Here is a 129716-nt window from a genome sequence, read left to right on the forward strand (position 1 = left end):
ACCAGAATTGAAAGAGACACGTGTACCCCAATGTTCATCCCAGCACTGTTTACAATATCTAGGACATGGAAGCAACCTAATGTCCATCAGAAGACGAATGGATAAGAAAGCTGTGGTACATATACACAATGGAATATTAGTGCATTTGATTCAGTTCTAATGAAGTGGATGAAAGTGGAGCCTATTATACAGAAAGAAGTAAGTCAGAAAGAAAAACACCAATACAGTATATTAATGCATATATGTGGAATGTAGAAAGATAGTAATGATGACCCTATATGCAAGATAGCATGGGAGACACAGAGGTAAAGAACAGATGTTTGGACTGTGTGGGAGAAGGCGAGAGTGGGATGATTTGAGAGAATAGCACTGAAACATGTTTATTACCATATGTAAAACAGATCGCCAGTCCAGGTTCAATGCATGAGACAGGGCGCTCAGGGCTGGTGCACTGGGACAACCCTGAGGGATGGGATGGGGAGTGAGGTGGGAGGGGGATTCATGATGGATGACACATGTACACCCATGGCTGATTCATGTCAATGTATTCCAAAAACCACTACAATATTGCAAACTAATTAGCTTCCAATTAAAGTAAATTAATTAATTTTTTTAAAAATAGAATTTCCCATTAAAAAAAAAAAAAAACCCATGTTGCTGGTGAGTAGAGTATAAAACTGGAGGTAGCTCCAGAGCCAGCTTTGCCATCACAGTTGCCGTCACAGCACCCTTATATCAGAAAACTTTGCTTTTAATGACTAACTCATGTCCCATCCACAGACTGTCCTTGGGAGAAAATGGTAGCTTCCCAGGGGTTCTTAAAGCCATGTGGAGGGCAGAAGGGACAGCCAAGTGCCCTTGGATCCCTAGAGCCCAAAGCCCAAAGCTTCATCCCTGAAAGAAGCGATGACCCTACAAGACTGACATCAGGAAAACATTAAGGACAGAATGCAGAACTGGGATCTCCCATTCCAGAAGATAGCTTTCCTGCCCTATTCAGACAATAAAAAATGTGAACACAATCATCCATTTCTGCCACCAAAATGGCAAGCTCCTTCAACAGGGTTAGGCATATATTTCAGTGCTTTAACCCCAATAAAGAAATGAGTAGAAATTCCTTTGTAAAAAGATATGACACAGTTTGTCTCTGACTAATTTGAAATCCTTTAAAACCAGAGCTTTCTTCATGCACAGTAGAGACACTGAAACTCAGAAGTCAGGAGCATAAACATTTGACTGTGTGGATCACAACAAACTGTGGAAAACTCCTCAAGACATGGGAATACCAGAACACCTTACCTGCCTCCTGAGAAATCTGTATGCAGGTCAAGAAGCAACAGTTAGAACCAGACATGGAACAACGGACTGGTTCCAAATTGGGAGAGGAATATGTCAAGGCTGTATATTGTCACCCTGCTAATTTAACTTCTATGCAGAGTATGTTATGTGAAATCCTGGGTTGGATGAAGCACAAGCGGGAATTAAGATTGATGAGAGAAATATCAATAACTTCAGATATGCAGATGATACCACCCTTATGGCAGAAAGCAACAAGAAACTAAAGAGTCTCTAGGTGAAAGTGAAAGAGGAGAGTGAAAAATCTGGCTTAAAACTCCACATTCAAAAAAAAGAAGATCACGGCATCCGGTCCCATCACTTCATGACAAACAGATGGGGAAACAGTGGAAATACTGACAGACTTTATTTTCTTGGGCTCCAAAATCACTGCAGATGGTGACTGCAGCTCTGAAATTAAGACACTTGGTCCTTGGAAGTAAAGCTATAATCAACCAGGACAGCATATTAAAAAGCAGAGACATTACTTTCCTGACAAAGGTCCATCTAGTCAAAGTTATCATTTTTCCAGTAGTCATATATGCAAGTGAAAACTGGACCATAAAGAAAGCTGAGCACTGAAGAATTGATGTTTTGAACCATAGTGTTGGAGAAGACTCTTGAGAGTCCCTTGGACTGCAAGAAGATCAAACTAGTCAATTCCAAAGGAAATCATTTCTGAATATTCTTTGGAAGGACTGATGCTGAAGCTGAAGCTCCAATACTTTGGCCACCTGATGTTAAGAACTGAGTCACTGGAAAAGACTCAGATGCTGGGAGAGATTGAAGGCAGGAGAAGAAGGGGATGACAGAGGATGACATGGTTGGATGGCATCACTGACTTGATGGACATGAGTTTGAGCAAGGTTCAAGAGATGGTGATGGACAGGGAAGCCTGGCATGCTGCAGTCCAAGGGTCACAAAGAGGAGGACATGACTGAGTGACTGAACTGAAGGCAATCATTGGCCTATTTCCAGGGGAGAAAATGGAGTTGGCTGTGAACCGTAAATGCTGGAGAAAGGTCGACTCAAGGATTTGGCTCCAGGCTCAAAGGGAGGCTTGGTGGATATGTGAGTGACTAGAAGTCTTTCGCGTACCATGAACAAAGGCCATAAAACTGCTGCAAAGACAGATGAGTGCTACAGCCAACATTGAAAAGCCACCTCCAAGACCCAAAGATATTCCTTCACTGTCATTTCTGTTAGTCTAGCTCTAAGGTCAATTTAAATCCTTACCCAGGATCTAAAACTGTGTAGTCCGGTGTAGGATCAGAAATGCAGGAAAGAGAAGAAGAGGTAGAGCTGTTTTGAGTACAAGAAAGAAGGTCCCATACAGGGATTTCCCTGGTGGTCTGGTGGCTAAAACTCCAAGCTCACATTGCAGGGGGTGTGCAAGTTTGATCCCTGATCAGGGAACTAGAACCCACATGCTGAAACTAATAGTTCCCATGCCACAACTAAGACCCAGCACAGCCAAGTATATAAATAAATGAACAGACACAAAAAAAACTTTTATGTCATGCTCAAGTTTAATTCGGTGTTTTTTTGTTTGTTTCCAGAACAAAGCCTGGTAGACTCACAATTGACTTTGTTAAGTGGGTTAACACTTAACTTGATCTTGCTTTACCTAAGCTCTCGCCTAAGGAAAGTTCTGCTTTCCCTACGATCAAACAACCTGTTTGAATCCCTAAGATCAAACAACCTGTTTACAAAGGCAAAAGATTTCAGAGTTGTGTAGAAATTCTAATCATTTCAAAATAACCTTCATCATGAAAAATTATGAGCTTCTCTCAAACACATCAGTGGTCTCTTTGGAGATACTCACAGGAGACTCACCGTTGGCTTTGGTAATTACCAACTCAAAAAAAGTTTTTCAGAAAGATCATTAGCTCCTCAAGCTGGCCCTGTCATTGCCACTTCAAGTGAAGTGATAATTGCAGTTCTGAAGGAGGATGAGATCACAGCTCCTAAACCTATATCTCAGGGTCTGACTGCCTCCCTCCCACTCACATCCTGGCTGCCATGACCTTCACCCTCAGCCCACCATCCTTCTCATGAGAAGGAGTGAGGAGTCGAGTACTTTGTATTTCAGTCTAAGAGGAAACAGAGTCTGTAAGGAAGGAGGTCTGAGTAAGTGTTCGTGTTTGGAAAAGGGATCTTTCTGCAGGGTGGTGGGTAAAGTGGGAACAGGTCCAGTGGCAAAGCAAGTCAGGAAAGCAGAACTTTCCTTAGGAGAGAGCTTAGGTAAAGCGAGATCAAGATCTTTGTTGTTCAGTCACTCAGTTGTGTCCAACTCTTTGCAACCCCATGGATTGCAGCATGCCAAGTTTCCCTGTCCTTCACTATCTCCCAGAGTTTCTCAGACTCATGTCCATTGGAGTTGGTGATGACACCCACCCATCTCATCTTCTGTCATCCTTCTTTCCTCCTGCCTTCAATCTTTCCCAGCATCAGGCAACTCCAAACTTGATGGCTCCTAAAGCTATTTTTTGACATTCTTACTGGGGAGGACTCACAGGAATAATTCTAGTGATAACAATGTGGAATCATTTTTAAAGTACTTAGCTTAGTTGCAGCATGTGAACTGTTAGCTGCAGCATGTGGGATCTATTTTCCTGACCAGGAATCAAACCCAGGCTCCCTGCACTGGGAGTGCAGAGTCTTAGCCACTGGACCACCAGGGAAATGCCAAAATATCATCTTCAAGGAGCTTAAGTGTTGTATTTTTAAGATCAATCTGCTATAATGTAATGTTTCAAAAATTCTAGATGAATTTTAAATTTGTATTAGAAGTGTTATCAAAATACCTTTATGCTTTCCATAAAGACTAGGATAGAAAAATAATGATTTTCTAATCCTCTACAGAAAGCATGAATATGAATTTATTTGAAGAACAGAAAGGAATAAAACTCTAGGCATATAACGTGCTTACTAGACATAGCAATGGTGTCTTTTCTGAAACATTTGAGGTCTGATGATGATAGTGAGATTGCCATCCCTCTTCAAGATAGAGAAGCAGCATTTAAGGAAAAGGCAGCTTTATAGTGGTGAGGTTTGGAATATAGTTGTTAGGACCAAATATATCTTCTCATATGTTGTCTAATCTCATAATATTCTAACATCAATTCCAAGAACACATTTATTTCTTTATGGTTTCACTTTTGCAACACACAGGAGTCAATATTCTCCAGATTATACTTTTACATGTCCCTAGTATGTTAATGGAGAAGGTGATGGCATCCTACTCCAGTACTCTTGCCTGGAAAATCCCATGGATGGAGGAGCCTGGAAGGCTGCAGTCCATGGGGTCCCTGAGTATTGGACACGAATGAGCGACTTCACTTTCACTTTTCACTTTCATGCATTGGAGAAGGAAATGGCAACCCACTCAAGTGTTCTTGCCTGGAGAATCCCAGGAATGGCGGAGCCTGGTGGGTGGCCGTCTATGGGGTCACACAGAGTCAGACACGACTGAAGCGACTTAGCAGTAGCAGCAGCAGTATGTTAATGGAGAAGGTGATGGCATCCCACTCCAGTACTCTTGCCTGGAAAATCCCATGGATGGAGGAGCCTGCAGTCCATGGGGTCGCTAAGAGTCAGACATGACTGAGTGACTTCACTTTCACTTTTCACTTTCATGCATTGGAGAAGGAAATAGCAGCCCACTCCAGTGTTCTTGCCTGGCTGCCGTCTATGGGGTCACACAAAGTTAGACACGACTGAAGTGACTTAGCAGCAGCAGTAGTATGTTAATATTCTTCACAAATCTTGTTATATTGTAGTCTCACTTAACCTAGGTTTTATAAATACCTAAGGATTTATCAAAATAATTATTTCATTTCTATCCTATACTAATTTATCATATAGTAATAATTCATGGTTCATAGTTTTTAAAATAAAGTAATATTGTCCAAGTCTTTTTTTGATAGATACCATAGTGAATTTGTACCTGGCATGATAGGAATGCATTTCTGTTGCAAAACTTATATTGAGGAAATCTTGCATTTGTTAAATCCATATGGACAGGAGGTACTTTCTTATAGGAGTCTGTGTGTGTGTGTGTGTGTGTGTGTGTGTGTGTGTATACATGTTAATGGCTCAGTTTGTGACCCATGGACTGTAGCTTGCCAGGCTCCTCTGTTCATAGGATTTCCCAGGCAAGAATACTAAAGTGGGTTGCCATTTCTGAATCCAGGGAATCTTTTTGATATGTTATTGACCTATAGAATAAATACTAATGCAGATATGGAAACATTTTACAACCAAAATTATAATATAGAAACAGTATGGAATAAACTCCAATACTTTGGCCATCTGATGTGAAGAACTGACTCACTGGAAAAGACCCTGATGCTGGGAAATACTGAAGGCAGGAGGAGAAGGGGATGACAGAGGATGAGATGTTTGGATGGCATCACCAGCTCAATGGACATGAGTTTGAGCAAGTTCCGGGAGTTGGTGATAGACAGGGAAGCCTGGTGTGCTGCCATCCATGGGGTTGCAAAGAGTTAGACACAACTGAGTGACTGGACCGAACTGATAGAATAAACTATATGATATAAAAACAAAAGTAAATTTCAGACTGGATTATTCAAAAACACAGCTGATGTGTTTGGCTGGTGCATCACAGTGGTTAGGGCACTGTCTTGGAATCAGCCTCAGTTCAGTTCAGTCGCTCAGTCGTGTCCGACTCTTGGGACCCCATGAATTGCAGCATGCCAGGCCTCCCTGTCCATCACCATCTCCCAGAGTTCACCCAGATTTACATCCATCGAGTCAGTGATGCCATCCAGCCATCTCATCCTCTGTCGTCCCCTTTTCCTCCTGCCCCCAATCCCTCCCAGCATCAGAGTCTTTTCCAATGAGTCAACTCTTCGCTTGAGGTGGCCAAAGTATTGGAGTTTCAGCTTTAGCATCCGTCCTTCCAAAGAACACCCAGGACTGATCTCCTTTAGAATGGACTGGTTGGATCTCCTTGCAGTCCAACGGACTCTCAAGAGTCTTCTCCAACACCACAGTTCAAAAGCATCAATTCTTTGGCATGCAGCTTTCTTCACAGTCCAACTCTCACATCCATACATGACCACTGGAAAAACCATAGCCTTGACTAGACGGACCTTTGTTGGCAAAGTAATGTCTCTGCTTTTGAATATGCTATCTAGGTTGGTCATAACTTTCCTTCCAAGGAGTAAGCATCATTTAATTTTATAGCTGCAGTCACCATCTGCAGTGATTTTGGACCCCCCAAAAATAAAGTCTGACACTGTTTCCACTGTTTCCCCATCTATTTCCCAGGAAGTGATGGGACCGGATGCCATGATCTTCATTTTCTGAATGTTGAGTTTTAAGCCAACTTTTTCACTCTCCGCTTTCACTTTCATCGAGAGGCTTTTGAGTTCCTCTTCACTTTCTGCCATAAGAGTGGTGTCATCTGCATATCTGAGGTTACTGATATTTCTCCCGGCAGTCTTGAGTCTAGCTTGTGTTTCTTCCAGCCCAGCGTTTCTCATGATGTACTCTGCATATAAGATAAATAAGCAGGGTGACAATATACACTCTTGACATACTCCTTTTCCTATTTGAAACCAGTCTGTTGTTCCATGTCCAGTTCTAACTGTTGCTTCCTGACCTGCATACAGATTTCTCAAGAGGCAGGTCAGGTGGTCTGGTATTCCCATCTCTTTCAGAATTTTCCACAGTTTATTGTGATCCACACAGTCAAAGGCTTTGGCATAGTCAATAAAGCAGAAATAGATGCTTTTCTGGAACTCTTTTGCTTTTTCCATGATCCAGCGGATGTTGGCAATTTGATCTCTGGTTCTTCTGCCTTTTCTAAAACCAGCTTGAACATCAGGAAGTTCACGGTTCACATATTGCTGAAGCCTGGCTTGGAGAATTTTGAGCATTACTTTACTAGCATGTGAGATGAGTGCAATTGTGCGGTAGTTTGAGCATTCTTTGGCATTGGCTTTCTTTGGCATTGGAATGAAAACTGACCTTTTCCAGTCCTGTGGCCACTGCTGAGTTTTCCAAATTTGCTGGCATATTGAGTGCAGCACTTTCACAGCATCATCTTTCAGGATTTCAAATGGCTCAACTGAAATTCCATCACCTCCACTAGCTTTGTTCATAGTGATGCTTTCTAAGGCCCACTTGACTTCACATTCCAGGATGTCTGGCTCTAAGTCAGTGATCACACCATCATAATTATCTGGGTCATGAAGATCTTTTTTGTACAGTTCTTCTGTGTATTCTTGCCACCTCTTCTTAATATCTTCTGCTTCTGTTAGGTCCATATAATTTCTGTCCTTTATCGAGCCCATCTTTGCATGAAATGTTCCCTTGGTATCTCTAATTTTCTTGAAGAGATTTCTAGTCTTTCCCATTCTGTTGTTTTCCTCTATTTCTTTGCATTGATCACTGAGGAAGGCTTTCTTATCTCTTCTTGCTATTCTTTGGAACTCTGCATTCAGATGCTTATATCTTTCCTTTTCTCCTGTGCTTTTTGCTTCTCTTCTTTTCACAGCTATTTGTAAGGCCTCCCAGACTGCCATTTTGCTTTTTTGCATTTCTTTTCCATGGGGATGGTCTTGATCCCTGTGTCCTGTACAATGTCACAAACCTCAGTCCATAGTTCATCAGGCACTCTATCAGATGTAGTCCCTTATATCTATTTCTCACTTCCACTGTATAATCATAAGGGATTTGATTAGATCATACCTGAATGGTCTAGTGGTTTTCCCTACTTTCTTCAATTTAAGTCTGAATTTGGTAATAAGGAGTTCATGATCTGAGCCACAGTCAGCTCCTGGTCTTGTTTTTGCTGACTGTATAGAGCTTCTCCATCTTTGGCTGCAAAGAATATAACCAATCTGATTTCAGTGTTGACCATCTGGTAATGTCCATGTGTAGAGTCTTCTCTTGTGTTGTTGGAAGACGGTGTTTGCTATGACCAGTGCATTGTCTTGGCAAAACTCTACTAGTCTTTGCCTTGCTTCATTCCATATTCCAAGGCCAAATTTGCCTGTTATTCCAGGTGTTTCTTGACTTCCTACTTTTGCATTCCAGTCCCCTATAATGAAAAGGACATCTTTTTTGGGTGTTAGTTCTAAAACATCTTGTAGGTCTTCATAGAACCGTTCAACTTCAGCTTCTTCAGCATTACTGGTTGGGGCATAGACTTGGATTACTGTGATATTGAATGGTTTGTCTTGGAAACGAACAGAGATCATTCTGTCGTTTTTGAGATTGCATCCAAGTACTGCATTTTGGACTCTTCTGTTAACCATGATGGCTACTCCATTTCTTCTGAGGGATTCCTGCCTGCAGTAGTAGATATAATGGTCATCTGAGTTAAATTCACCCATTCCAGTCCATTTGAGTTCACTGATTCCTAGAATATCGACATTCACTCTTGCCCTCTGTTATTTGACCACTTCCAATTTGCCTTGATTCATGGACCTGACATTCCAGGTTCCTATGCACTATTGCTCTTTACAGCATCGGACCTTGCTTCTATCACCAGTCACATCCACAGCTGGGTATTGTTTTTGCTTTGGCTCCATCCCTTCCTTCTTTCTGGAGTTATTTCTCCACTGATCTCCAGTAGCATGTTGGCCACCTACTGACCTGGGGAGTTCCTCTTTCAGTATCCTATCATTTTGCCTTTTCATATTGTTCATGGGGTTCTCAAGGCAAGAATACTGAAGTGGTTTGCCATTCCCTTCTCCAGTGGGCCACATTCTGTCACATCTCTCCACCATGACCCGCCCATCTTGGGTTGCCCCACAGGCATGGCTTAGTTTCATTGAGTTAGACAAGGCTGTGGTCCTAGTATGATTAGATTGACTAGTTTTCTGTGAGTATGTTTTCAGTGTGTCTGCCCTCTGATGCCCTCTTGCAACACCTACCTTCTTACTTGGGTTTCTCTTACCTTGGGCGTGGGGTATCTCTTCACGGCTGCTCCAGCAAAGCACAGCCACTGCTCCTTACCTTGGACGAGGGGTATCTCCTCACCGCCGCCCTTCCTGACCTTCAACGTGGGATAGCTCTTCTAGGCCCTCCTGTGCCCCCGCAGCCACCGCTCCTTGGACATCAGCCTATCAGGTTCTTACCACCACCCAACCTGTGATCAGTGTGTGAATTTACACAGATCACCTGACCTCTCTGTACCTAGGATGTCCTTATCTTTGCAATAAATCAGTGCCAGTGCCTACCCCATGCAGTTATGTACATCAAACAACTGGCAGAATGGGCCTCCAGGGAGTTGGCAATAAGAATGGTGTGCTCCTCTCAGTCTATAGTTGGAATCCTGGGTGCTTCTTTTTACCTTAATTTCTTCCTATACTACATTGAATGTGAGTTGAGGTTCACAGATTTGACCTTCAGGCACAGGACTGTAGTCGCTTTTTGATCATTCCCTTTAAAGGCATCTCCGTGACAATGGCAGCCTTTAACTGAAGCTTGTCTTCAGGGATTTAGCCATGCAAATGTGTTCTCTATGCCCCCAGAGCTGGCAGGGTGTGTCCATTGGCCCTCCTGGCCCCTTAAGTGTCTCCAGCCACCAGGATCAGCCCCAGGAAATCCAGGCGGGTGGAACTTAAAGCAAAAGCTTCCATATGGTCCAGAGGTTAAGACTGTGCTCCCAATCCATGGGATCTAGGTCCCTGGTCAGGGAAGTAGAAGCCGCGTGCGATTACTGAGTATTTACATACCATAACTAAGAGTTTACATGCCATTAACTAAGACATGGTGTAGCCAAATAAATAAATAAGATGAAATAAATAAAATCTTCTTTAAAAAACAGCTCCTGAGCTAATCGGGGTCTCCACTTTACACTACTGGACAGTATGTAACTACTTTCTCGAAGTTTCTATATGAAGACTATGTCTACTGTTCATTATATTTCCTGGTCTTTAGGAGAAGATTGTGTGGTCAGAAGTCAAATCTCTGTGTAAACATTATTTTCCCCATGGATATGATGCCAAATGGAGCAACACATCAACATAAAGCATGAAGACTTAGGATACTGCTCTGCTGAATTTTATGACAAAATCAGCGATTCACTGTATGCAGCAGTGTTACTATTCTCTGATGTTTCATTGTTGGAGTTATGATCGGGGCTTACAGCTCCCCTCCTTCACAGACACTGGCAGCAAATGAGACACATTCACAGAAACAGCCGTTCCAAAGTTCCTTCCACACTTTTTGATAATACATATGTTTTTAAAAATTAAAGACATGTTCGCAGTTTATAAGTGGGTAGCTCAGTGAAATTTCAGGAATGATTGCACCTCTAGAGACCACAACTAGATCAAGAAACAGAATGTTCTCAGTTCCCATGAAACTCTCTTGTGCCCTTTCTAACTCACTGTTTCCAAGGCTATAGCTTTGTTGGGTATACTTGTAGCCCTGGATTATTGGGTATATAACTATTATGACATTTAATATTAGATCACATTGCATCTCTTGGCCTTCACATGAAAAGAATCATACCGCATCTTTCTTTTGGACTTTTCCCCTCCATTCCATCTTTGTGACTTTTTCTGTATTGTTTTCTATTATTTTTGTTTTTCCATTATCATTGCTATATAGGACTTCACTGTATGACTATCAAAGGATTACTTGATTATTCAATTGTTAATGGGTAGCTGGGTATTAAGAGTTAGAGGCTACTACAAGCAATGATTAGGGCCTGCATATAAATTCTATTAATATAACTACTCTTTGGGTGATACATACTCATAGGAGAGGATTTCTTAGAACAGGATTATGTCTGATCTGCTAGGTAGATATCACAGTTTTCCAAAATGTTTGTACCAATTTGAACACCCACCATCAGTGTATGAGATTCTTGGTTGATCCACAGCTATGCCAAAACTTGATATTTTGGTCATTTCTATTTCAGTTCTTGATGGTATTTGATGATATATAAGTAGTGGTTATATTTTAATTGTCCTGATTACCAAGGATGTGGAATATTTTTCCACATGTCTTATCCACTGAATAACTTCCTTCTCGAAGTTTCTGTTTGAAGACTCTGTACCCTGTTTATTCTATTTTATGGTTTTTAGGACAGGCTTGTGTGATTCTAAGTTGTATCTGTGTGTGTGTGTGTGTGTGTGTGTGTGTGTGTGATGAGAACCATAATTTTTATGTGTGCAAAAGTTGTTTCACCATATGGTTTATATAGCCTGTGCTCTTTAGTGTATATATATATTTTAAAATATTTGTTTATTTATTTAGCTGCACTGGGTCTTAGTTGCATTAAGTGGAAGCTTTGTTGTATCACAGAGGATCTTTTGTTGTGGTGCAAAGACTCTCTAGTTGGAGATCCCTGGCTTAGTTACCCTGTGGCATATAGGATCTTAGTTTCCCAACCAGGGATCAAACCTGCGTCCCAGGCATTGTGAGACAGATTCTTAACTACCAGACAACCTGGGAAGTACCTTTAGCATATATTTTAAATTGTAAGACCCTAGAATAACTCCTGTCTTTTTTTCTAAAATAATACATTATCTTCTTAAAAATACCAGCTGAACTACATGGGAAGCCCAAGAATTCTGGGGTGGGTTGTCATTTCCTTCTCCAGCGGATCTTCCCTACCCAGGAATCAAATTGGGGTCTCCTGCATTGCAGGCAGATGTTTTTACCAACTGAGCCATCAAGGAAGTCCCTACAATAATACATCATCTTCTTTAAAATTTAGAAGGCAATGCATTTAGAATTGACTTGTTTTAAGATGAGGGAAGTGATGGAGATATTTTTTTCCTACAGTAAGCTTCTTATTAAAAAGTTGTTTTATGCTTTCTTTCAATTTACTCTCATTTGTCATTGCTTCCTCCAGGTTACCACCACTTCATCCTTCCTGCTGAATTTTTCATAAAATATACTGATTCTCTCATCATCTTTTCTTGTCTCCTGAATCCTTGGTAATTTCACAAAAGCACACAAGGAAACTTGGCTGTTGATGTCACAAATTTATATGAGCCATTCTATTCTGAGGAATCACTGTTGTCATCATTTAAAGTGGATTTTCTTGAATGACACAACAGCCTCCAGCCAACTGGCCATAGGAATAATCTTCTTCTTACAGACTGTGCTTGGAATCTGGGGCAATTTCTCCCTTCTATACCATTACCTCTTTCTTTACCACACTCAGTGTAAGTTGAGGGTCACAGACTTGATTGGCAAGCACCTGATTATAGCCAACATATTGCTCATTCTCTCGAAAGGAGTCCCTCAGACAATTACAACTTTGAGGCTGAAATATTTTGCCAGTGATTTTGCCTGCAAACTTATTCTGTATGTTGAGAGAGTGGGCAGGAGTATGTCCATCAGTACCACCTGCCTCTTGAGTGTGTTTCAAACCATCACGATCAACCCCAAGTACTGCTGTTGGAAGAATCTTAAAGTCAAAGCCCCAAAGTACATTGCCTTCTCCATTTCCTTCTGCTGGATCCAGTGCCTGTTTGTACATCTCGTTTTTCCTCTGTATGCATTATATGTTTCTGACAAATGGCGCAGCACAAACATGACAAATACAAGAGATTCAGGGTACTGTGTTGCCACAGATCTTGAGAACATCTCAGGCTCAATATATGTAGCTTTGATAGTGTTCCCTGAAGTTTCATTTTCTGTGCTCATCTTCTGGGCCAGTGGCTCCATGATTCTCACCCTGTACAGACACAGTCAGCGAGTCCAGTATATTCACAAGGCTAGTGTGTCTCCCAGACCCTCCGCTGAGTCCAGAGCCACCCAAAGCATCCTACTCTTGGTGAGCACCTTCATGTGTTTCCACACCCTGTCCTGCATCTTTAACATTACTCTTGCTCTTTTTCATAATCCCAGTTGGTGGTTGGTGTATACAACTGGCCTGATTTCTGTGTGTTTTCCCTTTATCAGTCCCTTTCTGCTCATGAGCCGTGACTCCATTGTATCCAGTCTCTGCTTTCTGTACATGAAGAACTCAGTATCATCTAATCTTATCAGAAAAACATAAATTGTATGTTTTTAAAATTTTATCAAGTTATACTTGATTTCTCATGTGTTAGTTCCAGGTGTATAGCGAGGTGAATCAGTTATACACAGATATGTATATCTACTCTTTTTAGATTCTTTTCCCATATAGGCCATTTAGAGGATTTAGTAGAGTTCCCTGTGCTATAAAGTAGGTCCCTTCTTTTTTGTTGTAAACCAGGCCTCGGAGCATATGGAACTTGGTTCCCCGACCAGGGATTGAACCCCTTCTCCCTACCTAGATAGGACTTCATTTTAACCACTGGACCATCTAAGAAGTCCCCACTAGGTCCTTATTAAAGTGAAATCGCTCAGTCATGTCCGACTTTTTGCCACCCCATGGACTGAAGTTGACCAGGCTACTCCGTCCATGGAATTTTCCAGGCAAGAGTACTGGAGTGGGTTGTCATTTCCTTCTCCAGGGGATCTTCCTGACCCAGGGATCAAACCTGGGTCTCCCACATTGCAGGCAGACAGTTTATGGTCTGAGCCACCTGGGAAGCCCTTATTAGTTACCTATTTTATATTTAGTAGTGTATGTTTAGGGCTTCCTTGGTGACTTGGTGATGAAGAATCTGGCTGCCAATGCAGGAGACTCCAGTTCGATTCCTGGGTCAGGAAGATCCCACATGCCACAGGGCAACTAAGCCCATGCACCACAAGTACTGAGCCTGTGTGCCTAGAGCCTGTGCTCTGCAAGGGAGGCTATTGCAGTGAGGAGCCCACGCTCACCACAACTAGAGAAAGTCTGCACGCAACAAAGAAGACCCAGCACAGCCTAAATAAATAAATAAAATTCCACTTCTGATCCTTTAGTGTATAAAGGGTAAAGGTTTTCCAGGCATATTTTATATGCCTAAGATATTTGCACCATAGGCTCAAATGTAGAAACAATCCATGTGCAAGTTCTTACTCCAGTTTAAATGAGGGCTTTTTCATTGCTGTTTTTTGTTTTGTTTTTTAATTAAGATATTAAAAAAACATTGAAGTATATGTTATTTTAGTTTCAGGTGTAGACACCAAAGTGATTCAGTTATATATATATATTTTTTCTTTTTCAGATTCTTTTCCCTTATATGTTTTTTCAAAATATTGAGTGCAATTCCCTGTGCTGTTGATTACCTGTTTTATATATGGTAGTGTGTGCATTAATTCCAACTTTCTAATTTATCCCTCTCCCCCTTTTCCCTTTTGATAATCAGAATTTTGCTTTCTATGTCTGTGAGTCTCTTTCAGTTTTGTAAATGTTTACTTGTATCTTTTCTTAATAAAAGATTCCACATATAAGGGATATTATATGCTATTTGTTTTTCTCTGTTCGGCTTACTTCATTTAGTATGATAATCCCTATGTCCATCCATGGTGCTTCAAATGGCATTATTTCATTCTTTTTAATGGCTGAGTGATATTCCATTGTGTTTATATACCATATCTTCTTTATCCACTCCTCAGGTGATGCACATTTAGGTTGTTTCCATATCTTAGCTACTGTAAATAGTGCTGCTGTCAAGATTGGGATGTGTGTATCTTTCCGAATTATAATTTTCTCTCAGTATATTCCCAGGAGTGGGATGGTAGGATCATATGATATTAATTGCTCTGTTTTTAGTTTTCTTAAAGAAACTGCATCTTGTTCTGAATAGTGGCTGAACCAGTTTACATTCCCATCAACAATGAAGGAGGATTCACTTTTCTCCACACCCTCTCTACCATTGATTATTTGTGGACTTTTTGATGATGGCCATTCTGACCAGTGTAAGGTGTAATCTTACTAGTCCTGATTTGCATTTCTCTGATAATTACCAATGTTGGGAATTTTTTCATGAGCCTGTTGGCCACCTGTGTACTTTCTTTGAAGAAATGTCTATTTGGATCTTCTGCCCACTTTTTGATTGAATTGCTTGAATTTCTGATATTGAGTTGTATGAGCTGTTTGTATATTTTGGAGATTAAGCCTTTGTCAGTTGCATCATTTACAAATATTTTCTCCCATTCTGTAGGTTGTCTTTCTGATAGGAGGAGTATTTTTTGCTTTGATGGCATGGCCACCAGTCTCTCTCACAGGGTAAGTTTGTTGGGGCTTTGGGCTATGTAGTATTAGGTTGGCTTCTGGAGGAATTGAAGATGACAGGATTAGCCTGACTCTCAGAAGAACTGGAGACTAAAGCTCAGCCACACAGTCAGATCCTGATGGAGCTCAAGTAAAACATTCTGGGCATCTGGGCTTAGGTGAACCTCCCTGGTGGCAGTACTCCCTGTGTCATCAGGTATCCATGCCAGGAAAATAACATATCGTCACTTTATGGGGAGAGGAAGACTGGAGCTCCAATTTGACTATTTTTTTCTGAACTCTGACCCATGCATCTCTTCCATTGACATATGTCATTTTTTAAATTGCTTTGTCATGTCCAACTCTTTGTGACCCCACGGACTATACCCCACCAGGCTCCTCTGTGAATGGAATTCTCCATAAAGAATACTGGAGTGGGAATGCCATTCCCTTCTCCAGGAGATTTTCCCAACCCAGGGATCTAACCCAGGTCTCCTGCAGTGTAGGTGAATTCCTTACCATCTGATCCACCAGGGAATGTATCTTTACCCTGTAATCAAGCATTACATTGAGTGGACCAGATCTCAGTGAGTGCTGAGTCCTTCTAGAGAATTACTGAAACTGAGTGTGATTTTGGGAACCCCCACACTTGCAGTTAGTGCCAAAAACAGGCGTGGCCTGACTGATGTTTCACTGTTAAACTTCTCAGTTGGACTGAAAACTCTCACAGGGGAAATGGATAATGGGCTTTGTTCAGATTGTGTGCTTGCCTGTTGGAAAATGAAAAGGAGTGATTTTGCCCCTTAAAGTTCATGTCTTGTTATTCATCATATAACCAATGAGTGCTCCTTAATGAAATTCAGCAAAAGTATGTACAAAGACCTCTGGTAACCATTCAGTACTGCTGAGTGGAGAAAGCAGCCCTGGCTATAGTTAAAAGAATAGCACCAGGGAAGTGGTTTAGAATCCCTGGTGCTAGTGGTGTCCAGTGGTTTAGAATCCACCTGTCAATGCAGAGGACATGGGCTCAATCCCTGGTCCAGGAAGATTCCACATGCCACGGGACAACTAAGCCTGTGCACCACAACTACGCAAGACCATGGGTCTAGAGCCTGTGCTCTGGGAGAATAGAAGCCACTACAATGAGAAGCCCACACACCACAATTAGAGAGTAGCCCCTGCTCACTGCAACTAGAGAAAGGCCATATGCATCAATGAAGAGCCAGCAAACCAAAAATACATTAAAAAAAATAGTTGATACTGTCTGCTAAACCATCTGATCCTGGTGTTTTCATCTGTGACAGATGAATACCTTTTTTTTTTTTTATATATATACCTCTCTGTCTTCTGTGGATATTTCTCTTTTTGCACTTCATATCAGTGTTGAGATCTGTATTGATAAAATACAATATTCTATAAATGTCTATTATCACCATTTCCAAATTAATTTTCATTTACACAAATTTGTACAAATTAGGTCAATAATTTCTTTTCTATTTTTTAACTATTTATTTTACTTTTTAAAATATAAATTTATTTATTTTAATTGGAGGTTAATTACTTTACAATATTGTATTTGTTTTGCCATACATCAACACGAATCCGCCACAGGTATACACGTGTTCCCCATCCCGAACTCCTCTTCCTCCTTGGAGTATAGCCAATTAATGGGGCTTCCCAGGTGGCACTAGTAGTAAAGAACCTGCAGGAGACTAGAGTTCAATCCCTGAATCAGGAAGATCCCCTGGAGGAGGGCATGGCTACCCACTTCAGTATTGTTGCCTGGAGAATCCCATGCACAGAGGAGCCTGGCAGGCTATAGTCCATAGGGTTGCAAAGAGTCGGACACGACCGAAGCAACTTAGCACACACATAACCAATTAACAGTATTGTGATAGTTTCAGATGAACAGGGAAGGAACTTAGCCATACATATATCTGTCTCCATTCTCCCAGGACAGTGATTTCTAATGTAAACTTATCGACATATTCTTCCTTTACACTTATCTCATTAAAAATTCATCTTGGACTCTCTCTGATTCCATGTATCTGCTGAGTACTTAAGTTAACGATGAAGCTAAATACTCTGAAGCTTAAGAAGAATACAATGGATACTAAGTGGAAGAACTTCTCAGGGAATCCTGGGAGACACATACATTTTGCTGCGTGTTGCTCCCAAGTCAACACTCTGATTTCTACTGCTCCTTCCATCTGAGATCCTGTCTCCATTGTGAATCATGAAAAAGTTAAGGGCCTCTCCAAGCACATCAACAGTCTCTTTGGAGACACTTATAAGAAAATTGGGGTTGTTTTTCATAATTAGTAACTGGGAAAACATTTTATCATAAACATTCTCAGCTCCCCAAGACTGCCCTGTCATTGCCACTACAAGAGAAATGGAATCGCAGTTCTCAAGGGGATGAGGTCACAGATCACAAACCCATTATCTCAGGGTCTGGCCGCTTCATTCTCACACACCTCCTGGCTTCCATGACCTTCACACTGAGCCCACCCTGCTGGCAATAGGAAGGAGTCAGGTATGGTATTTTCAGTCTGAGAGGCAGAGTCAGGAAGGGAGGTAATCTGAGCAAGTGTTCATGTCTGGAAAAGGAATTCTGGTGGCTAGAGAAGGATCAGATCCAGTGGCAAAGCAGGACAGGGAGGCAGAATAATTTCTTAGTTGTGAACTGAGCTTTCAAAAAGAAACTAGGGTATTAGCCCCTGCATCAAACCTGATGGCTCCTAATATAACCTAATTAAATTAATTATAACCTAATTAAATCCTCACTGTGGATGATCAATCATAAATAATCCCAGTGATAAAGAAGGATCATTTATTAGGTATGTAAGGGCTGTAGGGTTTTTAAATTTTTATTTATTTTATATTTACTTATTTGGCTGTCCTGGGTCTTCGTTGCTATGCAGGCTTTTCTCTAGTTGCAGTGCACGTGTTTCTCATTGTTGTGTCTTCTCTTGTTGCAGAGGACAGGCTCAGTAATTGTAGCTCCCAGGCTCTAGAACACATTATTTTGCCAACAAAGGTCTGTCTAGTCAACGCTACGGTTTTTCCAGTAGTCACGTATGGATGTGAGAATTGGACTATAAAGAAAGCTGAGCACCAAAGAATTGATGTTTTGGACCATGGTGCTGGAGAAGACTCTTGAGAGTCCCTTGGACTGCAAGGAGATCCAACCAGTCCATCCTAAAGGAAATCAGTCCTGAATATTCATTGGAAGGACTGATGCTGAAGTGGAAACTCCAATATTTTGTCCACCTGATGCAAAGAACTGACTCATTAGAAAAGACCTTGCTGCTAGGAAAGATTGAAGGTGAGAGGAGAAGGGGATGACAGAGGATGAGATGGTTGGATGGCATCACCGACTCAATGGACATGAGTTTGAGTAAACTTCAGGAGTTGGTGATGGACAGGGAGGCCTGGCGTGCTGCAGTCCATGGGGTCGCAAAGAGTCAGACACGACTGAGCGACTGAACTGAACTGAACTAGAACACAGACTCAGTAGTTGTGGTGCACGGCTTAGTTACTCCATGGCATGTGGGATCTTCCCGGATCAGGGATGGAACCCCTGTCTCCTGCATTGGCAGGTGGATTCTTTACCACTGAACCACTAGGAAAGCCCTTTATAATTATGGGTTTCATAAAACAGTTGTCATGACCTAACATATCTTGTCTAACATATTTTATCGAAAGTTTAACAATACTCTCATTTGAATCAGTTCTAAGTCAGAAACACTAATACAGTATACTAATGCATATATATGGAATTTAGAAAGATGGTAATGATGACCTTATATGCAAGACAGCAAAAGAGACACAGCTGTATAGAACAGTCTTTTGGTCTCTGTGGGAGAAGGCAAGGGTGGGATAATTTGAGAGAATAGCATTGAAACATGTACATTATCATATGTGAAACAGATTGCCAGTCCAGGCTCAAGGCATGAGACAGGGTGCTCAGGGCTGGTGCACTGGGATGACCCTGAGGGATGGGATGGGGAGGGAGGTGAGAGGGGGGTTCGGGATGGGGAACACATGTACATTCATGGCTGATTCACGTCAATGTATGGCAAAACCACTACAATATTGTTAAGTAATTCAGTTCAGTTCAGTTGCTCAGTTGAGTCCGACTCTTTGTGACCCCAAGAATTGCAGCACGCCAGGCCTCCCTGTCCATCACCAACTCCCAGAGCTCACTCAGACTCACGTCCATCGAGTCAGTGATGCCATCCAGCCATCTCATCCTCTGTCATCCCCTTCTCTTCCTGCCCCCAATCCCTCCCAGAATCAGAGTCTTTTCCAATGAGTCAACTCTTTGCATGAGGTGGCCAAAGTACTGGAGTTTCAGCTTTAGCATTAGTCCTTCCAAAGAACACCCAGGACTGATTTCCTTTAGAATGGACTGGTTGGATCTCCTTGCAATCCAAGGGACTCTCAAGAGTCTTATCCAACACCACAGTTCAAAAGCATCAGTTCTTCAGTGATCAGGTTTCTTCACAGTCCAACTCTCACATCCATACATGACCACAGGAAAATCCATAGCCTTGACTAGACGGACCTTTGTTGGCAAAGTAATGTCTCTGCTTTTGAATATGCTATCTAGGTTGGTCATAACTTTCTTTCCAAGGAGTAAGCGTCTTTTAATTTCATGGCTGCAGTCACCATCTGCAGTGATTTTGGAACCCCCCAAAATAAAGTCTGACACTGTTTCCACTGTTTCCCCATCTATTTCCCAGGAAGTGGTGGGACCAGATGCCATGATCTTCGTTTTCTGAATGTTGAGCTTTAAGCCACCTTTTTCACTCTCCTCTTTCACTTTCATCAAGAGGCTTTTGAGTTCCTCTTCACTTTCTGCCATAAGGGTGGTGTCATCTGAATATCTGAGGTTATTGATATTTCTCCTGGCAATCTTGATTCCAGCTTGTGCTTCTTCCAGCCCAGCTTCTTCCAGCTCATGATGTACTCTGCATATAAGTTAAATAAGCAAGGTGACAATATACAGCCTTGACATAAAATAATTAGCCTCCAATTAAAATAAATAAATTTTAAAAAAATGTTCACCTGAAAAAAACATAAAGTTTAACAGTATTCTAACATCTATCTAAGCTCACAACTCATTTTATTATTTCAATTTATATGATATACAAGATTCCATATTCTCCAGGCTCCTTTGTACATCTCTTGTACTTTAATATCTTTCACACATCTTGCCTTATGGTTAATAGTTTCACTTAATGTAAATATTAATAAATACTGAGCACTGAGACTAAAATTATTAATAACTTCATTTCAAGCCTCCCTTGTTTTATCACCTATTAGTATTTCATGTATCACAGTTTAGGAAACAAGGTAGTATTATCTGACAATTAATGTGGAAGATGCATTGTGTTTTTGTCCCTGGCATGACAGCAAATGAGTCCTGCTGCTGCCAAATTAATATTGAACAAATTTTATATTCATTCATTGCAACTTGGACTTGGGGAAGTTTCTGTAGAATTAGTCTCTAATTCCAGCTCTATATTATTATCTCTAAAATGTCATTCAGATTGATAATGACCTATAGAATAAATCCCTAAATAAAAAGGAAATTTTTTACAACCAAAACTATAAAAAAATGAAGGTGATATGAAATAAAAGTATAACTACAAAACTAAAATATAGGTCTAGATTACTAGATAACCAGCTGACGTGATCAGTTAGTGTATCACACTGGTTGCAGCATAGTCTTAGTAACCAGCCTAGCCATATTTAAACCATTAGACCCAAACCAGTGTTGGGGTGAGTTTAGACAAACTGTTTAACCTCTATGTAACTTAGGTTTCCTCATCTTTTTAATGAGAATAATGCCAGTGCCTATCTCACACAGTTATGAAAATCAAAGAAGGTACCCTATATACGGGGCTTCCCTGGTGGTAAAGAATCCGCCTGCCAACACAGGAGACAGGGGTTCGATCCTTAGGTCTAGAAGATCCCCTAGAGAAGGAAATGGCAACTTACTCCAGTATTCTTGCCTGGAGAGTCCCATGGACAAAAAAGCTTGGTGGGCTACAGTCCATGGGGGTAGCCAAGAGCCAGACATGACTTAGCAACTAAAAAACAACAACCAAATATATGGCAGAATAGCAATAATTTCATGTAAGTGCTAAGTAAGCTGTATAAATATATTCACATTGGGAAGCCTCTTTACAAAACCAAACTTGAAGTAAATATTTCTCAGAGGGTATATTGGCTATCAGTTGATATGATAAATATAGCCCATACCATACATTCCCACAGAGGATACGCTGCTCTGAAGACAAATGTCAGCCACTGGGAACTAGCGGAATGGCCTCCAGATTTTGGGCAATTAAGAAAGGTTTATTTATCTCAGACTATTGCTGGAATCCTGGGCATTTTCTCTCTTCTTTACCTTTACCTCTTCCTTTACTACAGTGAATGCAGGTTGAGACCCACAGATTCGATTCTGAAACACCTGACTAGAGTCACTTCTTGGCCATTACCTTTGAAGGTGCCCCAGAGACAAGGGCAGCCTGTAGTTGAAGCATGCATTCTGTGACTTATCCATTCAGATTTTGTTTTCTCTCCTTACAGAGCTGGCAGATCATGTCCATGGGCACCACCTGCCCCTTAAGTGTCTCCAGTCATCATGGATCAGCCCTAGGAAACCCAGGTGGGTGGAACTTTAAGTAAAGCTCCCACTTTGCTCTGCTGGACGCTGTATATGCTGGTAAATATCATTTTATTGCTGTGTATATGATTGCCAAATACAGTGACAAAACCACCACAAAGAACAAAAAATTGGGATACTGCTCTGCTGAATTTCATTAACAATGTCAGTGACTCACTACTTGGAGCAGGGTTATTATTGTCTGATGCTTCACCATCTGAGTTGCAGATCTGTAAGCTTCATCCTCGGAGAAGGCAATGGCACCCCACTCCAGTACTCTTGTCTGGAAAATCCCATGGACAGAGGAGCCTGGTGGGCTGCAGTCCAAGGGGTCGCTAAGAGTCAGACACGACTGAGCGACTTCAGTTTCACTTTCCACTTTCATGCATTGGAGGAAGAAATGGCAACCCACTCCAGAATTCTTGCCTGGAGAATCCCAGGGACAGGGGAGCCTGGTGGGCTACCGTCTATGGGGTCGCACAGAGTCAGACACAACTGAAGCGACTTAGCAGCAGCAGCAGCAGCAGCAGCAGCAAGCTTCATCCTGCACAGGAACAATCAGCAGATCAAACACATTCACAGGACAAGTTTTTCCCGGCAACTTCCAAGTTTTTTGTGTGTATGATAAGAATTTTTTAAAAACTCAAGATATACACATGAGATTATAATTGCACAGTTCAGTGGAATTCCTCAGCACCCAAACTTCCATAGGCAACACCCAGATCAAGAAACAGAATGTTCAGCTCTCCAAAACCCTTCCCAGGCCTCCTTGAGTAACTATCTCCAAGGATGTAATTCTATCATGTATATTGGTAGAAGTGGAATTGTTGGAATGTAGATTTGATTTATTCTAAATCAGAGATACCAAAGGAACATTTCATGCAAAGATGAGCTCGATAAAGGACAGAAATGGTATGGACCTAACAGAAGCAGAAGATATCAAGAAGAGGTGGAAAGAATACACAGAAGAACTGTACAAAAAAGATCTTCACAACCCAGATAATCACGATGATGTGATCACTCACCTAGAGCCAGACATCCTGGAATGTGAAGTCAAGTGGGCCTTAGAAAGCATCACTACGAACAAAAGCTAGTGGAGGTGATGGAATTCCAGTTGAGCTATTCCAAATCCTGAAAGATGATGCTGTGAAAGTGCTGCACTCAATATGCCAGCAAATTTGGAAAACTCAGCAGTGGCCACAGGACTGGAAAAGGTCAGTTTTCATTCCAATGCCAAAGAAAGGCAATGCCAAAGAATGCTCAAACTACCGCACAATTGCACTCATCTCACACGCTAGTAAAGTAATGCTCAAAATTCTCCAAGCCAGGCTTCAGCAATACATGAACCGTGAACTTCCTGATGTTCAAGCTGGTTTTAGAAAAGGCAGAGGAACCAGAGATCAAATTGCTAATATCCGCTGGATCACAGAAAAAGCAAGAGAGTTCCAGAAAAGCATCTATTTCTGCTTTATTGACTATGCCAAAGCCTTTGACTGTGTGGATCACAAGAAACTGTGGAAAATTCTGAAAGAGATGGGAATACCAGACCACCTGATCTGCCTCTTGAGAAATCTGCATGCAGGTCAGGAAGCAACAGTTAGAACTGGACATGGAACAACAGACTGGTTCCAAATAGGAAAGGGAGTACATCAAAGTTGTATATTGTCACCCTGCTTATTTAACTTATATGCAGAGTACATCATGAGAAACGCTGGACTGGAAGAAACACAAACTGGAATCAAGATTGCCGGGAGAAATATCAATAACCTCAGATATGCAGATGACACCACCCTTATGGCAGAAAGTGAAGAGGAACGAAAAAGCCTCTTGATCAAAGTGAAAGTGGAGAGTGAAAAAGTTGGCTTAAAGCTCAACATTCAGAAAACAAAGATCATGGTATCTGGTCCCATCACTTCATGGGAAATAGATGGGGAAACAGTGGAAACAGTGTCAGACTTTATTTTTGGGGGTTCCAAAATCACTGCAGATGGTGACTGCAGCCATGAAATTAAAAGATGCTTACTCCTTGGAAGGAAAGTTATGACCAACCTAGATAGCATATTCAAAAGCAGAGACATTACTTTGCCAACAAAGGTCCGTCTAGTCAAGGCTATGGTTTTTCCTGTGGTCATGTATGGATGTGAGAGTTGGACTGTGAAGAAGGCTGAGTGCCGAAGAATTGATGCTTTTGAACTGTGGTGTTGGAGAAGACTCTTGAGAGTCCCTTGGACTACAAGGAGATCTAACCAGTCCACTCTGAAGGAGATCAGCCCTGGGATTTCTTTAGAAGGAATGATGTTAAAGTTGAAACTCCAGTACTTTGGCCACCTGATGCGAAGAGTTGACTCATTGGAAAAGACTCTGATACTGGGAGGGATTGGGAGCAGGAGGAGAAGGGGACAACAGAGGATGAGATGGCTGGATGGCATCACTGACTCGATGGACGTGAGTCTCAGTGAACTCTGGGAGTTGGTGATGGACAGGGAGGCCTGGCGTGCTGCGATTCATGGGGTCGAAAAGACACGACTGAGCGACTGATCTGATCTGAATGGTTAAGAGATCAGATCACTTTTGCTCATTTGATAATTTACTTAATTGGAATTATAGCCCAGGAACTCTTTCATATTGACTTTGTTTCCATTCTGGATAATTTTGTGAATTTATCTGTATCATTTCATCCTACTGCTAGCATTCATTCACACTGCTGTTTAGGATACCATTGTGAATAAGAGTAAATTAACTGATTCATTCTACTGTTAATGGGCAAGTGGGTAGTTTTGAGTCTGGGACTATTATGAGGAATGAGTAATTCATAATTCTGGCATACAAATCCTATAACCAATCTGTGATACATGTACAAGTTTCTGAGTATATTCATGGGAGTGGAATTATCGGCATATAGGATTACATCTTGTCTGCTGAAATAGGTACCACAACTTTCCAATATTTTGGTACCGGCTTTAACAACTACCACCAGTGCACGAGATTCTCGGTAGACCACATCTTAGCCAAAACTTGTTATCTCTGTCATTTCTATTTCTGATTTCTTGCTGGTGTTTGACGATAGGTGGTGGTTATATTTTAATTTTTGATGACTAAAGACATTGAATTATTTTACACAGGTATTATGCAATGACTAATCTGGTTTTCAAAACTTCTGTAGGAAAGATTTGCCTATTGTGTTTTTCATTGCGTCATCTGCAAGACTTCTCTGTTCTGGTTACAAGTTGTATCTCAGTGTGTGTGTTTTGATAAAAATCGTTTTTATTCACATTAGCTATAGTCATTTCACCTCTATGGGTAATATTTTTTTGAGCTGTTTAGGATATATCTTAATTGCAAGACCATGGAAATATTGTTTTTCTAAAAACAAACAAACACTGTTTCTCTTTAAAACTGAGATGAGAAATCCATGCAGAATTCATTTGTTATGTGATGTGGGTAATGATAGAGACTTCTTAAAAAGATTTTTTTGGATGTGGACCATTTTTAAAGTCTTTATGGAATTTGATACAACATAGCTTCTGTTTTATGTTTTGGTTTTTTGGCCTAGAGGCATGTGGGATTAGGTCCCCATCCAAGGATTGAACCTGCACCCCCTGCACTAGAAGGCAAAGTCTTAACCAGTGGACCACAGGGAAGTCTCTGAGGCTTTTCTTTTCTGCAACATGTCTAGCAAATGTCAGCCTATTCTGTTTTTTTATGTTGTATTACACTTTGGTTCCATTTGCTGTCACTTGTCACTGTTTCCCCTAGGTTAACTTCACTTCATCCTTACTGATGACTTTCCGACTGAAATATACAGGCTATCTCTCCATCTCTTTCCATCTTGCGAAGTCTTGGCAACTGATCAGGAGCCAACAAGTACCATTACTCAGTACTTGGTGGCAAAAGTCTTCAATAAGTCTTTTTGCTTAGAGGAATGTTTGTTGCCATAACTTCAAAGAAAACATGTCAAATGACAGAATCTCCCCCCAGGGATGTGGCAATAGGAATCATCTTCCTGTCACAGACTATGATTGGAATTCTGGGCAATTTCTCCCTTCTTTATCAGTACCTATTCATTTACCACACTGGATGCAGGATGAGGGCCATGGATTTGATTTGCAAACACCCGACGATAGCCAACTTCTTGGTCATTTTCTCTAAAGGAGTTTCTCAGGCAATAGTAGCTTTTGGGTTGAAACACGTTTTCAGTGATTTTGCAAGAAAGCTTCTTTTGTATGTTCATACAGTGGGCAGGGGTATGTCTATCAGCACCGTGTCTCTTGAGTGTCTTCCAAGCCATTACGATCAGCCCAATGAACTCCTGTTGAAAGGATCTTAAAGCCCCCCAAAATGTTGGCTTTTGCATTTTCCTCTTCTGGACCCAATACACATTTGTAAATTTAATTTTTCCCATGTATATGTTGTATATGTTAAGTGGATGGAGCATGACAAACATCACAGAGACATAGGGTACTGTTTTATTAATTATCATGAGAAAGAAACAGGCTCAGTGTGTGCAGCACTGATAGCGGTCCCTGAAGTTGTATTTTTTGTGCTCACAATCTGGACCAGTGGCTTCATCATTGTCATCCTACACAGACACAAACAACGAGTCCAAAACATTCCTAGGAAGAAACTGTCTCCCAGATCCTCTGCTGAGTCCAGAGCTACCCAGAACCTCCTTGTTCTTGTGAGCACCTTTGTATCCTTTTACACCCTTTCCTCTGTACTTCACGTTCCTTATTTTGTTTTTCATAATCCCACTTAGTTGTTCCTGAAAACTTCTGCCCTAATTTCTGTGTGTTTTCCAACTGTCAGCCCCTTTCTGCTCATGAGCCTTGACTCCACGACACCCAGGCTCTACTTTGTGTGGATAATGAATACAAAAGCTGTCACTTTTAGTCAGAATTATGTAAATTGTTAGTTTTTGCACAATAATCCATTGTCTATGCATTCATCACTTGAGAATGTTAATGCAGAAACTTAGGGGAAAATCAAAACTCTTTCTAACGACATGCTAGTGGAACTTTCCTGGCAATCCAGTAGTTCAGACTCCACGCTTCCACTGCCTGGCAGCAGGTTTGATCCCTGGTCGGGGAACTAAGATCCTGCAAGCTGCAGGGCATGACCAAAAAAAGTCACAATGTGTTGATTATACTTGTGAATGGCCATTTGGGATTAATAAAATCCATAGAGAATTAACTTTTTTAAAAAGCCACCCTTTAAAAGATTTTTAATAAAAAATAAAATCCATGCTAATGGGTTTTGGGCTTTCCAGCTGGTTGAATGTGGAACCTACATTGCTATGAAATGTGAAAGTGTCAGTCGCTCAGTCATGTCCAACTCTTTGTGACCCTATGGACTGTAGCCCATTAGTCTCCTCTGTATGTGGAATTCTCCAAGAATACTGGAGTGGGTTGCCATTCCATTCTCCATGGGATTTTCCTGACCCAGGGATCAAACACAGGTCTCCTGCATTGCAGACAGATTCTTTATTGTCTGAACCACCAGAGAAGCCCCCTACATTGCTGGAGTAGGGGTGAATTAAGCCTCATCATGAAACATAGTATACTGTAGATATTAAACTTAATCAAATGAGGCAAATGAATAGATCTGGTCTTATGTGTCAGAAGAAAAGAACAGTCGACCATCTGGTGTACATGTGGGAATATTTGCCGGCAGTGAATATGGCAAAGAAACAAGGCACAGACATTGTTGGAAGACAATTATGGATTTCTCATGTATGGGCCTTATAGTTTTTTTCCTGTTTCCCTGAAAAACAGCTTTGGGGAAAAAGGTACAGAGTCACCCTCTGGGACAGTGGATAGATTTGTTTGCTCTACGGGTAAATAAAGATGTTTCCCTTTGGGGCAAATGGCAAGGCAGGCTCGCTTTCAGTTCCCTTAAAAAAACCAATTATTTATTTATGGCTGTGCTGGGTCTTGGTTGCTGTGCAGGCTTTTCTCTTGTTGCAGTGCAAGGGCTCGAGGGCACGTAGGCTTCAGCAGTTGCGGGACAGGGCTCAGTAGCTGCAGCGGGCAGGCTCAATAGTTGTGGTGAATGGCTTAGTTGCTCCAAGGCATGTGGGATCTTCCCAGATGAGGGATCAAACCCACCTCCCCTGCATTGGCAGATGGATTCTTAACCACTGGACCATCAGGGAAGTTCCCTAGGTTGGGTTTTCCCATCCCAATTCCTCAGCTGTATGCTACACTATTAATGTTGCTGCTGCTGCTAAGTCGCTTCAGTCGTTTCTGACTCTGTGCGACCCCATAGATGGCAGCCCACTAGGCTCCTCTGTCCCTGGGATTCTCCAGGCAAGAACACTGGAGTGGGTTGCCATTTCCCTCTCCAATGCATGAAAGCGAAGTCGCTCAGGTAAATCAAGGCCTTGGAGAAAGAAATGGCAACCCACTCCAGTATTCTTGCCTGGAGAATCCCATGGACAGAGGAGCCTGGTGGGCTACAGTCCATGGGGTCACAAAGAGCCGGACATGACTCAGTGTCTAAGCACAAATCAAAGCCAGTGCAAGCCACGGGTCTTACACAGGCACACACACACACAAAAGGCCATGTTGAAGTACAATCATATGGTGCACACTTACAAACAGTACTTCAAACGTTAAAGAGGGCAATGCGTGCGTGCTAAGTCGCTTCAGTTGTATCTGACTCTTTGTGACCCCATGGACTGTAGCCCACTGGGCTCCTCTGTCCATGGGATTCTCCAAGCAGGAATACTTGCCATTTTCTTCTTCAGGGGATCTTCCTGACCCAGGGATCAAACCCACATCTCTTACATCTCCTGCATTGGCAGATGGGTTCTTTACCACTAGCGCCACCTGGGAAGCCATAGTCTAAAGTTGTACTGCTGTGGTATTTATTCATATCCACATAAATATGCAAGGGGTAGAGTGTAGGGAAGAAAAAAAAAACTCAAGAAAGTTATGAATATATATTCATAAGATTGTATGTTGTTTGATTCCATCATGCAAAGAAATTGCTACAGATGCCTTTCAATCTTGACTGTCTACAGATGTATTGTTAGTATTTGTTATGAAGTACCACAGTGAAGTGGATAGGCTTGATAAGGTAGAAAAAACTTCATTTAGAGTTTTACAATGATTAAATTTTATTAATAAAACCTGATAACTATGACACATTCTGAATAAAATAGTATCATAGTGATATAGTGGTTATACATGAATCTTACACATGCATGGAGCATTCTGGGTGTTTTGATTAAGTTTTCCTCTCTGATAACTGATCTCTCTTTTTTGAATTTATTTATAGGATGTTTTTGCAGCAAGTGGGATCTAGTTCCCTGACCAAGGATCAAACCCGGGCCCCCTGCATTGGAAGCAAGGAGTCTTAGCCCCTGGACCACCAGGGAAGTTTGAGGTGTTAGTTGCTCAGTTATGTCTGACACTTTGTGACTCCATGGACTATAGCTCACCAGGCTCCTTGTCCATGGAATTCCCAAGCAAAAATACTGGAGTGGGTTGCCATGCCATTCTCCAGGGGATCTTCCCGACCCAGGGACTGAACCCAGGTCTCCTGCAATGCAGGCGGATTCTTTACAGTCTGAGCCATCAGGGAAGCCCTGGACCACCAGGGATGTCCCAGATAACTGCTCTCTTTAGTTACTAAGAGTAAGACTAATTTTTCCCTCATCTTTGACATACAACAGTTATTTTCTTTGAAAAGAGAGGATGACCGTGATTTCCTCTCCATTAGTTCTACCACATAAAGCAATCCCTACTAACATATCATCCTATTGTCACGAAAATCTCAGTCTCTTAATGGCTGCTCTGTTTCACACTCGACAGGTAGAGCATTGGTTTCTCAGAATCCAGTGGGTCCTCAGTCATAGCAACAAACCTGTACAAGAGGATCTGGAATTATTATGACTTACATCATTGTTTTATATATATTCTCCTCCCATCCCTGTGCTCTCATTCAGAAACACTATGCTGCTGCTGCTGCTGCTGCTAAGTCACTTCAGTCATGTCCGACTCTGTGTGACCACATAGACAGCAGCCCACCAGGCTCCCCCGTCCCTGGGATTCTCCAGGTAAGAACACTGGAGTGGGTTGCCATTTCCTTCTCCAATGCATGAAAGTGAAAAGTGAAAATGAAGTCGCTCAGTTGTGTCCAACCCTTAGCGACCCCATGGACTGCAGCCTACCAGGCTCCTCCATCCATGGGATCTTCCAGGCAGGATTACTGGAGTGGGGTGCCATTGCCTTCTCCGCAGAAACACTATATTGTATGTTAAAATTCAGTGTCTTTGTCCTTTCCAGAAACATGAATATGAACAATCCCCATGATGGCTCAGACAGTAAAGAATCTGCCTGTAATGCAGGAGACCTGGGTTCAATCCCTGGGTCAGGAAGATCCCCTGGAGAAGGGAATAGCTACCCACTCCAGTATTGCCTGGAGAGTTCCATGGACAGAAAAGCCTGGCAGACTACAGTCCATAGGGTCACAAATAAGTCAGACATGACTGAGCGACCAACACTTCACTTCCATCTGATAAAAGTGGGCCTTTTTATCTTTCTGATCCCTTCCTAGAGCCCATGATGGTAACATATGAAAAAAAAGTGAAAAAGAAGTAGCTCAGTCTTGTCCGACTCTTCATGACCCTAAATGTGAAGAATGTCACACTTCTTCTGCAACCCACCAGGCTCCTCCATCCTTGGGATTTTTCAGGCAAGAATACTGGAGTGGGTAGCCATCGCCTTCTCCAGGGGATCTTCCTGACCCAGGGATCGAACTCAGGTCTCCCACAGTGCAGGCAGACTCTTTACTATCTGAGCCACCAGGGAATCAAAGCATGTGACCTGGGTTTATCCCAGGTTGGGAAGATCCCCTGGAGGAGGGTATCAATCAGTTTTAAACTTTGGGTTGAAAGACATCAATAGTAACACAGCCTTTTCCAGAAACTTCATATAATAAAAGTACTTTTAAAAAGAATGAATGGTACATTTCCAAAGATCTCCTTGCTCTACCAACACCCATCATTTTATAAATTTCAAATGATTTTGACTTTTAATAATTGTGAAGAATTTAACATCTTAGGCTGACTCATCTAGGACTAGACACTTAGTTCTCCCAAGTATAAATTGTAAGTCTGTTGTTTAAAAGGATCAAGTGATTTACCCAATTCATCACATTTCTAAGGCTTTCTCTCCAGTATGAATTCTCTGGTGAATCCTAAAGTCAGGCCCCTTGTCCAAGGTAAGCAGCAGTGGCTGCGCTTTGCTGGAGCAGCCGTGAAGAGATAGCCCATGTCCAAGGTAAGAGAAATCCAAGTAAGACAGTAGGTGTTGTGAGAGCACATCAGAGGGCAGACACATTGAAACCATAATCACAGAAAACTAGTCAATCTAATCACACGGACCACAGCCTTGTCTAACTCAATGAAACGAAGTCATGCCCTGTGGGGCCACCCAAGACGGGAGGGTCATGGTGGAGAGCTCTGACAGAATGTGCTCCCGTGGAAAGGGAATGGCAAACCACTTCAGTGTTCTTGCTTTGAGAACCCCATGAACAGTATAAAAAGGCAAAATGAAAGGATACTGAAAGAGGAACTCCCCAGGTCGGTAGGTGCCCAGTATGCTACTGGAGATCAGTGGAGAAATAACTCCAGAAAGAATGAAGGGATGGAGCCAAAGCAAAAACAATACCCAGTTGTGGATGTGACTGGTGATAGAAGCAAGGTCCAATGCCATATAGGAACCTGGAATGTCAGGTCCATGAATCAAGGCAAATTGGAAGTGGTCAAACAGGAGATGGCAAGAGTGAACGTTGACATTCTAAGAATCAGGGAACTAAAATGGATCAGAATGGATGAATTTAACTCAGATGACCATTATATCTATTACTGTGGGCAGGAATCCCTTAGAAGAAATGGAGTAGCCATCATGGTCAACAAAAGAGTCTGAAATGCAGTACTTGGATGCAGTCTCAAAAACGACAGAATCATCTGTTCGTTTCCAAGGCAAACCATTCAATATCATGGTAATCCAAGCCTATGCCCCAACCAGTAACACTGAAGAAGCTGAATTTGAATGGTTCTATGAAGACCTACAAGACCTTTTAGACTAACACCCCAAAAAAGATGTCCTTTTCATTATAGGGGACTGGAATGCAAAAGTAGGAAGTCAGGAAACACCTGGGGTAACAGGCAACTTTGGCCTTGGAATATGGAATGAAGCAGGGCAAAGGCTAATAGAGTTTTGCCAAAAGAACGCACTGGTCATAGCAAACACCCTCTTCCAACAACACAGGAGAAGACTCTACACATGGACATCACCAGATGGTCAACACCGAAATCAGATTGATTATATATCCTTTGCAGCCAAAGATGGAGAAGCTCTATACAGTCAGCAAAAACAAGACCAGGAGCTGACTGTGGCTCAGATCATGGACTCCTTATTGCCAAATTCGGACTGAAGTTGAAGAAAGTAGGGAAAACCACTAGACCATTCAGGTATGACCTAAATCAAATCCCTTATGATTATACAGTGGAAGTGAGAAATAGATATAAGGGACTAGATCTGATAGATAGAGTGCCTGATGAATTATGGACGGAGGTTCGTGACATTGTACAGGAGACAGGGATCAAGACCATCCCCATGGAAAAGAAGTGCAAAAAAGCAAAATGGTTATCTGGGGAGGCCTTACAAATAGCTGTGAAAAGAAGAGATCAGATCAGATCAGTTACTCAGTCGTGTCCAACTCTTTGTGACCCCATGAATCACAGCACGCCAGGCCTCCCTGTCCATCACCAACTCCCAGAGTTCACTGAGACTCACGTCCATCGAGTCAGTGATGCCATCCAGCCATCTCATCCTCTGTTGTCCCCTTCTCTTCCTGCCTCCAATCCCTCCCAGCATCAGAGTCTTTTCCAGTGAGTCAACTCATCGCCTGAGGTGGCCAAAGTACTGGAGTTTCAGCTTTAGCATCATTCCTTCCAAAGAAATCCCAGGGCTGATCTCCTTCAGAATGGAGTGGTTGGATCTCCTTGCAGTCCAAGGGACTCTCAAGAGTCTTCTCCAACACCACAGTTCAAAAGCATCAATTCTTTGGTGCTTAGCAAGCGAAAGCAAAGGAGAAAAGGAAAGATATAAGCATCTGAATGCAGAGTTCCAAAGAATAGCATGGAGAGATAAGAAAGCCTTCCTCAGCAATCAATGCAAAGAAATAGAGGAAAACAACAGAATGGGAAAAACTAGATATCTTTTCAAGAAAATTAGAGATACCAAGGGAATATTTCATGCAAAGATGGGCTCGATAAAGGACAGAAATGGTATGGACCTAACAGAAGCAGAAGATATCAAGAAGAGGTGGCAAGAATACACAGAAGAACTGTACAAAAAAGATCTTCATGACCCAGATAATCACGATGGTGTGATCACTCACCTAGAGCCAGACATCCTGGAATGTGAAGTCAAGTGGACTTTAGAAAGAATCACTATGAACAAAGCTAGTGGAGGTGATGGAATTCCAGTTGAGCTATTTCAAATCCTGAAAGATGATGCTGTGAAAGTGCTGCACTCAATATGCCAGCAAATTTGAAAAACTCAGCAGTGGCCACAGGACTGGAAAAGTCAGTTTTCATTCCAATCCCAAAGAAAGGCAATGCCAAAGAATGCTCAAATTACCACACAATTGCACTCATCTCACACGCTAGTAAACTAATGCTCAAAATTCTCCAAGCAATATGTGAACCATGAACTTCCAGATGATCAAGCTGGTTTTAGAAAAGGCAGAGGAACCAGAGATCAAATTGCCAACATGAGCTGGATCATCAAAGAAGCAAGAGAGTTCCAGAAAAACATCTATTTCTGCTTTATTGACTATGCCAAAGCTTTGACTGTGTGGATCACAATAAACTGTGGGAAATTCTGAAAGAGATGGGAATATCAGACCACCTGACCTGCCTCTTGAGAAACCTGTATGCAGGTCAGGAAGCAACAGTTAGAACTGGACATGGAACAACACACTGGTTTCAAATAGGAAAAGGAGTATGTCAAGGCTGTATATTGTCACCCTCCTTATTTAATGTCTATGCAGAGTACATCATGAGAAACACTGGGCTGGAAGAAGCACAAGCTGGAATCAAGATTGCTGGGAGAAATATCAGTAACCTCAGATATGCAGATGACACCACCCTTATGGCAGAAAGTGAAGAGGAACTCAAAAGCCTCTTGATGAAAGTGAAAGAGGAGAGTGAAAAAGTTGGCTTAAAGCTCAACATTCAGAAAACGAAGATCATGGCATCTGGTCACATCACTCCATGGGAAATAGATAGGGAAACAGTGGAAACAGTGTCAGACTTTATTTTTTGGGGCTCCAAAATCACTGCAGATGGTGACTGCAGCCATGAAATTAAAAGACGCTTACTCCTTGGAAGGAAAGTTATGACCAACCTAGATAGCATATTCAAAAGCAGAGACATTACTTTGCCAACAAAGTTTCGTCTAGTCAAGGCTATGGTTTTTCCAGTGGTCATGTATGGATGTAAGAGTTGGACTGTGAAGAAAGCTGCATGCCAAAGAATTGATGCTTTTAAACTGTGGTGTTGGATAAGACTCTTGAGAGTCCCTTGGACTGCAAGGAGATCCAATCAGTCCATTCTAAAGGAGATCAGTCCTGGGTGTTCTTTGGAAGGACTGATGCTAAAGCTGAAACTCCAGTACTTTGGCCACCTCATGAGAAGAGTTGACTCATTGGAAAAGAGTCTGATGCTAGGAGGGACTGGGGGCAGGAGGAGAAGGGGATGACAGAGGATGAGATGGCTGGATGGCATTGTTGACTCAATGGACATGAGTTTGAGTGTGCTCTGGGAGTTGGTGACGGACAGGGAGGCCTGGCGTGCTGCAATTCATGGGGTCACTCAGCATCGGACATGACTGAGCGACTGAACTGAACTGAAAGTCAGACCATTGTCCAAAGCCCTTGCCACATTCAGTACACTTGTATGACTTCTCTCTGGTATGCGTTCTCTCATGACCCCAAAGGTTTGAGCATTTGATAAAGGCCTTATCACACACATTACATTTGTGTGGCTTCTCTTCAGGATGTATATTCTGATGTCGAGTGAGGCTTGAGTACTGTTTAAAGGCTTTGCCACACTCATTACATTTGTAAGGTTTCTCTCCAGTATGAATTCTCTGATGAATTCTAAAGTTTGAGTTTTGACTAAAGGCCTTGCTGCATATGTTACATTTATAAGGTTTCTCTCCCATATAGATCCTCTGATGTCTGGTGAGATGCGAACCCCAGTTAAAGGATTTACCACATTCATTACATTTGTAAGGTTCCTCTCTACCATGAATTCTCTGATGAGCCTCCAAACTTGAGCTCTGACTAAAAGTATTATCAAGTATATTAGATTCAACGTGTTTCTTTTTGGTAATTATTTTCTGATTTCTAGTAAGTTGTACAAATTTTGTATAGGCCTTGTCACACTCATGACATTTGTAAGGTTTCTCTCTGGTATGGTTCCTTTTATGTTTCGTTAGGCTTGAACACGTGGTGAAGGTTTTGCCACACTCATTACACTTGTAAGGTTTCTCACCAGTGTGGATTCTCTGCTGTTCTGTAAGACTTGAACATTGGATGAAAGCCTTACCACATTCGTTACATTTATATGGTTTTTCTTCAGTATGAATTTTCTGATGTTTCACCAGACTTGAAATGTGGATGAAAGCCTTGCCACACACAGTACATTTGTGTGGCTTCTCTCCAGGATGTACGTTCTGATGCTTAGTCAAGTGTGAGCACTGCTTAAAAGCTTTGCCACTCTCCTTACATTTATAAGGTTTCTCACCGGTATGAATTCTTTGGTGAATCCTGAGGGTAGACCACTGCCTAAAAACCTTGCCATATTCAACACATTTGTATGGTTTCTCTCCAGTATGAATTCTCTCATGATCCCAAAGATATGAACGTTTGGTAAAACTCTTGCCATACTCATTATATTTGTAAGGTTTCTCTCCAGTGTGAATTCGCTCATGAAGCCAAAGTTCTGAACATTTGGTAAATGCCTTGCCACATTTATTGCATTTGTGTGGTTTCTCTTCCGTATGAATTCTCCAGTGATTTGTAAGGTGGGAATTTCAATTAAAGACCTTGTCACATATATTACATTTATATGGTTTCTCTCCAATATGGATTCTCTGATGTCTTGTGAGGTTTGAGAATTGTTTAAATGCTTTACTGCACTCATTACATTTGTAAGGTCTCTGCTCAGAATGAATTCTCTGATGGCTAACAAGGATCTGAATGATGGCTAAAAGTCTTTCCACAGTCATTACATTTGTACAGTTTTCCTCTAATGTTGGTTTTCTGCTGCTGTGTATGTAATGAAGGATACATAAGACCTTTCCATATTTATTAGAAATGTTGGTTTTGACACTAGGAGGAAATCTTTGAAGTGATAAAATTGAGGAACAAGTTTTGATAGACTTTTCTACTTAATTACACTCATAAATTTTCTCTTCAGTTTGAAATCTCTACCATTCCGTCAGATGTGACTGAAAGCTTAATCCAATTCTATTTTCAAAACATTTTGTATACTTGCTTCCTGCATAAACTGTGCCATTTTTTATTTTTAACAAATTCTTTACAAATGACTTCCTGTTTTTTAAAAACTGACATGTACTTTTTCTTAAAGAAACTGAGCATCTTTTCATGTGATAAAGAAACACTTGGTTTTAAAGGCAAATCAATCCTAGGTTTGCTATCTTGTTCACCTTTTCTACCAGTGAGATTTATGTTATTTGCCATAAGTGTTCCTTTGGAATTTCTTCCTGCATATCCACACTTATTCTCAAATTCAAAGGTATTTCCCCAGACTTCACTGAAGTCAGATTCTTCAATACCATGGTTTCCGAATCTTCCCAAGACCACTGGTTGGTATAATTCTCTGTTATTAATATACTTCTTCTGTAATAATTCCTTGGTCATGAACCTAATGGAGGTATATGAAAGATAACCACAGCCTTCATATTAACTAGAGTTGGAAGGTGAATGTTACACTAAAAGTAATATTTACATTGAAGAGATAAAAACTTCTCTATCAAACTCTATAAATGTTTAAGAATAGAAAGCTAATAGAATTCTTTAATAAAAGATACATGCACTTCAAATTATTTCAAGTGAAGCCTACTCTCAAACACACTATAACCAGATTGTTCACACTGTGTAAACTTATATAATCCCTGCAACTGTATCCTTTGACTACCACACCAGTGCACACACAGATTGACAACAGACAAATAGGTGTCTCATATTTGAAGTCAGAAGGTAATGGGAAGAGATTTTAAAACTGCTAAGAAAAGTAACTGTCTATCAAGAATTCTATGTACGTCTAAACTATTCTTTAAAAATAAAGGAAAAATTACCTATGGCTGATTCATGTTGATGTATGGCAGAAACCAATACAATTGTAAAGCAATTATCCTTCAATTAAAAATAAATAAAGTTTTAAAAAAGTTAAATATACACCTAAAAATAAGTAAAGGAAAAATTAGGACATTGCCAAGGAAACAAAAACAGAGAGTCTGTTGCCAGCAGACTCATCCTATAAAAAAATGATAAGTGATACTTACATAGCCAAATATAAGGTCAGTATTAATAAATACTTTTGGTGTGTAACTTCTCTTTTTCCCCTATTGACTTAAAAGACAACATACAACAGTAATTTTGCATCTACGCTGATGGACAGACAATGTATGGAGATCTAGTTTGGGATAATAACAAGCAAGGAGGGAGAGACAATATAAAAGGAACACGGTTCTTGTATACTATTGAAATTAAGTTGGTATTAATTTAACTACATTGTTTAAAGTAAGATTTTTATCTGTAATTCCTACTACTACTAACAAAACAATTTGAAAATGTACAGTTGATACTGAGCCCACGTGCTGCAACCATTAAAGCCTGCAGGCCCTAGAGCCTGTGCTTTGCAACAAGAGAAGCAAGCACAATGAGAAGCTCACACACCGCAACTAGAGAAGAAAACCCACACAGCGATGAAGACCCAGCACAGCCAAAAACAAATAAATAAATAAAAGTGGTTTTTCTAAATATATACAGTTGACCCTTGAACAACAGCTAGACAACTAACTTAATAAATGTGTTGTGCTCGGATTGCTCCACTGACTGGCTGTTCTACCATCTCTCTCCCTCTCTTGGGACATTTCTATTCTCTGACACACAGAAATATTGAAATTGGGTCAACTAATAACCCTACAATGGCCTTTAAGCTTTCAAGCCAAAGGAAGAGTCACACATCTTTAACTTTAAAACAAAAGCTAGAAATGATTACAGTCAGTGACAAAGACATGTTGAAAGCTGAGACAGGCTTAAAAGCTAGGCCTCTCACACCAGACAGCCAAGGTGTGAACTCAGAGGAATAGTTCTTGAAGGAAATTAAAAGTGCTATTGCAGTGAACACACAAATGATAAGGAAGCGAAAAAGTCACGTTGCTGATGTGGAGAAAGTATTAATGGTCTGGAGAGAAGAACAAACCAGCCACAACATTCCCTTAGGCCAAAGTTGAATCCAGAGCAAAGGCCCTGACTCTCTTCTCAGAAGGCTGAAAGAAGAGCGGATGCTGCAGAAGAAAAGTCTGAAGCTAGCTGAGGTTGCCTTGTGAGGTTTAAAGAAAGAAGCCATCTCTAGGACATAGAAGTGCAAGGTGAAGCTGCAAATGCTGATGTAGGAGCTGCAGCAAGTTACCTAGAAGATCTAGCTGAGATAATTCATGAAGGTAAGCTACACCTAAATTTCCTATGGAGGTGAAACAGCCATAAGTAAACACATTCCTGGTGTTTAAGCCACCCAAGCTTTGGTACTTTGTTAGGGCAGTCCAAGCAAGCTAATACAAGTTCCACACAAAAACAGTAACCTGAGAGACCTGGAGTGCTAGGCTAATATCAGACAAAATAGACTCTAAGTCAAAGTTTTTTTTACTGGACAAAGAAGGCCATTATATGTTTAAAAAAGGATAATAACTCATCAAAAAATTACAACACTTATGAAAATAGGCACCTAAACAAGAGAACCCCAAAATCTATGAAGCAAACATTGACAGAATTTAAGGAAGAAATAGAAAACAATTCTAGAATAATATCTGGAGACTTCCATTTCCCCCCTTTTAATTATAGAGAATACATCCAGGCAGCAGTTCAATAAGGATACAAAGAGTTTGAGGAAGACTATAAAGACACTTTTTGCCTTTTCATACTTTCAAACTGCGGTGCTGGAGAAGACTCTTGAGAGTCCCTTTTATAGCAAGAAGATCAAATCAGTCAATCCTAAAGGAAATCAACCCTGAATATTCACTGGAAGGACTGATGTTGAAGCTGAAGCTCCAATACTAAGGCCACCTGATGGGAACAGCCAACTCATTGGAAAAGATCCTGATGCTGGGAAAGATAGAAGGCAGCAGAAGGGGACAACAGAGGAGGAGATGGTTGGATGGCATCATCGACTCAATGGACATGAGTTTGAGAAAATTCTAGGAGTTAATGAAGAAAGGGTAGCCTGGTGTGCTGCAGTCCTTGGGGTCACAAAGAATTGGACATGACTGAGCAACTAAACAACAAGGATAAAGACACTAGCTCTGGGATTTCCCTGGTGGTCCAGCAGTTAAGAATCCACCTTACAATGTAGGGGACATGGGTTCAGTCCCTGGTCCGGGAACTAAGATTCCACGTGCCATGGAGCAAATAAGCCCAACAACTACTGAGCCCACGCTCTAGAGCCCAGGAGCTGCAAATACGGAGCCTGTGTGCCCTAGAGCCTGTGCTCCATAACTGGAAAAGCCACTGCAATGACAAGGCTGCACGCCACAAGGAAGAGTAGCCCCCGCCCACCACAACTAGAGAAAAGCCCTTGTGTGGCAATGAAGACCAAGTGCAATCATAAAGGAAGAAACCAAAGAAGAAAGCCCTCCCAGAACCCCACAAGATCAAAGTACACAAGACTGTCATAGGCCATGATCAAGATTTTGCCTTGGTCTTTGCACAAGAGGACCACCGCTGGATACTGGAAGGGTGAACTTAGTGGAAGGAAAAAAATTTTTCCTTTGAGAGCTCACAGGAGATAAACATTTGTTTTCCCATAGAACTTCCCCACTTCTGGGAAGTTTCCCCAACATTATTAATGGTGTGGCTTCCTCTCTGCCCTTCTGAGGTCTTCCTGGTGTTCATGCCTTTGATACATCCCCACGCATTCGCTTTTTTCACTTTTTTCACCTTGTTCTCCACGTTCTGGGGCTCTCTCGCTTACTCCAAAATGGAAATAGTATTCAGGTCAAAACGAGAGTTTTCTGCTTAGAAGAGAGGAACATTAATGGGCTGTAGATTTTCTAGTACACCACCAGCCCTTTTTTCTTCTAAGGAGAGAGGACATCAGCATGCCTAGAAAAATATTTTGGGACTTCCCTGGTGGTCCAGTGGCTAAAATTCTGCACTCCCAATGCAGGGGACCTGGGTTTGATCTCTGGTCGGGCAACTAGATCCCACATGCTACAACTAAAATCCTGCATGCTACAACCAAGACCCAGCTCAGCCAAATAAATATTAAGAGGAAAAGGGAAAAAAAAAATATTGTACAAATCTGTTCCCGACTGTCTCTTTCTGAATGTTTAAGGAATATTTTTTAAAAAGATACCTAGCTGTCTTCCAAGAACTACCAAATCAAAAGTACAGGGTAAGAGTAAATACAGAATCAGTTATTTTTAGAAGTTTGCCATAAGATTTTGTTTTTACTCATCTTCCGGAGCCATTACTAATCTAGTATGGAGGGCTTCCCTAGTGGCTCAGTGGTAAAGAATCCACGTGCCAACGCGAGAGACACGGGTTCAATCCCTGGTCTGGGCAGATTCCACATGCTATGGAGTAACTAAGCCCGTGCACCACAATTACTGAGCCTGCACTCCAGAACCTGGGGAACCACAACAACTAAGCCCACGTGCCACAACTACTGAAGCCTGTGACCTAGGGCCTGTGCTCCACAAGAGAGAAGCCACCAGAGTGAGAAGCCCTTGCACTACAAATAGAGAAAAGCACATGCAGCAACAAAGACTCAGCACAGCCAAAAATTATATAAATATTTTTTTAAAAAATCTAGTGTGGAGTGTGTGATCATCTAAAGAAAGGGGAAGGTTCAACTCTGTTTCACTTCAGAGTCAGCCCAGCTTTAGTCTCAGCCAAGCAAGGCAGGGGTTCCCCAGAGATTCACTGGGGCAGATCCCGACTCCTTGAGGGAAGTGATCCTCACCCATAGATCTCCACCATCACGTCCCTGTACAAGGCCCTCTGAGCAAGGTCCAGGCATTCCCACTCCTCCTGAAAGAATTCAATAGCCAAATCCTTGAAAGTCAACTGTGCCTGAAATGAAAAACACATTTTCACTGAAGGAACAGCTGAAGAGTTCTTACCTTCACACAAGATGTGAATAGGAAAGAGGCAGTAAGGATTGATTCAGTTGAGGTGATGGATCGTTTTGAGTAAGGTAATTTTGAGTAACTATTTGTTCCTAATTTTATGGGGCTTCCCTGGTGGCTCAGACAGTAAAGAATCTGCCTGCAATGTGGGAGACCTGGGTTTGATCCCTGGATCAGGAAGATACCCTGGAGAAGGAAAAGGCTACCTACTCCAGTATTCTTGCCTGGAGAATTCCATGGACAGAAGAGCCTGGCAGACTATAGTCTATGGGGTTGTAGAGTCGGACATGACTGAGTGACTAACACTTTCACTTTTTCAGTTTTATTATATTTTTCCAGCAAAGGATATCAAATCCACTGAATCACTATAGATTTCCCATTTGTGAGGACAATAAAAGAAATACACAGATGAAAATTTTCCAACATAGGATTGTTCATATGGAGGAGATACAGGTTATGTTTTACACACTACATGATATTCAGTACCTGGAGGAGCCAGAGCATGAACAGTGTCTTCAAGCATGACAGGATCCACATATATGCAGAATCAGGGGCCACATATATGCAGAAACATAAATCTGTCCATTTAACTCAGGTATTTGAAAAGTGTTACTCAGTCATGTCCTACTCTTTGTGACCTCATGGACTGTAGCCCCCCCAGGCGCCTCTCTCCATGGGATTTTCCAGGCAAGAATACTGGAGTAAGTAGCCATTCCCTCCTCCAGGGGATCTTCCTGATCCAGGGATTGAACCCGGTTCTCCTGCATTGCAGGCAGATTCTTTATCACCTGAGCCACCAGGGAAGTCATTAACAAAAGTCAGCTGGAGTTTACTCCACTAATTTTAAAAACTGATTCAACATTAAGGAAATGTACTAATGTTGTACATTAATCTAGCAGATTCAATGAAAAAAAAAAAAGAACTTATCACAGCAATAGACCTTTGAAGAAATACTGGATGATTTAGGGATAAGCAACAAAGTCCTACTATAGAGCACAGGGAACTCTACTCAGTATTCTGTGATAAACCATAATGGAAAAATATGAAAAGAAATACAGAGATAATTTTAAACAGGAAAGATTAGAACTGTATAGAAGACAGTGTTTTTAAATTATGCCAGGTGAGGCCTTCTCAAGCAAGATCAAGCAACCCACTCCAGTACTGTTGCCTGGAAAATCCCATGGATGGAGGAGCCTGGTGGGCTACAGTCCATTGGGTCTCGAAGAGTCGGACACGACTGAGCGACTTCACTTTCACTTTTCACTTTCATGCACTGGAGAAGGAAATGGCAACCCAGTCCAGTATTCTTGCCTGGAGAATCCTAGGGATGGGGGAGCCTGGTGGGCTGCTGTCTATGGGGTAGCACAGAGTCGGACACGACTGAAGCAACTTAGCAGCAGCAGCAGCAAAGACATGCTAAACTAAGAAAGACACCAGGACATGTATAAAGAATTCAACTACAAAACATAGCTTTTTAAAAGATATGTTTAAAAAAAGATATCAAAAGAGAACTGAACAAAGTATGAAAATCATGTTTTATTTCCACAAAAGCATGAAACTGACTCACAAGTAGTTGGAAAACAGAGATACAAAGGATTGTGATTTCCCCCCAAATTTTCAGAAGATGAAAAGAATACAGTATCAAGCTTTGCTTACATTGAAGGCAATCTCAGAGGTTGGCAGTGGGGATGCAACCTTTGCAGCTTTAGGGGAGGACATCTGACAAAATCTATCAAAATATGAAATGCGCCATTCTTTTTTTTTGCTGTGCTGGGTCTTCACTGCTGTACAGGCTTTTCTCTAGTTGTGGTGAGTAGGGGCTACTCTCCAGTTGCAGTGCACAGGCGTCTTATTGTGATGGCTTCTTTTGTTTAGAAGCACAGGCTCTAGGGCTCATGGGTTCAGTAGTAGCAGCTCCCAGGCTCCAGAGAACAGGCTCAATAGTTGTGTTGCATGGGCTTAGTTGCTCCAAGGCATGTGGGACCTTCCTGGATCAGGGATCGGTCCCGTGTATCCTGAATTAGCAAACAGATTCTTTACCACTGGGCCACCATGGCAGTCCCAAATGTGCCATTCTTGTCCCAGCAGTCACATGTTAAGATGCCCAAGAAATCCTCAGACATCTGCTGAAAAGTCAGTAGGCTCAGAGGTACCCACTGACACATGCTCTATGTCAACAAAAAACTGCAAAGGTCCCTTGTGTCTTCATTAAGAGAATGTCCTGGTAAAGATCAAAGTATCTGTGTTTACTAATGTGAAAACCACTTCCAGCCACATGCTGTGATCATTTTTAAAATGTGCATAATAAAGGATTACCACAAACATGTCTTGAAGAATTTTTCCTAAAAATCTCATAATGATGTGAAACGCAGTGTTACAAAATTTGAGCTGAGTCTTGCCACAAAATTGACAACAGTGGTTCCTCAATGAGACGTGAGGCATGGTGACAGAGAAGAAGATGTTAAGCCGCTGCTTTGTTGGAATTTTGACCACAAAAATATAAATAAATAAATATCTCACATGATCTTAAAAGAAAATTTAATAATTTATTAATAATGGTGGAGCCAGAATTTGGCTATAGCCTCTCTGATGACAAAGATAAAGTTCTGTGCTCCGCTGTCTTTGTTTTTTACCTAAAAGACCTGCTAGGAGGCAGTCCTTACAGGAATACCATTATCCCTGTGGGATGAATGTACTGAGAATAATTTTTTAAAACCTCCTGTTAGATACTTAGACTGACTCCACGTTTTAAAGCCAATTATCGAACGAAGCATCCTGAATCCCTGATGTCTGTTTCTGAACTTTCTTCTGCATTCTGAATCATTAATATTTTGAAACCAAAAACACCATGATTCACTTGCTTAGCTTTGAATGCATTATTAAATCAGGCAGAGCTGGTTTCCTCTTATTACTTTCCTTTTCCAGAATTTTCCAACCATTCCTACACATTAGAACGTGACTTCCATCCTGGTTGACAGAGAGCAGACAGCACATCCAGATGGGCCCTAAGCAATCTCTGCTTCCCTACAGCACTGAGACACCCCGTCTACAACCCGTGGGTGAGAAGCCCTGCCCAGGATGGCGCCCAGGGGAGCCTGCTCACAAGGGCCAGGTCACCAGGTCATGGGGAGATGGGATCTAAGTGGAGACAACAGGCCCTGAGGGAAGGCCCCAGGTGAGTGTGCACATAGAGGACTCAGACAGGACACTTCAGAGTCAGACACGATTTGTGAGTCCAGAGAAGGGCATTTCAGGAAGGACAGACTGAGAATCCACTGAGAACATGACCTTACCTGAGAAAGAGCCATGCCTGACTCCTGTTCTTTCTTCTTCCTCCTCTTCAAGGTTTCTTCTTCAGGCAAAGACTGGTCTTGAGAAGACAGTCCTGAGTGTCAAGAATATGCCGTTTAGTGCTTGGGATCAACACACCCCCTTCCTGTGCCCCAAACACACACACAGGTAGGACCTCGTGGAACAGACAGTCCTCTGTGTTCACTGTCTCAGGAGCGACTCAGGACAGTCAACTCCCACACAGAGTCCCAGCACGGGAGCTTTCCCACACTTTCCCTCAGATCATGCTACCCTCCTGGTGAGGAGTGGCAGAAGAGTGCCATCCTGTCCTGACTTACAGCCCCTTCAGGTTCCTGCCCAGAGACCTGCCCCCAGCACCTTCCTGCCAATGAAAACCCCTAGCACCTGACCCCAGTCCCCTAGACACTCCTACAAGCTCCCAGTGGGCCCTCCACAATATTACAGGACAGAAACCCTTACTGAGTGCACACTCTGCCATCGGATCCCACAGCACGTCCCAAATGTCAATAGCTTTTGTTCTGGCAGGAGGACACTCACCAACCCAGGATCCAGTATATTCCTTCTTGGACTGTGTGTGTTAGTCGCTCAGTCATGTTGGACTCTTTGTGACCCCAAAGACTGGAGTCTGCCAGGCTCCTCTGCCCATGGAGATTCTCCAGGCAAGAATCCTGGAGTGGGTTGCCATGCTGTCCTCCAGGGGATCTTCCTGACCCAGGGATCAAACCTGGGTCTCCCGCACTGCAGGCAGACTCTTTACTGTACGAGCCATCAGGAAAGCCCTCCTTCTTGGAGACCCCACCCTAAAGTCAGGCACAGCCATAACATCCTAATGCAAGAGTGATGTCTCCAACAATCCACGTTTTCCACGGAGACTCTAATATCTTCCATCTTGGAAACATTTCTAAGATGTCATCTGTATCCGGCAGAACCCACATGACAGTAAAGCTTGGGCAGTAATAATGAGATCCACCCACTTAAAACAGCAGATTACCCCCAAAATGGTCTGCGAAATTCTTCCTTTTAACCTCTTATGGGTCAATGGTCCTCGCACTCATTAGAGACCCCATAGAGGTTACTACATAGAACAAACTTCCTCAGTCTGCCTCTCAGGATTCAGACACAAACTCCTCCACAGCCAGGAGTTTGGCTGCCGATAGCTCACAACTCAGTCCCCGCTTGAAAATGGGACTCAACCAGAGGGAGTGGCCTCCACAACATCACAGCACCTCGCTGGACAGGACAATGTCTGGTCAGCCTCGGAGGGGAAGGCCTGTATCTTCCCTCAGATTGGACCAGTTGTGGAGGGTCACCCCACCTCCGGAGCCCCCTTTTGTAAAGTCCTACAGTGGAGTCTGGATTCTCGTCCTGAGGGCAAAGGGAAGACATGGAAGGGATTAAGACCAGAGAATTCGTCCCTGCTCTGTTTCCCCCTCTGCTTTCCTTGTCGCCTCTTTCCCCCTCTTTCTGTCCCAGGACCACTCTCTCTGTTGTCCAGGGCACCGATACTTTTATTTTCCCCTCATTCTCTCAGTTCCAGGTACCTGCCCCTTGCGGTTCCCACATCTACCCTGATCAAGGTCTCTCTCACCCAGTTTGCTTCCCTTTGTCTTTTTGAAGGCGCCTTTCTACCTAGGTTTCTTCTGACTCACTCTTTTGCTCTGACTGTATCTCCACATCCACCTGGTCCATCGTCTATTTCAGCCTCTCTTTTTCACTCTTCCTTTCTCTGTCGGTCTTTCTCATCCCCTACCCTGTACATTCACAGGTACGGAAGAGATAGGGAGATGTCCCCTACCCACGAAATGCATTTTCCAGTGGGGCTTCGGGAATGTAAACACACCGCGACAAGCACAGACAGTGGGATGCGTTTTGTGCAGAAGAAACACAAAGAATGTAATCAAATGGGTGCGTGTCACCTCTTTCAGCGCGTGGGGCAGAGAACTCCAACGCGGTGAGTGCAAAGTGCAAAGGATGACTACGGAGGGAAGGGGCCGACTCCTGAGGCTACGTAGATATGGAAGCTGTCAGGAGAGGGGTGATGTCTGCACGACCCCGAGGCAGAGGAGAAGATGTGGCCTCCGGGTATACATGGCCAAGCGGCAGAAGAGAATCCATCCCGGGAGTGAGAGCTTTGCACAGCGCGGCTGAGAGAGACAGAGAGAGAGGGAGGATCGGAGCCTGTGGAAGTCACTGCAGGCACTTCAAGCAGGCAAGAGGCGTCACCTGGACCCAAGGCTGAAAGGCCAGTGAGGAGACCCGCTTTATAGAGCGATTTTAACTCGAAATAGACGAGGACCTCCGATCCGCCGCGGAGCTGTTAGGCCTTGAATGTCTCGCGATAATGCCGAGACTTACCGAGGGCGGACGAGTGGATGAAGGGGATCTTAACGTAATTGACGACCCCTGAACCTTGGATGTGGCGGATCCGGGGCGTGAGGGGCGTCTAAAATACCCAGTCGTGACATAAAAACCAAGGGCTGCGCCCCTCCCTCCGCTTCCGGGTTTGCGGGAAATTGCGCCTGCGCAGGCGGAGCGAGGGCGGGGCCGGCGAGGGGCAGGGCGTAGGCGGTATCAGGGACTGAACTGAAAGCAAGAGGGCGGGGCCGACAGGGCGGGGCCTAGAGGAATCAGGATCTGGCTTCTGTCCCACTGTTTTTCTGCCCAACAGGGCATGATCCTCTTCTTCAGAATTTTCTTTATTTTCTTTTTAATTTTAAAAATTTATTTTCTGCTGCTCTGGGTGTTCCTTGCTGGGCCAGGGCTTCTCCTTACAGTGGTTTCTCTTGTTGCGGAGCACTGGCTCTAGGCGCCTGGCTTCAGTATTTGCAGCACTCGGGCTCAGTAGTTGTGGTGCACATGGGTTTAGCTGCTCCGCGGCAAGTGAGATCTTGCTGGATCAGGAAAGTCCCTTTGGTGTCCCATGGACCCTACCGCTTCTTTGCTATTTTAAGTTAATGTGTCATCAATGATGGAGAAGGAAATGGCAACCCACTCCAGTTTTCTTGCCTGGAAAATCCCATGGACGGAGGAACCTGGTAGGCTACAGTCCATGGGGTCGCAAAGAGTCGGACACGACTGAGTGACTTCACTTTCAGCCACTTAAATTTCAAGCTGAGATGTTTTCCTCTCAAGTTGAAAATGGCTTAAGTCAATGCTCTTTTGCTAGTGGGTAGTGTTGAGTAATATAATTTAAAATGACATCATCTTACAACCCAGAAGTCCTCTCCACAAAGGTAGTAGAGGAAGGAAACAGTTTTACTATTAAATAAGTATTAAACCAGAAAGTGATGTCCATCACAGGCAATCTGCTAAGAGACTGCAGACTGAAAGTCCTAACCTGTAATATTAGATAAGCAGATACAAGTGTTTACATACTTGTTCTCAAGATAAACAATAACTCGTTCTCAGATAAGAAGATGTGATAGCATCATTTGTCACAAAAAGTTCATCCTAACTTCACCAGGTAATTGGACTAACCAACTGTGTTAGCTAATTGTCTTTATCCAGAGGAAAAACAAACTTATCCTATCTTTATGACAGGAGAGAGTTCTGCAGCATGGAACAAGGCACCTGCTAAGTTAGGTTCTTGTTGTTCAGTTGCTAACTTGTGTCCAATTCTTTGTGACCCCATGGACTGTAGCCCACCAGACTCCTCTGTCCATGGGATTTCCCAGGCAAGAATACTGGAGTGGGTTGCCATTTCCTTCTCCAGGGAATCTTCCCCACCCAGGGATCGAACTGGAGTCTCCTGCATTGGCAGGCAGATTCTTTACCACTGAGCTACCTGAGAAGCCCAAGTTAGATTCTTACCCTTATGCAGAAACTGGGAGATAAGTTTGCTATCTCCTTTGATGTTTACCTTTCAAAGAGATGGCTTCCAGATCCTTGAGGAAATATTCCTGGGTTGCAAAATTGACAAGAGCCTTGTTTAGCTTTAAGGTTGTGCATACATTTCAAGGAAGCCAGGAAAAGACCTTACAAGTTTCTAAAGGAAATGCTCTAAGAAAAGAGGCGGCGGGGAATAGTCTCTTCTCTTATTCTCAACAAGAAAATTAAGCCAGGTTTTTTTGTTATTATTTTTAGTTTGTATTTGTCCTTACAGAAACAGCATGCATTCATACATTAAGGCATTATTTTTTGAACATCTACTATAGGTTCACAAGAATGGTAGCATGCCCTCTATCTCATGACTGTGCTGGGAACCTCACATGAATTATGTGATTCAATCCTTATAATACTGTGGGAGTTGGGTGTTATATGTCTATCTTCCCTAGGAGGATTTGGGTGCTGGGCTGCGCCTTTCTTAGGGATAGAGATTCCTATGCCTCTTCAGTTTCCGACACTGATCATTAAAATGATCTTACATGTGATGGCAGCTCACTCAGTATACATGGAAGAGAGGAAGGCAGAAAAGAATGGTGGGATTAGGACTTTTCTGGTGGCGAAGTGGATAAGAATCTGCCTACCAATGCAGCGGGGGCTTCCCTGGTGGCCAGTGCAGGAAATGTGCGGTCCGTCTCTGGTCTGGAAGATCCCACATGCCTTGGAGCAATTAAGCCTGTGTACCACAACTTCCCTGGTGGCTCAGACGGTAAAGCATCTGCCTACAGTACGGGAGACCTGGGTTCGATCCCTGGGTCAGGAAGATCCTCTGGAGAAGGAAATGGCAACCCACTCCAGTACTCTTGCCTGGAAAATCCCATGGACAGAGGAGCCTAGTAGGCTACAGTCCATGGGGTCGCAGAGTCGGACACGACTGAGCGACTTCACTTCACTTCAGTTCACCACAGCTATGAGCCTGTGCTCCACAACAAGAGAAGCCACCACAATGGTAAGTCTTCACACCACAACAAAGAGCAGCCCCTACTCACCATAACTAGAGAAAGCCTGAGCAAAAGCAACAAATACCCAGCACTACCCCATGATAGATAAATAAATACATTAAAAAAAAAAAAAAAAGAATGGTGGGATTAGTCATTCTGAGTGATCTTCAGAGGCTTTGTCCATTTGTGTTCACATATTTTGTTTTTAACTTGTGAAACAACCAATGGGCCCCTAAGAGTCGGAGACATGATGCTTCGAGGAATTCTCTAAATACAAGTTATAAACAAAAAAGCAAATAAACTTACCAAACTTTAAGTTCTTTGCTCCCTTCTGTGTGTGTCCAGGTTTCCAGAAACTGGGAATTCTGAGTCCAGTTCCAGGTTAGCAGCAGAAGTCGACCTAAACTGAGTTCCCCACTAAGTAGTCATGAGAAGGGAGGATCTGAGGACACGTAGAGGATCGGAGAGATTCAAGAGGTAAATTCGCATCTAAGTTATTTTAGAGGGTACCTGAGAGATCTATGGAACCCCAGAGACCCCAGCTAGGCAGAGATCGCCTCTAGGGTGCAGCTTTGGAGACAACTGAGCTTTGTGTGCACAACTGTTGTTGGCCAGAAGTGTGAGGTAGAAACCTAACAAATTTGGAAGAGCAGCTCTAGTTAGGGCCTGTGGGCCCCTTCTCTATTTATACAGCATGCGGTAAATCTGGCCGGCAAGCCCCCTGCGGTCCTAGTGCTGGATTCAGGCCCTGAGGGCTGCGGGCTTTCCCTTGTGTGTGTAGGTCGGAGGGTTTAGGCAGGAAAGGGGAAGGGTGGGGAAGATAAAGTGCCAAACGGGATGGTGGTGGGACTGGTTTGTGCAGCTGATTTAATATGTCCCAGGGGGCTGAACCCCGCAGCTTCTTCCTATGGGCTTGTGTCAGATTGAATTCTGGTTGATTGATCAGAGCCCCAGACCGATATAAGCACCAAGTTGTTGCTGCAAGTTTGGATCCTGGATAAAGGGGCTCTAAAGGGGCACTGAGATAGACGACTTCTGGGCAGACGTGTACCATCTGGGCAGGAAAGCAGAGCAGACACCTTGAGAAATGACTCTTGAGGGCGGTGTCTCGTCCCACGAAGGGCGGGGCTATCTCAAGTTCTTGGGCGCACGCGCGTGTTTAGGTGCAACATACATAGGCGTGAAATGTGTCTTGCGGGCTTGCTAGGCGAGGCCATCACTTCCTAAATTCCTTGGAGGAGCTACATCTTGAAGACCTGTGCCCAGTGAGGTACTGTCGTCTCCTTTTGACCATGGCTTTTTTTATACATTGCTTGTGGTATCTAATCGTGACCATAAAATTCATGATAGTGTCTTCAAAATTGTTTTGTCCCCATGATCAGCAGAAAAATGACAAAGGTACAAATATTTTTCTTAATATAGCCCCATGGTACTTTTATTTTATTGAAGTATAATTGATTTACAATGTTGTGTTAATTTCTGCTGTACAGTAAACTGACTCAGTTATACATGTATATGTATTCTTTTTCATATTCTTTCCCATTGTGGTTTGCTGCAGGGTATTAAATATAGTTCCTTGAGCTATATAGTAGGACCTTGCTGTTTATACATCCTATGCATAATAGTTTGCATCTGCTCCCCAAACTTCCAATACTTCCCTCTCCTACCCTGTCCCTAGGTTCTTGTTCAGAAGTCACAGAGACCTCTCTGACTTTGGTTATTTACAGCCATGTCTTCTGACAGATAGTGATGTATTTAAAAAAAAATTATTGAAATACAGTTGATTTACAATATTGTGTTACAACAGAAATTATGTTTTATGTGTGATAGTGTGAAATCGTGGAAAATATATTTATTACTCTCTGCCCCTGGTTCCTGGCACAGAGCACCTAAAACTCATGATTTCCTAAGTGATGAGAGCACTAGGCACATCTTTTGTTCTAATTTTGGTCTTTGATTCCTGACATAGGGCACCAAATCCTTTAGAATTTCCCAGGGTGATAAGAGTGTCTTTTATTTTAATGAGACAAATCTTGGTGCGCTCCTGGATGGGAGCTAGTCACCAGAAAGACCAGTCTATGATTAGAAGGTGGGAACTTTCCATTCCTCACTTCCTACCCAGTCTCCAGAGAGAGGAAGACTGATAATGAAGTCAATGATCAATCATGCCTATGTGGGACTTCCCAGGAGGTCTACTAGTTAAGACTCCAAACTTCTACTGCAGGGGGCACAGGTTCCATCCCTGGGTGGGGAACTAAGATCCTGCAGACCATGAGTACAACCAAAAAGAGAAAAAAGAATTCCTTGTAAAAATGCCCTAATTGCCCAGTGGTTAGGACTGTGCACTTCTACTGCAGGGAGGGCATGAGTTTGATCCCTGGTATGGTATTCTTGAAGCTGTTCAGTGTGGCCCAAAACAACAACAAACAAAAAATTAGTTCCTTTTTTTTTTTTTTCCTTCTTTTTCTTTTTGGCTATGCTATGGAGCTTGCAGAATCTCAGTTCCCCAACCATTAGGCCACCAGGAAACTCCCTTCTTATTTTTGAATCTTTAATTAATTGGCATCTGTTTGGGTTTTTTTTTTTCAAACTTTAAACTTTTTATTTTGTATTGGGGTATAGCTTGTTAACAATGTTGTGGCAGTTTCAGGTGAACAGTGAAGGAACTCAGCCATATATACATATATTCATTCTCCCTGGCATCTGTTTTTCCATATGACAAGAAGCCCAGGGTGGGCCACCCCAAAACGTACCTCAATGCAAATTTTGAATTAAACCTACTTAAGAAACGACCAGTGTAAGGGAGACACTCTGATCCTCCTTTCTATCTCCTGAAAGCAAGAAATAAATCCTCATGTGGAAGGTTCATTCCCTGCCTCTGGAGGTAGAAGGATGCCCTTATCACCAGAGATAAGAAATCCAGGCAAGACGCCTGTGTAAACAAACCTTGGAAATTCCCTGGTGGCCTAGTGGTTCAGTTCAGTTTGGTTCACCCAGTCCTGTCCGATTCTTTGTGACCCCAAGGACTGCAGCACACCAGGCCTCCCTGTCCATCACCAACTTCTGGAGGTTACTCAAACTCATGTCCATTGAGTCGGTGATGCCATCCAACCAACTCATCCTCTATCATCCCCTTCTCCGCCCACCTTCAATCTTTCCCAGCATCAGGGTCTTTTCCAATGAGTCAGTTCTTTGTATCAGGTGGCCAGAGTATTGGAATTTCAGCTTCAGCATCAGTCCTTCCAATGAATATTCAGGACTGATCTCCTTTAAGATGGGACTGGTTGGATCTCCTTGCAGTACAAGGAACTTTCAAAAATCTTGTCCAACACCACAGTTCAAAAGCATCAATTCTTCGGTGCTCAGCTTTCTTTATAGTCCAACTCTCACATCCATACATGACTACTGAAAAAAGCATAGCTTTGACTAGACGGACCTTTGCTGGCAAAGTAATGTCTCTGCTTTTTAATATGCTGTCTCAGTTCAGTTCAGTTGCTCAGTTGTGTCTGACTCTTTGCGACCCCATGAATTGCAGCACGCCAGGCCTCCCTGTCCATCACCAACTCCAGAGTTCACTCAGACTCACATCCATCAAGTCAGTGATGCCATCCAGCCATCTCATCTTCTGTCATCCCTGTCTCCTCCTGCCCTCAATCCCTCCCAGCATCAGTCTTTTCCAATGAGTCAACTCTTTGCATGAGGTGGCCAAAGTACTGGAGTTTCAGCTTTAGCATCATTCCTTCCAAAGAAATCCCAGGACTGATCTCCTTTAGAATGGACTGGTTGGATCTCCTTGCAGTCCAACGGACTCTCAAGAGTCTTCTCCAACACCACTCTGCAAAAGCATCAATTCTTCGGTGCTCAGCTTTCTTCACAGTCCAACTCTCACATCCATACATGACCACTGGAAAGACCATAGCCTTGACTAGACGGACCTTTGTTGGCAAAGTAATGTCTCTGCTTTTGAATATGCTATCTAGGTTGGTCATAACTTTCCTTCCAAGGAGTAAGCGTCTTTTAATTTCATGGCTGCAGTCACCATCTGCAGTGATTTTGGAGCCCCAAAAAATAAAGTCTGACACTGTTTCCACTGTTTCCCCATCTATTTCCCATGAAGTGATGGGACCAATATGGTGTCTAGGTTGGTCATAACTTTTCTTCAAAGGAGCAAGAGTCTTGCTAGTGGTTAGGACTCTGCATTTTCGCTACCTAGGGCACAAACTCAATCCCTGATCTGGGAACTAAGATCCTGCAAAATTCGTGGAGCAGCCAAAAAAAACCAAGAACCCACCACCTTATTACTCTTTAATTTACTATCCAAATACCTGATTATGTTTAGATTCTTCACTAATCGAGCATGCAAAGCGTAAGTTTCTATGTCCTGTCAATTCCTTGCAAATTTGTTTTTTCTTTCTCCAAAAATTATAAAAGCTGCTTTTCTGGCCACTTCTTATGACATCCTTATGGGGTTTCCCTGGTGGCTCAGCAGTACAGAAATCTGCCTGAAAGGCAAGAGATGCTACTGGAGCCACAGGTTCGATCCCTGGGTCTGGAGGATGCCCTGGAGAAGAGATGGCAACCCACTCCAGTATTGTTGCCTGGAAAATCTCCTGGACAGAGAAACCTGGCAGGCTACAGTCCATGGCGTCACAAAAGAGTTGGATGCGACTTAGCAATGAAAAAAAAAAAAAAAAATTAGGTTCCTATGACACCTCCATGTGCTCAAATTAAAATTTCCTTTTCTTCTTTTATTACTGAAGCAAACTTGGGTCTGCTCACCTGAGTGCAATAAAGCCAATCTACTGACACCATGTTATGGAAAAGGAAAATACGCAATTTGTATTGTATTGTAAAAGCGCCAATACAAGGAGGATGGGTGGCTTATGCCCAACAACCTCTAACTCCCTCAGGGCTTTCAGAGAGGAGTTTTATAGGCAGAATTTGGGGCAAAGGCTGCAGGGTGTGTGACTCTCATTGGTTGGTGGCGATGCTCCAGGAATCTTGTGCTCAGCCTGAAGTTACCATCCTCCACCTGAGATGGGGGACTTAGTTCCTGCTGCTGCTGCTAAGTCGCTTCACTCGTGTCCAACTCTGTGCGACCCCATAGACGGCAGCCCACCAGGCTCCCCCGTCCCTGGGATTTTTCAGGCAAGAACACTGGAATGGGTTGCCATTTCCTTCTCCAATGCATGAAAGTGAAAAGTGAAAGTGAAGTGGCTCAGTCGTGTCCGACTCTAGCGACCCCATGGACTGCAGCCTACCAGGCTCCTCCATCCATGGGATTTTCCAGGCAAGAGTACTAGAATGGGTTGCCATTGCCTTCTCCTTAGTTCCTGCAGAGGAGCTCAAAGATATAGTTCTGCATTGAATATATTCCTTGAGGAGGAACAAGGACCCCTGCCCCAAAGCTGCTCTATTCTTTCTCCCTTGTCTCAGCACCCCCTTCCTTCCCTGATTAGCAATTGAATCTGCCCTTTGGAACTCAGGGAGGGTCATGGATGCTGAATGAAGCCTCCTTTGGTGCTCAGGGAAGGTCTTCAAGGCTGAAACCTATTTTCTACAAATAAGATGGGGGGGGGGGGGGCAGGGCTGGAAAGAAGGGGGACACAGAAAAGATCTATACCTCAGAGGGCCTGACAGTGTGCTTCTCCATTTTCACCGAAACTTAAAATAAGCAGGACTATCACTAAGCACATCTGAAACCCAAAAGTTTACCACAACTAGATGTTTGTAAGGTGTGTCTGAACAAGTGGGGATAACTTGCTCAAGTTATTAAGAAGGCCTACTCAATGTGAGTGGCTGCAGCAGGTTTGTCCTCGGCAGAGTGAGAACTACAGGTCTAACCGGCCGACTTGCACGCACGCTTAGTAGTGTCCAACTCTTACACCATGGACGAATGCCAGGCTCCTCTGTCCATGGGATTTCCCAGGCAAGAATACTGGAGTGGGTTGCCATTTCCTCCTCTAGGGAATCTGCCCGACCCAGGCATTGAACCTGCCTTTCCTGCATTGCAGGCGGATTCTTTACCACTGTGCTACCTGGGAAGTGGACTGGCTGACCAAGTGATGAGGAATTAACCCTTGACTCATAATCTAATTGTCTATTCCTAAATTATAAAGGTACTCATACTTGTTGGTCCTATCAGACAAAAATTTCATATGGATATATACAGCAGTTACTGTTAAGTATTACTGAATATTGAGTAGCAATCTGTACGTTTAAAATTTGTTAAATCTATTTTTTAAAGGTTATTAAAGCATACCATGTTAATTTGCTTTTGTAACCAAGGTGACTAATAATTTCAGTTGTGTAAATAAAGTCATGTATCGTTTAAAAAAAAAAAAACAACGAAACCAAGAGACATGCACAGAAGAAACAGTCAAGCCCTTCCAAGCCCTGACAACGCAGAGGCATTGAGAGCGGAAGCCCTGGCCCCGCCCCTGCTTGGCCCCGTCCAATTATGCCTCTTTCCACGCCTCCACGTTCCCGCCCAGCCCAGGCCCCGACCCCGAATTGCCCCGCCTCCGGGTTGCCCCGCCTCTTCTCTTCGTTCCCCTGCGCAGTTTCCTGCCGACCCGGAAGCGGTTATCGCGGAGCGAAGGTCGCCCTACGGGAGCGTGAGTTTCATCTTTCTTGTTTAAACCTGCGCTTTGCGGTACGCTGTCCTCCATACCTGGGTCTGAGGGTCAGTACGAATTTTAACGTTCCGGCACTCATCCTCTACCCGAAGTAAATACGGACATCGCCTTGAGAGGGGGTAGGGGTGGGGTGCCGCTTCTCCGTCTTTTTGAAATCCGCGAGCTGCCACTCGTGCGCTGCGTGCCCCTCAACCTCGCCCTCTCGGCCACTGGAGAACAGCGCCAGCCGCCCGGGTGCAGGAGAGGGCGCGTCCTCTTTGTGACGCTGGGGCTCTGGAGAGTCCGCTACTTTCCCGAGACACACTCACGTCCCTTCACTTCGCACACTCCTCAGCAGAGTCGTACCCATCCCCAGGCCTCCCCGTGTTAGTCACCGCCTCTCCTCACCTTGCGTTGGGGAAGGAGGCTAAAAAGAGCCTGTCTTGAGACACCCATGATTTTTGTGTCCGAAATTCTACCCCACTGAATAATGTGTCCTATTAATGTGAAATTAATAGGTATCTAATTCCAGGGCTTCCCTAATGGCTCAGTGAAAAAAAAAAAAAAAGCCGCCTGCCAAACAGGAGACGTGGGTGGATCCCTGGGTCGAGAAGATCCCCTGGAGAAGGAAATGGCAACCCACTCCAGTATTCTTGCCTGCGAAATCCCATGGACAGAGGAGCCTGGCGGGCTACAGTCCATGGGGGTCACAAAAGAGTCAGACAGGGCTAAAAACAATCTAATCCCATGTATCCACTTGAGGGGCGGGGGACGGGAATGCACCACGTAGAAGTTGAGAATTCTGTTTCATTTGGCAGATAAAACTGAGGACTTAAGCCTGTAAGACAGCCTCCCAGATCTCTCAAGAAGTAAGGGAGGAACCAGGGTATATAAGAGTTTTGCAGCAACAAAAACAAAAAACAGGTAGTTGGAACATCAAAAGATTAGTTAATTTAAGGAAACCAGACATCTCAAGCTAATGAGTTTAGTACTTTTCTATGCATAGGAAAATGTTAGCTTTTGGGTACATGGAAGTCATTCCTTTGGTATGCACTTTATCATAGTATCTATGGCTTTTCTCCACCCTGAATTCCCTCAGAGTGCACAGTTGGGGTGGCTGCAGTGGCTCTTGCAACATCCTTTGTTTAGATAAGGCTGGCGACATTCTTCATCCACACATCCCATACCTGGGACTGACCCACTGAGGGACTGACCCACTGAGAGACTGACCCACTGAGAGAATTAGGAAAATGAGGAAAGAAAACTGAAGGGGAACCATCCACAGATGCCACAGTGAAGGATAGATGAAGTTTAGTCACTTAGTCGTGTCCGACTCTTTGCTACCCCGTAGACTGTAGCCTACCAGGCTTTTCTGGCCATGGGATTTTCTAGGCAGGAGTACTGGAGTGGGTTGCCATTTCCTTCTCCAGAGGATTTTCCTGACCCAGGGATTGAACCCAGATCTCCCACATTGTAGGCAGATGCTTTACCATCTGAGCCACCAGGGAAGTCATAAGAAACGGTTATTGTCCTAAAAAATAAAACAGCCAGTTATTTTACCAGCAGAATGGGTTTAGGAATTGCAATACAGGACAGGCAAACAGTAGCAGAAAATCATAGGCAAGACCAACAAGCCATGATGAGGAATTGCTTTATAGAGAAAAAGGGGAAAGTCGGGAGTAGTTGTTTTGAACAAAAGTCCTTTGGAGGGAATTGGAAAGTTTGGAAACACAGCCAAGGTGTTTCCCATTGACTGGGCTCCTGGGCAGGGAGAATAATTCCTGTTGGGGTTTGTAATTGTCTTCTTGGCATTTGTAATTGTTTTTTTTACTGCCCCCCCTCCCCCCATCAAGTGTTCAATATCTTTTTCTGTTTTGAAATATTTGTTTATTTGGCTGCATTGGGTGTTAGTTGAAGCACCGGGAATCTTTGCTGTGACTTGTGGGCTTCCTTGCTCTGGGGCATGTGGAATGTTAGTTCCCACACCAGGTATCGAACCCTTGTCATCCTTTGCATTGCAAGGGGGATTCTTAACCACTGGACCACCAGGGAAAGTCCCTGTAATTGAATCCCAGTGGTAGTGCCTGAGACCTTTCCCTGAAAACCTCCAGACTCCACATTTTAGAAATTTTATTTGTTCTGTTTCACAGAGTGAAAGAATAAACTGAGAAAGTAGCAGGGGGAGAAAGGAAGATCCAGATTATTTAGAGTAAGGTTGGGGTAGGGGGATTCTCCAGGGAGATGAAGGAAAGCAAAACAGGAAGAGGAGGCCCCTGATCCGCAAGAAGAGCACTGTACCTAGAGTGGGGGAGAGGGGTAAGAGAGTGGGCGGACAGAGCAATTTTGAGCTGGTACAGAAAGAAGGGACAATGGGAGACGAGAGGGGCAGAAGGAGAAAAAAGCAGGGAAAAAGCAGAGTGAGCCTGGGGGACAGAGGGTAGGAATGAGGCAGGTATAACAGGAAAAGAGTGAACACAGCAGAGAGCAAAGGTGGGGGAAGAAAGAGGCAGAAATCCATGAAGATGTGATGCAATCAGGGTGATTGGGGAGAAAGAACAACAGGGCTGGAAACAAGTCCCCAGAGTGGAGCAGAACAAGGCTGAGAGGAGGAATCGTTCGGCCAAGGGGAGAACAGCAGACAGGGAGGAGACCAAAATCAGCAGAAACCTGGGAGGAAAACATGGAAAAGCCAGTAGAAATGATGAGAGGGGAACTGGGAGCTGTGGAAAGAGAAGGAGCCAGATGAGTGCTGAGTTGACTGGAGATGGATGATGAGGGGGTGAGATATTTGGGTGTTGCTTTCTCGTGGCTCAGCTGGTAAAGAATCCACCTGCAATGTGGGAGACCTGGGTTCAATCTCTGGCTTGGGAAGCTCCCCTGGAGAAGGGAAAGGCTACCCACTCCAGTAATCTGACCTGGAGAATTCCATGGACTCTAGTCCTTGGGGTCGCAAAGAGTTGGGCACGACTGAGCTACTTTCACTTCAGTTCTCATAGAATGCATTCAAGATCTGGTTAAATTAGGCACGTGAAGATGACATTTGCAAAACTCCTTTCTGAAAGGCTTGTACATTTTTGTAATTACTTGTATCAGAGGATAACTTCCATTTGCAGTCCCTATTCAGCCAGGAGGCAGTGATTTGACTCAGCTGGTTATCGGTCACCCTTTTCCCTTTTCCTAGTGTGGGGTAGAAGGTCAGGGAGATCAGAAGGAGGGCACGCAATGACTGTCCCTACATGGTGCTGTTTGTTTGTGGCCGCACTGTCCATTTTGCAGGATCTTAGTTCCCCACCAGGGATTGAACCCATACACCCTGCAGTGAAAGCGCTGAGTCCTCACACTGAACTGCCAAGGAATTACATCAAGGGTCCTGGAGCAAGTGTAGAACCATTGGAAAGGCAGTGTAAGGTCTGTCTAGAACACCTGCAGATGGGTTAATGGGTGGTTATGGGGCTGCGTCTTGGAGTGCTATTATCTTAGCTCAAGTTCCCTGGGACATAGATGCAGAGACTGAGATGTGCAGGTGTGGGTTTAATTGGGAAATTCGTGGTCACACTTGAGGAATGAAGTGGAATTAGGCCGAGTGAAAAGACATCCTACGATGTTGGAACCAAAGCCTGTGCTGGGCTCATTGTGAATTCATGAATTGCTGGGGTTTGTGCGATTTTGTCATAGGCGGGAGGTTCATCACGGAGTATCTGGGGAATGTGTGGGGACCCAATGGGAGTTTGTAAGAGCATCAGATTCTAGAAGTGGATCAGTGGGGCCCTTCAAACAGCTCAACTGGCAGATGGTTTTCACTAGGGAGAACTTGCTGGGTATGGGCCTGGAGGCAAAATACCAGAAGAGAGCCATGAGGTAGGGAAAGATCTCTGAAGAATCAGAGGGCAGTGACGCCACAGCAAAACACCTGCAGCAGAAAGGCTCCTCCCGGGGAATTTTTTTTTTTTTTTTTAAACTATAATTGGTTTACGTTGTTGTGTTAACTTCAAGTGTTGTTGTTGTCATCTGGTCTCTCAGTTGTGTCCGACTCTTTGCAACCTCATGGACTGCCTGCCAGGCTCCTCTGTCCATGGGATTTTTCAGGCAAAAATACTGGAATGGGTTGCCGTGTCTTCCTGCAAGCGATGTTCCCCACCCAGGGGCCAAACCCATGTCTTCTGCAGGTCTCCTTCATTGGCAGGCAGGTTCTTGACCTCTGAGCCACCAGGGATACCCCAATTTCAAGTGTACCGCACAGTTACACAGATATATATATATATATATATATATATATATATATATATATTCTTTTTTAGATTCTTTTCCCTTATAAGTTATTACAAAATATTGAGTGGAGTTTCCTGTGTTATACAGTGGGTCCTTGTTGGTTATATTTTATTTATAGTAATGAATATTTTAATCCCAAACTCCTAATTTATTCCTACCCCCTCCTTTCCCCTTTGGTAGCCATAAGTTTGTTTTCTGTGTGGGTCTATTTCTGTTTTGTAAATAAGCTCATCTGTGTCTTTCTTTCTTTAAGATACCACATATAAGTCGTATCATGCACTGTTTGTCTTTCTGTGTCTGGCTTACTTCCCTTAGTGTGATCATCACTAGGTGGGACTCTCGTTGGAAAGACACAGCCTACCTTCCTTGCTGCCAGGGGAGTGGGGATTACTGTCTACTGGTCACATGGTCCCTACCTGCACCGACACTTTCTTTTTTTAGAGTCACAGGCCTCTTTGCTTAAAAAATTATTTTATTGAAGTATAGTTACAATGTTGTGTTAATTTCTGCTGTACAGCAAAGTGATCCAACCCACTCAGGATACTGGAGTGGATTGCATGCCATCCTCCAGGGGATCTTCCCCACCCAAGGATCGAACCTGTGGCATCTTCTGCATCACAGGCAGATTGTTAACCATCTGAGGCACAGGCTTCCCAGAAGTTTGATCCCTGGGTTAGGAAGATCCGCTGGAGAAGGGAATGGCTATCCACTCCATATTCTTGCCTCGAGAATTCCTTGGACAGAGGAGCCTGGCAGGCTACAGTCCATGGGGTCGCAAAGAGTTGGACGCAACTGAGCAGTGAACACTTTCACTTTCACGTATATACATTCTTTTCATATTCTTTTCCATTATGGTTTAACATAGGATGTTGAATATAGTTGCCTGGGCTTTCTCTTTGTGGCTTATTTCACTTAGTATGATCATCTCTAGGTCTATCCATGTTATGGCAAATGGTATTGTTTCATTCTTTTTTATGCCTGAGTAATATTCCTAAGTATTCCATCTTCTTTATTCATTTCTCTGTTAATGAACATTTAGGCTGCTTCCATGTCTTGTAGATTTATCTGAATATATGCTCAAGGGTGGGATTTCTGGGTCATTTGGTAGCTCTGTTTTTGGTGTTTTGAGGAACCTCCCTACTGTTTTCCATAGTGGCTTCACCAGTTTACCTTCCCAGCAGCACCTCGTTTCTAAGGCCAGTATTTAACTTCCTGGGCACATTTGCTTTTCCCGTCAGCCACAGGTGCCACCAGTCATCACTCCCTTTTCCTTGAGACCTTGGTTTTGAGGATGTCTGACTAACCTCTACAAGCCTATCTGCCTATTTGTTTTATTTTCTTCTCCCCTCCCTGTTCACTTCTTAGTTTCGTCTGATGAATTCCTGAACTCCCTGGTCTTTGAATATGGGAGCATCCCAAGGCTTAGTCCGTGAATCTCTTCTCTGTCTACACCCGCTGCCTTTCCTCATCATCTCATCAAATGGCTTTCAACCCCACCTACTTGTGTCCCAGTTTATCCTTTCCATTCAGACTTCTGCCCTAAACTGTCAGTTCTGCATCCGACTGTCTCCTCAGTATCTCTGCTGGGACGACCCACAGGCATCTCTGCCTTAACTTGTCCAGAACTGGTCCTGACCACCTCCGGTCCTGTTCCCCCTGCCGCCCTCCTTAAGGTTGCTTAAGGGCAACCCTGTACTTTCCAGGGCTTAGGTGAATATCTCAGCATGCTTTGACATACATACTCCATAATTTGTAAATGTTTTACTGTCTAAGGTAAAGCAAAGATTAGATGTTTACTAAAAGTGAAAGAAAGAACACATAGTTTTCAAAATTTTCTTAAGTGATGGGAGAAGAATGTTTGGTCCTTCCTCTTTGGGTTCCCCACCCTGTGCCTCTCTGGCCGCCACTCCTGTCTCCCCGTCCCCTTCCCCTGCTCCGGAGGCACAGCTCTCTTTCCCCTTCCAGCCCCAAGTTTGCTACCGGCTCAGGGCCCTTAAGGGAATGTCCCTCTGCCTAGAACTCTCTGGCCCAGCAGATGTAGATGGCTTCCTCCCCCAGGTCTTTGTTCTGACGTCACCTTCTGAGTGCAGCCATCTCTGAGCTCCCTGCACCCATGCCAGCCCCGCCCTCACCCCCACCTCTGTTCTTTAAGGCCTGCTTGGTGTGTTTTCTTCTGCTCCTTCCCCTTCTGTGGCTGGCTCCTGGTGACAGCAGTTCACCACGGGTCAGAGAGAGACAGAACGTGGGGCCGTGCTGGGTGTGCCTCGGAGTGGTGTGCAACCCAGCCTTCATGTTAGGTCCATGAAGCATTTTGCATAGACAGGTTTGTGCTCCTTTTCCCATCAGAGACTCTCCTCAGACAGTTGTGTGGGGCCTAGCCACAGGAATGTTTGCATGTGTGCATGCCAAGTCACCTGAGTCATGTCTGATTCTTTGAGACCCCATGGAGTGTAACCCACCAGGCTCCTCTGTCCATGGGATTTTCCAGGCAAGAATACTGGAGTGGGTTGCCATTTCCTTCTCCAGGAGATCTTCCTGACCCAGGGTCAAACCCACATCTCTTAAGTCTCCCGCATTGGCAGGCAGGTTCTTTACCACTCGTGCCACCTGGGAAGCCAGGAATGTGCACAGAGCCGCAGATGATTCCAATCTGGATCCTGCATTGAGGACCGGGGCTCTTAGCCTCCACTTCTGAGACTGAGCTCAGGCCCTGGGGGAGGGGAGGGTGCTCTGCTCTGAGTGGGACTGTGTGACCTGAACGGCATCGTGGGGTCAGCGGAGGTGCTCCCTGCTGCTGTGTACATGAGGCCTCACCAGGAGGGCAGTGTGATCCGAGGGGAAATGTGGGAAAGTCCCGTGTTGGTCTCTGTGCGGGAGTTGACCGTCCTGCGTCCCTCCTGAGACAGTGAGCACAGCGGACTGTCTGTTTCACATGGTGAGGGCTTCCCTGTGTGTGTGGTTGGGGCTCAGGAAGGGGGTATGTTGGCTCTAAGCATTAAATAACATGTTTTCCACTTTCAAGACTGACTTCCAAAGTCTCACGATGCCTGAGGAAAAAACCCAGACGAGGAGGAAGAGGAAAGAACAGGTAATGGCTCTTTCTCAGGTAAAGGTAAAGTCATATTCTCAGTTGATTTACCACCTGTCCTTCCTGAAATGCCCTTCTCCAGACTCGCGAATCTTGTTTGACTCTGGAGTATCCTGTCTGACTCCTGTACACGCACACTCACGCGGGGCCTTCCCTCAGGGCCTGTTGTCTCCACTTAGATCCTCGTGACTCAGTGATGAAGAAACTTGAAAAGGCTCCATTGTGGTCATAGAGAGACAATTCCTTTTATTTCAGTAAATTTAAGTGCATATACATGTGTGCATGAATGCACAGGTGTGCAAGCCTGTGGTTTTTATAAAATACATATCATCATGTCTATATAAGTTATATGGTATTGAGTTGTGAAATTATATTTTATATATTTTTCATTGTCTTAAAATTTTTCCACACAGTGGCATTCATGAGTTAAATAAGAGTAATTAATGTATTTCTGCATGTGTGCGTGATGACATTTTATGCGATTCTAGGTTGTTAGCCTTGAACTTGTTTCAAGTTTGCTCAAGAAACCCTCTGTCAATGTACCTTTGGTGATTTCATATGACTTAAGTTTTTTACATTTAATTCTAGAACCTAAACACCTGGGTTTATATGCTTGCTCTACCATCTTTAGCTGTTTGACCTGAGGCAGATTTCTTAGAATGTCTGTGACACAACTGTTGCTGCCTTCAGATGTATGGGACTTGATTTTTTTATTTTAAAAAATTTGTTTTTAATTATTTTATATTAGAGTATAGTTTAATAGCAGTGTTGTGTTAGCTTCAGGTATACAGCAAAGTGATTCAGTTACACATACACATGTGTCTATTCTTTTCCCATTTAGCTTATTTCAGAGTATTCAGCAGAGTTGCTTGTGCTATGCAGTAGGTCCTTGTTGTTTATCTATCGTATACATAGTAGTGTGTATCGGAGAAGGCAATGGCACCCCACTCCAGTACTCTTGCCTGGAAAATCCCATGGACGGAGGAGCCTGGTAGGCTGCAGCCTACCAGGCTGCTACCATGACTGAGTGACTTCACTTTCACTTTTCACTTTCATGCATTGGAGAAGGAAATGGCAACCCACTCCATTATTCTTGCCTGGAGAATCCCGGGGATGGGGGAGCCTGGTGGGCTGCCATCTATGGGGTCGCACAGAGTTGGACACGACTGAAGCGACTTAGCAGCAGCAGCAGCAGTGTGTATACACACCCAGTTCCGCCCCCTGCTCATGCCACATTTTCCCTTTGGTAACCGTAAGCTTGTTTTCTATGTCTATGAGTCTGTTTCTGTTTTGTTTTTCATTTATTTATTTACTTGCTTATCTATTTATTTTGATATTTTAATTTTATTGGAGGATAGTTGATATACAATATTGTGTTAGTTTTGGGTGTGCAGAAAATTGAGTCAGTTATACATACACAAATATCCATTGTTTTTAGATTCTTTTCAGATGTTTTAAAATTTGCTATTATGTTGTTATACGATTAGTACATGCAAAGCATTTAGAGGAATGCATGGCACCTGAGAAGTGTTAAAACACTTGATGAGATCCCTGTTGCTGTCATCACAGTTTCTTTAAAGTCACTATAGACACTGTCATCTCTAAAGATTTCATTGCTGCTCTAGTTCCTCTTAACATTGAATATTACTTGGTGTGTGGAACATACTGTCTCACATTTCTATACAGATAATCCTGTGTCGATTGTGTGTGTTTCTTGTATTGTCCATAAAAATGGGAAATATATACTGATTTAGAGGCTGTTATAACCTCTCGTGGAAAAGTATAATAAACCAAAATCAGAGACACATAACTTGCTCAAAAGTACCTTCAGTGAATCTGTAACCACACTCACTTTAGTCAAAATCAATCCTTACACCTCTCTCCTTTTCTCATTTTGTGTGAAAATAAGACTTTCCTGGTGGGCCCCTTGGTGAAATGTGTTTTCATTTCAGGGACGGTTGACATTCAAAGATGTGGCCATTGAATTCACTCCCGAGGAGTGGGAATGCCTGGACCTTGCTCAGAGGGCCTTGTACAGAGAAGTGATGGTGGAGACCCTCAGAAACCTGCTCTCTGTGGGTGAGGATCACTTCCCTCCAGAAGTTGGAATCTGCCCATGGGTAGCTCTGCATTTTCCCTCCTGTAACTCTTGGGGGCGCCTGCATTGCCTGACTGAGCTCAGAGCCCTGTTGACTCAGACATGAAAAGCTTCCTAATGCAGCAGGACTTTGAACTTGTCCTTTCTTCATATGACCTTCCCATTTCATGGTCGAGGGTGATTCCAGAGCTCAAATATGCACCAAACCTTGTAACAAATAAAAAATATCCAGTTCCCTCTTTTCTACCCCTGAGCTTTTGATTCAGAAATTCTTGGAAGACAGCTAGGTATCTGCATATTATATACTGTGCCCTATGCATTAAAAATCAGGCAGCCAGTGGATGAATTTTTGGATTGTGGCGGGGGGAAGCTGTGTTGTGTGGCATGCAGGAACTTAGTTCTCCAACCAGGAATCGAACCCAGGCCCCCGGGATTGGGAGTTGAAAATCAACCACTGAACCACCAGGGAAGTCCCATGTAATGGTTTTTTAGCTTTATTGAGATATAGTCAAATAAAGTTATAGTATATTTAAACTGTACAACACAGTGACTTGATATACATGCACATTGTGAATAGGTTTCCATGAAGTTACTTAACACACAAATTACCTCACATGTTACTTTTATTTTTTGTTTTGGTGAGAACACTTAAGTTCTACTCTCTCAGCACATTTCAGTTTTATAGTATTAATGTTATTCACTGTCATTGTCATGTTATATGTGAAATCCTCAGAGCTTGTTCATCTTATGATGGAAATTGTGAGCCCTTTTATCAACCCCTCCTCATTTCTGTCACCCCCAGTCCCTGACAGCAGTTATTCTAGTCTGTGTTTCTTGGCCTGGTTTCTTCCCTTTTCATCACACTCCCTATCTTTTAAGTCTCTTCCTTTTGGCCCCATGTCATACAGTTAAGAAAGGACAGTATCATACTACTTGCTAGGTCAGTTTCTCTTTTCTTCCTGGGTCAATGTTTTATGTGCCCAAGTACGTTTATCTTCCCACAAATTGGCACGTACAAACACTGCCCACATGCCCTTTGCTCCCTACCCTCCAGTGTTTTTTTTTTTTTTTTTTTTTAATTCTATTAATTTACATGTATTTGATTTATAATGTTGTGTTAATTTCTGTGGCTCAGCAGAGTGATTCAGTTATACAGCTATATACATTCTTTTTCATGTTCTTTTCCGTTATGGTTTTTCACTGTTTACTGATCTTCACTATAACCTATAGATAATGATTTTTCAGGATGTATTTCACAGTATAACCGACTCACACCATTTGTTCATGTGGCAGAATGGCCATTCTAAGTGAGTATGGTTTTAGAAGTGGCATTCAGAGAATTATTTTATTTTTATAACATTTTATTAAATTCTTCCTCATTTCCACAGGGCAGATACGGTTTTCCAATTCTAAAGTGCCATTTACTTATATTACTCACTAATTAAATTTGTTGTGGCTTATTTACCATTAGAGTACTATGCTTTAGCATTATTACTATACATTAAGTATATAGTAAACATATATAATATGGGCTTCCCTGGTGGTTCAGATAGTAAGGAATCTTCTTGCAATGCAGGAGACCTGAGTTCAATCCCTGAGTGGGGAAGATCCCCTGGAGAAGGGAATGGTTACCCACTCCAGTATTCTTGCCTGGAGAGCAGTAAGATTGTTACTGTGTAATATAGTTCTTTCTTCAAACATGAAGCAGCCATGTTTTCTGTGAAGTAATATGTGGGTTTAGGTCATGATGCCAAAATACCCCTGTCAGGACTAACGTAAGTTTGCATGCTGAGGTTTTCAGCCATTGATTATTTAAAGTAGGCTTCCCTAAAATTAATTTGAATTACATGTAATCACCCTTTTTTTTTCTTTCACTTTTTTCAATTATGGTAGAAGTCACAGAACATGAACCATACTATCTTAACCATGTTTAACTGTGCAGTTCAAGCTTCCCAGGTGGCACTAGTGGTCAAGAACCGGGCTGCCAATGCAGAAGAAGTAACAGAGCTTTGATCCCTGGGTTGGGAAGATCCCCTGGAGGAGGACATGGCAACACACAGACTATTCTTGCCTGAAAAATCCCATAGACAGAGGAGCCTGGTGGGTTATAGTCCACAGGGTCACAGAGTCAGACACGACTGAAGTGACTTAGCATGCATGCACACAACTATGCAGTTCAGTGGCACTAAGTACATTCACATCATTGTGTAACTCTCACCATCATCCATCTCCCAAATTTTTCACTTTCCTAAAGTGTAACTCTGTCCACATTAGATATTAAGTCCCCATTCCCCCTCCCCACACCTCCTGCCCCTGACACACCTCATCCCTGGCATCTTACCAGGGACTTTGTAACTAGAAAGAGTTTCTGACTCTGTAACTTTGACTATTTGACTCAAAAGTAGAATCAAACAATATTTGTGTGCACCTCCTGCCAATATTCCTGGTGTGTTCCCAAAAAGGAAAGATCATGGTTGCACCATTTCTTATTGGTGTGTTCCCAAAAAGGAAAGATCAGGGTTGCACCATTTCTTATCTGTCCAAAGCATGTAGTCCTTTCGGTATAATACCATGTTCTTCCATGTGAAATATTTCTTTCCCAGCTATAATTAACAGGAGACATGCGATTCTCTTTGTCTTGCAGATACCTCTCCTAAACGTGTGTTGAAGGGATCAGCACCAAAACAGAGCAGTCACACAGGAGGGATCCTGCAGACAATGTTGTCGGGAAGACACAAAAGCCATGACACCAAGGACCAAGGCTGTCAGAAAATCCAGAAAAACGTGTACCCACGGGAAAGTGACAAAAGTAATCAGAAGGGAGTGCCTGCCACCCATCCAAAAAATCTCACTTGTCCAAGAGACAAAGGAAACGAGCCAATTGAAAGCAGGCTGGCGCTAAGCTTTCCATCATATCTGACTGGACTGCCTGTCTTCCCAGCCGAAGGGCAGTTTTACGTGTGTCATCAGGTTGAGAAGGCTGACAACACAGGAGCCTCCTTTTCAGTACTTCCAAGAATTGTTCCTCCTGTCCAAATCAACGTTTCTGATGGATACGGCATCAGTTTCTGGCATTCTCCACTACTCATACAAGACCAGAAAGCACACGTTCGGGAAGATCCTTACAGACGCAGCCACGATAACAAAGCAGTTCATGACGGCTCCCAGCGCCCCAGCCATCAGGTGACCCATGGAGGGGTGAGGCCTCACATGTGTAACCTGTGTGGCAAAGCCTTTCATCAGAACTCACATCTCACTCGACATCAAAGAATCCACACGAGAGGGAAGCATCACAAGTGTGAAGAGTGTGGTAAGGGCTTCAGTTACAGTTCACACCTTGTACGCCACCGCAGAATCCATACTGGAGAGAGACCTTACCAGTGCAACGAGTGTGACAAAGCCTTCAGTGTACTTTCAAGTCTTATTTATCACCAGGTCGTCCACACTAGAGAGAAACCTTACAAATGTAATGAATGCGACAAAGTCTTCAGTCAGAGTTCAAGCCTTACCAATCATCGCAGAATCCATACTGGAGAGAAACCATACAAATGTGATCAGTGTGGCAAAGCCTTTAACCAGAGCTCGCATCTCACCAGACATCAGGTCATGCACACCGGAGAGAAGCCTTACAAGTGTGATGAGTGTGGCAAGGTCTTCACTCAGAACTCCAGCCTCGTAAGTCACCGGAGAATTCACACTGGGGAGAAACCCTACCAGTGTAATGAGTGTGGCAAAGCATTTGGTGTGTATTCGAGTCTGACTTATCATCAGGTAACCCACACTAGAGAGAAACCTTACAAATGTAATGAATGTGGCAAGGTCTTCAGTCAGAGTTCAAGCCTTCCTAGTCATCGCAGAATTCATACCGGAGAGAAACCCTACAAATGTGATCAGTGTGGCAAATCCTTTATTCACTGTTCAAACTTCAATAGACATAAGAAAATCCACACTGGAGAAAAACCTTACAAATGTGACGAGTGTGGCAAGGTCTTCACTCAAAACTCAAGCCTCGTGAGTCATCGGAGAATTCATGCTAGGGAGTAACCTGACCAATGTGATGAGTGTCACAAAGTGCTTATTGTAAGTTCTAGCATAAATTGACACCAGAGAGTCCATACTAAAGAGAAATTATATCAATATAACATATAGGACAGTTCATAGCTCACTAGACATCCAGAATCATACACCTTTGATGAAGCCACAAAAATGTAATGTGTGTATAAAAATCAAAACTAAAGAACATCATGACATTCCTATTGGAGAGCAGCCTTACAAATGGAATGAATATGGGAAGGTTTCTTATTAAGCATTCATGCCTTTGATGTCCTGAGAGTATTTAAACTAGGGAGAAACCAGCCAGACTTACTGAGTATGGAAAGGCCTTTCAGCAACAGTATCCCATCAGAATTCACCAAATAATTCATTAATGGAAAGAAACCTTACAAACATAATGAATATTTTAAATTTCTTCATGACTTTTCATAACAGTCTGCCTCAGAGCATTCACGTGAGGAATGACTAAGTCTCAAATTTAATCTGAAGTATTTCAGACTGCAGAAAAAAATATGTTCAAACTTAGATAGGTCCTGAGGATATTATCCTATGTTTTTTCTTCTTACAATGTAAATTATGACGGTTTTACATTTCATGTTTAAAGCTATGACCAATTTTAAACTAATATTTGTACAAGTGTGAAGTTTTGGTGGAGCTTCTTTCATATTTTTTTCCCTAGTATGGGAAATCAGTTGCTAGGGTATAATTTTTCAAATTCTTTGTCCATCTGGTTTCCTTGGTACCTTGTCAGACTCAGTTGGAAGTACTTGTTTGGGGGCTGTTTCTGGGTTTTCTGTTTTGTTTCTTTGACCTGTATGTCTTACTCCACAGACATCACAGTCTTGATTACTTTTTACCATGTTAGAAGTCTCGAATGAGAGTGACTCCAAACAATTTATTCTTCTTCAGATGTTTTTGCTATTCTAGTTCTTTCCATGTAAGTTTTAGAAAAATCCTTTTTGTTTCTACAAAATACCTTGATAGAAAATGTCTTATCAGTTTGCAATCATTTGACAGCGTTTCTGTGTTATGCCTTCCAATAAATGGCTGTTGTATGTCTTTATTTGTCTGTTCTTTGGTTTCTTTCACCAGTATTTTATAAATATCAGCATCAAAATCCTGTCAACACTTTGTTTAGCACATTTCTATACTTTTTGAATAATTGGACATGTTATTTTTAATTTGTCTCCATGTGTTAATTGCTACTATATAGAAATACAGAATGTATATAAATATAGAAATACACTGTGCAGTTACAGGAGAAGGCAATGGCAACCCACTCCAGTACTCTTTGCCTGGAAAGTCCCATGAACGGAGGAACCTGGTAGGCTGCAGTCCATGGGGTCGCACAGAGTCAGACACGACTGAAGCGACTTAGCAGCAGCAGAAATACAGTAGATTTTTGAATGTTGATCTTGTATCCTCAGAATTTACTAATCTCACTTATTCTAGAGATTTTTGTAGATTCTTTGGACTTGTGTATCTGTAATCATTTCAGTAGTTTCCTAGTTCATCTTGCCAACAAAAATTCAGTTATCAAGAAGAAAAGGGAATTTATTCGAGCCAAACTGCAGATTATAATCCAGGAAGTAGATTCTCAAAAAGCTCTGACAACTGTTCCAACTGTTCAAGGTACAGTCACAAACATTTTTGAGACAAAGGATTGTACGTCAAAATGACATATTTTAAAAAATTGTTTTAACATTTTATTTTTGACTGCTCTGGATTTTCATTGCTGCACAAAGGCTTTTCTCTAGTTGCAGGCTTCTCATTGTGGTGGCTTCTCTTGCTGTGGAACACAGGCTCTAGGGCACGCGGGCTCCAGTAGTTGTGGCTTAGTTTACCCTGTGGTATGTGGGACCTTCCCGGACCAGGAATTGAACTCGTGTCCTTTGCATTGGCAGGTGGATTCTTAACCTCTGGACCACCAGGGAAGCCCAGACCTACTGATATTTTACATGAAGTTCACCAAGGATACATGGTCCAGGTAAGTACATTCAAAGTGAATAGCAGGTCACCAGGACCTCGTATAGAATTTGGAAAAGACACCATTCTTTTAAGAAGTTAAATTGCTAGTTCCAAAAGAAAGGGAGAATATTAGGCCTTTTCTGTTGGTTGGGCAGACATGGCCATCCCTGAGAAACTGTGGATCATGTGTAACACAGGTGCACACTGTACATTAGGGAGGGAGGGAGGAGGCCCAAACAATATTTAATGTTTAAATTTTTTCTTGTCTTAAAATACACATTGTATTTCATCAGGCTGTAAGAAATTACCACAAACTAAGTGGATTAAAACAAATTGTCTTCCAGTTCAGGTCAGAAGTCTAAAGTGAGTATGTAAAGTTTAAAAATAAAATAAAATTAGAAAAAAAAAAAAATAATAAAGTGAGTATCTTAACAGAACTGGGAGAAATTTGTTTCCTTGCTGTTTCCAAGTTCTGGGGACTGCTTACATGCTTTGCCACTTCAAAATAAGCCAGATACCATCTTTTTTTTTTTTTTTTTTTTTAATTGCTTTTGGCCTCACTGTGTAGCATCTGGGATCTTAGTTTCCCAACCATGGATTGAACCTGTGCTGTCTGCAGAGGGGGTAAGGAGTCTCAACCACTGAACCTCCAGGGAATTCATATATATGAATTCATGTACACACACATACACATTATATATACATATATATGTTACACAAACTTGAATATATTGTTTATTGTTGAAACTCCTTTAAATTTTTTGTCTCCTCAAATCTAGTGATCACAAATAAGGGTATATTCTAATCTTTGTGTATGATTGAGAAATTGTCCATTTCTCCCACTTTTTTATTCTTCTACTTTGTTCCCTTGGATCTTTGCCTAAAGAAAAATCCATATAAACGAAAAGGCCATACACCCCACCCCGTTTGTGTATGTTAGTTGCTCATGTCTGACTCTTTGCGGCCTCATGGACTGTAGCTCGCCAGGTTCCTCTGTCCGTGGGTTTCTACAAGCAAGAATACTGGAAAGGGTTGGGATTCCCTTCTTCAGGGGATCTTCCCAATCCAGGGATGAACCCCAGTCTCATGCTTTGCAGACAGATCTCTTCACCATCTGAGCCCCCACCCTGCTCCTCTGCTTTTCTAGAAATAGTAAAGATTCCACCATAGATATATTTCCTCAGTGGAGGACAGGAGGAACGATGCCGGGTTGTTTCGAGATTCATGTGAAATGGTAGCTATTAAGCATTTGGAATACTGCCTGGCACAAAGTAGGAGCTCAGTGATCACTGTTTAGTAACTAAGCAGTGTCTGGCTCTTTTGTAACCCAGTGGATTATAGCCCACCAGGCTCCTCTGTCCATGGGATTTCCCAGGCAAGAATACTGGAGTGGGTTGCCATTTCCTTCTCCGGGGGATCTTCCTGACCCAGGGATTGAACCCTCAACTCCTGCATTGGTGGGTGCATTCTTTACCACTGAGCTACCAGGGAAGCCTGATAGAGGACGTGGAAGTTCAAACTGACTCCTGTCTTCCCTCAAACTTACTGAGACAGCATTTAACAAAATATTTCAGCCTCTAAATATCCCAACATCCAATTGATATTTTTATTCTTTTTAATATTTATTTGGCCGCACCACATCTTAATTGTGGCACACAGTGTCTTCAGTCTTTGTTGTGGGATTTTTAGTTGTGGCATGTGGGATCTAGTTCCCTGAGCAGAGGTTGAGCCTGGGCCCCTGCATTGGGAGCACAGAGTCTTACCACTGGACCACCAGGGAAGTCTCTCCAGTTAGTATTTTTGCTTGTTAATTTCCATCTTAAAAATATTCTACAATGAGATGCCACCTCATATCCATTCAGATGACTATTATCTAAAAAACAAAAACCATAAAATATTAATAACAAGTGTTAGCAAGGATGTAGTAAAACTAAACCTTAATCAATGCTGGTTGGAATGTGAAATGGTACAACTAATACGGAAATCTCATGGCAGTTCCTCAAAAAATTCAACACAGAATTAACATATGATCCAAAAATTCTGCTACTGGGTATATACCCCAAAGAACTAAAAGAAGACTCAGAAAGAAATTTGTACAAGCATGTTCACAGCAACATTATTTACTGTAGCCAAGATGTGGACACAACCAAGTGTCCATTGGCACACAAAAGAAACCCAACGTGGTCAACAGTAAAATACCGTGTATGTGTGCTCAGTCATGTCCAACTCTTTGCAACCCAGTGAATTGTGGCCCTCCAGGCTCCTCTGTCCATTGGATTTCCCAGGCAAAAATACTGGAGTGGGTTACCATTTCCTTCTCCAGGAGATCTTACTGACCCAGGGAAAAACCTGCCCTTCAGTGCAGCGTCTGACACGTTATTCCCCCATCCAGATCCATCCTAGGTATGTAAATCAAAACCAAAGGCTCTTTCTTTCCATAAACTCTTCTTACTTTTCACTGCCTCCTGAATTGTAGGGAAATTTTTATTAGATTGAAATACACATACTCAGAGAAACTTTATATTATCTTCAAATAATCACAGGCCACACATTTTACAACAGATCCTTGTCTCTGAAGTCTTACATTGAAACAGCTCATGAAAATGAAACTCATGACATTTTACTTAGTAAATAACTGGTTCAGTGTCTTCAATATATTTTATTTTTTGTGTATGTTACTTATACTTTTTTTTTTGCTTAATTTTTTATATTGGAGTATAGTTGATTTACAATGTGTTAGTTTCAGGTGTACAGCAGAGTAACTCAGTTATGCATATGTCCATTCTTTTTCAGATTCTTTTCCCATAGAGTTTATTACAGAACATTGAGTTCCCTGTGCTATACAGTAGATCCTTGTTGATTATCTATTTCATATATAGTAGTGTGTATATGTTAATCCCAAACTTAATCTATCCTCTCTGCCACATTTCCCCTTTGGTAACCATAAGTTTTTTTTTTGACATCTGTGAGTCTGTTTCTCTTCTGTAAATAAGTTCATTTGTATCATTTTTTAAAGAATCCACATATAATTGATATATGATATTTGTCTTTCTCTGAGTTTACTTTGTATGATAATCTCTAGGTCCCTCCATATTGCTGTAATGGCATTATTTTGTTCTTTTTCATGACTGAGTAGTATTCCATTGTACCACATCTTCTTTATCCATTCCTCTGTTGGACATTTAGGTTGCCCTGTGTCCTGGCTGTTATAAATAGTGCCGCTGTGAACATGGGGACACATGTATCTTTTCAGGTTATGGTTTTCTCCAGATACATGCCCAGGAGTGGACTTGCTAGATCATATGGCAGTTCTATTTTTAGTTTTTTTAAGGAACCTCCATACCAGTTTCCATAGTGGTTGTACCAACCAATAGATTTTAACTTCTGAAGACAGTCTGCTGCTCACCACTCTGTGATATGACAGCTCATTGTGGGGCTGGACACAGCGAAAACTGAATGAATAAAGGATTTTACACTGTGAATACAAGTGGAAAATTTAGAGCTTTCTGACCCGCTTAGGGACTGGGTTATTCCTTCTGCAGCAGGCAGAGCAGAGCCTGGATACACAGGTGTCTGGACTCATGAGAAGAAAGGGACTGATAGTGGGGAAACATGAACGTGTTAGTGAGGAGATGTTAATCAGCCACCAACTGGGATGATTGAAAACCAACATAAAAGTCACAAAAATGGTGCAGAGCATGTAGAAAGATAGAAAGGTGCTCACCAGGGCAAGGATTCTTTGGGCAGCTCTGATCTCAGGTAGGGATCTGGCTGAACGGTTGTTCCTAGGAATGTGGCGGACTTGCTGGTGATGTCTGTACAGGGTGAAAACCATGTATCCGCTGGCCAGGGTCATGAGTCCAAAAGACAGAGTGCTAGGAGGGCTTAAGAAAGCTGCCAGTAGTGTGGATGTTATTGTATCAAGATGAGTAATAGAGCAATATCCCACATCTTTTTGCTTTGTGGTGTTCATGCTGCTCCATTTCCCAGACACATATGTGAACACAAATGTATTTACAAGCAAGTGCAAAATCCAGCACAGGTAAAGAGTGAAGCCGGTGTACTTGGGAGCTTTTCCTTTAAGACTTGTCCATGTGGAGTTCCTGGGGCTGATCATGATGGCCTGTAAGACACTTAAGAGACATGTGGTGCTGAAAGACACCCCCGCAGCCACCCTGTGAACGTAGAAAATGAGTTTGCATCCAGAGTCACCGAGGAAATGTCTCAACCCAAAGGCTGCTACCATCTGGGGAAGTCCTTTAGAAAGGAGGGCCAAGATGTTGGCGAAGATCAGGTGCCTGAGAGTGAAATCAAGGGGTTTTAACTTGTGTCCCCTGAGGTGAATGGTGACATTCTGATAAAGAAACAAGAAATTCCCTAAGATTCCAACTACAGTCTGTGATAAGGAGATGACCCCTACTGTAAGATCCCTGGAGGCCACTCTGCCACCTCCCAGACCCCACGGTTCATGTTCAGAGTAAGCTGACATTGCAGGAGTATGTGAGCTTTGTGTTACTTGGTGACGTGGCAATTGAAATCCTCTGTTCTTCACTCAGGCTTCCCAGGTGGCTCAGTAGTAAAAAATTCGCCTGCCAAGCAGGAGACCCAGCTTCGATCCCTGAGTCAGGAAGATCCCCTGGAATAGGAAATGGCAACCCACCCCAGTATTCTTGCCTGGGAAATCCCATGGAAAAGGAGTCTCGCGGCCTACAGGACTTAGCGATTAAACAACAGTTCTTCATTCAGCAATACTCATTCATAGTTTCCAACTGGTTGCATAAGTGGTATTGTTTTGTATGTAACAACATCGACTCTTCAACTCTGAGATGTTATTGTTTTTCAGAGGAGGAGCACCTAAGTACAGATTGTAAGAACCATGCAAACTCGCAGCCCCCTAGGTGACCATGTGAGAAATGGAACCTGTGTTTTCTAGCCGCAGACAAGCCTCTTCACCACAATCCTACATGAAGAAAGGGTGTCAGTTTTACTCTTTGTGTCCTCAAAACCTGTACTTTTTTTTTTTTTTTCTGATGTCCTTTGCCATTCTTAACTTTTTATCTTCATTAATAATTGTTATGGTAGCAATTTTATAATTATGTCTATAAGTTTATTTTTTTATAGGCCAGTGTTGCCTATGAATAAATATTTAAAATGAAAATCAGATGATAAAGCACCGACTACCATAAAACCCTGTAAGAATGATTATCCCAGACGAAGTGTTGGGTTTATAGGGGCAAGAATGGCTTAATATGATGTAACAGAGATGCATTTGTCCTTATTCCAAGAACAAGCATAAAGTGAAAGTAACCACCAAAATCTTTGTACTGTAATATGATGGGCTAAACTCTAGGCTTTGAAACAGATATGAGACAAAACACTGTAAAAGAGAGACTAAATTATTATTGATTACATAGGGCATAATTGATTAATAATGAAAGGATTAAATGAAACTCTGTGAGGAACAATGTAATAATTATTGAAATAGACTCATATACAAGCATTTCAAATGACATGCAGGAGGCAGGGAAACAAGTGTAGTGAATAAATTTAAATTGTAGATTTGGTATGAATTTAGGATTGACATTAAAAGTTATTCTGTTTTTCCCCCAGACCCTGTGGCATGTTCGATCTTAGTTCCCTGACCAGAGCTAGAACCTGTGCCCCCTTCTTTGAAAGCACAGAGTCCTAACCACTGGACAACCAGGGAAATCCCTAAAAACATTTAACAGAGAAGTATCAGGAGAACACATCTGAAGCTTCAAACTGTCGAGATCATTTTGCTCTGAAACCCACAATGTTTTTTCTGAAATAGTCTTTGACTAATTTCTTTTTTGGGGGGTGGAGGGGTGGGTTAAGTGTGATCTCTCATTGGTTTTCCAATTTTCTACACAAAAATCCACAAGAAAGACTGCTAAGTTGGATAATAATGAGTCTTTGCTGATGCCTTCCACTTGCTCTAAGAGCAAAGGGAAAAAATTCTACACGAGACTGAGTTTATCTTTCTGATGCAGGCAAGACGCGTAGGTGGGTCTTGAGAAAACCCAGAGGGGAAAACTCTGGGGCGGCCTCCTTGGAACCAGGAAGGGAGCCTGAAGGCACGAGGACTGAGGTATGTGTCTCAAACCGACCTAGGATACCAAGGAACTGAACTGAGACTCTCCCTTCCTCTGGAAGTGTGACTGAAGTAAGCTCCCTCGTCCTTAGTGCTCCTGGAAAATGGGGCCCATTAACCAAGAGACTACATGCCCTACCATGGCAGTAAGGTGCTTTGAAATCCCCTGCGAATCTCAGCCCAGAAAACAAAAGGGTCTGCGAGGGAGAGGGGAGGGGCGAGGATAGGAGGGGAGAGGGTCAGTGGGAACCAGGGAACATGTGCCCTGGGAAGAGAGGACTAGCGGAGAAGAGGGCAGAGAAGGGCAGGAGGAGGGATGGGGCGTGTGGGTGTCCAGCCTCTGGAAGAACAAAGCAGAAAAAGAACAAAGCAGAAAAAAACCACGCCTACCAGTGGCTGTTGACTGCAGGGCACCCTAAGCCCAGCATCTCCCAGGCAGCCCTAGATTGTCAGTCTTGGCCTAATTAAAGAGGGTTTCACCATAATCAGAGCACAGGGAGTTTCTGTTTGGATGTTTTTTTAAATCCACATGGAGATAAAATTAGTGCATCCATTTGAAACAGATGATGTGCTCAGCTTAAGAGGGAAAAAAGATCTTTTTGTTGTAGCATTAAAGAAGAATTAACCAATAAGACAACTTTACCAGCCAAACTGAGAGTTTTGAAAACTGTTCTGGGCGGAGGTCAGTTTACATGTGATTTGCGGGAAGGGGCTGTGAAATCCCCTGTGAAATCCCTGGTCAAGCATGCCTCTTAGTGGAAGGTTGCTGCTGGTAACCGGGAGCAGACATCCCAGGGAATGGTTTCAGTGCTTTTCTAAGTATAGGAAGATGCAAGGACCCAGGTTCATGAAAACATTTCTCCTGGAAATATCTCCATCTCTGAAGGCCAGTTCTGCCAGTTTTCCCAGAATAGAGTGCGCTTCATCCTCTCAGGGCAGCTGTAGGTCAGTGACCGCGGTGACTGACGTGGTTCTTGTAGAATTGGCTGGTGGGCAACATTCTTTATTTTTACAGTCCCTTCTCTTTCGGTCTTAATTTCAAGGTTTGGGAGGCATTTGTGACCAATTTGTCCCCCAGTGCTAGGAGCTGGGAATGCTCATTCCTAGGTCCGCCAAGGATTTTGTTGGTGGGCTACTCAATGTGCCATCAGTAGTCTAGACCCTGTAACAGTAGCCAAAGGTTTCTGGACCTTCTGTCTCGCTAGTCTGTTACAAGCCAGGAAATGATGGCCCTTGGTTATTTCTTTCCATATCTGGAGTTACACAACTACAGTCATTGATCTTAAAAGACTAGGTATTTGGACAATGATTTCAAGTTATCTAATCAATTTGCACAGAGGCTAAGTGAGACATACATCTGGTATGCAGGAAACTATCATCTTGTGAAATAGGCAGGACACAGGTAGTGTACTAGTAACATTTATAAGGAAGGTGATGCATGTTTAAACTAAACTTCCCTTAAGTGTGTCCCATTATCTCCCTAGTTGTCTGACCAGTCTGTTCTGTACCAATTGTTATCTTTAAGGGAAATGATATGACATTATTGTACATAAGTTTTCACCAAAGATGCCTGCATGCACGAGGTGAATGGCCAGTCACCGTGGTCCCTCACAGGAGTGAGAAAGGAACCTTATGTTCCAAGGCAGTGGTTTTCAACCTTTTTGGCACCAGGGACGGGTTTCGTGGAAGACAGTGGTTTCCACAGACCTGGCGGAGAAGGTAGAGGGTGGAGATGGTTTTAGGATAATTCAAGTGCATTACATTTATTGTGCACTTTCTTTCTATTATTATTACATCAGCTCCACATCAGATCATCAGGCATTAGATCCCAGAGGTTGGGGAACCTTGTTTTAAAAAGTTACATGGGGACTTTCCTGGTGGTACAGTGGATAAGACTCTGTACTCTTAATGCAGGGGGCCCAGGTTCAATCCCTAGTCAGGGAGCTAGATCCCACATGCCACAACTTAAGACCTAGCTCAGCCTAAATAAATATATAAAATATATATTTTAAAATATACTAGAGTAAAACAGCACTCATCCTCCTCAGGGTGGATTAAAAGGCATCAGGAATTGATATACAGAGTCAGGAACTATCCATCTCTCTCCATGAGTTCAGCACATACTCCAGGAATTATTCCTGCATCCCAAGGACTCTGTACACTGGACCACTTTCTACCTGGGAAAATCCTGTTTCTGAAATGAGCACTTCTCCAGATTCTTGATACACTCCTGCCCTTATGGGTGGGAGAGGGCTCAGAATAAAAGAGAAAATATTCAGAATAAAAAAGAAGATACTCACCAGAGTCTTCTGGCTGCTAGGATGAGTGGGCTTGGTGCCAGAGTCCCCACAGTCAGTACATGTGAGGGGGAGACAGCCAGGCACTGAAATAAAACCTTGTGATGCTGTGACCTCACCTCCCCACAGAACTACAATTATTATTTCACCTGTAGCAGCAATGGCAGTACCCACTAGGGGAGCTGAGAATGTTTTTAAGCCATTCATCCCAGTTCTTGAGTATTAAAAACAACATGTCTAGTGAGTATCTCCCAAAAGGCCATTGGGGTGTGTAAGAAGAGTCTTTTTCATGTCTGTGTCTCTGGAGCATTGCCCTGAGGGCCGAGCCATGAGGGACTTCCAGCAAAGCAGGTCTCTCACGGCATCCTCTGCTGTCCTGAGAAGTTCTATTAAAGACTCTTGTTCTTTCCTCTCGCTCAGACCCCTCTCAAGCTTCCAGACCCCTTCTAAGTTATGGGAAGAGAAATTGGATGACACAAAAGAGACTGAGAAGGACTAGCGAATGGGGTAAAAGTGAAAGGAGAAATGATGTCAAGAATTGAAATATAAAAACATTAGATAGCCGGCCAGCAACAGATGACTTGGTAAAGAAGACACAGGAATACTACTCAGGCATAAAAAAGAATGACATTTGACATTTGCAGCAACATGGATATGAATGGACTTAGAGGGCATTGTGCTGAGTGGAATAAGAAAGACAAATACTATATGATACTGTTTATATGTAGAATGTAAAAAGTATAACAGTGAATATAACAAAAAGGAAGCAGACTTAGAGATATAGAGAACAAGCTAGGGGTTACCAGTGGGGAGAGGGAAGGGGAGGGGCAAGATAGGAGTAGGGGAGTGTAAAATAAGCTACAAGGTCTCTTGTACAACATGGGGAATACATTCAGTATGTTATAATAACTCTAAGTAGAATATAACCTTTAAAAATTGTGAATCACTCTATTGTACACCTGAAACATATGGTACATCAGCTCATCTATCCCAGAAAAATTAGATAGTATATTGTGTTTAAAATAAACGCTTCAGACAAGACAGATAACCCATACAGCTGTTTTGCCAAAAGTTTTACTTTCTTTTTTTTTTTTATTTCAAATTTATTTTTATTTGGAGGATAATTGCCTTACAGTATTGTGTTGGTTTCTGCCATATATCAACATGAATTAGCCATAAGTATACATATGTCTGCTTCTCTTGAACCTCCCACCACATCCCACCCCTCTAGCTTGTCACAGAGCACCAGATTTGAGCTCCCTGCGTCATACAGCAAATTTCCACGGGCTATCTAATTTTACATATGGTAATGTATATATTTCAATACTACTCTCTCAATTTGTTTTAGGTTCAAAGGATTTGTTAACAGCAACAACAAAACCACTCATTACACGCAAATAAAGTTTCAATTGTTAATAGATTATTCAACTTAATTTCAATATACAGTCATTAGAAGAAAAGTTAGAAACAAGAGAAGTAACAGCATATATATCACCAAGTTTGGCTGAACCTACATTCAGACTTGAACAGTACTGGTAAGTTATGAATGACAGCAATCTAGAGTCCCAGTTGGGAAAGGGGTCCCAGGCAGTGTGTCCACCCCACAGGTGAGACTTCAAATTGCAGTTTGAGGGCTCCTACTTATAATCCCAGGCCACAAAATGGGATCATCAGTCTGTGTGCAAAAATGCAGCTCTGTGGAGGCTGGGTAGGAAGCTGGCCAGGCCCCCAGAGGCTCAAGAATTCCAAGACTTACTACCTTATCTAAAGCGCTGCCTGACTTGCTGTGATTGGGGGCAGGCATGGAATCTGGGCAGTGTCTGAGCAGGTCAGGAGCAGGTCAGAAGCCTGCTCTCCTGCTACTGAACCCTGAACAAGACTTCCTTCATTTTAATTTCCTTAACAGCATGGTAGGCACTAAATTAACTTGAGGTTTTCTGAAGCTGTGTGAGGAGCACGTAGAGAATAACAGCATAATTATAAATCATTTATGTACTATATCCTCAAAGAGGTGGACTATAATTCCCAACTCTCTTCAGTGTTGCCTGCATTAATTTCTTGCTTTTAAACAGTATAGTCTGACTATAAATAAAGTAGATGAACAAGGTCCTGCTGTATAGCACAGGGAGCTATATTCAATATGTTGTGTTAAAACATAATGGAAAGAATACAAAAAAAATGTACATGTATGTATAACTGAATCACTACTGTATAGCAAAGATTAACATTGTAAATCAACTATACTTCAATTTAAAAAACTAAATGCAGCTCTGCATTTTTTTCTCTGCTACCTTTGTGGAGAGAATTTCTTGGTCCAGAGGTTGGTTTTCATTTTTAGTTTTATTCCTTTTTCATGTTTTTAATTATTGAAATATAGTTGATTTACAGTGTTCTGTTAGGTTCAGGTGTATAGCACAGTGATTCAGTTTTACATACATATATTCACACCCTTGGGCTTCCCTTACGGCTCAGCTGGTAAAGAATCTGCCTGCAACGTGGGAGACCTGGGTTCGATCCCTGGGTTGGGAAGATCCCCTGGAGCAGGGAATGGATACCCACTCCAGTGTTCTGGCCTGGAGAATTCCATGGACTGCATTGTCCATGGGGTGCAAACAGTTGGACACAACTGAGCGACTTTCACTAATAACACCCTAATCTTGTCAACAACCCCACTGTTTTGAAACTCTGAAGAAGAAAGAAGACAGCAAGATTATTTCTGCTGATCCTTATTACATATCCTCCCCTGACTATATAAACTCTCCCTGCTCCCTGCTCACCAGGCACAGTTCTTGAGGTGCTAGGCTACTGTATCCCCACTTTGTCTGGAAAAGTTATAAAGCTACTGTTTCTTCTCCTCCATAACTCTTGTCTCCACGTTTCAGTTTGGCCTTAGGGCACCGAGAGCCAAGATTTTGGCATCAATATAACCTATGGGTTCTTATTCAATTTAAGAGCAACCCAGACCTCTGACTTGACTTAATGATTTAGAGCAACATTCCTTCAACACGTACTGGTCTCTAGGATGTGACAAGACCATACACAACACAGCCACATATAGACACGCAGGACCCTTCAGCATCATTCAGAGGTATATATGCCAAGGTTCTTGGGCCTTTGTTATTGTCTTATTATTATTACTTTAATATTCCTAATGTTCCATTTTCAGCTATAGCATGTGTATTTATCATTTTTGACTCTTGCCTGTTGTTACAGTTTATGGTGACAGAGTTGAAGCTTACTTCAGACCCTCTAATTGTGGAAAATAGCAAAGGTTAAAGATTTCAAGTTCCAGGAAATGGCTTACTGTCAAGACCCACCCTTCCCCATTATCACTGATTTAAGACTCCCGCTTGGTCCCTTGTTTACCTGGGGAAAAGCCAGACACAGACTGTCCAAAATTCCATTCTTTGGCCTGTCAATGATTACCACTCCGCTGGCCCCGCCCACCGCGCCTCGAGGCCCCGCCTCCCCACCCACGCAAGCCCCGCCCACCGCGCCCGGGGTCCCCACGCAGGCCGGATTCTGTCCACGACCCGCCCCCTTACAGCCTCGCCCCGCCTAGGCCCCGCCCCCCAGGCAGCTGGGCCTTTTCACTCCTGGTGCGCGCAGTTTCTCACACACCCGGAAGCTGAGAGAGGTCTCGCTGCGCAGCGTGAGTTTCTGTCTTTTTAGTCAAATCTGAGCCTCGCAGTTTCCTTTCTTCTGTACCCAGGGTCTCAGGGTCGCTACAGACCATGAATCCCCTTGCCCGCCCCACAACCCCCCAGCAAATTAAGGCGTCTCCCCAGGTACTTACCTTTCGGTTTAAAGTCGCTCTGGAGCCGGTTCCTGCCTTCGGTCTGCTTAGACGCTGCCTTTCGCACCCCTTTCCAGCTTAAAACCTTTCGCTGACCTCACTGACCCCTCTGCCCCTCCTGCACCGCATAAAATTCCCTCCCATGAGGTGGATTTATTCGCACCACCGCCCCTAGCCTCGCCCTCTCGGCCCCTGAGGTCAGCCCCGGCCACCCTACTCTCGGAGAGGCCGCGTCCTGTCCCCGTCCTGAGACACCCCCTCCCCCCAGCCCCGCTGTCCTCGAGTCTCCTCAGGCCGGTCCTTCTGCCTCGCAGGCGTTCCCTTCATAGTGACCTTTCCTCTAAACCCGTGTTGGCAGAGGTGACCTGGGTCAGCCATGAGACACCCATGGTCTTCGGTTCCAAATTCCACCCTCTGGAAAATAGGCTCCTGCGGGAGAGGGGACTTCTTCTTCAGTCGCCATCCCTGTAAATAGTGGGCGAGGGGGGTCAGGAGAAGCAGAGACAGCGACTCCGAGTGAAATAGAAAGTTGAGAAAAGCATGAGGGAGAAGCGATGGCAATGAAGAGGATTGGTGGGGAACTTGGAAGAGACACCTTCATGAAAGAGAATAAGCCTTGAAGGTAGCGGGTGGGGAAAGAAGTTTAGAGAAAAGCAAGATCTCCGGAGAAATGAAGGTGAGCAGAATAGGAGAGGGGCCCCTGCTCAGCAGTAGCAGCGGGGAAACAGTGGTGAAGCGCGTCATTCTGATGGGGCAGGCCAGAGGGTGAGACTTGGAGCCATGATGGTGCTGGGACAGAAGGAGACCTGAACGGAAATCTGCCCCCAAGGATGCGGGGCGGGACGGCTGGAGGGGGGGCGGGCGGTGAGGAGGGAGCGAGGGGAATGTCACAGGGATAAGAGGGAGGGAGAGGAGAGGAAGCTCAGATGGGAGAAGAAAGAGGCAGAAATATTAATACTTGGAGATTTAGGACAGTCAGGTTGGGGAAAAAAGAGCAACAGAGAAGTACTGAGTGGCAGACTGGGCAGGGCTGGTGTGAGAGGAGAAATAGAAGGGCAGTAACAGCCCAGAGCAGAGGGGAACAAAAGGACAGAGAGAGAGAGAGGAAAAAAAGAAATAGATAAACAGAATGACAGAGGGGAATGCGTATTAGTGAAGAAAGAGGAGTGACCTGGACCCATGTGAGTCGGTTGGATATGAATTTGGATATAAATGGATATAAACTATTGTTCTGATATCATGACTTTATAGTCTAATAAATTTAAAAGTTTGTATATATGATGAGAATTGCAAAATTCTACTATCTAATGCTTGTGTTGTTTTAGATTTATTTTTATCAGAAGATAACTTCCATTTGCAATCCTTCAACCAGAGACATGGAATAGGGTGTGTGTGTATGTTTGGAGCAAGAGAAAATTGTCACTTCATGGTGCCTATTTAAAGGAAAATTACAACTCCTTTTCTGGTAATTTTTTTCATTGTTCTTTTTTTAGCTTGAACTAAATCTTATCATTCAATTTCTACTTTCCTATAAATAATAACTTCTGAATTGCTTTGCTGAAATTGCTGGGCATCCTGTAATCGGCTCATGTGATTTTCTAAATTTGTATTCATAATATTTTCTGACTTTGACACCAGAATTGTGTAGGATATATATATATATAATTGTGTAGGCTATATATGTGTGTGTATATAATGGTGTAGGCTAATATATATATATGTATATATAAAATGGTGTAGGTTGTATATATCAGATCAGATCAGTCCCTCAGTCGTGTCCGACTCTTTGCGACCCCATGAATCACAGCACGCCAGGCCTCCTTGTCCATCACCAACTCCCGGAGTTCACTGAGACTCACGTCCATCGAGTCAGTGATGCCACCAGCCATCTCATCCTCTGTCATCCCCTTCTCCTCTTGCCCCCAATCCCTCCCAGCATCAGAGTCTTTTCCAATGAGTCAACTCTTCGCATGAGGTAGCCAAAGTACTGGCGTTTCAGCTTTCACATCATTCCTTCCAAAGAAATCCCAGGGCTAATCTCCTTCAGAATGGACTGGTTGGATCTCCTTGCAGTCCAAGGGACTCTCAAGAGTCTTCTCCAACACCACAGTTCAAAAGCATCAATTCTTCGGCACTCAGCCTTCTTTACAGTTCAACTCTCACATCCATACATGACCACAGGAAAAACCATAGCCTTGACTAGACGAACCTTCGTTGGCAAAGTAATGTCTCTGCTTTTCAGTATGCTATCTAGGTTGGTCATAACTTTCCTTCCAAGGAGTAAGCGTCTTTTAATTTCATGGCTGCAGTCACCATCTGTAGTGATTTTGGAGCCCAGAAAAATAAAGTCTGACACGCTATATATATATGTATGTATATATAATTGTGTAGGCTATCAGTTCAGTTCAGTCACTCAGTCAGTCCGACTCTTTGAGACCCCATGGACGGCAGCACACCAGGCTTCCTTATCTGTCACCAACTCCTGGAGCTTGCTCAAACTAATGTCCATCAAATTGGTGATTCCATCCAACCATCTCATCCTCTGTTGTCCCCTTCTCCTCCTGTCTTCAATCTTTCCCAGCATCAGAGTCTTTTTAATGAGTCAGTTCTTTGCATCAGGTGGCCAAAGTAATGGAGTTTCAACTTCAACATCAGTCCTTCCAATGAATATTCAGGACTGATTTCCTTTAGAATTGACTGGTTGGATTTCCTTGCAGTCCAAGACACTCTAAAGAGTTTTCTCCAACACCACAGTTCAAAAGCATCAATTCTTCTATGCTCAGCTTTCTTTATAATCCAACTGTCACATCCACACATGACTACTGGAAAAACCATAGCTTTGACTAGACAGACCTGTGTCAGCGAAGTAATGTCTCTGCATTTTAATATGCTGTCTAGGTTGGTCATAGCTTTTCTTCCAGGGAGCAAGCATCTTTTAATTTCATGGCTGCAGTCACCATCTACAGTGATTTTGGAGCCCCCCAAAATAAAGTCTGTCACTGTTTCCATTGTTTCCCCATCTATTTGCCATGAAGTGATGGGACCAAATGCCATGATCTTTGTTTTTTAATGTTGAGCTTTAAGCCAACTTTTTCACTCTCCTCTTGCACTTTCATCGAGAGGCTCTTGAGTTCTTCGCTTTCTGCCATAAGGGTAGTGTCATCTGCATATCTGAGGTTATTGATATTGCTCCTGGCAATCTTGATTCCAGTTTGTGCTTCATATAGGCTAGCATTTCTCATGCTGTACTCTGTATATAAGTTAAATAAGTAGGGTGACAGTATACAGCCTTGACGTACTCCTTTTGCAATTTGGAACCAGTCTGTTGTTCCATGTCCGGTTCTAACTTGACCTGCATACAGGTTTCTCAGGAAGCAAGTGAGGTGATCTGGTGTTCCCATCTCTTTAAGAATTTTCCGCAGTTTGTTGTTATCTACACTGTCAGAGGCTTTGGCATAATCAATAAAGCAGAAGTAGATGTTTTTCTGGTATTCTCTTGCTTTTTCGATGATCCAAAGGATATTGGTAATTTGACCTCTGGTTCCTCTGCCTTTTCTAAATCCAGCTTGAACATCTGAAAGTTCACAGTTCACATACTTTTGAAGCCTGGGGTTGGAGAATTTTGAGCATTACTTTGCTAGCATGTGAGATGAGTGCAGTTGTGCAGTTTTGAACTTTCTTTGGCATTGGCTTTTGCCGGGAGCCAGCACAGGAGATCCCACCCATGACAAGGTCATGCGGAAGAGACCTGACAGGCAAGGCAGATCAGGACTCAAGGGACTCCCTGGACCTGCCCGAGCATCTACCCCAAAACCAAAGTCTGTCTGTCTACTGTTTACTATATTATGTCTTTTACCAACTCTTCTGACATTAACAGGGGGCTATCCCCAACCACCTTTCTCTGAAAAAAAAAAAAAAAATCAACTTAGGGCTCTAGTTATAAGTCTCCTAGGTTTGAAAGGAGTATTTCAATTCTAACCTCTCTGTTAGCATTTTAGCTTGCTTGGCAGGTTTATCCATACCCTTGCAACTAACGTACATGATTGCTCACAACTCCCCAGCCATGAAAGGCACGGGAAGCCTAAGCATTCTAAAAGTCCTAATGAGCATAGAGCCCTTGGAAGGATGAAAAATTATTAGAATAGTACTGGTAAAGGGCTTCATTACTGGGCCAATGCTTGCTGCCAAGTTCCCATATCCATTATCCATTGTGCATCTGGGAGTGCATTAGTTAATGTAGTTGGAATGTAAGAAAAACAAGTAGTAGCCTTGGTATTAACCACATCAGACCTTTGAGCTAATAACTTCTTTCTTTGTTGTGACCCACTACACCTTCACTCCCTGAGAATGTAACTTTATTTAGTACTTTCTGAGGCTGGGAGAAATAAAGAAAAAAACACTTTAAGGGAAAACAAGTTTTCTGGCTGGTCAACCTTTATCAGAAAAGAGTCATGAAATGTTAACAGGCCACAGGGCCAGACATAACATAAGACCTTTGTTTATGAAAAGGTGTACAGAAAATGTCCTGGTTTTGATAAAGATAAAATTGATGGAATGTTGAGCTGACTCTGTATCTTTTACTTTGAGAAATGTGTAACTCAGAGTATAAAAGTTCCTTTTGAAAATAAAGTTGCGGATCCCACTTCACCAGAGCTCTGGTCTCTGTGTCTTTCTTTCTTTCTCTCTCTCTTCTTTTTCAGGCTGACTCCCTAGAGCACAGAGGCCCTCTGAGTTCACTTTTTTGCCCGGGCTTCTAAGACCCGATCAAGGAGGTGCTCTGCATCTCCACCCAATTGAGAAGGCGCTCTGTGTCTTCACCCCATCAAGAGGGCGCCTGAGGCCTCCGTGAACAGAGCAAGTCCCGTGTCAGGGGCTTTATTGGCTTTCTGTGTAAACCAAGGAATATCAGCCTCTTTCTCTCTCCCTTATTCTTTCTCTTTATTTTTATTTTTGACCCTGGACCACCAGGTCCCCGTCCATTATAAGGCCCGTGTCATCTCTCTCTAGTCCATTATAAGACCTGTGTCTCTCTCGCCGACGCCATTCATCCGGAGAATTCCCTTGGATCCTGCTGGGGCTGGACCCCGGCAGCCTTTCTTTGGGATTGGAATGAAAACTGACTTTTCCCAGTCCTGTGGCCATTGCCGAGTTTTCCAAATTTGCTGGCATATTGAGTGCAGCACTTTCACAACATCATCTTTTAGGATTTGAAATAGTTCAATTGGAATTCCATTACCACCACTAGCTTTGTTCATAGTGATGCTTCCTAAAGTCCACTTGACTTCATATTCCAGGATGTCTGGCTCTAAGTGAGTGATCACACCATCATGATTATCTGGGTCATGAAGATCTTTTTTGTATAGTTTTTCTGTGTGTTCTTGCCACCTCTTCTTAATATCTTCTGCTTCTGTTAGGTCCATACCATTTCTGTCCTTTATGGAGCCCATCTTTGCATGAAATGTTCTCTTGGTATCTGTTGGGGATTTTTTTCCCGGGACTTGGAAGCGACGAACTTGAAAGAAGGACACTTGGCCAGTCTCTTGTAATAGACTGACAAGTTTATTTTTGTAGTCAAGCCTTTTTATAGAAGTAGGAACAAAGAGCTTAGAGTATACAGCCAGCAGAGCGCATACGGGGTTAACACCTAATCAGTAAAAGTATTTTAAGGACAGCGCGCTCTATGTGACCCATGTGCTTATCCCATAACCCGTTTTTTCAAGCAACATCTTTAATATTTATTATTAAATCTTGGCGCCGGGCATATCCAAAGGCAGGAGATGTTTTTTTGCCCAAGTACAGCAAGCCAGGGTATTTCTGGCCCTTTGCCATTTTCCCAAGGACTTCCTCCAACTGGCTATTTTGTACTGAGCTTCCCAACAGTATCTCTAATTTTCTTGAAGAGATCTCTAGTCTTTCCCATTCTATTGTTTTCCTCTGTTTCTTTGCACTGATCACTGAGGAAAGCTTTCTTATCTATCCTTGCTATTCTTTGGAACTCTGCATTCAAATGGATATATCTTTCTTTTTCTCCTTTTCATTTAGCTTCTCTTCTTTTCTCAGCTATTTGTAAGGCCTCCTCAAACAACCATTTTGCCTTTGTGCATTTCTTTTTCTTGGAGGTGGTCTTGAACACTGCCTCCTGTACAATGTCAGGAACCTCCATCCATAGTTCTTCATGCACTCTGTCTATCAGATCTAGTCCCTTGAATCTATTTGTCACTTCTACTGTATAACCATAAGGGATTTGATTTAGGTCATACCTGAATGGTCTAGTGGTTTTCCCTATTTTCTTCAATGTAAGTCTGAATTTGCAATAAGGAGTTCATGATCTGAGCCACAGTCAGCTCCTGGTCTTGTTTTTGCTAACTGTATAGAGCTTCTCCATCTTTGGCTGCAGAGAATATAATCAATCTGATTTTGGTGTTGACCATCTGGTGATGTCCATGTGTAGAGTCTTCTCTTGTGTTTCTGAGGGTGTTTGCTATGACCAGTGCGTTCTCTTGGCAAAACTCTCTTAGCCTTTGCCCTGCTTCATTCTGTACTCCAAGGCCAAATTTGCCTGTTACTCCAGGTATCTCTTGACTTCCTACTTTTGCATTTCAGTCCCCTATGATGAAAAGAATATCATTTTGGGGTGTTAGTTCTAGAAGGTCTTGTAGATCTTCATAGAACTGTTCCACTTTAGCTTCTTCAGCATTACTGATTGGGGCATAGACTTGAATTACTGTGATACTGAATGGTTTGCCTTGGAAATGAACCAAGGTCATTCTGTCATTTTTGATATTGTACCCAAGTACTGCATTTTGGATTCTTTTGTTGACCATGAGAGCTACTCCATTTCTTCTAAGGGATTCTTGCCCACAGTAGTAGACATAATGGTCATCTGAATTAAATTTGCCCATTCCAGTCCATTTGAGTTCACTGATTCCTAAAATGTCTTGCCGTATCCTGTTTGACCACTTGCAATTTACCTTGATTTATGGACCTAACATTCCAAGTTCCTATGCAAAACCGCTTAAAGACGGCAGAGTAGAAGGATGTGCACTCATCTTCTTTGAGACCTCCAAAATTATAACTCACTGCTGAACAACCATCGATAGGAGAATGTTGGATCCCACCAAAAAGAAATACTGCACATCCAAAGGCAAAGGAGAAGCCCCAGCAAGACGATAGGAGGAGCAAAATCACGTTTAGAATCAAATGCCATACCGGCCAGAGACGCTTGGAGGGCTCAAACAAAACCTTGTGCACACTAGGACCCAGAGGCCCAATAGAGTGTAGTGTGTGTGTGTGTATATATATATATACACACACACACGTGTATATATATATATATATATGTGTGTGTGTGTGTATGTATATGTGTGTGTGTGTATATATATATATATATATATATATATACACACACAAAATTGTGTAGGATATATATGTGTGTGTAGGATGTGTATGTGTTATATATATATATATATATATATATACACACACATATATTTGGTTGTGCCTGGTCTTCTTTGCAGTATGTGAACTCTTAGTTGTGAACTATTAGCACATAAGATCTAATTTCCCCCACCAGGGATTGAATCCAGGCTCCCTGAATTGGGAGCTCCAAGTCTTAGCCACTGGACCACAATGGACATCTCTTTGGACGGTTTGGGTTTTTTTTTTTTTTTCCCCCAATTACAAATTGTTTCCCTTTTAAATTTGTTTCTGGTTTAGAGAAAGCCTGTGACTTTCTTCTTTTATCTTATATATTGGAAATATTATTTGGTAACTAGTAAAGAATTTTAGACTGTCTCCCAAAGAGTTGGAAGCTGATTTCACCTAGTTAGTCTCATACTCCCTTTTCTTTGGTTTCATGTAATCTATTACAACATGAGCCATGAGCTCCTAACCAGATGTCTCCAGTTGCATCCTGGGAGCTGACCCTTTTCTCACAGTTCCCTCTGCCCTGGTCACATTCACCTTTTCTCTGCTCCCAAACATCAACAGCTTTTCTGTCTCAGATCTCACCTCCTGCTTGACCCTTTGTCTCTAAAGCATCGCTGCTCTGGCCCTTTCTCCTCCTTTGGGTCTTGGCCAGAGCTGTCTCCCCACCTTCTCCTGCTCATCTTCTGAAGTTCCCTTCACCTGCCATTCTGTGTCTCATGACCCAGGTTTTATTGCTCCCACATCGGTCTCCTCTATCAGAAATGCTCTTCATTGATTATTTTGGGTCTTTCCTGTTTCCCCTCCATTGGAGGGTACCTGGTCTCTGTCTTCTTTCCAGGACACCTGTGACACTACCCTTTGGGAAGATTTAGATGCTGGGTACTAGAATTGGATGGAATACTCCTCAGGGAAGAATGAGGAGCTTGGGCAGGTGATGAGGTTAGTTCCCATATTTGTTCTGGAAATTTCAACTTGAACTAAACCTGCTATGACTACTTATTTACTCAAAATAAGAGCAAAATTATATGCACTGAGGCTTAGCCCTACAGAACCAGTATGCCCCATGCAGTGTCCTGAGGTGTCCCGTGTTCATTCCACTGTGTCTCTGCTCCACTATAGCCCCCAGGTCTTCCAAATTGTGTGCTTCTGGGGTGAGCTGCCATCTTGAACGGGATCCTTGCCTTACAGCAGTTCATCTGCTCAGAGTCAGGGATACTGACTACACTTTACTAAGGATGCAGAGAAGCTTAGGAGTGTGGGAATGGGCATGAAGGAGGGCCCTGCCTTGGAGCTGGGGTACCTTGCAATTTTCTCTGAGTGGGGAGGACAGGAGACAGTGAGAGCGGGGCTGTCTCTCTCTCTCTCTCTCTCTCTCTCTCTCTCTCTCTCTCTCTCTCTCTCGGTGACTTCCTCACCAAACACAATCCAGCCAATCCTCAAGCACCTTTAAAACTAGACTCCATCATGACCCCAGTTGCTGGTGAGGTTTCCAGGGAGGGCCCGCTTCTTGATCTCCATACTGAATGCTCAGTGTCCTGCTGTTTGCAGCACTGTTCATGCCTGTTGCAATGCCTCTGCATATGAGTTCGTTTTAGCCTGATTTGTTCATACATGCCTGAGATGTGAGTGTACTGTCACTCAGTCGTGTCCAAGTCTTTTGCAGCCCCATGGACTGTAGCCCACCAGGCTCCTCTGTCCATGGAATTTTCCAGGCAAGAATACTGGAGTGGGTTGCCTTTTTGTTCTCCAAGGGATCTTCCCCACCCAGGGATCAAACCCGCATCTCTTGCATCTCTGGCATTGGCAGGCAGATTTGTTACCACTAGTGCCACCTGGGAAGCCTGGAAGAAATGTCAAGACCTGCGGAAAAGTGGAGGAAAGACTTTAGGGGTCTGCAGGAGGGATATGGCACCAAGTGTGGACCTCCAGAGGAGCCCAGTGAGCTGTATGAGTGCCCGTCCCATGCATGGCTTGGGGTTCAAGGGGTGTGTGAAACTTTTGGAAAGGGGCATCTCAGTACTGGCTGGAGCATCTAGACATGGATTCACTGGGAGCTGTGGGGCTGTGTGGATCGGGCTTGGTGCCATAGTGTCTTTTCTCAGGTTCCCTGGGACGTAGAGGCTGAGACTGAGTTGTTGGTTTTGTTTTTTGAGGTTGAGATTTTCAGGCATGGGTTTCATAGGGAAAGCCATGATAACACCTGAAGAGGAATGAGGAAGTAGAATTAGGAAAAGGAATGTTATCCTGTATTGTTAACCAAAGCCTGAGAGGAGCCCACAGGAAGCTCTGGGAGCAGGAGGATGGCTGCCTTGGCCCTGGGGGGCACAGGGGGTGAATTCAACAGGTGCCCCACAGCACTCACTCCACACCGTGGATTTTGTGAGGTCTTTTGGTGCTGGTTTAGTCCCTAACTCATATCTCACTCTTGTGACCCCATAGATTGTAACCCACCAGGCTCCTCTGTCCATGGGATTTCCCAGACAAAAATACTGGTGTGGGTTGCTATATCCTTCTTCAGGGGATCTTCCCGACCCAGGGGTCGAACCCACATCTCTTGCATTGGCAGGTGACTTCTTTACCACTGAGCCACCAGTGAAGTGTGGGGTCTTTGTTGGGGGAGAAATCATTGTGCAACCCATAGTGTAGTTACAGAGGACATCTCAGAGGTCATTTTGTGGGTTATCTTTGGTATTTTGGGATATTTGGGCAAAGTTGCAGCAAAGTTTCAGGTGCATTTTAGAAGACACAAAGGAGAATTTGGAATGTTTCCTGGGAAGACGTTGGGGTCTCCTTGGCATCACAGGCCAAAGCTCTGTTTTGTTAGTAGATTTTGGAGGTGACAGTGCTCAGACTGGGGTCACCATGAATGAAAAGGTGGTATCACGTCTAGTGGTCTTCATGAGTATCATTCCATCGTGAATGCATGAGTCATGGGGGCTTGGAGTGTTTGATGGGGTTGTGTAGCAGGTAAGGGGATGGCTCTGCTGTTTCTGGGGAGTGTGTCAGACCCCAGGGAAGACTGTAGGTTTGTTTGAGTCCAAAAGGGAAATGATAGGTATTAAGACTCACATGGCAGACAGTTATCAGCGAGGGCCTGCTGGGGATGGGACCAACTGGAGAAGGGCTATGAGGACTCATGACTCGGGGAAAGATTGTTCAGCTGATCAGGGGCAGTCACAGCGGAGAGACATCAGCCTCGGGAAGACCCAGCTGCTGTTGTCTTACTGCCAGACCAGTGGTGGTCACTCTGCTGGGGGAAAGATTGTTCAGCTGATCAGGGGCAGTCACAGCGGAGAGACATCAGCCTCGGGAAGACCCAGCTGCTGTTGTCTTACTGCCAGACCAGTGGTGGTCACTCTGCTGGGGGAAAGATTGTTCAGCTGATCAGGGGCAATCACAGCGGAGAGACATCAGCCTCGGGAAGATCCAGCTGCTGTTGTCTTACTGCCAGACCAGTGGTGGTCACTCTGCTGCCTCTGTCTGCCCGTCTGGGAACTCACACACATGCAGTACAGTCATAACGAAGCTGTGGTGCGGAGGGGCAAGCTGTTTTAAACTAAATGTGGAACAAGCGTATTTCTTTGAGAAGGAGGGCTGCTGTGTTCTGGGGAGGAAACAGGAAGGGGGACAGTGTTTGGGAACTCAGAGCCCTGGCGATAGCAGGAAAGCTCAGGAAAGAGGTGAAGGAAAACCTCTGTTCCTACTCACCAGTGCTCAGCAGCTAGCCCAATAGAAGGGGGTGAGGTATCAGGGCCCCATTTAGAGAAAGGATCTTGTCTTTCTACTCAGCACCCACTCACACTCTGTGCAAATGTCTTCATTGTCTTCTCTAGAATGGCACTCATGGTGGTGTCCCCAGTAGATGACCTGAGGAAGTAAAGTGTTTTCTGTCTTTGTGCCCCGGCAGCCTCAGCTTCTCCTCCACCATTCTGTCAGACACCCACTTCCCTGCTGTTCTTCTCACTGTTGGTTTGCACAATCCCAATGAAGCCAGTCACATCAGCATTTCAGGCTGTGATTTTTCTTCAGCTAGCTCAGTTGGTAAAAGAGTCTGCCTGCAGTACAGGAGACCTGGGTTCAATTCCTGGGTCGGGAAGATCCCCTGGAGAAGGAAATGGCAACCCACTCCAGGATTCTAGCCTGGATGATCCCATGGACAGAGGAGCCTGGTAGGCTACAGTCTATGGGATTGTAAGAGTCGGACACGACTAAGCACACAGACAGTATCAATGCAGAGTGAGAAACCTTAGATTCCAGGAACCTTTTTCCTGATTAAGTGTCAAGGCAGCCAAGAGCCTCCTCCTTTTTCTGTGGATTGTTTTATATTATGTTTGACTGCACAGCTTGTGGGCTCCTTAGTTCCCCCCAGGGATTGAACCCAGGCCCACAGCAATGAAAGCTGGTGAGTCCTAACCACTGGACTGCCAGGGAAGTCCCAGTTTTCAGCTGTCTATTGCCAGAATGGGTCTGCTCAGCCTCAAGCAGCTACCACTGGGATGAGCTCATTGCCATCCTAGTTGGACTTGCACATGATCTTTGCACCTTTGGAGGGCAGGGAGCATTGTTTAAATGGAGGACACTTGGCTCCACCATCCTCCGCTGTTCCTGTTCGGCTTGTCCTCACTCCTCCAGGGCAAAGGTCCCCTGCCCATGTCAGTCCCCCAACGTGAAGACGATGGCAGAGTGGAAACTAGTGTAACTTTGTGTCCATCTCATTTACTTATTCACTACATAAAGAGCGTATACCATATTTTTAATTTCTGTGTGTGTGTGCTTAGTTGCTCAGTCGTGTCCAACTCTTTGCGACCCTGTGGACGGTAGCCCGCCAGGCTCCTCTGTCTGTGGGATTCTTCAGGCAAGAATACTGGAGTGGGTTACCATGCTCTCCTCCAGGGGATCTTCCCAACCCAGGGATCAAACCCTGGTCTCCTGCATTGCATATGTTTTCTTTATCATCTGAGCCACAACAGAGGCTGGTTTTTTAATATTTATTGGGGTATGATTGATTTTCAGTGTTGCGTTAGTTTCAGGTGTTTAGCAAAGTAAATTGTCAAACACATACATCCACTGTTTTAGATTCTTTTCCCATGTAGGTCATCACAGAAGACTGAGTTTAATTCCCTGTGCTACACAGTTAAGGCTTAATTAGTTATCTATTTTATATATAGTTGTGTGTATGCCTCAGTCCCAATCTCCTAGTTTATCCCTCCCCTCTTACCCTTTGATAATTATAAGCTTATTTTCTACATCTGTAACTATTTCAGTTGTGTAGATAAGTTATTTGTAGCCTTTTTTTTTAGATTCCACATATGGTTGATATCATACAATATTTGTCTTTCTCTGTCTGACTTACTTCACTCAGTGTGAGAATCTCTAGGTCCATTTGGAATCTCTAGGTCCATTTGTGCTGCTGCAAATAGCATTTTTTTTTTTTTTAAGTGACTGAGTAATTTTCCCTAAATGATGGAAACAGGGACTTCCCTGGCTCTGCAGAGTGTTTAAGTGTTTAAGAGTGTTTAAGACTTTGTACTTCCTGGGACTTCCCTGTGGTTAGGACTCAGTGCTTCCACTTTAGGGGCACAGGTTTGATCCCTGGTCAGGGAACTAACATCCTGCATGCTGCCTGGTGCAACGCCCCACCCCCACCCCCCAGAAATGGAGACAAACCCACCTTGTCACTTACAGTCATGCAAGTCAAATGCCCCAAAGTGAAGGCCTGGTGTGTGGACGTGGATTCTCCCCCACACCCATTGCTCTCCCGACACCCCCATCACACCAGTTCTACCTTGTCCCCGTATGGCTCATCACAGCTGGAGAAAAACACACCCCCGAACTGACTGGTCTTGCTTCAGATTCCTCTGTTCCCTCACATTCCCTGTGTGTCTGCTCCATACCTTTCCTATGGAGCTCCTCAAAAGTCCACCTCCGCCTGTCCCATCTTTTTTTCTCAAAGACCCTGTTTCTTCTCCATTGAGCTCCTGGAGCAAAGGGAAGAGATCTCTTCTAACTGCCTCAACCATTGGCCTTAGGGCCTGTGCTCTGTCCTTAATAATTGACTGCTAATAGTCTGAAACTGCCTCTGGCTGTTGCTGGCCCTGAAATTGTGCCCCGGTTGCCAGCTCCACTGTCTAGGTCAGGGCCATATGGCATCATGTATTTTTACTTCTTGGAAGTTACTTTGATCAACATTCAAACATGGTGATATTGTCTCTCTGAAACACAAAGATGGGCACTCACATACACCCCACACCTTTTTATATGCTCAGTTCTTTCCTCTTTAAAATACAGTGTTCTCAATTAGCTACATTTTCCTCTCCTATTAAATACCATGTTGTACTGTTGCAGAAGAATGGGGTGCAGAAAGAATGGTCATGTCCCAGGGGAAATCTTGGGATAGGTCTCCAAGTAAGGGTCCCTGGTTTCCTACAGGAAAGAATTCAAGAGGGAGACATAGTAGAGTGAGCCATGCCGTGCCGGGCCGCCCAAGATGCCTGGGTCATGGTGGAAAGTGCTCATGAAACGTGGTCCACTGCAGAAGGGAATGGCAGACTCCTTCAGTATTTTCGCCTCAAGAACCCCAAGAATGATAAACAGGTTTATTGAGAGAAATACACTTTCCATAGGCAGAATATGGTTGTCTCTGAAGGGGAGAGTGACCCTGGGCTGTGGGCATACTTAGTTTTTATGAGCTGGGTAATTCATGCACTAACGTGTGGGAGGATTTTTCCAGCTATTTGGAGGAAAATGCAGAAGTTGATTTTGGTAGTTATTTCACAATATATGCGTATATATATATATATGTCGAATGTCACATTGTGTGTCTTAAATATGCATGATATTTATTTGTCAATTATACCTCAGTAAAACTTCAAAAGAAAAAGGTGCAAGGTATGCTGTGCTTGCCTCCACTGAGTGGTGCTCATCCAGGCTACACATTGCATCCATGAGGCATTTTGCAAATACATTTGGGCCCTGACCAGAGATTCCCCTTCGAAAAGTCCATGTGGGGCTCAGCCTCAATGGTATTTAAGGGTGCTTGGTGCATCTAGCATTGAACATCAGGACTCTTAAGTCCTTCCATCCTGAGGGATGAGATCTGGGCTGAGGGTAAGGCTGCTTTGCCCTGAGTGGGTCTGGACCAGGGCCTGCTGTGTGACCTGAAGGGAATCATGGGGTGAGCAGAGGTGCCTCCTGCTGCTGTGTGCATGAGGCCTCACCAGGAGGGGAGTGTGATCTGAGGGAAAGTTTGGGAAAGTCCCGTGTTGGACTCTGTGCAGGAGTTGACTGTTCTGCGTCCCTCCTGTGACAGTGGCCACAGAGGACTGTCTGTTCCTCATGGTGAGGGCTTCCCTGTGTGCGGGGTTGGGGCTCAGGAAGGGGGTGTGTTGACTCTAAACATTAAACAGAATGTTTTCAATTTTCAGGATAGACCTCTGAAGACTCATGTTGCCTGAGGAAGCCCAGAAGAGGAGGAAGGTGAAAGGAGGAAGAGTCTGGAATGGCTCTTTCTCAGGTGAATTCATATTCTTGGTTGATTATTCTGTTTCTCCTTTCTTTTCTTTTTTAATTAATTTTTTTTTTGAATACAGCTACTTTGCAATGTTATGTTAGTCTCTGCTGTTCTCCTTCCTTTGCACTTGCTAATCTCTGACTCAAGAAGTAGCCTGCTTGATTCCTGTTCATTCACACTCACCTAGGGCCTTCTCTTAGTCACTGACACGTACCCTTAGATTCCATCTGTGACTCAGTTTTCTACTCTGTAAAATGGAAACAGATCTTTCTCTGATGAGTTATTACATTGACAACAAGTTAATTCATGAAAAGCATCTAGAGTAATGCTTCCGTGGTAGCTCAGATGGTAAAGAATCTGCCTGCAATACTGCAGACCTGTGTTTGATCCTTGGGTTGGGAAGATCCCCTGGAGAAGGAAATGGCAACCCACTCCAGTATTCTTGCCTGGAGAATCCCATGGACAGAGGAGCCTGGCGGGCTACAGTCCAAGGGATCACAAAAGAGTCAGAAACGACTGCTACTACTCCCACTAGTATTACTAGAGTAATTCATAACATACAGGAAGTGTTCAAAACTTGTAGTCATTGCTGTTAATCATCATCACAGTTTTTAGATTCTGAGCTTTCCTTAACACCTTTGTATAGATGACCCAGTGTTGAATTTCTGTTTGTGTATTTCACGTGTCATACAGAAAAATGAGAAATCCACATTGATTTGGAGGCCATTGTAATCTCCTATGGGAAAGCAATTAGAGAGGCATCAGATCAGATCAGTCGCTCAGTCATGTCCGACTCTTTGCGACCCCATGAATCGCAGCACGCCAGGCCTTTGTGTCCATCACCAACTCCCGGAGTTCACTGAGACTCACGTCCATCGAGTCAGTGATGCCATCCAGCCATCTCATCCTCTGTCATCCCCTTCTCCTCCTGCCCCCAATCCCTCCCAGCATCAGAGTCTTTTCCAATGAGTCAACTCTTCGCATCAGGTGGCCAAAGTACTGGAGTTTCAGCTTTAGCATCATTCCTTCCAAAGAAATCCCAGGGCTAATTTCCTTCAGAATGGACTGGTTGGATCTCCTTGCAGTCCAAGGGACTCTCAAGAGTCTTCTCCAACACCACTCTGCAAAAGCATCAATTCTTCGGCACTCAGCCTTCTTCACAGTCCAACTCTCACATCCATACATGACCACAGGAAAAACCATAGCCTTGACTAGATGAACCTTCGTTGGCAAAGTAATGTCTCTGCTTTTGAATATGCTATCTAGGTTAGTCATAACTTTCCTTCCAAGAAGTAAGCGTCTTTTAATTTCATGGCTGCAGTCACCATCTGTAGTGATTTTGGAGCCCAGAAAAATAAAGTCTGACACTGTTTCCACTGTTTCCCCATCTATTTCCCATGAAGTGATGGGACCAGATGCCATGATCTTCGTTTTCTGAATGTTGAGCTTTAAGCCAACTTTTTCACTCTCCACTTTCACTTTCATCAAGAGGCTTTTGAGTTCCTCTTCACTTTCTGCCATAAGGGTGGTGTCATCTGCATATCTGAGGTTATTGATATTTCTCCCAGCAATCTTGATTCCAGCTTGTGTTTCTTCCAGTCCAGCGTTTCTCATTATGTACTCTGCATATAAGTTAAATAAGCAGGGTGACAATATACAGCCTTGATGTACTCTGTTTCCTATTTGGAACCAGTCTGTTGTTCCATGTCCAGTTCTAACTGTTGCTTCCTGACCTGCATGCAGATTTCTCAAGAGGCAGATCAGATGGTCTGGTGTTCCCATCTCTTTCAGAATTTCCCACAGTTTATTGTGATCCACACAGTCAAAGGCTTTGGCATAGTCAATAAAGCAGAAATAGATGCTTTTCTGGAACTCTCTTGCTTTTTCCATGATCCAGCGGATGTTGGCAATTTGATCTCTGGTTCCTCTGCCTTTTCTAAAACCAGCTTGAACATCAGGAAGTTCATGGTTCACATATTGCTGAAGCCTGGCTTGGAGAATTTTGAGCATTACTTTACTAGCGTGTGAGATGAGTGCAATTCTGCGGTAGTTTGAGCATTCTTTGGCATTGCCTTTCTTTGGGATCGGAATGAAAACTGACCTTTTCCAGTCCTGTGGCCACTGCTGAGTTTTCCAAATTTGCTGGCATATTGAGTGCAGCACTTTCATAGCATCATCTTTCAGGATTTGGAATAGCTCAACTGGAATTCCATCACCTCCACTAGCTTTTGTTCGTAGTGATGCTTTCTAAGGTCCACTTGACTTCACATTCCAGGATGTCTGGCTCTAGGTGAGTGATCACACCATCGTGATTATCTGGGTCGTGAAGATCTTTTTTGTACGGTTCTTCTGTGTATTCTTGCCATCTCTTCTTAATATCTTCTGCTTCTGTTAGGTCCATACCATTTCTGTTCTTTATCGAGCCCATCTTTGCATGAAATGTTCCTTTGGTATCTCTGATTTTCTTGAAGAGATCCCTAGTCTTTCCCATTCTGTTGTTTTCCTCTATTTCTTTGCATTGATCGCTAAAGAAGGCTTTCTTATATCTTCTTTTGCTCTAAATACCTTTACATGAATCTGTCAGAATACACATTTCAACTGAATCAATTTCTTCTCATTTTGTATGAAGATAAGAGCTCTCCTTATGACCCCATTGATGATATGTGTTTTCATTTCAGCAGCAGATGACCGTCGAGGACGTGGCCATCAAATTCACTCCTGAGGAGTGGGAATGCCTGTCCCCTGCGCAGAGGACTTTGTACTGGGACGTGATGCTGGAGACCTACAGGAACCTGCTCTCTGTGGGTGAGGATCACTTCCCTCTCAAGTTGGGATCTGTCCTTGGGTATCTTTACATTTTCCCTCACATGCCTTTTTGGAGCCCCTACCTTGCTTGGCTGAGCTCGAAGCTCTATTGAATCAGAGGCCAAAAGCTTCATAATGTGGCATGAGGACTTTGAAATTGCCCTTTCCTCCTTTGATCTGCCCGTGTTATGATACCTTGAGGGTGGGTCCAGAGCTTGAAAATGCATAAAGCCTGTAGCAAACTTAAAACCTACACTTCCCTGTTTTGAAAATTTTATTTATTATTTTTTGGCTGTGCTGGGTCTTTCTTAGTTGCAGTGATCAGGGGCTGCTCACCAGTTGCGGTGCTCGGGCTTCTCATTGTGGTGACTTCTCTTGCTGTGGTAGGCGGGCTCTAGGGCGCAGGGTCTCCGCAGTTGTGGTGCACGGGGTTAGTTGCTCTGCGGCATGTGGGATCTTCCTGAATGAAGAATTGAACCTGTGTCCCCTGCACTGGCAGGCAGATTCTTAACCACTGAGCCACCAGGGAAGTCCCACTTACCTTTTTACTACAAGCAAGATGTCTGCATATTACACTCTTCCCTGTGTATTCACTTGATCTTAGCCAAAAGGCTAAGAAGCGATTCCCCTGTGCATTCAGAAGGAGGCAAGCCGAGGATTGAAGTGTTTTCCACAACCGCCCCATATTGTCCTCACTCCTCAGCTGAACAAAGAGCTGGGGTTCTGGAAACAATATAGCATGTGATGTTTCTTTCTTGCAATTAGCAATAATTTCTTTTTCTGACCTGACTATTCTTATGTCCATTTTGGAGTAAAGAAAAGAGAGCACTGGACCCTGGAGAGGGAAGTGAAAATAGCAAAAAAGAAAAGAAAAAAGGGAAAAACCACTAAAGGGGTGGAAAGTACCATGTGTAGACACAGGTCAGATCTCAGATGAACGGAGAAGAAACTGCACCATTAATAGTTTCAGGGAATCTCTCCCCAAGGGGAAGAGTTCTGTGGGAAAACAGTTTATTTTTTGGTAAACTCTCAGAGGAAATTGTTGTTCTCCCCATTGTTTCACTCCATTCTTTAGTATGTAAAATGTATCTCGTCCTCCTGTGGTGCCACAGCTCCTACAGAGACAAAGGCAAGGTCTTTATATGATCTACAACAGCCTGTCATTTGACTCCTGTCAGCTTTATCTCTTGACTTTGAGGAACGTGGGATGGGCTCTTTCAGAGGGGTCTCTTGCCCCTGCGTCTCCACTTCTGTGTGTGCTTTCATTGGCTGCTCAGTTCTTGGTCCCTGCAAGTAAGAGCTGAACTGCTCTGTAGCACCACGCTCAGCACCTGTCCTAGTTCCATCCCTACTCACTCTTCTAGGAAGATGTAGTCAAGGAGGTAGGAAACCACTGGTGCTCTCTGATTCTATCTCTCACCCTAGAACCTGCACGGAGCTGTCTCAAGCCCCATCTGCCTGTTCAGATCCCTCAGCCCTTCCTTCTGGGATTGTTATGTAGGAGAACTGTAAAGCCAGTAGACAGATCTTCTCTTTGATCCTAGGTCCTACATGGGGAGCATACGTCGGCCTTTGAGATTCTTAACTCAGTGTCTGTGAGGAGAGCGCACATCTCAAGATCCTGCAGGATCCCCCCCTCCTGTCTTGTATTTTCATCACTCTTCCACTGCTCTACCTGGTCTGGGAATGTAGACTTTTCCTGATTGCCTATTGTCTTAAGTTGCCTCTGATGATTGCCTTTGAAATACACATTCCTAGGATCTGAGATTTTATCCTATATTTTTTTGCTGTGATAATAACACTTTTAAGGGATAGACAACTTCTAGGGACTCTCCTTATGGAGTAGGGTTATTTGGTGACAGAAACTTCCCCCCCACACACCCCGAGACTTTTTTTTTAATTGAAGTATAGTTGATATACAGTGTTGTATTGTCTTCTGATGTAAAGCAAGGTAATTTAGTTATACATACGTATACATTCTTTTTTTTATTGTGTTTATCACAGGATATTGAATATAGTTCCCTGTGCTGTACAGTAAGACCTTGTTCTTTATCTGTCCTATATATAATAGCTTGCATCTGCTATTTGCAAACCCCCAACCTGTCCCTAGGCATGCACACTTGGCCACCAGATGTCTCTTCTGTATGCCTGTGAGTCTGTTTCTGTTTCATAGATAAGTTCATTTGTGCTGCATTTCAGATTGGACATACAAGTGATATCATATGATATTTGTCTTTTTTTGCTTAGTATGATAATCTCTAGGTCCATCCATGGTGCTGCAAATGGTACTATTTCATTCTTTTTTATGGATGAGTAATATTCCAGTGTTTGTGTGTGTGTGTGTGTGTGTGTGTGTGTGTATTTATATGTGTAGACACACAACATCTTTATCCATTCATGTGTTGATGGTCATTTAGATTGTTTGTATGTCTGGCTATTTATAATAATAAATAGTGCTGCTGTGAACATAGGGGTACATGTATATTGAAAAGAGTCTTTTTACTTATTTTTCATTTAAAAATTTTTTTATTTTTGCCACATCTCAGAACTTGTGGGAACTCACTTCCCTGACCAGGGATCAAACCCAGGCCATAGCAGTGACAGTGCCAAATCCTAAACACTAGACCACCAGGGACTCCCAGCATCAGGCTCTTGCTTCTTTCACTTTCTTTGTAATTCTGGGTTATGTACATAGCCTTCTAAGTCTTGTGCCCTCATTTGAAAAATAATGGTAGTTTACCTCAGGCTTTTAAAACAAATATGTACTGTTAGATAGCTTATATATAATAATATTGCATATTTTATAGAAAAGCTCTAAGTTACTGTTGTTTAATGATATATATCTACTTTGTCATGTTTTGTTATGCTATATCCCTTTGTGTGCATTATAGTTTATATGCTTTTATTTTGCAGTTTGTCCTCAACAATGTAGTCTGTGACCTTAGTTAATATACATTTTAGGCACACACTTCATACTACATATCTGGGGACAATAAGCTGGAGAATTAAAGGGCACTGCATAGATAAGAAATTGCTCTGCTTGGTTATTATATAATGGCAATCATGAAATCATGTGACTTTTGTCTTCTTTCTTCAGGTTCTGTTCTTTTGTTGTTCATTCACAAAGTCATGTCCAACCCTTTGCGACTCCCATGAACTGTAGCATGCCAGCTTCCTCTGTCTTTCATATCTTCCAGAGTTTGCTCAAATTCATGTCCACTGAGTCGGTGATGCTATCTAACCATCTCATCCTCTGCCACCCCCTTCTCCTTTTGCCTTCCATCTTTCTCATAATGTTATATATTTTCCTGACCTAATATTTTAGAAGTCAGTTATGTCAATACCTTTTACAGTTTTCATATTGTGTGCCCTTTCCAGGGTGAAATTCTCTTCTTTATTCTTAAGGAAGAATGTTTAGAATTCCATAGAATATAATGTTGTACAACATGTTTACTTATTACTGGTTGTTTTACTACAATAGTAAAGGGTTGCTTTACTAGAATAGAAAGGGTTACTAGAATAATGTGTTTATTAATTTTTATTGTGATTTACAGTTGATGGTCTTTCAGAACATATTATGCAATATAACTGACATTTACTTGTTAATGTTATAAAATGCCTGTTTTTCATGGATATTGATGCTTTTATAACAGGTAATTCAGGAAAATACTTCATTTTTTAAATATCCCTAGTAAATTCTTTATTTTCTCAGTGCTGTATTTGTTTTGCAATTCTAAACTGCCATTTATTTAGGTTACTTGTTAGATAAGCTTGTTTTGGATTATTTACCATTATATTACTTATTTTAAGTATTAATTTATATACAGTAATGATGTAGATACTGTATGTAGATTATGTATAATAAGTATGTGGAAAATATGTCTAATATGTTTCTCGTCAGTTACAGTCAGTATGTATATGCTTTGGGTTCATGGTCATGAGATTAGCCACTTTTTAAGAGCTAACATAAGTTTACACAACCTGAGTGTTTTTGTCCTACAGTGTCTGAAATGAGGCTATGCTAAAATCAGTTTGAATTTCATGTGAACATACTTTATTTATTAAAGAATCCTATTTCTTTACTGTTTCTCAAAATTTGAAGATCATGGTTGGGAAGTTTCATAACTACATTCAGTGTAAGTGTTATTTTTGGTATAATATGTTTTCAACATAAAATATTTATGAATTATAATTAATAACATACCTATGATTTTTTTGTATTTTGTAGATATCTCTCCCATACATATTATCAAGAAATTACAATCAAAGGAGAACACTAACTCAACAGATACACTCCAAACAGTGATTTTGGGAAGACATGAAAGCCATGGAGTCCAAGATTTTTACTTAAGGGAAATACGAGGCAATACGCTTGAGTTTGAGTGTCAGTGGAAAGATGACGAAAGAAATTACAAAGGAGTGCTTGTAATCCATAATGAAAAGCTCACTGATAGAAAAGATCAACGTGGTAGAAGCAATGCAGGAAACAATGCAATTGAAAATAAACTTGCGTTAAGCTTTCAGGATGAATTGCAGATATTTCGAATGGAAAGGAAAATTTTTGAATGTAATCAAGTTGAGAATGTTATCAACAATAGTTCCTCAATTTCAGCTCTCCAAAGAATTCCTCCGAGTGTTCAAACCAACACTTCTAACATGTATGGGAATAATTTTATCCATTCTTCAATACTGACAAAAGACCATAAAGCGCATAGGGAAAAACCTTACAGGTGTAATGACTGTGACAAAACCTTTACTCATGTCTCACACCTCACTAAACATCAGGTAGTCCATACAGGAGAGAGGCCATACAAATGTGATACATGTGGCAAGGACTTCAGTCAGAGTTCGAACCTTGCAACTCATCGGAGAATTCATACTGGAGAGAAACCTTACAAATGTAATGAGTGTGGCAAGGATTTTAATAGAAAATCAAACCTTGAAACTCATCAGAGAATTCATACTGGAGAGAAACCATACAAATGTAATGTGTGTGGCAAAGCCTTTAGGGTGTGTTCCAGCCTCAGGAGCCATCAAGTAATCCATACTGGAGAGAAGGATTACCATTGTAGTAAATGCAACAAGGCTTTTTCCCGTAATTCCAAGCTTCTAAAACATCAAAGAATTCATACTCGAGGGCAGCCCTACAAATGTGATGCATGTGACAAAGCCTTTATTTTGCGTTCAAGCCTAATCAACCATCAGGTAGTCCATACTAGAGGGAAGTCTTACCCATGTAATGAATGTGGCAAGATGTTCATCAAACGTTCACACCTTAGGCTTCATGAGAGAATTCATACTGGAGAGAAGCCATACAAGTGTACTGAATGTGGCAAGGGCTTCAGGCAATGGTCTGATATCAGAATTCACCTAAGAATTCATGCTGGAGAGAAACCTTTCAAATGTAGCAAGTGTGGCAAATCCTTTACTCGGAGTTCACACCTCACTAGACATCAAATCATCCATACTGGAGAGAAACCATATAAATGTGAGGTCTGTGACAAGTTCTTCAGTCGCAATTCACATCTTGCAGGTCATTGGAGAATTCATACCAGGGAAAAACCTTACAAATGTAATGAGTGTGGGAAAGCCTTTAGTGATCGTTCAAGCCTAACTTACCATCAGGTAATTCATACTGGAGAGAAGTCTTACAAATGTAATGAATGTGGCAAAGCTTTTATTAAGCCTTCATATCTTAGGCATCATGAGAGGATTCATACTGGAGAGAGGCCATACAAGTGTACTGAATGTGGCAAGGCTTTTATCAAGCTTTCGCGTCTTAGGTATCATGAGAGGATTCATACTGGAGAGAAACCATACAAGTGTACTGAATGTGGCAAGGCCTTTCAGCAATGGTCTGACATCACTATTCACCAAAGAATTCATGCTGGAGATAAATCATAGAAACGTAGTAAGTGTAGTGTAGCAAATCCTTTAGCCTTTGAAGCCTCAGTAAATACCAGGTGACCCATACTGGAAAGAGACTTTACAAACAATGAATGTGGCAAGGCTTTTTAGCAGGTGTTCACACTTTAGGCTTCATGAGAGGATTCATACTGGATAGAAATCATACCAATGTATTGAGTATGGCACAGCCTTTAGACAATAGTCCTACCTCAGGATTCACCAAAGAATTCACTCTGGAGAGAAACTTTACCAATTCCATGAGTGTGGGAAAACTTTTGCTCAGGGTTTACACCTCCCTAATCATCAATAATCCATAATCCATACAGGCTTGCAGATGTACTGAGTTTTGCAAGGCTTTTAGCTATTGCCTTAAACTCCAGGTTCACCAAGTAGTCCATACAAAACAAATGTAATGAATGTGGCAAAGTTTCAAATCATTGCTCACTTTTCACTAAATAAAGGGATCTGTATTCTGGAGTGAAAGCATACAAGTGTAGTGTGTGATAAGGATTTTACCCATATAGCAAACATTGGGGGACGATATAGGGTTGACACCTTCAAAATACAATAAACATGGTAAAGACTTTCCCTTGAATTCAAATATTATGCAACAATAGAGTCTATATTGGAGAGAAATCACTAAACTTTAGAATATACATCCTTGAGAGAAGCCACAAAAAAATAATGTGCATGCTAGTTACAGTTCACGATGGTGGAGTAGAAAGACAAGTGTTCATCTTCTCCTGAAAGAGCACCAAAATCGCAACTAGCTGTTGAACAGCCATCAGCAGGAGGACATTGGTCCAAAGACCAAGAAGCCACAATAAGATGGTAGGAGGGGCGCAAACACTATAAAATTAAATCCCATACTGGCTGGGTGAGTGACGTACAAACTGGAGAACAATAATACCAAAGAAGTTCTCCCACTGTAGGGAAAGTTCTGAGCCCCACCTCAGGCTTCCCAGCCTGGGGCTCTAACAAAGGAACTGGGAATACCCAGGGAATCTGACTTTGAAGGCCAGCGAGATTTGATTATAGAACTTCCACAGGACTGGGGGAAACAGATTCCACTCTTGGAGGGCACAAACAAAATCTTGGCATGCACCAAGACCCAAGGGAAAGGAGCAGTGACCCCCAAGGGAGACTGAACCAGACCTACCTGCTAGTGTTGGAGGGTCTTCTCTGGAGGCATGGGTCAGAAATGGCTCGCCATGGGGGCAGGGGCACTGACAGTAGCAGCCTGGGAAGGTCCCCCTTGGTGTTAGTCCTCTTGGAGGCCACCATTAACCTGACCATAAACCCCAGAGCTGGGTTGCCTCAGGCCAAACAACCAACAGGGAGGGAGCACAACCCCACCCATCCATCAGCAGATAATTGGATTAAAGTTTTACTTGGTGAGGCCCTGCCCACCAGAGTGGGACCCAGTTTTTCCCACCCAGTCGCTCCCATCAAGAATCTTACACAAGCCTTTAGCCTCATCTACCAGAGGGCATATAGAAGAAACAAGAAGAACCACAATTCCACAGCAGCTAGAACAAAAGCCACATTACTCTAAGTTAATTAGGGTGAAAAAGAAGAGTTATATCACAGATGAAGGGACAAGATAAAACCCCCAAAAAACAACTAAATGAAGTGGAGATAGGCAACCTTCCAGATTATTCATGATTCAGAATAATCATGAAGATGATCCAGGATCTCAGAAATAGACTGGAGAAGATGCAAAAAACTGTTTGCCAAAGACCTAGAAGAACTAAAGAATAAACCAACAGAGATGAACAATACAGTAGAAAGAATCAATAGCAGAATAACTGAGGCAGAAGAACGGATAAATGACCTGGAAGACAGAATGGTGGAAATCACTTCTGCAGAACAGAATATAGGGGGGAAAGGAATTGAAAAAAAAAAAAAAAAAAGCCTAAGACCTCTGGGACAACATTAAATGCATTAACATTTGCATGATATGGGTTCCCAGAAGAAGAGAGAGAGAGAAAGGACCAGAGAAAATATTTGAAGAGATAATAACTGAAAACTTCCCTAACATGGTAAAGAATATAGTCAGCTTACCAGGAAGTTCAGAGTCCCAGGCAAGATAAATCTAAGGAGGAACACACTGAGACACATAGTAATCAAACTGCAAAAATTAAGACAAAATATTAAAAGCAACAAGGGGAAAATGACAACATAAATGGGAACTCCCATAAGGTTAAAAACTTGATTTCTCAACAGAAATTATATAAGCCAGAAGGGAATGGCACTATATATTTAAAGTGATGAAAAGGAAGAACCTACAAACCAAGAATACTCTAACCAACAAGACTCATTCAGATATGATGGAGAAAGCAAAAGCTTTCCAGACAAGCAAAGGTTAAGAGAATTCAGCATCATCAAACCACTTTTACAATAAATGTTAAAGGAACTTCTCTAGGAAGGAAACACAGGAGAAAGAAAAGACCTACACAAAATAAACCCAAAACAATTAAGAAAATGGTAATAGTACCATACATATCAATAATTACCTTAAATGTAAATTGATTAAATGTACCAACCAAAAGACAGACTGGCTGGACCAATAAAAACATGTGCATGTATGCACTTCGGCTTACCACATCACTCTCCTTAATCCCCCAAATTGTAGGTAATTATTTTATATTGTTAGGTTAATCATGTTCCTATTATGGCTTGCGATTATAATTATTTTTGAATCTTGGATGCTATTGATTGTGAAAACTGATAAACATCTTTTACTATTGTGATTATGTAACTGTTATTCACTTAATACCATTGTATCATGATTGGTCAACAGAAAATAATAGAATTCTATATCACCAAAATTGCCATTTAATGGAAAAACCTGTAATCACTTTTTAAAATCCAGATGCATAACAGAATTATCTTGGAATTTTTTGGAAAAATACAAATGCCCAGGTATTGCTTTTTTTCTCCAAAGCTCCAGATGTATTTTTTTTTTTGAAAGCACTTTTTTTTTTTTGTCTTATTTTTAAACTTTACAATGTTGTATTAGTTTTGCCAAATATCGAAATGAATCTGCCACAAGTATACCTGTGTTCCCCATCCTGAACTCTCCTCCCTCCTCCCTCCCCATACCCTCCCTCTGGGTCGTCCCAGTGCACCAGCCCCAAGCATCCAGTATCGTGCATCGAACCTGGACTGGTGACTCGTTTCATACATGATATTATACATGTTTCAATGCCATTCTCCAGATGTATTTCTAATGAACAGCCATGTTTAAAAATAACTGGACTCTATGGCAAAAAAGGGTGCAACACTAGTGGTTTTACCCAAAGATGAAAACTGGAGCATCAGAGGATTTATATTTGAGAGCACCCTTACAACTGTAATGAATGTTGTAAAGCTTCAAATGTCCGTGCCTTTGGCATAATGAGAGAATTAATGCAGGACAGAAAATACACAGATATACTTAATGTGAAAATACCTTTAAGAAACAGTGTGTCCTCAGGACGCACCAAATAATTCATATTGGGGAGAATATTTTAAAAAGTATGTGGTAAATTTCTTAACCAGTTTTCCCAATGGACCACATTTCAGAGGAAACTATACTGGGAATAACTAAGTCTTCAGTTTTTTTGAGATTCGTCTGAGATACTATATACTGCAGAATAATTCAAAGTCAAAATATGTTAAAACTCATGACACAATTATCCTGGGAACAAGGACTTGTGTGGAAATGTTTCATTATCTCCAGTGTGTATTTAAATAATTAAATTTTCTTGAAAAGACTACTTTGACTTTAAACTTGAAGTTTGAAATCTTTTGATCTTATTCATTCAATACAGGCCTTTCACAATGGTCTTGTTACAAAAATCACAAGTCCGTGTGCCCAACGTACAGTGAAGCTCATCAATACTAAACATAAAGAGTTGGACCAGAGAAAGGTTTATTACAAATTCGTACAAGGAGATGGGTGGCTCATGCCCTAAGAACCCCAGAGTTACTGAAAGCTTTCAGCAGGTCCCTTTAAAGCAAAAGGTGAGGGATGGGCATGGTTAGTTGTTGGAGACTTCTCAGTGTCAGAGCCTTTGTTCTTGAGGTCCGGTCATGGTCAGGTAACGATGTTCCTGTACCTCTCTACCAGATGAATGTTATTCCCTGTCCTGAACAGAAAGGACAAAGTCCCAATGCACAACTTTCACTCTTCAAGGTCCCAGTCCTGACCAAGTGGAGGCACATCTCAGTTGGCAGTTCCTTCAGGGCCATGTTCCCTCATCCTTCCCAGCTGTCATCCCTTAGGTAGCCAGCATCCAACCCAACTGGCCCTCAGTCTCCTCAGGCCACCCAAAGGAGGAGACCAGGTCTCACAGACTGACCCGTGCAGACGGCCACTGCTATTAGGTCGCAGAGACAGGAATGGAGGAGAGGTTCATCCACCTCACTTCAACTGACTCCAGCTCCAATTCCACTGTATTCATGTACCACATTTTCTTTATCCATTCATCTGTTGATGGACATCTGGGTTGCTTTCATGTCCCAGCTATTGTGTAGCATCTCTTTACCACCAGGTGTGCATGCCTCTTTACGTTCACAGGCAGAACAAGATACGATTATTTTGCTTCCCCCAAAGATACAGATTATTATGAACAGTAGTGTTAATCCACTTCTCTTAAGGCCAGTTCTGGGAACTGCCCTAGGCACAGACTCGGTACTGGCTCAAGATGAAGCACTTTATGGCATGGGTGCAGTCGGGTCATCATGCAGTTGGCCTTTTCCCTCTGGTGGCAGTTACGTATCTGTAAAACTCAGAAATGTAGGACTTCCCTTGTGGTCCAGTGGTTAGGAATTTAATTTCCCTTCCAATGCAGGGGACATAGGTTCCAGCCCTGATCATGAAACTGAGATCCCACATGCCACACGACAACTAAACTGGCACGCCAAAACAAAAGATCCCACATGCCACACCAAAGATACCATGTGCCACAACTGAGACCCAATGCAGTCAAATAAATATTTTTTAAAAGAACTCAGAAATGTGCATCAGATACTGTCTGTGGTTCCTTTGTCCTATTTATTAGATGCTTGAGTCTTTCTTTTGTGCCTCAGGGAAGTCTGGGAGACTTCAGCTTTTTTATCAACAAGAGACAGAAGAGAAAGACAAATCTAGGGTTTCATTTATCTGTGGAATCTAAACAAAGGGTACAAATGAACTTACTACAAAACCAGAATAGAGGTATAGACATACAAAACAAACATGGTTATCAGGGAGTGAGGTGTGGAGGGATAAACTGGGAGATTGGGATTGACACATACATACTAGTATATATAAAGTAGATAACAGTGACCTACTGTATAGGACAGTAAATTCTACTCAGTACTCTCTAATGAGCGATGGGGGGAGGAATCTAACAAAGTGTGGGATGTGTGAAACATTGAATTTGTTGTACGCCTGAAACTAACACAATATTGTGAATCAACTATACTCCAGTAAAAATGTTTAGAAAAGAGAAGACATGGAGGGGCCTTTGTACTTGGGGGTGGGGTGGGGATGAGTGTAGGGTTCTGCTGGGTTCCAAGAAGATTCAGTCTTTTAAGGGGTCGGGATAAATGACAATCGAGGGACTCCCATACATATATATGTATTCATTCTTCCCCCAAACATGACATTGAGTAGAGTTCCCTGTGCTATACAGTGAGATGTTTCTGTTTTGTAAATGAGTTCATTGGTATCATTTTTTCAGATTCCACGTATCAGTTCAGTTCAATCGCTCAGTCGTGTCCAACTCTTTGTGACCCCATGGACTGCAGCATGCCAGGCTTCCCTGTCCATCACCAACTCCCAGAGCTTACTCAAACTCATGTCCATCAAGTCGGTGATGCCATCCAACCATCTCATCCTCTGTCGTCCCCTTCTCCTCTTGCCTTCAATTTTTCCCAGCATCACGGTCTTTACCAATGAGTCAGTCCTTTGCATCAGGTGGCCAAAATATTGGAATTTCAGTTTCAGCATCAGTCCTTCCAATGAATATTGAGGACTGATTTCCTTTAGGGTGGACTGGTTGGATCTCCTTGCAGTCCAAAAGACTCTCAACAGTCTTCTCCAAACCACAGTTCAAAAGCATCAATTCTTCAGCGCTCAGCTTTCTTTATAGTCCAACTCTAACATCCATACATGACTACTGGAAAAACCGTAGTCATGTCTCTCTTTGACTAGACAGACCACTATTGGCGATGTAATGTCCCTGCTTTTTAATATGCTGTCTAGGTTGGTCATAGCATTTCTTCCAAGGAGCAAGCATCTTTTAATTTCATGGCTGCAGTCACATTCTGCAGTGATTTTGGAGCCCCCCAAAATAAAGTCAGGCACTGTTTTCATTGTTTCCCCATCTATTTGCCATGAAGTGATGGGACTGGATGCCATGATCTTAGTTTTCTGAATATTGAGTTTTAGGCCAGTTTTTTTCACTCTCACTTTCATCAAGAGGCTCTTTAGTTTTTCTTCACTTTCTGCCATATGTATGGTGTTATCTGTGTATCTGAGGTTATTGATATTTCTCCCGGCAATCTTGATTCAAGCTTGTGCTTCATCCCGCCTGATGTTTCACGTGATGTACTCAGCATATAAGTTAAAAAAGTAGGATGACAATATACAGCCTTGATGTACTCCTTTTCCTATTTGGAACCAGTCTGTTGTCCCATGTCCAGTTCTAACTGTTGCTTCCTGACCTGCATACAGATTTCTCAAGAGGCAGGTCAGGCGGTCTGGTATTCCCATCTCTTTCAGAATTTTCCCACAATTTGCTGTGATCCATACAGTCAAAGGCTTTAGCATAGTCAATAAAGCAGAAGTAGATGCTTTTATGGAAATCTCTTGCTTTTTCAATGATCCATCGGATGTTGGCAAGCTGATCTCTGGTTCTTCTGCCTTTTTAAAACAGAGCTTGAACATCTGGAAGTTCATGGTTCATGTCCTCTTGAAGCCTGGCTTGGAGAATTTTGAGCATTACTTTGCTAGTGTGTGAGATGAGGACAATTGTGCATAGCTTAAACATTCTTTGGCAGTGCCTTTCTTTGAGATTGGAATGAAAACTGACCTTTTCCAGTCCTGTGGCCATTGCTGTTTTCCAAATTTGCTGGCATATTGAGTGCAGCACTTTCACAGCATCATCTTTCAGGATTTGAAATGGCTCAACTGGAAATCCATCACCTCCACTAGCTTTGTTCATAGTGATGCTTCCTAAGGCCCACTTGACTTCCCATTCCAGTATGTCTGGCTCTAGGTCAGTGATCACACCATCGTGATTATCTGGGTCGTGAAAATCTTTTTTGTACAGTTCTTCTGTGTATTCTTGCCACCTCTTCTGCTTCTGTTAGGTCCCTACCATTTCTGTCCTTTATTGAGCCCATCTTTGCATGAAATCTTCCCTTGGTATCTCTAAGTTTCTTGAAGATATCTCTAGTCCTTCCCATTCTATTCTTTTCCTCTATTTCTTTGCATTGATCACTGAGGAAGGCTTTTTTTTTTTTTTTTATCTCTCCTTGCTATTCTTTGGAACTCTGCATTCCAATGGGTATATCTTTCCTTTTCTCCTTTGCTTTTTGCTTCCCTTCTTTCCACAGCTATTTGTAAGGCCTCCTCAGACAGCCATTTTGCTTTTTTCCATTTCTTTTTCCTGGAGATAGTCTTGATTCCTGTCTGCTGTACAGTGTTATGAACCTCTATCCATAGTTCATCAGGCTCTCTGTCTATCTACTGGAGAGAAATCATATAAATGTGATATATGTGGCAAACCTTTAGTGAAAGTGCAAATGTTGTAGTTCATCGGAGCATTAATACTGGAGAGAAACTATATAAATGTGATGTTTGTGGCCGGTCCTTTACTCAAAATGCAAACTTTGGAAGTCATCAAAGAATTGATACTGGAGAGAAACCTTACAAATGTAACATGTGTGACAAAGCCTTTAGTCGGATTTCTGGCTTGTAGTTCATCAGAGAACTCATACTAGAGAGAAATCATGCAAATATAATTAGTGTGGCAGAGCTTTCGTTGCACATTTTTCTGTAACTGACCATTAGGGAAAATGATATAAATGTAATTTATATGTCAAAGCCTTCAGTCACAGGAATCATTTTGCAGATAATCAGTGAATCCATACTGGAGTGAAACCTTACAGATGTAATAAATGCAGTAAAGTATATCATCCTTTTGACCTTCAGAAAAGTCAAACTGTAGGAAAACTGCACGAATACAGTGGGTGTGGCAAAGCTTTGGATTCTGAGTTCAGAACTAACTAACCATCATGTAATGAATTCTGAGATCTTACCCATGTAGTTATTGTGGCAAATGTTTTAGAAGGCATTCAAACCTTGCAAATCGTGAAAAAAAAAAAATCATACTGGAAAGAAGCCATACATTTAGAGTGCAGTAAATCTTAAGGGGACCATAAGGTAACCTGTACATGAAAGAAAGGATGTAAATGTAATATATGTGACCACTGCTTCAATACAACTTGTATTGTATTGTCTCATTAGTCACATGATCGGGGAATTCATAATCCAGAGAAAGGAAATGTAATAAGTGGGGCAAATGCATCAGGTAGCACTCAGGCCTAAAAAGACATCAGGGGATCCATACGCAAGAGACCTTACAAATGTATTCATTGTCGTAAGGCTTTTGTCAGGTGTTTCCATTTAGGCTTCATGAGAAAATTCATACTCTAATACATAGAAGCTATGTTGATGTAATGAGTGTGTCTTGACAACAGTCTTATAGAAAGCTTATAGACAACAGTCTCAATTTAAGATTCCCTAAAGAAGTCATTCTGAAGGAAAAGCTTACGACTGATAATGAATGTGTAAAACCTTCACTCAGGGCTCATATCTCACTAATCATCAGATGATCCATACTAGGGAGATCCTTACAAGTGTATGTAATGTGGCAAGGCTTTTAGGTGCTGCCTTAAACTCAGGATTTATCAAATACTTTATACTTAGAAATGCAATGACTATGGCAGTTTTTACAATTACTACTCACTCTCTAGGTATGTAGGAATATATATCCTGGAGACAAGCCACACAAATGTGTTTGTAGGAAGAAATTTTCTTAAACAGCAAAGTTTGGGGATGATACTAGACCAATGCCTTACAGATGCAATCAGAGTGGAAAAAGTTTCACCTTGAGTTGAAGTATTAAGCAATAAGAGTCCATATTGAAGAGAAGTCATGAACTGTGTAGGCAAGGGCTTTCTCAAGACATCAGAGTGTATTAGACTTAAAAATATATGTCTTTCAAAGAAACCACACAAAAGTTGTGCATGCTATTTCCTCTATCTAACTTCTTCAGGAAGAAGACAAGGGTGCCCACTCTCACCACAACTATTCAACAAAGTTTTGGAAGTCCTAGCAGTCAGAGAAGAAAAAGAAATAAAAGGAATCCAGATTGGAAAAGAAGTAAAATTCTTACTGTTTGCAGATGACACGATCCTCTACATAGAAAACCCTAAAGATACCACCAGAAAATTACTAGAGCTAATCAATGAATATAGTAAAGTTGCAGGATATAAAATTAATACTCAGAAATCTCTTGCATTCCTATATACTAAAAATGAAAAAAGAGAAACCAAGGAAACAATCCCATTCACCATTGCAATGAAAAGAATAAAGTACTTATGAATAAATTCACCTAAAGAAAAAGACTTATGTGTACAAAACTATAAACACTAGTGAAAGAAAGATGACACAAATAGATGGAGCAATATACCATGTTTGTGGATTGGAAGAATCAATATAGTGAAAATGAGTATTCTACCCAAAGCAATCTATAGATGGAAATATGTTCATGTATGAACTTTGAGTTGTAAAATGAGTAAGTTCTGGGGAGCTATGTGCAGCATTCTAACTGTAGTAAATTCTTCTGTTACTACATACTTTAAATTTGCCAGTAGAGTAAATCTTAAGAGTTCTCACCATACAAAACATGGAAACTGGGAGTTGATGGATGTGTTGACTGGATTGTGATAAATATTTCACAGTGTATACATCTGTCAAATGGTCACATCATTCATGATAAGTATACACATATCCATTTCATTAGTTCTATCTCAGTAAGGCTGGAAAAGAAGAAAGTAGGAGGTGGGCTGGGTTTGCCACCTTTAATGGTGTTCAACCCATGTTTCCCATGAGATCCATGAAGCATTTTGCAAAACCATGTATGGTACCCCCTGCCCTATCAGACATCCTCAGATACTTGTGTGGGTCCTAGTCCCAGGTATGTTCACAGTGCAACAAATCTGATCTGGATCCTACACTGAGAACCAAGGCTCTTAGGCTCCACTTCTGAGACAGAACAGCCCCAGGGATGAGGAGGCCACTCTGCTCTGAGTGGGGATGGACCAGGGCCTGCTGTGTGACCTGAAGGGGATCGTGGGGTCAGCGGAGGTGCCCCCTGCTGCTGGGTATGTGAGGCCTCACCAGGAGGGGAGTGTGATCCGAGGGAAAGTGTGGGAAAGCTCCTCTGTTGGTCTCTGTGCCGGAATTGACTGTCCTGAGTCCCTCCTGAGACAGTGGGCACAGAGGACTGTCTGTTCTCCATGGAGAGCTTCCCTGCACGTGTAGTTGGGGCTCAGAAAGGGGGAATGTTGATTGTAGGTATTAAACAGCAAGTTTTCAACTTTCAGTATCAACCTCTGCAGGATGCCTGAGAAAAAACCTGGAAGAAGGGAGAAAAAGAGTCAGGAATGGCTCTTTCTCAGGTGTCATATTCTGAGTTGATTCTCCATCTGTCCTTCCTGAAATGCCCTTCTCTGGACTTGCTAATTGAATCTGACTGGAGTATCCTGTCTGTCTCCTGCACATGCACACTCACCGGGGCCTTCTCTGAGGGCCTGTCATCTCCACTTAGATCCCGTCTCCCCATGACCTGGTGACCTGGACCTTGTGAGGAGGCTCCCCTGGGCACCATCCTGGGCAGGGCTTCTCACCCACGGGATGGAGATGGGGGTCTCAGTGCTGTTGGGCAGGAAGTTTGCTTAGGGCCCATCTGAATGCACTGTCTGCTCTCTGTCAACCAGAATAAAGAAGCTACACGTGGACATCAGGTATTAACACTCACAATACGTGGTAAAATCTGGAAAAGAGGCCAATAAGGGGAAATCAGTCCTGAGTATTTATAGTACATTTAAGGACCCCCTTGAAAATCTTGGTGTTTGAGAATGGAATGGAAAGTTCAGAAAGAGACCTCAGGGCTAGGGGGCTTTTCATTCCATCATCTATTTTTCACTATGAAATCCAAGTTTACTGATTTTTTTTTTTTTATATTCTTTGTCACATGGTGCAGCTTGCAGAATCTTAGTGCCCTGAGTATGGATTGAACCTGAAACTCCCGAAATGGAAGTGCGAGGTCTTAACCATGGGACTGCCAGGGAAGTCCCCAACTTTACTAACCTTGGTTCATTGTTTATTATGGAAGTAACCAATAAACTTTGATTTTTGTTAATAACTACATACCTAAAATTTACTGCGGATAAAATCATTTTTTTAGAAAAAATATTTAATTAGTGTGCTGGGTTTTTGTTGCTGCTTGGTCTTTTCTCTAGTTGCCAGCAGTGGGGGCTGTTGTCTAGTCGTGGTGCATGGGATTCTTGTGTCTTGGTGCAGAGCATGGGCTATATGAATCTTGGGATTCAGTAGTTTCAGCACGTGGGCCTAGTAGTTTGGGCTCTTGGGCATTACAGCACAGGCTCAGTAGTTGTGTCACTTGGTCTTAGTTGCCCCGAGGCATGTGGCATTATCCTGGGGCAGAACCCATGTCTTCCACATTTGCTGGTGGATTCTTTACCATTGCGCCAGGAGAGATGCCCTCATATTATTTTTGAATACAGGTATTTTATAGAGATAGGACTCAAAGTATTCTATATGTGTTTTTTATATGTCTACCACTTTTTTTTAAACTAATAAGGTATTAGAGTTGAGACGTCCCTGTTGGTACAGTGGATAAGAATGTGCCTGCCAATGCAGGGGATATGGGTTTGATCTCCCTGGTCTGAGAAGATTCCGCATGCCTGGGAGGAACTAAACCCATCCACCACAGCTACTGAGCTCATGCTCGAGAGGCTGTGAGCCAAAACTGCAGACCCCATGTGTTGCAACTACAGAAGCCTTGTGCCTGCAGTTCACCTACAACCTGTTCTCTGTAACAAAAGATGCCATTGCAATGAGAAGCCCACTCACCACAACTACAGAGTATCTCCTGCTCAGTGCAACTAGAAAAAGCCACACAAAGTAACAAAGACCAGCACAACCTAAATAAATAAACAAGCTTTAAAAAAAAATGTAATATTGACAAACTTAAGTACAGTTGACTCATTTTCATGGCCCCAGAGATGCTGAAATACATGTGACTAAAAGTGATAATGAGAAACTGACTGATTTAAAAATCTGTCAAGAGGCAACTCTTCATTTCAGTCAATTGTGTATTTACATATGCATGCATGTGTGCATGGATATGCAACTCCATGGTTTTATTACAAAACATCATCTCATAAATAAGCTTTGTACTTTTTAACAGTTGAAATTATATCTTAAATATATTATGTAGCCTTAAATTTTTTCTACCCAGCACAGGAATGATTTAAATAGTAATAAGATTACTGATATTGTGTGGAGGGAGGGGTTGAGGAGTGACCCTATACAATGATCTTTTATGGCCTTCCATTGCTCTTCAAATTCCTTGATGTTATTTGAGGTTTCTCAGGGAACTCTTATTGATGGACTTTTATGCTCTGTTACTTAACTGTTTGATTCCTTAGGTTCAAAGGAATTTGACTTGACTTTACTCCCTCCTCTTTTAGTATAAAAGGGGACTGAGTTCTAACTCGGATAAGATGGTTTTGGGGGTACAGTCCACCATATTTTCGGTTTGCTGACTTTCTGAATAAAGTCGTTATTCCTGCCCCAGCAACTTGTCTCTCAATTATTGGCCTGTTGTGTGGAGAGCAGTAGAAGCTTAGAATGTGAACTAAAGGAACAATGTGGCTTTCATCAATTTTTAAAGATGTATTGCTCTTTTTGGCCACATGATGCAAAGAGCGGACTCAATGAAAAAGACCCTGATGCTGGGAAAGACTGTGGGCAGGAGAAGAGGGCGACAGAGGATGAGATGGTTGGATGGCATTACCCACTCAATGAACACAAGTTTGAGAAAACCCTGGGAAATAGTGAAGGACAGGGAAGCCTGGTGTGCTGCAGTTCATGGAGTTGCAGAGTCAGATTCGACTTAGCAACTGATCAATGAAAATTGCTCTTTTTAAAGTAATGGTTAGTAAACTTTGTCAATTTCAAAATAAAAACAAAAAATAGTACTGACGGAAGTTCCCATCACATACCTTAGTCCTCCAGTCTCAGACTGTAGGTTTTGACCTTGTGTCTCTGGAACTGAGCCATGTGGAGTTTGGCCTTCCAGCTGAATGAAGAACAAAGAGGAAAAGTTGTTATACAGGATGTCACTGTAAAATGGCACATTTTCCCCAGGGATAGTTTTGTATTTCTTATTTTAGTTTGCAGTACAGAGAGAAATCCAGAAAATTTTCTTATTTTCTTAAGATGGTTAAATTATTCTAATGGCAGGAAATGTTCTGCATCCCATTACTGCCCTACAGGAACTCTTTGGAGACTCAGGTTCCCAACCCCTGAATTGCCAGGAGCAGACAAGAACCTGCTGACAAAAACATTTATTTATTTATTGCACTTGAAAATATGTGGGTTATTTTCAGATACCTTTTGGTTTTAACTTCTCACATAGTTTCACAGTAATAAGAGAATAGGCTCTGTATGATTTCAACACTCTTTATTTAGGCCATGAAACTTTTGCACCTTGTTTTACGTCATGTTCCAGTGTCTCCTGGTTAATAGTCTATGGGAACTTGAATAAATTTGTATCCTGCTCTTGTGTGAAAATTGTATAAGCCTTAATTATGTTGAATTGGTTCACAATTCTTTTCAGGTCTAGTATATCCTACTTTCCTGTCCATTCTATTAATTTTTGAGAGTTTAATACTGAAACTCCAACTAAAAATCTTAATTTGTCTACTTAAAAATTGTAATATATAGTGGAACTCTCTGTAACTATTTTCAAAGCCTCATGTAAATGTGTTGTCATACTTTCATAATTTCAAAAAATTTTAAAAAGGAAAATAAAATCTTTATTGAAACTTTTCTACTTGTTAGGAGGACAGATCCTAGTTTCCAACATACTGGTCTACAAAGTTATAAGATTTTGTCTTAAAAGTGTAACGGGGTGACACAGCGGCCTGGGAAGGCCGGCCGCCTCTGCAGGCATGGCGGTGTGGAGCCCCGCCACAGCAGCGCCTCTGGTCCAAGGAACCAGTCAGCTTCCTCTTCTCCACTGTGCGCAGTGCATGTTTTCCTGGCATCCGGAGGGGGAGTGCAAAGTGACCCAAATCCTCACAATTTCCAGGAGGCTGTAGGGGAATGTATAAAGTTCAAATTAAATGGGAAGAATTTAAGGAGAAGAGAACTGTCTAGCAGCCAACAGGCACTAAAGGAAGAAATCAAAGATAGGCACGGATTGCAGATTTTTAAGTCTGTCGCCAAACACTGACCATACCCTGGCTGCTTAGATGTTGTTGCTAAAACACTGGATATATCTTACTAACGAGGGCTTCCCTTGTGGCTCAGCTGGTAAAGAATCCGCCTGCAATGCGGGAGACCTGGGTTAGATCCCTGTCTTGGGAAGATCCCACGCAGAAGGGAAAGACTACCCACTCCAGGATTCTGGCCTGGAGAATTCCATGGACTGTACAGACGATGGGGTCGCAGTGTCGGACACGACTGAGCGACTTTCACTACTACCACCTTTCTTTCCTCAACATATGACAAAAAGTTTATTTTGTTCACAGTCATTTCCATATTGTAATTATAGAAGAATATGCTATCTATTTAGATGTTAAAGGCAACTAAAAAACAGGCTGTAATTTATGGGGCATCAATTCAGTTCAGTTCAGTCGCTCAGTCGTGTCCGATTCTTTGCGACCCCATGAATCGCAGCACGCCAGGCCTCCCTGTCCATCACCAACTCCCGGAGTTCACCCAGACTCAAGTCCATCGAGTCAGTGATGCCATCCAGCCATCTCATCGTCCTAAATACCTCCCTGCACCTTGCCCCGCCTTGCTCTCGCTGTAGACTGGGACGCTCCTCGCCCCGCCCCTCGCCTGCAGCAATCCGCCCAACCCACGACCCGGAAATTCCGCCTCGGAATCCACGCGTGCGCACTTTCCTGCGGAAGCGGAAGGCCGCGAGAGAAGGTCGCCCGGGGGCACTTGAGTTTTTTTCTCCTAGTGTAAACGTGTGCTGCGCGCTTAGCCGTCCAACCCGCCCTCGCCACGCCCATCTTCTGCGTCCCGCTGGTTCTGCGAAAGTTATATCCAAATACCCCGCTGTCCGCCCCAAATAAACCCAGAGGCCGCGGTTACAGGTCGAGTATTCGAAATCGCTCTGAGGCTTGTCCTTGCCTTTTGCTTTTCGGCCTTCGGCTCCAGAGACACCGCCTTTCGGGATATTTTCCTGCTTAAAACTTAACCGTTAGTACCTACGCCTGTGCCTTGTAAAGTCCCCGGGCGCGAGGGGGATTCGGGCACGCCCACCTCCACCGCCTCACCCTGTCGGCCCCTGGAGGTCGCGTCGACAGCCCCGCTCCCGGAGAAGCCGCGTCCTCTCCCCTGTCCTGCGATTCTGGAGAGCCCGCCCAGCCCGAGACCCCCTTCGCTCCCAGCCTCTCTGTCCTCGCCTCTCCTGAGGCCCATCATTCTGCCCCTTCCTGGTCAGTCCCTTTTCCTCACCCCTGGGCTGGACGTGTGACACCCAGTGTTTATCCGTCACGAGTCCGTCTCGTTGGAAAATGTGCTCTTTTGATAGGCGGGCGTTTCACATTTTTGTAGATACGTGGGCGAGGGGGATCAGAAGAAGCAGTGACTGAGAGTGAAAGGCAAAGGCAGAAGTGGAAAACAATGAGAGAACCGACGGGGTCGCCCAGGATGGCTGAGGCAGTTGCAAAGGGATGGTAAAATGAAATAAGAGTAAGCCCTTAAAGTAGCGGGTGGGTGAAAGAATAATGGACAAAGGCGTGGGATCTCCAGGAGTTGGAGACAAGGAGACAGGGGCCCTGCGTCTGTGGTAGGAGGGCTGACAGGAGTGATCCCAGGAGAGAAACAGGGATAGGTGTTGACTAGAAGAGAAGAGAAGGAAGTAAGCCTAGACACCTGGAGTGCCCCAGAGTGGGAGTGTAACAGGGAGAGAAGGCGTGTGACAAGAAGGCAGAAAGGGAGCAGAGTTGGAGAAAGAGACAAATGTGTAGGTATTTAGGACAATTAGAAGGGTGGGGGTGGGGAGAAGAGCAGCAAGAGGAGAACAAGTTGCAGAGGGGAGCAGGACAGGTGTGAGGGAAGAAATAGGAGGGCAGAAACAGCATCCCACCTGAGGCAGTGGACACCAAAGGACTGTTCCACATAGTGAGGTCTTCCTGTTTTTGTAGTTGTGGCAAACGAAGGGGGGATGTTGATTCTAAGCCTTAAGCAGCCTGTTTTCCACTTGCAAGATCAACTTCTAAAAACTTACATTGTCTGAGGAAGAAGCTGGGAAGAGGAGGAAAAAAGGAAAGAAAACAGAAATGGCTCTTTCTCAGGTAAAATCATATTCTCAGTTGATTCTCAGTCTGTCCTTCCTGAAATCCCTTCTTTGGACTTACTAGTCATGTCTGACTCTGAAGTATCCTTCCTGACACCTGTACATGCACACTCACCAGGGAACTTCCCTCAGGGCCTGTCGTCTCCACTTGGATCCCATCTCCCCATGACCCAGTGGCCTGGACCTTGTGTGGAGGGCACCATCCTGGACAGGGCTTCTCACCTACAGGCTTGAGAAGGGGTATCAGTGCTGTTGGGCGGCAGGGATTGTCTCGGATCTTTCTGGATGTGCAGTCTGCTCTCTGTCAATCAGGATTAAGAAGCTGTGGGTGGAAGTCAGGTATTAACATGCACTGCTGCTGCTGCTAAGTCGCTTTAGTCGTGTCGGACTCTGTGCGACCCCATAGATGTCAGCCCGCCAGGCTCCCCCGTCTCTGGGATTCTCCAGGCAAGAACACTGAAGTGGGTTGCCATTTCCTTCTCCAATGCATGAAAGTGAAAAGGGAAAGTGAAGTTGCTCAGTCATGTCTGACTCTTAGCGACCCCATGGACTGCAGCCTACCAGACTCCTCCATCCATGGGGTTTTCCAAGCAAGAGTACTGGAGTGGGGTGCCATCACTGCACAGTACCTGGTAAAATCTGGAAGTAGACCTAAAAAGGGAAATTTGTTCTAACGTAATTGAAGCTAAGTGAGTGAGTCACTGACTTCAAAATCTTGACTGGAAATGGGATGGAAAGTTCAGAATCAGGTGTCAGTGATAGATGGTGTGCTATTCCATCATCTGTTTGAAACTGTGACATGAATCTAAATCTCTGAAAGCTTGAAATTCACTTTCATTGCCTTCATTCTTCAGATTTTGTCTTTTCACGGTGTTCATTTTGTGGTTTGGCACAGAGATGTTTTTACTTTTGATGGAGGTGAGGTTTCCTCTTCATTGTTTAACTCATAGATTCACCATTTGTTATGGCAACTGTCTTTTTTCCACTGGGTTTTCTTAGCATCCTTGTCATTAGATTTTAAATATATGCAAATCGTTGTTTCTGAGCATTCTCTTCTGTTCCCTTGGTGTATAAATCCGTGTTTATGCCAGTACTACACCATCTGGATTATATTGTGATATGGCTTGAAATTTTAAAAAGGGTGGCCTTCATCTTGCATCTTTGTACTTATTGAAGAGTATTTTTGCAGTTTGTGGTCCCCTTGAGATTCTTTATGACTTCTGACAAGTTTTTTCTATTTCTGCAAACACTTCTATTGTAAGTTTCATAATGAGTTCATTAAATCTGTGGAGCACTTTGAGTAACTTGGAAATATAGAGTACTGAGATTTCCAGCCCATGACTACTAGATTTATTTGTTTATTTTGGGTTTCTTTTAGAAATGGTTAAATGGCACCACACTCCAGTACTCTTGCTTGGAAAATCCCATGGACGGAGGAGCCTGATAGGCTGCAATCCATGGGGTCGATAAGAGTCAGACACGACTGAGCGACTTCACTTTCACCTTTCACTTTCAGGCATCGGAGAAGGAAATGGCAACCCACTCCGGTGTTCTTGCCTGGAGAATCCCAGGGACGGGGGAGCCTGGCGGGCTGATATCTATGGGGTCGCACAGAGTCGGACACGACTGAAGCGACTTAGCAGCAGCAGCAGCAGCAAGTAGTTTTCAGTGTATATGTTTCACCTCCTTGGTGAATTATTCCTAAATATTTCACCCATTTTTAATACAATAGTAAATAAAATTGTTATGTGATTTTCTTTTAACATTGTTCATTGTGTACAGAAATGCAGCTGATTTGCACGTTGATTTTTTTATCCTGCAAGTTTGCTAAAATTGCTCTTTGATGTGGCAGGGTTTTTTTGTGTGTGTGTCTGTGTGGAATCTACAGTTTATACATAAAAGATCTTGTCCTCTAGGGAAGAAGATAACTTTCTAATTTTCCCTTTGGGAAGCTTTGATTTCTTTTTCTTGTCTAATTGCTCTGGTTAGGAGTTTTAGTCCTTTGTTGAACAGTGATGCAGAGTGCTCATCCTTGCCTTCTTCCCGATCTCAGAGGAAAAGTTTTCAGTCTTTCACCACTGAGAACAATGTTAGGTGTGCTCTTTTCATACATCATATATTTTAGTTTGAGATACTTGTTTTGAAAACGAAACAAAACCCCGAAATGGACGGGAATGTATCAAAAGTGTGAACAGAGATGAGATCTCAGGGCAGAGAGGAAAGCACAACATTAATAGTGGTTGGAAACCTCTTGTAATGTACATAGAGGTGATAGCTTACCGTGAACAACATCAAATTCATGATCTCCGAAGAAGTAGATATAGCTTTGGGACCAGGGACCAGGCTTGATCACTCAAGAGCTTTTGTGTAGCAGAGTTTTATTAAAGTATGAAATGGGACAGAGAAAGCTTCTGACATAGACATCAGAAGGGGGATGGAGAATGCCCCCCCTCGCTAGTCTTAGCAAGGGAGCTATATACTTTCTCAATTAGTTATTACAGTAAGTCAAAAGAATGTCTCAACGTTGTAAAGGTCTTACCAGACCCATGCCTAGAATTTACATTTCAAGATGACAGGATTAATCAGAAGGTTCTCAAGAAGGAGAAACATGTCCTCAAGCAGGATACATTGTTGTTACATTACTTTCAGTTCAGTTCAGTCACTCAGTCAAGTCTGACTCTTTTCGACCCCATGAATTGCGGCACGCCCGCCCTCCCTGTCTATCACCAATTCCCGGAGTTCACTCAGACTCACGTCCATCGAGTCAGTGATGCCATCCAGCCATCTCATCCTCTGTCGTCCCCTTCTCCTCCTGCCCCAACCCCTTCCAGTGTCAGAGTCTTTTCCAATGAGTCAACTTTTCGCATGGCCAAAGTACTGGAGTTTCAGCTTTAGCATCATTCCTTCCAAAGAACACCCAGGACTGATCTCCTTTAGAATGGACTGATTGGATCTCCTTGCAGTCCAAAGGACTCTCAAGAGTCTTCTGCAACACCACAGTTCAAAAGCATCAATTCTTCAGCACTCAGCTTTCTTCACAGTCCAACTCTCACATCCATACATGACTACTGGAAAAACCATAGCCTTGACTAGACGGACCTTTGTTGGCAAAGTAAATGTCTCCGCTTAATACAGAGTTTAAGCTGAGTTATTTTGTTGTGTAATCATCAGCTCTGGGCTTAAAGAACAAAGGTTGTCCTTTTCTCCTCCTTGAGAATTCCAGATCGCTCTCTATCCTCCTCGAGAGCCCCAGACCCCTTTCTCCTCCTCAGGTACCCTAGTCTTATCAACCTGCCTAGGAATTGACTCTCTCAGATCTTTGGCCGAAGAGAAGTTTGTTTATTAAATTCCCAGAGGAAGCTTAACCTTTCCCCGAGTTCTCAGCCTGTCCTTCAACATGTATCATGTATTCTTTCACCCACCAGTGGTGCTGCAGCTCCATCAGACACAAAGGCAAGGTTTGTATCCACAATACTCGTCATCTCCCTGCTGTGAGCTGGTTGGTCTTGAGTGTGAGGAGCATGAGATGGGCTGCCTTACTGGGCTGCCTTGTGCCCTCTTCTCGTTGTGGGCTTGGATCTATTGGCTACTCAATTCTTAGTCCACATAGATCAGAGCTGATGGCCTAAGCATCTAACCCCTGATCCAGTGTTGCTTTCTTCACAGTTGTCATATTTGGAAGGTATAATCGGAAAATGGGAAAGTACTGGCAGCTCTTTGATTTTATCTGGCACCTCAGAACCTGTATGGAACTGTCTCAGTCCCTGTCTGCCTCTTGAGATCCCTCAGCCATTTCTGCTGTTCTCCTTGTGCTGCCATACATGTCAGGGTGTGTGGAATAGGTTGGTGGATTGGATCTTCTGTGCCTATTACTTAGGAAAACTGTAAAGAGAGCAGTCCAACAAAGGGAAAATGTGGGAATCTTTCAGGCTCTTGGCTTGGCGTCTCTGGGTGGACCAAATAGTCCCATCTCAAGGTCTTAGGATATGAGACCCCCACATGTCATAGTTTTCCGCTTTTGTAATGGTCTGTCTAGTCTGGGAGTGTAGACTCTTCCTGACTTTGCTTTCTCCTTAGTTTCTATAATTTTTTCTTTTAAGTTTGATTTTGAAATATGTGGCTCTAGGGTCTGAAGTCATGTCCAGTTTCTTTGCTGTGGTAATCCGCCTGTGTTTAAGGGGAAGCTCCTCATGGACTCTCTGTGGTGTGGGTTTACTGGGTAAGAGAAAATTTTTAAGGAAAAATACTTTCCCTTATTGGTTGTAATATTTTCGTGCTGCATACAGAATTACCACTTGAAGCTACTTAGTATAGTGGTCAGCGTGTTCTGTGATATGAGAAAGTATCTGAAGACCTTGACCTGTACATCTTTTTCTGGCTTTGAGTGATGTCAGAAAAGCCTGAGTGAAGGGCACTGTGATAGTGTTGTTCACGTGTACTATCACCATGCCCTCTGAGCCTCAACAAGAGGTGTAGGAACTTCTCCTGACAAGGGTATTGTCCAGGTTCACACCCTCACATTTGTGAGACTGTTGACTAAACTGTTGCTGATGCTGCATGCTTGTCACCTGGGTGCTACTGATCATTCTGCCTCCACACTTAAGTTTGTAGCAACTGAATGACAGAGCTTATGTCGTGGAGTGATAACTTCAGTGATGAACCATCGTTTGTTTTTTTTTCAAGGCATAGCTACTTTCCTTTTTAAATATTTTTATGCATTATAAAAGATTGTCTTTTATTTTTGTCATTAAGTTTCTATTTTATGTTACTCTTTGTATTTTATTTGCAACATGTGGGATGGTTGGTTAAGAAAGCTCCCCCACCCCTATGGTGGAATTGGTGATCAGTACTTTTTAGAGGTTTTTTTTTTTTTTATGTATTTTTTGATGTTAAACTATTATTGAATATATGATTGGCAATTTTTTTTGTATTATAGTGTACATGTTTTTTTCACTGCTGAGGATGGTTTACGGCACAATATTTGATAATTAGGATGTGTGCAATTTACCTCTTTTTATTTTGTTGGCGTGAGCTTTTGGTGTTGTATCTGATAAATCATTGGTGAATCCACTGTCAAGAATCATTTTTAGGTTATCTATATGAAATTATGGATGCTAGGCAAACTTATTGTGATAATCGTTTCACAGTATACTATCAGTTAATTTTTCTCTGTAGCTTAAACTTACACAATGATATTTGTCATTGTAAGCGTTGCTTATACAACCCCCTGTATGTCACTGTTTAAAGAGTTGGGTTTAGAAAGGGAAATAATTAAAACACGTTGGATAAAAGAAACAATAACACAGTTTATAATCATTTAAAGTGTCTTGCTCTTAAAAGGCTGTGGTTAGTGACCCAAATGATCACATCCTGTAAGTCCTCCATCTCAGACACCCAGGTACTGATCCTGAGTTTGTTGAACTCAGC

The 129716-nt window shown here is 42.8% G+C and overlaps 3 protein-coding genes across 6 annotated transcripts; 2 read left to right on the top strand and 1 right to left on the bottom strand.

Moving 5' to 3' along the window:
* Window positions 1–28435: 28435 nt before the first annotated feature.
* On the bottom strand, window positions 28436–47389 carry LOC109572289 (zinc finger protein 665-like). Its single transcript, XM_070772259.1, is given in 4 exon segments — window positions 28436–41480; window positions 44830–44921; window positions 45386–46213; window positions 47204–47389. A coding segment is annotated over 1 exon segment (1500 nt). The 5' UTR covers window positions 36392–41480; window positions 44830–44921; window positions 45386–46213; window positions 47204–47389; the 3' UTR covers window positions 28436–34891.
* Window positions 47390–56201: 8812 nt separating this feature from the next.
* On the top strand, window positions 56202–81589 carry LOC109572286 (zinc finger protein 665-like). 4 transcript variants are annotated; one of them, XR_011561801.1, is made up of 7 exons: window positions 56202–56356; window positions 63580–63669; window positions 65598–65724; window positions 68388–69823; window positions 71701–71783; window positions 72333–77873; window positions 80594–81589. XR_011561801.1 is itself a non-coding variant. In XM_019978950.2 (4 exons), exons 2-4 carry the CDS (start codon window positions 63601–63603, stop codon window positions 69785–69787), a joined length of 1596 nt encoding a protein of 531 aa, XP_019834509.2. In that variant the 5' UTR covers window positions 56202–56356; window positions 63580–63600; the 3' UTR covers window positions 69788–70859. The 4 variants fall into 4 exon arrangements, 1 of the variants encoding a protein (XP_019834509.2); XR_002182768.2 differs by having other exon boundaries at window positions 77776–77873; XR_002182769.2 differs by lacking the exons at window positions 72333–77873; window positions 80594–81589 and adding an exon at window positions 72109–72316.
* Window positions 81590–83129: 1540 nt separating this feature from the next.
* Window positions 83130–111393, top strand: LOC109572284 (zinc finger protein 665-like). The gene is made up of 5 exons (XM_019978947.2): window positions 83130–83261; window positions 85295–85434; window positions 98822–98910; window positions 101586–101712; window positions 105941–111393. The coding sequence occupies exons 3-5, from the start codon at window positions 98896–98898 to the stop codon at window positions 107614–107616; spliced, it is 1818 nt and encodes a 605-aa protein (XP_019834506.2). The 5' UTR covers window positions 83130–83261; window positions 85295–85434; window positions 98822–98895; the 3' UTR covers window positions 107617–111393.
* The last annotated feature ends 18323 nt before the right edge of the window (window positions 111394–129716 follow it).

The sequence above is a fragment of the Bos indicus genome, chromosome 18 (genome assembly GCF_029378745.1).
Source record: "Bos indicus isolate NIAB-ARS_2022 breed Sahiwal x Tharparkar chromosome 18, NIAB-ARS_B.indTharparkar_mat_pri_1.0, whole genome shotgun sequence".
Lineage (NCBI taxonomy): Eukaryota > Metazoa > Chordata > Mammalia > Artiodactyla > Bovidae > Bos > Bos indicus.

Excerpts from the sequence above, each read along its gene's own strand:
- LOC109572286 (XM_019978950.2), top strand. The coding sequence starts at position 63,601 with ATGCCTGAGGAAAAAACCCAGACGAGGAGGAAGAGGAAAGAACAGGTA. Across the intron at positions 63,670-65,597 it reads TGGCTCTTTCTCAGGTAAAG|GGACGGTTGACATTCAAAGA; the intron begins GTAAAGTCATAT and ends TTTTCATTTCAG. Across the intron at positions 65,725-68,387 it reads CAGAAACCTGCTCTCTGTGG|ATACCTCTCCTAAACGTGTG; the intron begins GTGAGGATCACT and ends TTTGTCTTGCAG.
- LOC109572284 (XM_019978947.2), top strand. Across the intron at positions 101,713-105,940 it reads CAGGAACCTGCTCTCTGTGG|ATATCTCTCCCATACATATT; the intron begins GTGAGGATCACT and ends TGTATTTTGTAG.